The sequence below is a fragment of the Schistocerca gregaria genome, chromosome 6 (assembly GCF_023897955.1).
Source record: "Schistocerca gregaria isolate iqSchGreg1 chromosome 6, iqSchGreg1.2, whole genome shotgun sequence".
In the NCBI taxonomy this organism is placed as follows: Eukaryota; Metazoa; Arthropoda; class Insecta; order Orthoptera; family Acrididae; genus Schistocerca; species Schistocerca gregaria.
Window position 1 is genome coordinate 560,182,151 of NC_064925.1, and position 144,179 is coordinate 560,326,329.

A 144,179-nucleotide genomic window follows, 5' to 3' on the forward strand; every position below is an offset into this window, starting at 1 on the left:
CCACACTACAATTCATGTTAGGAGCTGCGGCAACTGATACAGGAGCTGAATCTAATCGATACATGGGAGACAATACATGGCGGCAGACGAGGCTATACATGTTCAAAAATGGTTCAAATGGCCCTGAGCACTATGGGATTTAACTTCTGAGGTCATCAGTCTCCTAGAACTTAGAACTACTTCAACATAACTAACCTAAGGACGTCACACACATTTATGCCCGAGGCAGGATTCGAACCTGCGACCGTATCCGTCGTGCGCCAAGAACCGCTCGGCCACTTCGGCCGGCGCTATACATGCGACAGGTCAGTCTGCAAGTCGCCTCCATCGAATTTGAGTAACGCGTCTTCTCGAATCTGTGATCCTCGCTGCAGAATTATGGCCGGACGCCTTTTCAGATCCCATACCGTACAGATGCACGGTCTCCCTACGTCCTCAACGAGTTTGTTGGAGTCGCGGCGTTTGGAAATTGCATACAGCAAACGACACGAAACCTGAATGCAGATGCTTAATCTAAGACACTTTGCACATATGTGAATGACGCCTGCCGACACAGCTGACGACGCAGCAATGTATAAAGGCACATTTGTATGCCGTGCGTGAGTTCCCTCGGAAACTTGAAATCTTAATTAAATAATTAATCTCTGACAAATAAATAAAGCCTATGGCACAGAACTGCAGTGCTATGCCGCTGATAAAATAAAATACAATTACGACACTCTTACGTTGCATTTAGAAGAAGTAGGTCTTGTACAATAGCTGGTGCGGGAAGCACGTATATTTTATTAACTGGCACACCGCCATATTTGATGTTATATAAGAACACTGCGAGTTGCGGTCTCATTAGGCACTCGAGCCTGTGAAGATTCTATATTTATGAAAGTATGTTGAATTATTTAACTGTAGGCTTATTCGTTGGATATATCTGATTTAACTGACTGTGTAAACTTTTTTATGTTTAGTAGACAGTCACCTCTGTAAGACGTATTGACATGGCTGGCAAATTATTCTAAAATTGAGATTTTGAGTCTGCACCTACCGCAGCAGTCTTTGGAAACGATTCAAATACGAATAACATTGCATTTACGAAAAAGCCATTGTCAAGCGTCTGATACGAAATAATTAAACGTCCATGTTCCAGATAAGCAAGTATTAATTACAACCAATCACTATCATACATATACAATAACCAATATTTTATTTCATATTTTTATTTATTTAATTTATAAATGGTGCCTAGAATGAGTTAAGCCTGCTTAACGTCGAGCGTTGATTGCGTATGGAAGAGAGCACTTGATTTGGAGGCGCCACAGGACGGAATTTTATTTCACGCTGCTCAGCGAACTTTCTGTGCAAGCGCCTTTACAGGACCGGAGTGCTGCTATAAAAGGAGGGCAGGCTCAATTGATTTCCATAACGCGACGCAACCTGGAGGAGGTCGCAGTCCGCTCAAGACGCTTTGAACGAGTCCGTGGAGAATCGCCGTCGATCTATGTTATCGGAGAAAAACATCGTAGCCGCAGAATGTTAATACATACGGTCGTTCGCCTTTGTGGATCAACGTGGTCACCGCTATGAAGAAGCGGAACGCAATGACGTAGCTTTTTATAACTGGGATTCACAGTCATGTGAAATTTCTTGAAAGACATCATGTTTACGCCAGTCGCTGTTAAACTTTTTCTTTCCACTATTGTAATTTCGGCCTTAGGCCATTATCAAGTGCAGATGTTTTGGCTTTAAGCCATGCCTACTTTATACAAGCTGACACATTTATATGTCGTTGTCATTTGCTGTTATATACATTCGTAACGCTGCTAAGTAATGCGATGTATGGACACGTGTGCTCGCGCTACTTAGCAGCGTTACGAATGTATATAACAGCAAATGACAACGACATATAAATGTGTCAGCTTCTATAAAGTAGGCATGGCTTAAAGCCAAAACATCTGCACTTGATAATGGCCTAAGGCCGAAATTACAATAGTGGAAAGAAAAAGTTTAACAGCGACTGGCGTAAACATGACGTCTTTCAACACAGTGAGGTAGCCTTCCATGATGTCCCACGAACGCTAAACCGCATTCCTCGACGCGACAGCCTAGCGATACTTAACTAGGGAAGTCACAGATGACTACGTAACAGAAGTGCTCGATAAGGCATCGTCTAACAAGTCGCCGGGGCCCGACGGGTTTCCGTTAGATTTTTATCGGACATTTAAAGATCTCATGGCTCCGGGATGGGCCGCCATGTACCGCGAATTGATGTCTCCCAGTGTGCCTCTTCCGCCCGCCTTGTGGAAGGAATGATTAGCCCTAACCACAAACCATCCGGCGACAGATGGATACAGGGCTAATGGCCACAGACTCTTCTGAACTGCGACTACAAGACCTGTGACAGGATGCTAGTGGCACGTTTCAAGCGCGTACTGCCCCAAGTGATGTCACGTGATCATACCCAGGTAGGAGGGGATAGCAGTATACGAGCGGCACTCAGCGACTACCGCGATGTGATAGCACTGGCAGCAACATGTCGCCTCCGAGGCGCACTGGTATAGATAGATTCCGATTGCGCCTTTGACAGGCTGAGCCACTCCTATCTTGTGGAAGTGATGACTTAAACGAAGTTTCCATATAGTTTTGTCACCGTCGCGATGCGACTACTCCAAGGTGCGTCATCGAGAGTGGTCATCAATGGACGCATCACCATCTCACTGTCAATAAGACGATGGCGCCCGCTGTCGACGATACGCCATCGCTCTCGAGACGCTGCTCTGCGGCCTCCGGGACCGACTCCAAGGAATGACGATTGAAAGGTATGTGCTAAAGTCTGATCAGGGTAGCTCGAGAAAATAGTCGGTAGTTGCCAACTGCAAGGTGGAACGTGTATAATATCTTTGAGTAGGTGGATCTTTGATGGTTAAGAGAGCCGTGCGCGCGTAGTAAAAAACCGGGAAGCCGCATGTAGGTGCCCAGCGGAAGCAGACGTGTGCAGACAGCTTTAAGGGAGGAGTCGCAGCTAGGTGCGCGGAGGAAGCAGACGTGCGGTGACAGCGCTATGGTGGGTCGCTGCCCCTGACCAAACTTTAGCACGTAAATGAGAGAAGATATATAATGATTTTTAAGTTGGTTTTTGTTAGATACTGATCAGAGTTAGGATTTGTTTGTCCAAGGTTTGACGCAGTAAGCGTTTTGTAAACTTTTTTTGTAAGAGTGAGTCGTGCTACGAAAATGTTTGAAATAGTAGCTTTTGTGCATGACTTTAAATTTTAACAATATATATTAAGATCAACATTGTGTTTAAATCCAACAGCCTGAATCATAATCCACATCCTTTGCTTGTATGAAAATGAGTAGTATACTAAAGTTATCCACCAATGAAACAACCAAGTAAACATCAGGGCCCAAAGTTAATTTTCCAGTACCATCTTAAGGCTAGTGCACAAACGGCATTATTCTCTTAAACCTGATTGCTGGGTCGAATACATAATGGAGGAGTGCAAGAAACAAGTTCACAGACGCAGTCAGATGCAGGTTTGCTGAATAATTCATTTAGAACAATCTTATCACTGATACTTTCACAGGATAAAACGATACAATTTTGGTTAGATACTTTCACGGTAAGTTCATATGCAGAACATACGCAGATGATCAAGTGTTTTTAGCACGGTCGGGTGACGAGGCAAAAGCGGCTTTGTATAGGATTAATTTGTATGGTATGGCTACGGGAAGTCGTATGAACATGGCAAAGTCGGAAGCGATGAACATCGATAGAGGACTCCCGACAGGAAGTGTGTTACTATCACAGCCGATAGACAGGATCAAATGCTTGGCAATTATGTTCACTACAGACGTTCGACGCACGGCGGCACTCTGCTACAAACATCTTCTGCTAACAATCCGGGCGAGTGTTCGCAGTCACAGGTTAAGGGCTCTATACTTGCTACGACGAGCCATCTTTGCCAACATTTATCTAACTTCTCGCATCCCCCCCACCCACCCCCTACCCCCGCTGGCCAAAGTTTTCCTATGCCGATGTTGCGCCGAATCCTGGCGGCATTAGGACATTTTGTGAGCATAGGGATGCTTTTTAAGGTCGGATATGAAACCCTCACCCTCCCTAGTAGTCGTGAAAGCCTTGGGCTAGTCCACGTCCGCGACCGAGCACTGGCGATTTAAGTGCACGTGATGCTCAAGTAGTGGCCTCAAGTCTGGCGGGCACCTTGACAGACGAACTGGCACCGTCTCCTTGTCTGGCACCGGTAGCAGTGACTCATGTCTCACCGTCGCGTAAAAATCGCAGAGGGAGACCAAGAGATGAATACACTAAGCAGATTCAGAAGGATGTAGGCTGCAGTAGATACTGGCAGATGAAGAACCTTGCACAGAATAGAGTAGCATGGAGAGCTGCATCAAACCAGTCTCAGGACTGAAGACCACAACAAGTTAGTAGTAGTTTATCCTGTAGTGAAGTAGAAGTGTATAGTTCCTGTGAAATATTATGGTTGGAGGTTACACTCAACAACCGAGCTAGGTTAATAATTGGCTCGTTTTACCGACCTCCCGACTCAGCTGCATTAGTGGCAGAACAACTCTGTGGAATACATTGCACATAAATTTTCTCAGCATATCATAGTCTTAGGTGGAGATTTCAATTAACCAGGTATAGACTGGGACACTCAGATGTTTAGAACGGGTGGTAGGGACAGAGCATCGAGTGACATTATACTGAGTGCACCATCCGAAAATTACCTCGAGCAATTAAACAAAGAACCAACTCGTGGAGATAACATCTTGCACCTACTGATAACAAACAGACCCGAACATTTCGACTCTGTAAGTGCATAACAGGGAATCGGTGATCATAAGGCCGTTGCAGCATCTCTAAGTATGGAAGGTAATAGGAATATAAAAAAAGGGAGGAAGGTTTATCTGTTTAGCAAGAGTAATAGAAGGCAGATTTCAGACTACCTAACAGATCAAAACGAAAATTTCTGTTCCGACACTGACAATGTTGAGTGTTTATGTAAAAAGTTTAAGGCAATTCTAAAATGGGCTTTAGATAGGTACGTGCCGAGTAAAACTGTTTGGGACCGGAAAAAAACCACCGTGATTTAACAAACAAGTTTGGAAACTACTGCCAAAGCAAACAGAGCTTCACTCCAAGTTTAAACGCAGCCACAACCTCTCAGACAGACAAAACCTAAACGGTGTCAAAGGTAGCGTAAGGTGAGCTATGCGTGAAGTGTTCAGTGAATTCGAAAGTAAAATTCTATGTACCGACTTGACAGAAAATCCTAGGAAGTTCTGGTCTTCCGTTATATCAGTAAGTGGCTCGAAACAGCATATCCAGACAATCCGGGATGATGATGGCATTGAAACAGAGGATGACACGCGTAAAGCTGAAATTCTAAGCATCTTTTTCCAAAGCTGTTTCACAGAGGAAGATCGCACTGCAGTTCCTTGTCTAAATCCTCGCACAAACGGAAAAATGGCTGACATCGAAAAAAGTGTCCAAGGAATAGAAAATCAACTGGAATCACTCAAGAGTAGGAGCTGACGGGATATCAATTCGTTTCTACACAGAGGACGCGAAAGAACTTCCCCGCTTCTAACAGCCGTGTACCGCAAGTCTCTAGAGGAACGGAAGGTTCCAAATGATTGGAAAAGAAAACAGGTAGTCCCAGTCTTCAAGAAGGGTCGTCGAGCAGATGCGCAAAACTATAGACCTATATCTCTCACGTCGATCTGTTGTAGAATTTTAGAACATCTTTTTTGCTCGAGTATCATGTCGTTTTTGGAAACACAGAATCTACTTTGTAGGAATCAACATGGATTCCGGAAACAGCGATCGTGTGAGACCAAACTCGCTTTAATTGTTCATAAGTCCCAGAAAATATTAGATACAGGCTTCCAGGTAGATGCTATTTTCCTTGACTTCCGAAATGCGTTCGATACATTTCCGCACTGTCGCCTGATGAACAAAGTAAGATGCTACGGAATATCAGACGAGCTGTGTGGCTGGATTGAAGAGTTTTTAGCAAACAGAACACAGCATGTTGTTATCAATGGAGAGACGTCTACAGACGCTAAATTAACCTCTGACGTGCCACAGGGGAGTGTTGTGGGACCATTGCTTTTCACAATATACATAAATGACCTAGTAGATAGTGTCGGAAATTCCATGTGGCTTTTCGCGGATGATGCTGTTGTATACAGAGAAGTTGCAGCAATAGAAAATTGTAGCGAAATGCAGGAAGATCTGCAGCGGATAGGCACTTGGTGCAGGGAGTGGCAACTGACCCTTAACATAGACAAATATAATGTATTGCGAATACATAGAAAGAAGGATCCTTTATTTTATGATTATATGATAGCGGAACAAACATTGGTAGCAGTTACTTCTGTAAAATATCAAAGTATCTTGGAGTATGCGTGCGGAACGATTTGAAGTGGAATGATCATATAAAATTAATTGTTGGTAAGCCGGGTACCAGGTTGCTTGGGTACGCTTTACTGCGACATGTATGTTTCATTTTGTCTGTATTTGTTATCATATATTCCTACAATGCTTAATTACCTGACTTGTTACAACATAGCCGGCCGCGGTGGTCTCGCGGTTCTAGGCGCGCAGTCCGGAACCGTGCCACTGCTACGGTCGCAGGTTCGAATCCTGCCTTGGGCATGGATGTGTGTGATGTCCTTAGGTTAGTTAGGTTTAAGTAGTTCTAAGTTCTAGGGGACTGATGACCACAGCAGTTGAGTCCCATAGTGCTCAGAGCCATTTGAACCATTTGTTACAACATAAACTTGTCCTTGAGGGTTTTGCGTTTTTTTTTTCTGCTAGTGCGTATCAGTCATAACAAAAAATTTGGTAAGTTATGTTTATATGCTGCCGAACTCAACTACACTGAAGAACTGCCCGCTCGTTAGAAATGGCCTCAGCGGCGCGTTACGTTCGCGAAGGAAGGGCGTACGTACAAGTATGGCGACGTCCTTGCACCGAGCCATCAGCATGGACCAGCGTGTGTCGCGATTCACTATAGTTGCCGGCCAACAGAATCGGTTGTCGCTATCGTATCCGCTAAACGGAGAAAATCTACGAAAGGAACATTAGGGCTTAACGAGGGTCTTAGAGGTTGTGTACATACACCATCTGGAACAGGATGACGAAGGAAGCCTACCGTGTCCATCCCGGCATTTACATGGAGTGATTTATAGAAACAACAGAACATCGAAATTTGGATAGTCGGAAGGGAATTTAACCACCGTATCCTGAACGGTAGACCAGTGTTTTACCACTGCTAAGCGCGCGGGATTAGCTCAGCGGTCTAAGGGCGCTGCAGTCATGAACTAAAAAAAAAAAAAAAAAAAAAGAGCTCCGAGCACTATGCGACTTGACTTCAGAGGTCATCAGTCGCCTAGAACTTAGAACTAATTAAACCTAACTAACCTAAGGACATCACACACGTCCATTCCCGAGGCAGGATTCGAACCTGCGGTCATAGCGGTCACGCGGTTCCAGATTGAAGCTCCTAGAACCGCACGGCCACACCGGTCGGCAGTCATGGACTGTTCGGGTGGTCCCGGCGGAGGGTTGAGTCCTCCCTTGGGCATGGGTGTGAACATCATCTGCTAAGAAACGCTCGGCCTATATTCGGGGACCGTACGTACGGGAGTAATAAATGGGCCCTGTGCCCCATCTATAGAAGTGTACTGGGCCTCTGACATGAGGACAGTAGAGTGTTACATACAGGTCCTCAAGTTTATCCACTGAGTAATTAGAAATTTCCCTACTACTGCCATGTTTCGGTTGGATTAAAGAAGTCGCTCCGCTTACTGAAAGGATGAAACGAACACAGTAGTACACAACTGGAATTTTTCAACTGTAAACATCTGTTGAATAGAATTTGATGCAAAAATGGTTCAAATGGCTCTAAGTACAATGGGACTTAACATCTGAGGTTATCAGTCCCCTAGACTTAGAACTACTAAAAACTGACTAACCTAAGGTCATCACACACATCCATGCCCGAGACAGGATTCGAACCTGCGACCGTAGCAGCAGCGCGTTTCCGGACTGCAGCGCCTAGAACCGCTCAGCCACAACGGCCGGCTTTCAATCCAAAAGATGTAGTGGTGATCTCTTCCTACTGACTGATGCGCTACCTGTTGTCTAATGCATGCCTGTGCTTGAGGCGCTGGTGTAGCCCACTGCCTAATTTCTGTCACTTACACTTGAAAGCCTACTACGTCTTGAAAATTTAAACTTGAAAAATTTTGAACGTATCTTGCCATCAAATTTATCCCCAAAATTATTGAACGTGGACACTTGAAACCATTATGACACAAACAATAATATTTTCGGTGTGGCAGATCTTTCGTAATATAGGTTTGAGTGCTGACTGCAAACGCTGAATAACTGGCGCCGTGTGCTACCTCTTGCCATACACGCTCCAGTCTTGTACGGCAAATTTGGTTGCCACAAGTAACATTTGATGTTTGAAAAATCTTGTGATCTGTGAGCTGTCGTGGTGGAGAGACCGAATTTCGGTGACACTGTTTCTGGAACTGGATCTCTCGGAATGTGTTGTCTCACAAGCAATACTCTCAATATTCTAGGGAATACAGAAGTGAAAATTTGCTGTATGATTAACTGTCTTTTGCCCATGCAAATAACACAATGTAGCAAAATGTGACCCCTTTCTATAAGGCAGTTCAGACACAAATATGATCAGGGGAGAGACTTGTTGTCGGAAGCGTACACAAAGGGGAGTAATGAATTCACAAACTCTAATAGTGCCGAATAAGCGTTGTAATGATCCAAATGATGACATAGAACGAATTATCCCTAAAGGACAAATACCAAACATCCGATCCGTAGTATTCGACATCCGTCACACAAGAGATCTTATAAATAGTATTACAAAGCTAGTTACCGCGATTTTACGAGACAGCGATCCTCAGATGAGGATACTTTTTTAGGGTTCCCTGACTCAATCTGTAAAAACAGAGTCCTTATAGGATCGTTTTGTTGAACGTTTGTATCTCCGATTGTTAAGAATTCCTTTTCCTCAAGAACAAATTGAAAATTATGTTACATATTAAGGTCTATGGCCCCTTGGAGGTGTAAAAAACTTTTAAGCTTCTAAGTCTCCTTAATCAAAGCATACCCCCATTTACATCCATATTTTGATACCCGAATATTCAATCAACAATACCTATAGGGTGATTCCCGTTGATATAGAATTACTAAATACGGGGAGAGGCAAGACCGTATTATAACTAAAGGAAAAAATCCAATTACAGTTAATTTGCAAATAAGCTATGTTATTGTTGTGGTCTTCAGAACAGAGCCTACCTTGATGCACCTCTCCACGTCACTCTATCCTGTGCAAGCCTCTTCATCTCCGAATAACTGCCGGCCGGGGTGGCGGAGCGGTTCTAGACGCTTCAGTCTGGAACCGAGCGACCGCTACGGTCGCAGGTTCGAATCCTGCCTCGGGCATGGATGTGTGTGATGTCTTTAGGTTAGCTAAGTTTAAGTAGTTCCAAGTTCTACGGGACTGATGACCTCAGATGTTAAGTCCCATAGTGCTCAGAGCCATTTGAACATTTTTTTCCGAGTAACTAATGCAACCTAGATCCCTCTGAATCTGATTAGTGTATTCATCTCTTGGTCTCCCTCTGTGATTTTCACCCTCCATGCTTCCCTCCAGTACTAAATTGGCGATCTCTTGATGCCTCAGATCGTGTCCTACCTACCGATCCCTTCTTCTAGTCAAGTTGTGCCATATGTTTCGCTTCCCCCCAATTGTATTCAGTATTTAATCATTAGTTCCGTTACCTACCAATCTAATCGTCAGCATCCTTCTGTAGCGCCACGTTTCAAAAGCTTTAACTCTCTTATTGTTTAAACTATTTATACTCCATGTTTCACATTCATACATGGCTACATTCCATACAGATATCCTGACACTTAAATCTATACTCGATGTTAAGAAACTTCTCTTTTTCAGAAACGCTTTCCTTGCCACCGCCAGTCTACATTTTATATCCTCCCTACTTCGATCATCATCAGTTATCTTGCTTCCCAGACAGCAAAATTCATCTACTACTTTAAGTCTCTCATTTCCAAATCTAATTCCCTCATCATCAACAAATTAATTAGATTACATTCCATTATCCTTGTTTTGCTTCTGTTAATGCTTCTTTCAAGACACTGTCCACTCCGTTCACCTGCTCTTCCAGTTCCTTTGCTGTGTCTGACAGAATTACAATATCGTCGGCAAACCTTAGAGTTTTTATTCCTTCTCCATGGATTTTAATTTCTATTGTTTCCTTTACTGCTTGCTCAATATACAGATTGATTAACATTGGGGATAGGCCACAATCCTGACTTACTCCCTTCTCAAGCACTGGCTTCCCTCTCGTAGCCCTTGACTCTTATGACTGCCATCTGGTTTCTGTACAAATTGTAAATAGCCTTTCGCTCCCTCTATTTGGCCCTGGCACTTTAAGACTTTTAAAGATAGTATTCCAGTCAACTTTCTCTAAGTCTAGAAATGCTAGAAACTTAGATTTGCCCTTCCTTAATCATTCTTCTAAGATAAGTCGTAGGGTCAGTATGGCCTCATGTGTTCCAACATTTGTACAGAAGGAAAACTGATCTTCCCCGAGGTCGGCTTCAACCAGTTTTTCCATTCGTCTGTAAAGAATTCGCGTTAGTATTTTGCGGCCGTGACTTACTAAGCAGATAGTTCGGTAATTTTCACACCTGTTCATCACATGCTTTCTTTGAGATTGTAATTATTATATTCTTCTAGGCGTCTGAGGGTATTTCGCCAGGCTCATACACCAAATGGAAGAGTTTTGTCATGGCTGGCTCACCCGAGGCTATCAGTAATTCTAATGGAATGTTGTCTACTCCAGGGGCCTTGTTTCGACTTAGCTTTTTCACTGCTCTGTCAGATTCGCAGTATAATATCTCCGATTTCATCTTCATCTACGTCCTCTTGCATTTCCATAATATCGCCCTCAAGTACATCTCCCCTGTATAGACCCTCTATGTACTCCTTCCATCTTTTTTCTTTCCCTTCTTTGCTTAGGACTAGTTTTCCATCTGAACTTCAGAATGGCTGTGAGCACTATGGGACTTAACTTCTGAGGTCATCAGTCCCCTAGAAGTTAGAATTAATTAAACCTAACTAACCTAAGGACATCACACACACCCATGCCCGAGGCAGGATTCGAACCTGCGACCGTAGCGGTCGCGCGGTTCCAGACTGTAGGGCCTAGAACCGCTCGGTCACTCCGGTCGGCTCCATCTGAACTCTTGATATTCATATAGACGGTTCTCTTTTCTCCAAAGGTCTCTTTATTTTTCCTGTATACAGTATGTATCTTAGCCCTGATGACATGTGCTTCTACATTTTTATATTGCAAATTTATCACACGAAAAAGTGTTTTTGACATTTTTTATCCGTCTGTCGGTCTGGCTGTATGTCCGACCATTAAAATCCATTTCTCTGTGGAACAGGATGGAGTATAAAATTCAAATTTATGTCACGTACAGAAGTGTATCGGTGTAAAAAAATTAGGCTTATAATGCACTGAAACTAAAAGATTAAGTCATATGTGTAACGTATTTTTATACTCGCAAAGTCAATTATCAAAATGAACATACCATGAACACACATTGCACTGATCACAGGTCAAAAGCCTGACAGAGGAATATTACCGACATAAAATGTAAGCGCGTCATCATTCATTGTAGGATATTAAAAACACACCATCAGGGAGTAACTGTAATTTATTTATTACGTCTTATGTCAATTAATAGTTGAGGGTGGTCATTGCCGACGGCTGTTCTGATGTAGTCCTTCAACTCAGGAATGGTTGCACAAGGTGTTCGGAACACTTCTTGCTTCAAGTAGCCCCAAAGGAAAAAGTCTGCGCATGGAAGGTCATGTGAGGAAGGTGGCCAGGAAATCTCACCAAAACGGGAAATTGCCCTACTGGGAAATGTCTGTCGCAAGAAATATATGTAAATTCTGCCTGTATGCAGTTGTAAGGAAAGGAGTAGAAGAAAACATTACAGGAGAATAAGGGGGCTTGGGACAGGCAAAGATATGGGAGAAAGTCTAATTGAGTTCTGTAATAAATTTTAACTGGTAATAGCGAATATCCTGTTCAAGAGTTACAAGAGGAAGAAGCATGCGTGGAAAAGTCCGGGTGATACGGAAAGATTTCAGTTAGATTACGTCATGGTCAGACAGAGATTCCGAAATAGGGTGCTGGATTGTAAGGCGTAACTCAGAACAAAATGAAGTAGTGATGAAGAGTAGCCTTTAGTTTAAGAGAGTGGTCAGGAAGAATCAATACGCAAGAAAGTGGGATACCCAAGTACTAAGGAATGACGAGATATGCTTGAAATTCTCTAAGGCCATAGATACAGCAATAAGGAATACCTCAGTAGGCAGTACAGTAGAAGAGAAATGGACATCTCTAAGAAGGGCACTCACAGAAGTTGGATAGAAAAACATAGAAAGAAAGTAACTGCGATGAATGCGCGGATAGGAGAAGAAATACTTCTCTTGATCGAGGCCAGCCGCAGTGGCCAAGCAGTTCTAGGCTCTTCAGTCTGGAACCACGCGACCGCAGCGGTCGCAGGTTCGAATCCTGCCTCGGGCATGGATGTGTTCGCAGTGGCCAAGCAGTTCTAGGCTCTTCAGTCTGGAACCACGCGACCACAGCGGTCGCAGGTTCGAATCCTGCCTCGGCCATGGATGTGTGTGATATCCTTAGGTTAGTTAGGTTTAAGTAGTTCTACGTTCTAGGGGACTGATGACCTCAGATGTTAAGTCTCATAGTGCTCAGAGCCATGTGAACCATTTTGAATCAGTTGATCGATGAAAGAAGGAAGTACAGAAACGTAAGGGAAATACAGGAATACAAAAATACAAGTCACTGAGGAATGAAATAAATAGGAAGTGCAGGGAAGATAAGATCAAATGGCTGCAGGAGAAGCGTGAAGAAGAAGAAAAGAAATGATTGTCGGAAGGACTGACACAGCATACAGGAAAGTCAAAGTAACCTTCGCTAAAATTAAAAGCGAGGGTGATAACATTAAGAGAGCAAAGGGAATTCCGATGTTAAATGCAAAAGAGAGAGCGGATAGGTGGAAAGGCCTCTATGAGGGAGAAGATGTGTTTGATGTGATAGAAGAATAAACAGGAGGCGATCTGGACGAGATAGGGAATGCAGTACTAGAATCAGAATTTAAGAGAACTTTGGAGGACTTACTATCAAATAAGCAGGGTGAATAGATAACATTCCGTAAGAACTTATAAAATCATTGTTGGGAGTAGCAGCCAAACGACTATTCACGTTGGTGTGTAGAATGTATGAGTCTGCCGACGTACTATCCGACATTCGGGAAAATATCATCCATACAATTCCAAAAACGGCCAGAGCTGACACGTGCGAGAATTATCGCATAATTAGGTTAACAGCTCGTGCATCCAAATTGCTGACATGAATATTATACAGAAGAATGGAAAAGAAAATAGATGTTCTGTTAGATGACGATCAGTTTTGCTTTACGAAAGGTAAAGGCACCAGACAGAGAATTCTGATGCCACTGTTGATAATGGGAGCAAGACTGCAGAAAAATTAAGACACGTTCATAGGCTTCGTCGACCTAGACAAAATTGTCAGAAAGTGTACAACTGTGCAAGACGTTCGAAATTCTGAGCAAAATTGAGGTACGCTGTAGGGAGACGCGATGTACAAGAGCCAAGAATGACAATAAGAGCCGACGAGCAGGAACGAAAATGGGTGTAAGACAGGGACGTAGTCTTTCGCCCATACTGTTCAATCTGTACTTCGAAGAAGCAACGATGAAAATGAAAGAAAGGTTAAGGGGTGGAATTAAAATTCAAGGTGAATAGACATCTATGATACGATTCGCTGACGACATTGCTATCCTGAGTGAAAGTGAAGAAGAATTACATGATCTGCTGAATACAATGAACAGTCTGATGAGTAGAGAATATGGACTGAGAGTAACTCGAAGGAAGACGAAAGTAATGAGAAGTAGCAGAAATGAGAAAAGCGAGAAACGTGACACGAGGACAATGGTCACAACGTTGATGAAGTTAAGGAAATCTGGTATCTAGGGGTAGCAAAATAACCGATGACTGGAGAAGCAAGGAGGACATCAAAAGCATACTGGCAAAAAGGGCATTCCTGGCCAAGAGAAGTGTACTAGTATTAAACACACGTCTTAATCTGAGGAAGGAATTTCTGAGAATGTATGTCTGGAGCACAGCATTGTAGGATATTGAAATAGGGGCTGTTGGACAACCATAAAAGAAGAGAATCGAAGAATTTTAGATGTGGAGCTACAGGCGAATATTTAAAGCACGGTGGATTGATAAGGTAACGACTGAGGAGGATCTGTCCAGAATCTGAGAGGAAAGGAATATGTGGAAAATCCTGACAAGAAGGACAGGACGATGGGGCATCTGTTAGACATGAGCGAATGAATTCCGTGGTACTAGTGGGAGCTGTGGGGAATAAAACCGCAGAGGAAGACAGAGGTTAGAATTCATACAGCAAATAATTGAGAACGTACTTTGCAAGTGGTACTCTGAGATGAGGAGGTTGCCACAGGAGAGAAATTCGTGGCGGTTCGGGTCAAACCGGTTAGGGGAGGTTATGACCCCCCCCCCCCCCAAAAATAAAAAGGAAACATTTCATTGTGGCTACGGAGGCCGAATCCATGTACATCTACATCTACACTCCGCAAGCCACCCAACGGTGTGTGGCGGAGGGCACTTTACGTGACACTGTCATTACCTCCCTTTTCTGTTCCAGTCGCGTATGATTCGTGGGAAGAACGACTGCCGGAAAGCCTCCGTGCGCGCTCGAATCTCTCCAATTTTACATTCGTGATCTCCTCGGGAGGTATAAGTAGGGGGAAGCAATATATTCGATACCTCATCCAGAAACGCACCCTCTCGAAACCTGGCGAGCAAGCTACACCGCGATGCAGAGCGCCTCTCTTGCAGAGTCTGCCACTTGAGTTTGCTACACATCTCCGTAACGCTATCACGGTTACCAAAGAACCCTTTGACGAAACGCGCCGCTCTTCTTTGGATCTTCTCTATCTCCTCCGTCAACCCGACCTGGTACGGATCCCACACTGATGAGCAATACTCAAGTATAGGTCGAACGAGTGTTTTGTAGGCCACCTCCTTTTGTTGATGGACTACATTTTCTAAGGACTCTCCCAATGAATCTCAACCTGGTACTCGCGTTACTAACAATTAATTTTATATGATCATTCCACTTCAAATCGAACCGCACGCATACTCCCAGATATTTTACAGAAGTAACTGCTACCAGTGTTTGTTTCTCTATCATATAATCATACAATAAAGGATCCTTCTTTGTTTGTATTCGCAATACATAACATTTGTCTATTTTAATGGTCAGTTGCCACTCTCTGCACCAAGTGCCTATACGCTGCAGATCTTCCTGCATTTCGCAAAAATTTTATAATGCTGCAACTTCTCTGTATACTACAGCATCATCCGCGAAAAGCCGCATGGAACTTCCGGCAGTATCTACTAGGTCATATATATATATATATATATATATATATATATATATATATGTGTGTGTGTGTGTGTGTGTGTGTGTAGAGGTGTGCCACGTTGGTTCAGCTGTTTATGCGTCCTGATGTAGGTAGGAACCCACCTGTTTGGTTTGTTTACCAGTCAGATTGCTGGTGTACATAGTACTTTTTTAAAACTGAGCCTAATGTCATGGTTAAAAATACATTAAAATTTCTTCATGTTTTGGTATGTTCCTCATTTTTTTCATGTTGGTCCCAGATTTATAGTCACAGGTGCTAGATGAAGGACTCTGTACGTACTACAACCTGGTACTGGCTTCCACGTGCACGACTGAAATCGAATAGACCACAAAATAATTCTTGGTTACCTCAGTAAATCGAACGTGACATGAAAAGTCAGTTCGAAGTAACATAGCTTAAACCATACATTAATTTCCGACAACGCAAATGAAATTCGAATGCACCAAGCAGGCAGCTATATAGCCAATCCTTTGAAATAGCTTGTTGAATGAACTCCATGTCGAAACACACAAGAGAAGCGTCTCCATCGCGCCCATTCGCCGAAGGAACTACAGACAGCGCCTAGAGCTTAACTCGAAGCACAAGTGCTAGTTTGTTTTATAACATTCTGCCACGTAACTAAATTTTGGTGCCCAGCCCTCTGATCTGCTGCCACAGGGCGAATTTTCGTGACGGCCCTAGAGATGCCTGGATGTGATGCGCAGAGACACACCAAGCTATCAGTCGAATTTGGCAGCGACTGAGATGCACTGCGGAAACAAGTGTGAGTGTAATACGAAACAAGGCTGAGTAGCTGTCTTACACACCAGTGTCCGCCCCGATAGCTGAGTGGTCAGCGTGACGGATAGCCGTCCTACGGTCCCAGATTCGATCCCAGACCGAGTCGGAGATTTTTCTCCGCTCAGGGACTGTGTGTTGCATTCATCATCATTTCATCCCCATCTGCCGAGCAGATCACCGCATTTGCCGTCGAATGTAATAAGACCAGCAGCAAGGCGGCCGGACTTGCTCTGCAAGGGGCCTCCCGGCCAATGACGCAAAACGCTCATTTCCATTTTCCACACCAGTTGACCCAACATCTTATGTGCTAGTACTAGCCACTACTACACTTTAACTGAAAATCATTTTCTAATAACGACAGAGACAGACATCTGTATTCGCTTTGGCCTTAACTGCTACATTTTATCATTACTGTTTGTATCTCATACCGAGACCACCCTACGGCGTAGCAGGACTGGTAACGGAACGGCAAGCGCCCGTCTGGCGTCGATAGCGGTCGCGCAATACCTGGAGGACCCAGTGGTGCGAGCCCGCTGAGCTGCGTCTCTGCCGCCGTGGTTTATGTCCAGAAAGTAAGTTCTGATCGGTCGTGAAAGGGAAACGACAGTGAAAACCAGGAACATTTTATTACCAACAGTTAGGTACACCTTCCACCTACTTCTCTACATAGTCGCCGCTCCAACTACGAGTTTTGTCGTAGCGCTGTATCAACTTTCCAATTTCCTCGTCATACACTCCTGGAAATTGAAATAAGAACACCGTGAATTCATTGTCCCAGGAAGGGGAAACTTTATTGACACATTCCTGGGGTCAGATACATCACATGATCACACTGACAGAACCACAGCCACATAGACACAGGCAATAGAGCATGCACAATGTCGGCACTAGTACAGTGTATATCCACCTTTCGCAGCAATGCAGGCTGCTATTCTCCCATGGAGACGATCGTAGAGATGCTGGATGTAGTCCTGTGGAACGGCTTGCCATGCCATTTCCACCTGGCGCCTCAGTTGGACCAGCGTTCGTGCTGAACGTGCAGACCGCGTGAGACAACGCTTCATCCAGTCCCAAACATGCTCAATGGGGGACAGATCCGGAGATCTTGCTGGCCAGGGTAGTTGACTTACACCTTCTAGAGCACGTTGGGTGGCACGGGATACATGCGGACGTGCATTGTCCTGTTGGAACAGAAAGTTCCCTTGCCGGGCTAGGAATGGTAGAACGATGGGTTCGATGACGGTTTGGATGTACCGTGCACTATTCAGTGTCCCCTCGACGAACAACAGAGGTGTACGGCCAGTGTAGGAGATCGCTCCCCACACCATGATGCCGGGTGTTGGCCCTGTGCCTCGGTCGTATGCAGTCCTGATTGTGGCGCTCACCTGCACGGCGCCAAACACGCATACGACCATCATTGGCACCAAGGCAGAAGCGACTCTCATCACTGAAGACGACACGCCTTCATTCGTCCCTCCATTCACGCCTGTCGCGACACCACTGGAGGCGGGCTGCACGATGTTGGGGCGTGAGCGGAAGACGGCCTAACGGTGTGTGGGACCGTAGCCCAGCTTCATGGAGACGGTTGCGAATGGTCCTCGCCGATACCCCAGGAGCAACAGTGTCCCTAATTTGCTTGGAAGTGGCGGTGCGGTCCCCTACGGCACTGCGTAGGATCCTACGGTCTTGGCGTGCATTTGTGCGTCGCTGCTGTCCGGTCCCAGGTCGACAGGCACGTGCACCTTCCGCCGACCACTGGCGACAACATCGATGTACCGTGGAGACCTCACGCCCCACGTGTTGAGCAATTCTGCGGTACTTCCACCCGGCCTCCCGCATGCCCACTATACGCCCTCGCTCAAAGTCCGTCAACTGCACATACGGTTCACGTCCACGCTGTCGCGGCATGCTACCAGTGTTAAAGACTGCGATGGAGCTCCGTATGCCACGGTAAACTGGCTGACACTGACGGCGGCGGTGCACAAATGCTGCGCAGCTAGCGCCATTCGACGGCCAACACCGCGGTTCCTGGTGTGTCCGCTGTGCCGTGCGTGTGATCATTGCTTGTACAGCCCTCTTGCAGTGTCCGGAGCAAGTATGGTGGGTCTGACACACCGGTGTCAATGTGTTCTTTTTTCCATTTCCAGGAGTGTAGAAAGCAGCCGCCTGCTCTTTTGGCCAGTTATTTGCACTGGTCTGCAGCTCGTTGTCTGTGGAATAATTTTGTCTTCATAGCCAGCGGTTCTTGTGAGCAGAGATGAGATTCAGGGGGAGCCAATTACGGACTGTATAGAGGGTAATCAAACATTTCTCATCGGAAACGCTACAGGAGCGTCTTCATTGCCCCTGCAGAGTGCGACCGAGAATCGGCATGAAGAAGGAACTGCTCGACAGTTGTGTTATGTGGGATGCATGACCCAGGCGAAATCTCTAACCAGGCCCTCATACCTGACGGGAGAAGCTATTCCCTACGCATCTTTTCGTGTTCACTGTTCACTCAAAACTGAAAAGAGCGACGCTACACGATCGCTGGGCATACTAGAGTCGTTGCCCAACACATCTGTGCAAAGCTTTACCGGATTTTCCCAGTGGTTTCCATTTCGCGACAGACAACCCTCATAGGATGGCCGGCGGTAGCTGCTCAGCCACATGCGCTTGAGCCTTCGCTATGACACCATCGGTCGTGCTTAGTACAGCGAGCCTCATCCTAGAAGACATTGTGATAGCTGGGCTCTGTTTCTTGCTGCAGTATTTGTAATGAGTCTTCACGCGCTTGGAGAAATACAAGTTAAGTAAATTTCTGTCCGCTGCGTTAACTTGTTCGCTAATAAATTCTGCTCCTGTCCAGCTCTCCTCCGACGACAGTTGCCGCACCACCCCATACCACACCTCTCCTTACCACTGTATACCAAGTAGTGTACCACAGATTGTCCCTTCTATGCCTTCCAAACATACAGAGAGTGAGTCGTGTAAGACGTAAGAATCCTTTTAATTCACTAACAGCTCTAGAAGTATGGAATGAAGGCTGGAGTGCTCATTATAAGTGGAGCACAAGCTCGGATTACAAAAGGATGGGGGAAGAAAATCGCTCATGACTTCTCTTCTTTTTTAAAATGAACAATCCCGGTATCTGTCTGCTGCGATTTACTGAAATCTTATTTATGGATTCTTCCGTCGATTCTTGATAGAACAATTCCATATTGCGGGTTGAATAACACTTAGGCGGTTTTTTGATCTACTGATTTTTATTTGTGTGAACTAGTTTTCGGCTTATTAGACCATCTTCAGATAACTACTGGCTGTTGTTTACAAGGAGCTTGTGTTCTTACGAGCCAAACATTCTGGACTAAGGTACAACGTGTAACGTGCGCTTGGGGCACACAATACTCCTTAAAGCCTGTACTATGGTACGTGAACGGGCTTCACCTTATGAGAAAGGATTTTCGTATAGATATCGACCACGTGTACCTGAATGGTGGTAAATCAGACTTACACCCATTCTGTAATAACAATGATCCGTCAAGTAAGTTCAAAATGCAATTATACGTCAAGATGGACCAAAAGCAGCACTGAAGATCCTACAGATTTGACAATAATACTGTCGCCAGCCTAACTAGGCATTAACTGAGTTTCTTCCCTGTACAAAATAGTGTATATTCATGCAAAACGACACGTAGTAACACTGCGTGATATAGTATAATTTGAACTGATAGTTTCACTTTCTGTACTGATATGGAAAAACCATGAATACATAACACTACACTATAATGTATACTATAAAACTTCGTATTGTCTACTGATATGATTAAAATCGGGCATAGGTTACCCTAGAAATAGTACTTTCGAGCCACACACAAAATGTCACTTTTGATAAAGATAAAACACTGATAAATTTTGACTTATATATTGACTTTAACTTTTGCTGTTCAAACCAAAGTGGAACACTTCAGAATTCAAATGAAAAAGGGGGGGGGGGGGCTTGAAACTGTTATGATCACTATATTTAAAAAAATTATTACTGAAATTATTATGCGTTCAAGATTTTTCAGTATATGAGTTACTACTCGTTTTATCTTATTTACTTCTCATTTAACTACCTTTATATCTACCTCTAAATAATTAAACTTCATTACTATATCAATATTAAAGTTGTCTTTCAATTTCGTTAGAGCTTCGTTATTCATTTACTGATTCATTAACAAAACAGTTCTTTAAACACCATTCCAACATAACTAGGTTTGCAAGTTATTATTATGAAGACAAAATTTAATTTTTTATTTTGGGACACTCGGATTGCACAACATATGGAAAGGACTCTGTCTAGGTTAGTTGTGAGGATAATTAAATGAAGGGAAAGTTTTGGTAAAATTTAGGCTATTATTGAACAGTTCACATTGTGGACCATACAAATAAAGTACTAAAAATTTCAGCCTACTTATATCGATGTGGCAGTTGGCAAGCGGCGAGATGGCGAGCCACAGAGCACACATTCAACCACAGCTATGGTTCTTGGCGTATCGGCACTTTAATTCTTCTTAGCGTCGCAATACTTTTCTATTTAGTGCCTATGGAATTTTGCCATGCTGTGTGGGCGTTGGAACGGCATAACCGAGGCTCTGTGAAGCTACGTCTTTCAGGAGAGCCTCCTCGCTCCAGAAGGTGCTTCTCAGACCAGTGCCAGACTCCAACTACTGCTGCTGCTGAGCCTGTTGTGCCGTGCAGTGCCCGCGTGCATTTTCCCGCGCTCGCCTGCCATCCTCCTTTTACCGCTCCCTTACAGACAGGGTATTCACCCGAGGTTTTGCATTTTACATATCCTAACACATTGCCTACGCATGGACCAGCCGCACAGATACAATTTTAAACATTTGTTACATTTCAATTCTATTACAATATTGCTTGACATTTGACATAAACATTAATCTTCACATTGAAACTTGTTTACAGTTTTCTTAACACAATGGCAAGTAACAAAAAACAAATGAAATCAGAACATCAATTACACTAGTTTATCGAAAAATCAGATGGAGAAAAAAAATTTACTTATATGTACAATAGTACAGCGTCGTTGTTGTTGTTACAAACGCACTTACATACGATCTTTAGTTGTGTGTATTTTGCCACCCAAACATATCTGAAACATAATTAATTCCTGTTTGAAGGTACCGATTACAAACAGCTAGAAGGATTGGCAATGGGGGTCCCCTCTCAGTCCCCTCTTAGCCGAAATATTCATGCACAATTTCGAGAAACAGTTCCTAGAAAATGAGTCCCACAGTAATAATATTATATACTGGTACAGATATGTAGATGATGTACTGTGTATATGGACACGCACCAAAAGACAATTGAACACATTCCTAGAACATCTAATTTCACAACACAAACACATAAAATTCACCATGGAGCTAGATGAAAAATCCATTAACTTTTTAGACCTTAACATAGATATCACCACAAATACACATACTTTCAAAATTTACAGAAAACCCACAACAACAGACACAGTAATATCCTCATGTTCACAACACCCAATAACACACAAACATGCAGCCTTCCATTCCATGGTACATCGTCTCACATCCATACCAATATCAAAACAGAATTTCCAAACAGAAGTAGACACCATTGAATATATTGCATATAAAATTGGCTATAACCCTGAATTAGTTATCTGAAGATGGCCTAATAAGCCGAAAACTAGTTCACACAAATAAAAATCAGTAGATCAAAAAACCATCCAAGTGTTATTCAATCCCCAATATTTACAGAGCTCTCGGAAAACCAAAAGCTCGATGGCTGGTCGGAGATTTGAACCGTCGTCCTCCCTAACCTGTGTCCCGTGTGCTACCCAATGCGCCTCCTCGCTCGGCAACAGACTAAGATATTGTAAAGTCGTTTTAGACAAATGATGGTACCATGAAATTTCTTTTGTTTCTACTACTATCTCTTCTACCAAAATTCTGGTGCCTACATTTCGTAGACGTCTGAGAAATGGCCTGAAATTGGGATGCAAATTATTAGGAATTTTCTATTACTGTGTAAACATCGCCAAGCGGCACCTCTATGCTAGTCACCGTCGTTACATGCAACAGCGAGAGAAGTGAGGGTAATTAGATTTCTTGGTGACCTTACTTCGTACAACAGAGATACACAGCAAGCTAATTTTCTTTCTTTCTTTTTTTATGTATATAAATCGTATTGTATGCCAGCTTTATGAGTATCAGAAGAAATGTGTTAGCACTTCTCGGATACTTTCACCCACTGAAATCCTTGCTTCTCTATTGTAGAACCAATCTCAGATATGCAACGAAGTGTTTCAACGACAACGCTATTAGGCCTTGCCTTACACCATCGCACTCGTCTTTTCCAAAGATTTCAAATATACCATCCTAGTACCCAAAAATATAAAAAGAAGTACAACTTGCTTCTGTACCTCAGCTCATAGAAGGGCTAACGGTATTAAGTACGTAAGAAAATTGCGTGTCACTCTGTATAATATAGCTTCCGGAAAACGAAACTGCCCATTGGAGTACCCGGTTTTCTTTCTTTTCTTTCCAGGCATATTCCCGAGAACTGGCTGTGCAGTAGAGGGGTTCGCAACTGAAAATATTTGAAAGTGAATATGCAGACCCGACACTTACTTTATAACTAAGGAAAGCATCCAGGAAACCTTCGTCAAAACAGGGAGCTCAGAGCTGTTTCCAGTTCCCTTCTAGGACAGTAAGTTCTAGATAAAATACTGATTTCTAATGTTTGCATTAGTATCTATATGTGTTAGTGTGCGTAACAGACTAAATTCGATAACTTGTTTGATATCTATGCTTATTATCCATACTATATGTGAAGCATTTCCCTTTACTACTTTACTGAATATTGAGTGTAATTAACTCTTTTCTTATTTTCTAATCAATACATTAGTAACAGTATAGTCAGTGTTTGTGACTCTGACAATAGTGTGAGTTACTCATACCCATCATGTTCACTTTGTCTTTTACGTAGCCGTACATTCTTTAGCAGTATTTGGTTTGCTACGATTCGTTGCAACGCAGTATAATGTTACCAGTTGTGTCTTTACATTCGTATACTGTCAGTATCTGTCTGTGACGTACACTCTTGAGCAGTGAAGCACTGTATGTGACAACCACAGTGTATTTTTCTTATTTCGTTGAGTCTGTTGGTCTCAAATGATTACTTTTAAAACAACTACATTTCAGTTTAATTTAAAGGGAATCGCATCTAATGTACTTTTGCACTTTGTGTTTAACCAGAGATCTGATCACTGTTATCAAAACGCATCGTGAACCTTCTGGCGATTGAATAAAAAGTACAAATTGAATGGTCAAAGTAGACTGATTAATAAATGAAACATCAACTGCTGCCGATAATCTGTAGAATTCCAGTCACTCATACGACATGGTTATAGGTGCGTTCGACTGTCAGTTGTTGTGTATCTAATGCCATAACAAAAGAAAATATTACTTTCTAAACAAATAAGAATTTTTGCAGTTGATTAAGGTTGGTTTTTTGTGTTTCTCTATAATTGTTTATTTGTTGTTGTTGTTGTTGTCTTCAGTCCTGAGACTGGTTTGATGCAGCTCTCCATGCTACTCTATCCTGTGCAAGCTTCTTCATCTCCCAGTACCTAATGCAACCAACATCCTTCTGAATCTGCTTAGTGTACTCATCTCTCGGTCTCCCTCTACGATTTTTACGCTCCACGCTGCCCTCCAATGCTAAATTTGTGATCCCTTGATGCCTCAAAACATGTCCTACCAACCGATCCCTTCCTCTAGTCAAGTTGTGCCACAAACTTCTCTTCTCCCCAATCCTATTCAATACCTCCTCATTAGTTACGTGATCTATCCATCTTATCTTCAGTATTCTTCTGTAGCACCACATTTCGAAAGCTTCTATTCTCTTCTTGTTCAAACTAGTTATCGTCCATGTTTCACTTCCATTTTCCTGTCGATCTCATTTTTGAGACGTTTGTATTACTTTTTGCCTGCTTCATTTACTGCATTTTTATATTTTCTCCTTTCATCAATTAAATTCAATATTTCTTCTGTTACCCAAGGATTTCTAGCAGCCCTCGTCTTTTTACCTACTTTATCCTCTGCTGCCTTCACTACTTCATCCCTCAGAGCTACCCATTCTTCTTCTACTGTATTTCTTTCCCCTATTCCTGTCAATTGTTCCCTTATGCTCTCCCTGCAACTCTGTACAACCTCTGGTTCTTTCAGTTTATCCAGGTCCCATCTCCTTAATTTCCCACATTTTTGCAGTTTCTTCAGTTTTAATCTACAGGTCATAACCAATAGATTGTGGTCAGAGTCCACATCTGCCCCTGGAAATGTCTTACAACTTAAAACCTGGTTCCTAAATCTCTGTCTTACCATTATATAATCTATCTGATACCTTTTAGTATCTCCAGGGTTCTTCCACGTATACAACCTTCTTTCATGATTCTTAAACCAAGTGTTAGCTATGATTAAGTTGTGCTCTGTGCAAAATTCTACTAGGCGGCTTCCTCTCTCATTTCTTAGTCCCAATCCATATTCACCTACTATGTTTCCTTCTCTCCCTTTTCCTACACTCGAATTCCAGTCACCCATTACTATTAAATTTTCGTCTCCCTTCACTACCTGAATAATTTCTTTTATTTCATCGTACATTTCTTCAGTTTCTTCGTCATCTGCAGAGCTAGTTGGCATATAAACTTGTACTACTGTAGTAGGTGTGGGCTTCGTATCTATCTTGGCCACAATAATGCTGTTTGTAGTAGCTTACCCGCATTTCTATTTTCCTATTCATTATTAAACCTACTCCTGCATTACCCCTATTTGATTTTGTGTTTATAAACCTGTAGTCATCTGACGAGAAGTCTTGCTCCTCCTGCCACCGAACTTCACTAATTCCCACTATATCTAACTTTAACCTATCCATTTCCCTTTTTAAATTTTCTAACCTACCTGCCCGATTAAGGGATCTGACATTCCACGCTCCGATCCGTAGAACGCCAGTTTTCTTTCTCCTGATAACGACATCGTCTTGAGTAGTCCCCGCCCGGAGATCCGAATGGGGGACTATTTTACCTCCGGAATATTTTACCCAAGAGGACGCCAACATCATTTAATCATACAGTAAAGCTGCATGTCCTCGGGAAAAATTACGGCTGTAGTTTCCTCTTGCTTTCAGCCGTTCGCAGTACCAGCACAGCAAGGCCGTTTTGGTTAATATTGCAAGGCCAGATCAGTCAATCATCCAGACTGTTGCCCCTGCAACTACTGAAAAGGCTGCTGCCCCTCTTCAGGAACCATACGTTAGTCTGGCCTCTCAACAGATACCCCTCCGTTGTGGTTGCACCTACGGTACGGCCATCTGTATCGCTAAGGCACGCAAGTCTCCCCACCAACGGCAAGGTCCATGGTTCATGGGGGGGATTTGTTTATTATTTAATGCGTAATATAATGATTAAGGAAAGACAAACCTACGTTTCTAGCGTTTGTAGACTTAGAGAAAGCTTTTGACAATGTTAACTGGAATACTCTCTTTCAAATCCTGGAGGTGGCTGGGGTAAAATACAGGGTGTGAAAGGCTATTTACAATATATACAGAAACCAGATGGCAGTTATAAGAGTCGAGGAACCTCTCCCCGATGATATTCAACATGTATATTGAGCAATCAGTAAAGGAAACAAAAGAAAATTTCGGGGTAGGTATTAAAATTCATGGAGAAGATATAAAAAATTTGAGGTTCACCGATGACATTGTAATTCTGTCAGAGACAGCTAAGGACTTGGAAGAGCAGTTGAACGGAATGGACAGTGTCTTGAAAGGAGGATATAAGATGAACACTAACAAAAAGAAAACGAAGATAATGGAATGAAGTCGAATTAAGTCAGGTGATGCTGAGGAAATTAGATTAGGAAATGAGACAATTAAAGTAGTAATGGAGTTTTGCTATGTGGGGAGTAAAATAACTGATGATGGTCGAAGTAGAGAGGATATAAAATGTAGACTGGCAATGGCAAGGAAAGCGTTTCTGAAGAAGAGAAAGTTGTTAACATCGAGTATTGATTTAAGCGTCAGGAAGTCGTTTCTGAAAGTATTTGTATGGAGTGTAGCCATGTATGCAAGTGAAACATGGACGATAAATAGTTTGGGCAAGAAGAGAATAGAAGCTTTCGAAATGTGGTGCTACAGAAGAATGCTGAAGATTAGATGGGTAGATCACATAACTAATGAGGAGGTATTGAACAGAATTGGGGAGAAGAGGAAATTGTGGCATAACTTGACCAGAAGAAGGGATCGGTTGGTAGGACATATTCTGAGGCATCAAGGGATCACCAATTTAGTACTGGAGGGCAACGTGGAGGGTAAAAATCGTAGAGGGAGACCAAGAGATGAATACACTAAGCAGATTCAGAAGGATGTAGGTTGCAGTAGGTACTGGGGGATGAAGAAGCTTGCACAGCATAGGGTAGCATGGAGAGCTGCATCAAACCAGTCTCAGGACTGAATACCAAAACAACAACAAATGCATAATATTTGGGATTTCACCTAACAAAATGCTAGTAAGGATTGTGAACACGTCTGTATCATTACCACATATTTTTGGCTGTGAGTCAGAGGGCCAAATTCTAGAATCAAAAGAACAACAACTGTGTTTGTTGCTGTGTAATGTCATCAATTGCTTTACATATTAGATTTGGTTTCGTCCTTCTTTGTGGTTTCAGAAGTTGCCTAATTGAGAGACACTGGTTTGTCTCATGCATTTCCACTTCACTGCCGTTTATACAACACGGTTTCATAAAAGTATAGCAAACGTATTCGTCGTATTGAGGCAGGTGCATATCAGGACAGTAAATAATGTTTCGGCTGTTCCTCCACATCTTTTCAACAACTAAAAGAGCTCAGTGGCTCCTTTACTCTCAGAAGATTCGCTGTTGAGTTCCCAACACCAGATGTAATCGCGTTATTAGCTTATTTTACGCATCATTCCGTCCACTGACGAGGAACTCCGACGGCGACCTTTCTTGTAGGCTCTCGCTGCCAGACAGAACTCGCCCTCGCGGGTTTGAACTTCCCCCCTCCCCGTCGCCCTCGGTCCCTTGCAGAACGCTTCATCTCACTCTGCCAGACTCCCTTCTCGGCGTAATTACGGTCTGTCTGATAGCGCCAAGGGAACCGTTCAACCGATAGCTCGATTACTCGTTTCGTTTCCGACTCATCACACACGCTTTCCTGATTTATCCCGATGCTCGGGAAGAAGTTCGGTCTCCGGAGAGGTGGAAACGTAAGGGTTTTTCCGAAGGAGGTATTTCTACGTCCGCCCTTTCTTCGCGAACATAACGCTGAGATCAATTCAAACGAATAGGAAGTTTTTCAGTGTCTTTCACCTCTGCAGCACGGAAACAAAATTTATTATGATGATGAACAGATTTCCTTTGACCTGTGTTCATCTCAGTTCAGGTGCCTATAAACAGCGCTCTAGGTGATCTGCAATCTACACGTTACTCTCTCCATCAACCAGAAGAAATGAAGGCAACCACATATTCGGGAGTACAGATCAGCTTGCACCTGATTCTGCAACAGTTACCGTGACTTGTTGCCTCTTTGGGCTCACTTAAACGAAAAAAAAAATAATGCTGGCGAGAGCTGACGTGGGTGTTAAAGATGCTTATTTTTTGTTAGAGGTTAGTATTGTCAGGGCCCTGGTGACCCACTAGGTATGAGGAAGCAACTGAAAGGAACAAAGGATTTACTTTCAAAGTTTGTTTTTCCTTCAAGTTTAAAAGACCAGAAAATGAGATGAACTGCTCTGCGTCGTTTAAAACAATTGTCGGTAAAATAACTGCAACTTGTTGATGTGTGGCATGAAATTACTGCAACTTGTTGATTAGTAACATAGCCACTACGAAAAGCACACTATTAAATGACTTAAATTGTAGAATTTTGATTTTGGGTATTTGGTTCAAATGGTTCAAATGGCTCTGAGCACTATGGGACTTAACGTCTATGGTCATCAGTCCCCTAGAACTTAGAACTACTAAAACCTAACTAACCTAAGTACATGACACACATCAATGCCCGAGGCAGGATTTGTAACCTGTAACCGCAGCAGTCGTGCGGTTCCGAACTGAAGCGTCTAGAACCACTCGGCCACCGAGGCCGGCTTGGGTATTTGATTACTGATTTCAATCAGTTATAGATATTCATGTCGGCCTATATTAGTAAAGTGAAATAAAATCATCTATGGCTCAAAAATATTTTTATACCATTACGTTAACGTTGATTCATCTGAGGAATATCATATTTAATCGAAATAATTAAGCACATCAAATACAGAGGTAAATTGCTTTGAAGGATTTACTGTGATTTCACGATCGTTACTTGAATTTGTGATTTTGACACTTCCGAAACAACGTTGCACTGCAGCTAAAATAACAGAGACAAATGCTCCATTTAACACTTGAAGCCGGTCGGTGTGGCCGAGCGTTTCTAGGCGCTTCACTCTGGAACCGCTCGACCGCTACGGTCGCAGGTTCGAATCCTGCCTCGGGCTTGGATGTGTCTGATGTCCTTAGGTTAGTTACGTTTAACTAGTTGTAAGTTCTAGGGGACTGATGACCTCAGATATTAAGTCCCATAGTGCTCACAGCCATTTGAACCATTTTTTTTTTAACACTTGAATATCGAAAATCATTACATGCATAAACATTAACAACAGCATTAAAATCAGTAATGTCAGCTTCTCTAAATGTCCTAAAAACTAACTAAACTCCTCCCGAACATGCCATGAAGGCCCAACGGTACCGACCGGCCGCCGTGTCATTCTCAGACGTATAGGCGTCACTGGATGCTTATATGGAGGGACATACGGTCACCACACCACTCTCCCGGCCGTATGCCAGTTTCCGAGATCGGAGCCGCTACTTCTCAATCAAGTAGCTCCTCAGTTTCCCTCACGACGGCTGAGTGCAAACCGCTTGCCAACAGCGCCCGGCAGACCGGATGGTCACCCATCCAAGTGCTAGCCCTGCCCGACAACGCTTAACTTTGGTGATCTGACGGGAATCGATGTTACCACTAGGGCAAGGCCGTTGGCTCTAAATGTCCTACCATTCCGCGTTACCCGAGGTAAAAGTGTTACTGCTGAAATAAAATGAAATGTTAACGCATCATTATCTGTGACATCTGAGTCATCTATTCTCCAAAATCTCTCCACTAATCAGCGAAGGATTTTTTGAAATCCTGTTGAGATCTAACGACGTTTGTTTTCAGGTATTTAACTGAGCTCCAGTAATGGAGACCCAAATTCACCACTCTCGTGAGTACTCTTTTTTTTTTTTTGTAATGAAACCACTCCACTTCTGGTTGCTAAAACGTTATTTACTGTGACTGCAGTTTCGCCATGTGGTGATGTTCAAGTATTGTGGGATTTTGTAACCCACTCGACAGTGTAAAGCTACGACACGCTTTGTGTGTGGTTTTGTGAATTTATATGCTGTTCCATATACCATATATGTTGTAGAGCTGGTGAAAAAACAATGTAATCACTGAATTTTAAATTTCATATAGTAGGCGTGGTGAACGGACCACAAAAGCGCTATCTCTGCCTCTTATGTGATCCAGTTTCTACGACAACTACATGAAACTTAAGCGGATCACGAAAGCGGCATTTTTGCTGCTTTTGTTGTCCAGTTTCTACGCCTACTCCATGAAATTTACACTTCCGTGTTTACATCATTATTTCACCAGCTCTGCAACGTATATGGCATATGGAACGGCACATAAATCCACAAATCTCATGCAACAGCTCTTACACAGCATGTCGCAGCTTTTTATTCCTGAGTGGGTTACAAAATCCTACTATGCTTGAAAATTAACACATGTCGAAACTGCAGTCACAATAAAAATTTTAGCGGCCCCAGCCCAGCCACAGTCCAATGGACTTAAAGCAGGAAAAAAAGGAGAAACCGTCATTGGCTCTTCTGAAAAACTACGCAGGAGTGGGAGTTTTGATGGAAATCCCCACTCAGTTGCCACGTAAACTAGCGCGGATTGGCGGAATGCTGTATGACTCGAAGTAGGAAGGGGGCACTACTTTGGAGACGAGCCCTGCGACTCGACAGGAAAGTGCGGTCCTTCTGCTGTTCTTTTGCAATAGCGTGAATTTCGTGTAAAGTGCACTTAGGTGTGAACTACCTCCGTTAGCGGAGAGGACGTGTCTCATACATACATACATACACTCCTGGAAATGGAAAAAAGAACACATTGACACCGGTGTGTCAGACCCACCATACTTGCTCCGGACACTGCGAGAGGGCTGTACAAGCAATGATCACACGCACGGCACAGCGGACACACCAGGAACCGCGGTGTTGGCCGTCGAATGGCGCTAGCTGCGCAGCATTTGTGCACCGCCGCCGTCAGTGTCAGCCAGTTTGCCGTGGCATACGGAGCTCCATCGCAGTCTTTAACACTTGTAGCATGCCGCGACAGCGTGGACGTGAACCGTATGTGCAGTTGACGGACTTTGAGCGAGGGCGTATAGTGGGCATGCGGGAGGCCGGGTGGACGTACCGCCGAATTGCTCAACACGTGGGGCGTGAGGTCTCCACAGTACATCGATGTTGTCGCCAGTGGTCGGCGGAAGGGCAACGTGCCCGTCGACCTGGGACCGGACCGCAGCGACGCACGGATGCACGCCAAGACCGTAACGGACCGCACCACCACTTCCCAGCAAATTAGTGACACTGTTGCTCCTGGGGTATCGGCGAGGACCATTCGCAACCGTCTCCATGAAGCTGGGCTACGGTCCCGCACACCGTTAGGCCGTCTTCCGCTCACGCCCCAACATCGTGCAGCCCGCCTCCAGTGGTGTCGCGACAGGCGTGAATGGAGGGACGAATGGACACGTGTCGTCTTCAGCGATGAGAGTCGCTTCTGCCTTGGTGCCAATGATGGTTGTATGCGTGTTTGGCGCCGTGCAGGTGAGCGCCTCAATCAGGACTGCATACGACCGAGGTACACAGGGCCAACACCCGGCATCATGGTGTGGGGAGCGATCTCCTACACTAGCCGTACACCTCTGGTGATCGTCGAGGGGACACTGAATAGTGCACGGAACATCCAAACCGTCATCGAACCCAACTTTCTACCATTCCTACACAGGCAAGGGAACTTGCTGTTCCAACATGACAATGCACGTCCGCATGTATCCCGTGCCACCCAACGTGCTCTAGAAGGTGTAAGTCAACTACCCTGGCCAGCAAGATCTCCGGATCTGTCCCCCATTGAGCATGTTTGGGACTGGATGAAGCGTCGTCTCACGCGGTCTGCACGTCCAGCACGAACGCTGGTCCAACTGAGGCGCCAGGTGGAAATAGCATGGCAAGCCGTTCCACAGGATTACATCCAGCATCTCTACGATCGTCTCCATGGGAGAACAGCAGCCTGCATTGCTGCGAAAGGTGGATATACACTGTACTAGTGTCGACATTGTGCATGCTCTGTTGCCTGTGTCTATGTGCCTGTGGTTCTGTCAGTGTGATCATGTGATGTATCTGACCCCAGGAATGTGTCAATAAAGTTTCCCCTTCCTGGGACAATGAATTCACAGTGTTCTTATTTCAATTTCCAGGAGTGTACATTAATACTTGTTCCACAGATCATGAATACACGGGTAGTAGGGGTTGTGTGGCGTGGCCTGGGCATTTTTTTTTGGTTAGATGGCGTGTACAGAAAGGGCAACAGCCTCAAAGGGTGCAGGCAAAGTCAGGACATGCGGGGACCAAGCAGCAATCGGTATTGTAATTGTGAACTGTAGAAGCTGCGTTGGTAAAGTACCGGAACTTCAAGCGTTGATAGAAAGCACCGAAGCTGAAATCCTTATAGGTAAGGAAAGCTGGATGAAGCCAGAGATAAATTCTGCCGAAATTTTTACAAAGGCACAGACTGTGTTTATAAAGGATAGATTGCATGCAACCGGTGGTGGCGTGTTTGTTGCTATTAGTAGTAGTTTATCCTGTAGTGAAATAGAAGTGGATACTTCTTGTGAATTTTATGGGTGGAGGTTATACTCAACAACCGAGCTAGGTGAATAATTGGCTCCTTTCACCGACCTCATGACCCAGCATCATCAGTGTCAGAACAACTGAGAGAAAATCTGGAATACATTTCAAATAAATTTCCTCATTACGTTACAGTCTTAGGTGGAGATTTCAATTTACCAGATATAGACTGGGACACTCAGATGTTTAGGACAGGTGGTAGAGACAGATCATCGAGTGACATTATACTGAGTGCACTATTCGAAAATTACCTCTAGCAATTAAACAGAGAACCGACTTGTGGAGATAACATCTTGCACCTACTGATAACAAACAGACCCGAACTTTACGAGTCTGTAAGCGCAGAACAGGGAATCGGTGATCATAAGGCCGTTGCAGCATCCCTGAATATGGAAGTACATAGCAATATAAAAAAAGGGAGGAATGTTTATCTGTTTAGCAAGAGTAATAGGAGGCAGATTTCAGATTACTTAACAGATCAAAGCGAAAATTTCTGTTCCGACACTGACAGTGTTGAGTGTTTATGGAAAAAGTTCAAGGCAATCGTAAAATGCGTTTTAGAGAGGTCCGTGCCGAGTAAAACTGTGAGGGACGGGAACTCACCGTGCTTGAACAAAAAACTTAGGAAACTACTGCGAAAGTAAACAGAGCTTCACTCCAAGTTTAAACGCAGCCAAAACCTCTCAGACAAACAGAACCTAAACGATGTCAAAGTTAGCGTAAGGCAGGCTTTGAGTGGAGCGTTCAGTGAATTCGAAAGTAAAATTCTATGTACCGACTTGACAGAAAATCCTAGGAAGTTCTGGTCTTCCGTTATATCAGTAAGTGGATCGAAACAGCATATCCAGACACTCTGGGATGATAATGGCATTGCAAACAGGGGATGACACGCGTAAAGCTGAAATAGTAAACACCCTTTTCCAATGCTGTTTCACAGAGGAAGACCGCACTGCAGTTCCTTCTCTACATCCTCGCACGTACGAAAAAATGGCTGACATCGAAATAAGTGTCCAAGGAATGGAAAAGCAACTGAAATCACTCAACAGAGGAAAGTCCACTGGACCTGACGGGATACCAGTTCGATGCTACACAGAATACGCGAACGAACTTGCTCCCCTTCTAACAGCCGCGTGCCCCAAGTCTCTAGAGGAACGGAAGGTTCCAAGAGATTGGAAAAGATCACAGGTAGTTCCAGTTTTCAAGAGGCATTGGCGAACAGATATGCTAAACTACAGGCCTATATCTCTGACATAGATCTGTTGTAGAATTTTAGATCATGTCTTTTGCTCGCATATCGTGTCATTTCTGGAAACCCAGACTCTACTCTGTAGGAATCAACATGGATTCCTGACAAAGCGATCGTGTGAGACCCAACTCGCTTTCTTTGTTCATGAGACACAGAAAATATTAGCTTCAGGCTCCCAGATAGATGCCATTTTCCTTGACTTCCGGAAGACGTTCGATACAGTTCCGCACTGTCGTCTGATAAACAAAGTAAGAGCCCACGGAATATCAGACCAGCTGTGTGGCTGGATTGAAGAGTTTTTAGCAAACAGAACACAGCATGTTGTACTCAATGGCGAGAGGTCTACAGACGTTAAAGTAACCTCTGTCGTGCCACAGGGGAGTGTTATGGGTCCATAGCTTTTCACAATATATATACATAACCTAGTAGACAGTATCGGAAGTTCCATTCGGCTTTTCGCGGATGATGCTGTAGTATACAGAGAAGTTGCAGTATTAGAAAATTGCAGCGAAATGCGGGAAGATTTGCAGCGGACAGGCACTTGGTGTAGGGAGTGGCAACTGACCCTTAACATAGACAAATGTAATGTATTGCGAATACATAGAAAGAAGGATCCTTTATTGTATGATTATATGATAGCGGAACAAACATTGGTAGCAGTTACTTCTGTAAAATATCTGGGAGTATGCGTACGGAACGATTTGAAGTGGAATGATCACATGAAATTAATTGTTGGTAAGCCGGGTGCTAGGTTGAGATTCATTGGGAGAGTCTTTAGAAAGTGAAGTCCATCAACAAAGAAAGTGGCTTACAAAAAACTCGTGTGACTTATACTTGAGTATTGCTCATCAGTGTGGGATCCGTACCAGGTCAGGTTGACAGAGGAGACAGACAAGATCCGAAGAAGAGCGGCGCGTTTCCTCGCACGGTTAATTGGTAAGCGTGATAGAGTTACGGACATGTTTAGCAACTCTGCAAGAGAGGCGCTCTGCATTGCGGTGTAGCTTGATGTCCAGGTTTCGAGAGGGTGCGTTTCTGGATGACGTATCGAATATATTGCTTTCCCCTACTTATACCTCCCGAGGAGATCACGAATGTAAAATTAGAGAGATTCGAGCGCGCACGGAGGCTTTCCGTCAGTCGTTCTTCCCGCAAACCATACGCAACTGGAACATGAGAAGGAGGTAACGACAGTGGTACACACACCGTTGGGTGGCTTGCGGAGTATAAATGTAGATGTAGATTACGAGATTTCGTAATGATGTGGAATGTGTCACTTTAACGTAAGTTTTCTTTAATATATATATATATATATATATATATATATATATATATATATATATATATATACTACTCCATATCTAAAAATTCACCTATTAAGTAGAAGGAGTTCTCATTCAGAAATTGTTTCAATTTGTTTTTAAATGTTGTTGGCTATGTGTCTGACCTTTAACGCTATTTGGCCAATGACCAATGGCAGCATAATTCACCCCATTTTGTGCCAAAGTGGTAAGATTTAATCAAGAATATTGAAGATAATCATTTCTTCTAGTGTCGTAGCTATGCACTTTACTGTTATTTTTCGACCAGTATTAGTTATTAATAACTAATTTCATAAGTGTATGCATGTATTGCGAAGGTACTGTGAATATTACGAGTTCCTTAAATAAATGTCTGCAAGGTGATTTGAGTGTGCTCCAGCTATTATTCTGAGTACACAGTTTTATGCAATGAATACTTTCTCTCTGCTGCCCCACGATATGAAAGCAGTAAATGAAAATATCAAAGTAGCACACTCCGTCTTCAGGCCACAAGTGGCCCGTCGGGACGATCCGACCGCCGTGTCGTCCTCAATTGAGGATGCGGATAGAAGGGTCGTGTGGTCAGCACACCGTTCTCCCGGTCGTTATGATGGTATTCTTCGAACGGAGCCGCTACTATTCGGCATCACGATGCTGAGTGCATCTCGAAAAATGGCAACAGCGCATGGCGGCCTGGATGGTCACCCATCCAAGCGCCGACCACGCCCGACAGCGCTTAACTTCGGTGATCTCAAGGGAACTAGTGTATCCTTTGCGGCAAGGCCGTTGCCTAGGTATTTTCAAAAATGAAGTAAAATTTCCCCTAAACAGGACTCGTTCCGAAGCTGCAGGATCTGGACCACCTTTTAATATTTCTTCCGAACCGCAAGCTGCGTGTGGTCATTAAGATGGATCAGAAAACCGTAAGGAAAAACTTGACGTGATTTTATGTTCACCTCACGTTTATTTCTGACAAAGTACTGTCTCCTCGCGTAGTATACAAGGCCAATGGATCAAATCTGCTCCACAATTTGGGCACCTTTTCATTAATTACAGTTCATTTTATCGAATTAATAAGAGAGCAGTTACAGAGAGCAGTGAGAGCAGTTCCTTTCCTTCCCTTCTAAAAGTCACGCCGTGAAAGAACAGGCACAAAGCGCAGACTTTCTAGCGCTATGTGTGCTCACAGTCAGCGGTAACTTACTGTTCTCTCATGTGCATCAAGTGCTCGATAATGAAAGGTATATTACAGTTGTACACACTGAATCAGTGAATGAAATGTTTCATTTAGCTTTTTTGATCCACCGATGTCTGTAAACAGTTACCAGGTAGTTTGGTGAAATTCGTTTTCCCAGAATCAAGAAACCCGCGGTATGGCACGAGTTGTTTACAGTGCCAGCATGAAGGAGTATGTCACGAGACGGTGCCAATGAAACACTCTCATATCGCACGTCTTTCCCATCCTCCTCCTCATGGCTGTCAAAACGACGGTATATTCACTGATGAGCCAAAACATTATGACCACCTGCTGATTAGTCGGTTTCTTCGTCTTTGGAACGAAATACATCAGCGATTGTGCATATCATGGATCTGAGAGTTTGTTAAGTGTGTGGAGGTATGTGGCATTAGATGTCTACGCACAGTTCATGTAATTGATGTAAATAAAGGGCTCGCTGATTTGCCTACGCGGTGACGGTGTCCGACAGCAACGCAGATGGGTTCTATAGCACTTACATCACGCTACTTCGGTCACTGAGACATCAACATGAGTCCACTGTGATGCTCCTCAAAGCACTGTAGCTCGGTTCTGGCTCCCAGTCACGGACAATTATACTGACGACAGATGACATCGCCGTCGGGGAAGACAAACACGAAGGGGTGCAGATGGATCACAGATGTCAGAGTGTCTTCGATCACTACCACCGGCCCATCAAGCGCAGGAAAATGTCTCCCGTAGCATAACACTACTCCCACCAGACTGCGTCCGTGCCGCGCTGCACGTTGAGAAACAACGGCGTTCGTGGAGGCGAGCAGCGACACAGTGTGGCAAAAATGTGATTCACCCGGAGAGCCTGTGGACGATCGAATACCGATAGTTCTCCACCCACTGCAGTCTTGATTCACAATGTCGTTGGATCAACATATGAACACGTAGCTGTAGTCTGCTGCGGAGCTCCGTGTTCAACCATTTGCGTGAACGATGTGCTCCGAAACACTTGTCTGCTCACCAGCATCGTGCTCTTTCGGCACAGGTGGCACAGATCACCATCTGTCCTACTTTACAGGGCAGACAAGCCTCCGATCCCCAAGTTCTGTACGGAGCCCTGGACATCCAACCATTTAGCGCCTAATGGTAGTCTATGTCTTTCTGTAGATGCTCACACTGTAGCATGTGAACATTCGACCAGGTTCGCCGTTTTCGACACATTCGTTTACAGGTTCTGCCTAATAATAATCTGCCCTTTGTCACAGTCGCCTAACTCAATGGATTTCCCCATTTGCAGCCCACATCTTCACTAGAATGATCCGCGTAGGTGCGTGCTCCGCTTACATACTTTTATCTTGCCGCTTCACGTGCCCGCAAAGCCACCAGGTGGCATCCAACGTCGCGGTGGGAAATGGTAGTAACGTTTTAGCTGGTCAGTGTAAGAGGTCTGACAATTTACCATCAATGTGACCACAAACTAGTCCATTCACTGTGGCTGCTGAGAGAGATCTCTCCATCACAACAGCGATACATAATTCAAATCCTACTGAGCGTATATTTTGTGACCGTAAAAATCTTAAATTTTATTCTTGCTTTTGTGACCATAATAAGAGTCCAGGCTCCATGGGCAAACAGCCAGCCGATATTAAGAACTAATCCACCAAGACGTAGGGACAAGATAGCGGCAGAGGCTGCCAAGCATGGCCTGTTGATCAAATAACTTAGTGTTTGTCTTCCCTCCAGACTAAGCAGCATGAATCAAACTTGCGCAGTGGAAGACACAAAAACCAGGGCGATAATACAACAAGAGATAGTATCAGTCACATGCGGAAAAGACTCGTGTCGAACCAAATTAAGTCGCGTGCAGCTACAAACGAAAGTGTTGTGTGGCATCGAAGGCATTCTTGCACAAGCGACCAATTAGAAACGAGAGTGTCGTGTGGAACAATAGGCATTCTTGTGCAATCTGATCACTTAGAAATGAGAGGGTCGTGTGAAACAAATTAACTCGTGTGCTCCCAAGTACATGAGAAACGAAATAAAAGGCCAGGCAGCGGAATAGCTAGAAGCAGAGATTCAGATGAAGATTTAGAGCCAGTGCCGGCAGTTTGGAGATTCCGCAGCGAGACGCCAGAGGGGTCGAGTACTCCCATAGCAGCCGATACAGCTTGTTGTGTACATAGTTCTACGTAGTCAGCGCGTACACAACTTTCCCACTAGAGCGCGCCCCGCCAAGCACAACAGCGCAGGCGCAGCGCTCGTTCGTCTCCGCACTATGAGATGGTGCTATCTTAGAAACGGACCAAATTCTGCTTCCGCCGATCCGCGTATTAATATGTAACGCAGCCAATGAGATTGCTGCTAACGTAGAACCTTTTCTCATCGCGGATCACACTCGCGCAGTGATACCTGAATGCGCGAGGTATTATAACGAGTGTACAGACCTCTGATTAGTCAGCCTGCATTAGTCTGTATCAGTCTGCATTAGTCTGTACCAGTCTATAGTCAAGTTTCAGTCTGCGCCTAATAAGATTATCATATTCCTGTACATATCCATGAAGAGAAATGTATAGACACTTTGTCAAGTATCAAAGATATGTGAGAATGAGATTAACATACCAAGACCAAAGGAACTTCAGATTGACAATCGTAAACAGCATTCAGAATCAAGCTACGTAATGTCTATGCGTTTTATTATTTTAATAAATATGTGTGAAAATTAATCAAGTTCTTTTTAAAGTTGGTTACTGTCAATCTGCTACTCTAAGTATGCAAGTGGCATTTCTATCATCTAACCTAACGCCAGAAGATAAACACGCCACGATAAGACCACGAGACATATTGTTGACACTCGCCTACTTCGTTAGAGCGATAAGTTAAATAATCTGACGCTGCATGTACTGAAGGTCTTACAGTACGCAGACCACACAGCTTATAAAGACTTCAACTACAAGAAGACAGTGACAGACTCTGGTGGACACTCAGGAACTGCAGGTCAAGTAGGATTTTTCGAGCTTCATTGGAATAGTGTTGAACAGAGGCTGTCAGTCTTTGTCTCAATTACTTAGAAAGATCTCGGTGCTAACCAGGAACAAGTGATTGCTTTTTACTTGTTTGTTGTATGTACCAGCAATTAGCTTTCAAGTAGTAAGTCCGAATAAATAGACTGAATCTTACTTATTAAGGGGTTTATGGTCAAACACCTCACATAAGTACATGTGAGAATAAACTTGATAGAAACTAACCAATCTTTTCTACCTTTTGCAATTCTGTAACCTATTTTCAGGAACCTTATTTGCTTCAAACCAAGGAGATTCTCTCCCTCTCATCTCCGATATAAAGGTTGAGAGCAATTTGTAACCAACCCATTGCGGTTAACGTCCCGATTGCGCTATGCAGTTCGCACTTACTTCCTTCTGGTATAGTGAGGCTGTGCCAGGACGCGACATATATGACGCCGATGAAATGGATTGGTTCACACAAAGAAATTCACACTGCTGACTTAAAACTGTGTAGTTAGCATAGCAAGTAACAAAGTTTTGATTATTGTACGGATGCAGTAAGGCAGGAAGAATGAAACACAATTTGTAGGTATAAGGGTCAGTCAAATGAAAACGAGACAGGCGGAAAGAAGTTGGTAAACTCTATATTATTTCAAAAGTATTCGCCATAATGGTAAATACACTTATCACACATATCACAAGACGATCAGTGTCTTCATTTAAAAATGTTTGCGAGTGCTTACTGGACCTTGGCTGTACCCAGGTGTGCGGGCCCACATGTTCACATGGTTGCGTCGACTACGCTGCAGAAGTATTGCTGGAAAGCCGTTACACATCCTCCATGCAGTCCCGATCTCTCCCAAAGTGATTTACATATTTTTGGAGTCCCGTACAAAAATCATTCGTGTCTGCCAACTTTCTGCAGACAATGAGTTACAACCATGCTTCAGTAATAAATCTCCATGACTTTTCCATCAAGGCAGTGACCGCCTGATCTCACATTGGGATGAATATATTAATAGTATTGTGATTCCTTTGAAATAATAAACAATTTACTTACTTTTTACCATCTGTTGCGTTTTCATTTGACTGTCTTTTACAACTCAAGGACATACAGGGTGCGAAAATTTAACACACAGCCCTATTATTAGTGGCAGCATCACTGCCTCTAAACTGGCTGGGAATAGAGCGCAAATTAGCTTGTGTGACACACATGGGTACGTCGTTCCACGCTGTTTCAGTTCTTTGACAGGGTTCATCAGGCTTAGTGACCGGCGAGAGGAAACCTACTGTCTTGGCAACACATGACCAGCTGTTTTCAGTGGGTCACTGATATGGAGAATGGGTTGGCCAGAACAATAGTCGAATTCATTTTGTATCGTAATAGGGCAGGGTACCAAATGCGACGTTGTATTATCTAGTTGAAAATTACAATATACACACTTCGAAAATAGGACCTAGCGAGGTGGTTCAGCGATTAACACATTGGAATCGCATTTGGGAGGAAGACAGCTTAAATCTGCGTCCAGCCATCCTGGTTTACGTTTTCCCTGATTTCCCTCAGTCAGTCACGCTGAATATCAGTGGTGGTCCCATTGAAAGTGCTCGGTCGATTTCCTTCCCCACCCTTGATACAATATGAGATTCTTCTCTACCTCTAACGATCTCAGTGTGGCGAGACTTTAAATCCTAGTCTTCCTTTCCTCCTTTCTTAATTCCTTCCGCCACCGACCTTAAAAATCAGGACTTAAGTGTCTGCTGTCCAAATTACCAGCTTTGCGGACGAGAGGTGATTGAGGTGCCTCTCGTTACCATCGCGACTGGAGTCGGCCCAATATGATAGTAACGACAGTTGTATGGTGGTCATGTCATTTTTGTTTTTATGCGTTATCGATGTGCACGTCAGAGAGAGGGCGAGTTACGCTACTGTTAAACAATCTTTGGACGTGTCGTGCCACCACCTTTGCCTCTGCGCCATCTAGTACATTCTTGGTTGAAGTGTGGTTCTAACATTCTGGGTGGTGTCTCTTTGTTCTATATCGTGTCTCCCTACCAGTTTCGCGCAACGACGCTCTGAGAGTGTTTTTTAGGGATTTGACTAGTTTGAACCTGGGACCTGTTGCTGGTAAGGAGACGCCAGATCACACATGACATGTAGAATTCAGAATAGTTCAGTGAGACTAGCGATGATATAACCAAATACTTAATGATCTCAGCGTCAGCTCCACTGCACTCCCTGTAAAAGAATCTTAATACTAACTACATTTAGTGGAAGGGGTTCAAGGCTTTCCTATTTTTAGTTAGCTGGTAAAATAACGTCGAAAAAGCAGTTACGTTTACCTTTGGAAATTTTATTCTACTCACAAAACATTGTTTATAAATTGCACTATTGATAAAGGAAGTGTTTTAATACAGGGTGGTAAGAACCAACTGCGTTCAACAAAAATGTGAACGAATATTCCCTGAATGGGTTTCCAAGTTCTACAATGGATCGAAGGATGACCTATGCCATATCACATCTATAATCTACGTTTAAATTAAGTTTCACAAAACAGAAAACTATCAAAATGGTCTTCAGTGACACTCAATTATCTTTAATTACTTATCTAACTTGTTGTAAATTACAGAGGCTGATGTGGCTTCTCAGTAACTATATAACAGAAAAATCATCGCGTTTCAGATTTTTACTTCAAGTGGCAAATGTGAGCACCATGAGCTTTAATTGACGATCGACACTAGTATTACGCAAAAAGAGGGTGTAACAGATGAGACTTCTGCAGTTCTGAGTGAAGCTTTGTGCCCTGTTGTGCGGCATCGCGTGCGTTCATTACCTTGTTGGTGTTCGTCAGGGGGCGGCGGCCGGCGCAGCAGTCATCCAGCTCGCCGTCTCGGAACTAACTAACCTCTCCTAACTTCTCCTTACGATCATTTACCGAAGTTGATTTAAAAAAATATCTGGCTGTGTTTTCATCTGACCAATCAGGGTCTCAATGTTAACCTTAAGCTCCGCCTAAAAAATTCTGTCTATCCAATGAGAAACGTTATACTTGTCGTGGTGGGGCAATGCTTTTAAAGTTTGCAACGTAACAGAGACGCGAAAAAGTCTCACGCTAAAACTTGCAGCTGGTGTGGTCCTTTTAGCGTTATCGTAAGATCTATACATTCTTCTGGAGGGCTCTAGCTTTTAACATGGGCTGGGGGGTGGTCCTTGACGTAACAGAGACGCGAAAAAGTCTCACGCTATAATGTGTGGGTGGTAGTCTTACAGGTAGGCTGGCGGCGAGGGTGTCCAGTCCGTCCCTTATCGTAGGGCCTTCTAGCTTAACACGATTCTGCTCTCGGCTTCTGTTCTCGTTTCTCCCCTCAGAACTGCGTTGTCTCATGGTGGGAAGGTATGACATGCATTTAGGCATTCTTGTGTTAGTCTGTGGTATTCCATTTGCTCACTCGGTACTCGTATTTCTTTGGTTAAATTAATGTCACGATTTATTCGGAGCTATGTGACATACTACTGGACTTGCTTATCATGTCAGGGTTTTCATGGAAGGTGTTGCATTTGCCTGACACCTTACATGGTATGTGATAAAAGTATTTAGTAGTGTCGACTTGTGATTGTAACTGTTATATGAAGAAAGATTGATTATAAAGAACCACAAGAATGAATAAGATGTATACATCAGAAATCGAAGAGAATATTAATTTTGAATAATATTATTATTTTTCGAAGAGAAAAAGTTTGAGGTAAGACTGCAGCACTGCGCAGCAAGTTTGTCGGAATCATTATTGTCAGGTAGTTAAATTTGTTCATTTGCTGAGAGTTGGGAGAAAGACAACCCTGTTTCCCTGAGTCACGTATTAACTGATTAAGAAGTTCGATTTTTACAGAAATTCTCTGTTTATATTTCACCCTCATTAAATTATTGTTCACATTGTTAAGCACAGTATTGTTCAGACCTGTGTTATGTGTGAAGATCACGCGAAGTTTTACTCTGTCTTTTTTTTAATACACACTTCATTCCAAAATCGCTGTCTTTGAATATCATATCAAAGGAATAGACTAGTTACTCTCCCCATCCCACTGTTCATCATTACAAATTAGAAAATTAACCATGTTATATGAAACAAGTTGAATATGGTTTGAAAACTCCATTTAGAAATAGAAATCTAGCTTAGCTGCTCCCTACTTGCTGTTTCCTGTGTGCTTTCGAGAAATTTGCAACAATCTTGTCAAGACACGAGGTAAGTGGAAATTTTGATTAGGCCAGACAATCGTTTTACTTCACTTGCTCATTTAATATAAAGACAAGTCGCAGTATATCAGTTATACTTCAGTTCAGATTAGATTTTCCTTAGTCAAATGTTAGCATATGAGTTTTACGTCGGATGACAGTGTGCGGGCACATGGTTTTGGTAGTACATACATTTTTTATACAGTGGGAGGTAAATATTTGTTCAGTTTCACACAGCAACAAATATGATGGAGAGGTTACATATGGCTACCCTGCCAGCGTAGTTTGTTGGTTCCTTTCGTAATATGTAGTCAGTCAGCGTTGGATATCTCGAAAGCAAAAAATACCACTGCGCTAATTTTGCTAATGTTGTATTTCTTGTTCAGGCAATTCATTCAAAATTCTGTGTTCAATTTGTGAAATTCTGTGTCGTCTGATAATTATGCATTTCAATATCAGATAAACTTTTGCCATAACATTACACATTCTGTGCGGATTTGATTCATTGTTGACTATTTGCGTGCACAATGGTGAAGTTTTGTTTTTGTTCGTTTGGTTATTTTAGGAATTTTGTTTCTCCAAGAAATAGTGTTTCATCATGTTTGGTACAACACAAAACAATATGAAAATCCGTCGTGGCATAAGACAACAGGGGGTGTTGCAAAATAACGATTCGATACAAGGTGAAATAAAACGTCTTGAGCAATTATCAAATACCGATTGTTTACATTGGATTGCAGGAAATTACGCTTACCGCAACCGATTGCAATTCTGAAGTTGAGTCGGTTGACGATAAGTCTCCACAGTCCAGCGAAAGCTTACCAAGCCGCCATAGTCGTGCGAAACTTCACAGCTGGTAACAGACGCATCAGAATCAGGTTTAGTGTCAATATCTTTTGAATGAACAAAACACACATCACTTTCAGTGAGCAATAATACAGAACCACACTGCGCGAACCCAACCAAGTTTCTAGAATCAATTCGTCGGATCCTCAAAGAAACACAAAATGAAAACAGGGAGTCACACAAAGAAACAAAAAGCCACAGGAAGGGAATGGGAAATTACAGGCAGAAAATAGTAATTCACTTAAAGACTAATTAAAAACAAATCATAGGGCGAGAAGACAAAATCACAGAACGAGAACAGATGGTCACAAGAAGAGAATAGAAAATAACAGGGACAAATCAAATTGGAAATACAAAATTTATCAGTTGATATTGGTGAAGAAATTAAGAATGAAATTCAACCAATAATTAGCAGTTTTGCAACTAGATTACCCGACCTTGAAACAGAACACGTAAACCTGAAAACAAATCACTGTAGTGACAGGGACGAATTGTTATCTAAAATCAACACTATAGTTCCGAGTTGCGATAGTCATGCACATAAAAGAACAGAACGAACTTCTTAACTCAGCGGTAAAAGAAATTAGTGAACAGGTGGAAACCTTCACATTAAATACTGAGGAACAAAACGAACAATTAAGATTAATTAAAAAAAGGTTGATGTCATGAAAAAGCAAACGGCAAATTTGTCAACCACTGTAGATGGAGATTCAAATGACATAATGACACAGCAGAATATAGTCAATAATAAATTTTAAAGACAATCAACCGAAAATTAATCGAGAAAATAAGTATCGTAGAAACACTATCAAAGAGAAACCGAGCATCATCAAAGAACGTTTGACCGCGACGACGAAAAAGACGAATATGTCCGTGTACGTTCACATTCAAAAAACTTTGCGGAGCATACATATTTATGGCGGTTAGGTGATTTCCCACGAGAACAGTACCGAACAACCAGGTACGACAATGAATCGCCAGTGTGGTGCAATAGAGAACATTCTGGTTCACACAGAAATGGTACTCGATTACAAACACTTTCTGACAGTACGTGAATTCAATGTTTTCAGGAATCACAGTACCGAAATTCACACCCCAACTTGGACTAACGATTTCATATATCTTTAGCACCAAATTGGTCAATTGAACAAAAATTACAATTTTTCTGCGATTATTTGAAAAATGAAGCTGCGGCAAGAATGTGGTCAGCAGTGAGAGATTGACAAAGTGTAAATGATTTCTACCGAGAATTTTTGTCAACCTACTTGTTAAAGGCTACACAAGATCGGATAGAACATAGCATTACAGTGTTACGAAACTTTAAACAGTCTGACTTCTCTAGCCCAGCAAAATATTCTGAAGACTTAGTACGCAGAAATCAGTACTTCTCGTACCCATAGAGTCCGTCAAAGCTGATCCGTATTTGTTTAACAGTTACGTACGCGTCCGAGACACGTAATTTTGGCCGGCAGATGTGAAGATGATTTAGAAGCATTTCAAACATTACTTTAGGAATTGGAATTGGTCAGTGACCGCGTTTTAACGAAAAGACGCAGTAAAAATCAAAATAGAAACTATGACACACATGATGCGTTTGTACAGCGTGAATACGTAAACTATGGATCTAGCATGACAAACACAACCACAGGAACAGTTACAGACTGGATAACCGACATCATCCGTATAATCCACAATTCTCGCAGTTGAATAGTGATATTGTGATATTGTGATAGAAGTAGTTGAAGCTACATCGTGAGATGGTGTACGACGAGGAAGCAATAACTCGCAAGAACAATGCCGAATCCTTTACCTTTCCGTGTGTTAACGACATCACTGAGAGAGGATGATGGCGTAGTTCATACAACAATAAATATTTCACTAGGCAACACTACATATTCAGTTGTGCCTGACTGTGGTAGCGCTGTTTCTATGCTCAGTGACACTGTATTCTACACATATATGACAACAATAGATTGCCCCACTTTACCTCTACGTAAAATTAAAATACTGCGTGGGATTTCTGGATAAAGTACTGATGTTAAGCATCAAATATGACTTTCTGCGCCTAGGCTATAAATTTTCGATGAATTTCTTGGCTGTTCCTCTCTTGTCCACAGAAAAAATATTAGTAGATTTTCTAAACAAATATAAAGCTGTTTTCGATTTCAGTGCTGCCGAAATAGAAATGGAAGTGGAGAGTAAATTAGAGAGATTCGAGCATACACGGAGGCTTTCCGGCAGTCGTTCTTCCCGCGAACCATGCGCGACTGGAACCGGAAAGGGAGGTAATGACATTGGCACGTAAAGCGCCCTCCGCCACACACCGTTGGGTCGCTTGCGGAGTATACATGTAGATGTAGATGTAGTTTCATTAACATTTCAAGACTGGATCTTGAAGCAAGCAGCAGAAATAATTTTTTAATATTTTTTGACAGATAATGCATTGCATACTCCACCCGAGTATTTTCGTAATTACATTAGCTGTGCATATATCTTTTACAATGAAATGGATCAGGAAATCTATATACAGAGTCTCATTCAGGAAAAGATGCATAGAGTAGAGCAATATACAGAAACTGACAGAAAGGATCTTCTTGACATTCTCTGCACACATTCCATTGTTTGTATACATGGTGCAGGAACTATTATGGGTTCTCAACATAAATTCCAGGTCAACGAGCACAATAAGTTTTGCGTTAAACCGTGCATCATTCCGGCTTCCAACAGAGAAGAAGTGAAGGCAGAAATTTAGTCCATGCTAGAAAGGAAATCATAGGACCTTCAGCCTATGAAGAAGAAAGATGACTCAATTACACTTGCATTAGATTCTAGACAGATGAACACTATTATTTAACAGAAACAGATAGACCACAAACACTAGAAGCACTCTTACAAAATTTCTATGGCATGCAAATTTTGTCTTCTGTAGACCTCTGCGTAAGTCTTTGGCGAATAGCGTTACACCCAGATTGTAGAAAACATACTTCTTTCTTATGTTGTGTTGTGTTTTGCAAGTTTTGTAGATTACGTTTTGGCCTCAATATCTCGTCAGCTACCTTTATGTGAGGTCTGAACACTAATTAACCTGACTGTCTGAAGAGACAAATAACATCCCATGTTACTGATAGTCCTGTAGCAGAAAAAACTTGGTCGCAGCATAACCATATTTTGAGAAGCTTAATGCACATTTTTGAGGGTTCGGGAATCACTGTATATGTCACTGCTTAAATGTATCAGAGTTTGGAAGCAAAAAAATAAAATTTCTTGGTCACATCAGGAGGTACTGAACCAAAGCCAGAGAAACTTGGAACGATTACGGCAATGGCCCCACCATTCGTTTTTCAATATGAAAATTCTTTTCCCTCCCAAATTATGTCCAGTTACTGGAAAAAATACCATATGCCACTAGGAAAGAGTTTCAGAGTTTGAAAGATGCGCTTCTTAATGTTGCAATACTTGCTCATCCCGATTCATCAAGAAACTTTTCCTTGTAAACAGACTCGTCAAGAATGGGGCTTGGCGCTGATCCATTCCAAGAGTTTGAAGAGAATGGTATAACTGTGCAGAACAGTATAGATTTTGCCAGTGGTGTCTAGTCTAAATCTGAAAGAAATTATTCTGTAATCATGATGGAAGCACTGGCAATTATTTGGACATTTTCTAGATTTCGGTTCTTCTTGTTTGGGTACCATACTAAGGCGTACACTAATCATCGAGCACTCCAATTTTTAATGTCATCTAAACTAAACCATGATCGTCTGAAACTATTCGCTCTGTATTTACAAGAGTTTAACTCCACTGTTATTCAGATTCCTCGTACTTGTGAGGTAACGGGCGAGTCGTCACGCCCTGAAAATATTCTGAGTTCGGGAGGTACGGCGCATGACATGGGAGGTGTTGGACGGGACGGCGCGACGGGCGCACAGTCGCGAGAGAACTTGGAGAGTGTGGAGCGGTTTACGCGTGGGCGCAGCAGATAGAAATATTTCGCAGCTCTGACTTATGCACTTCTGAGATTTCCGTGGTTTCTACACTGAGTACGTAGTGCGCGCTTAGAAGTGAATATCTAGCGAACTTTGTTGTTGGTCATAACTAATTACGTGCAGTAGGTATCTATTGTTCCCCTGTTATTCAACTTATATTTTATTTAATTGCTGGACCATCGAAAACAGTAAGTGTTTTGCTGAAATATACCGCATTCTCAAAAGTACTCCTAGTATCGTACTCGTCATTTAAAGTCGTTAAGATAGTACCTGTAGATTTTATTTAATTACAATCTTTCATTTATTAATTTATATGTTACTTTCATAATTCACAACTGCCGAGTGATAGAAACCTTCGACAATTCGATTCATGTGTATATTCTTATCGTATACTGTAGAATCAGCAGTATTTGGCCTGTAAAGTGGCAACTACGTATCCCAGCCCCTAGACAACGAAACCAGACAAAACTTTTAATATTGCAACGTTGAGTCGGAGGGTGCATAGTTCTTTGGAAGGCCGCATACTCAAAATGTTGTAGCGGATATTTCATCACGATCTCCTATTGGTTAGGTCAAGAAAACTTATGAAAATGATTTGCTGAAAAATTCAGTTTGTTGCATATTCAAAAGGTAGCTTTTGAAAACGTTATCTCCTTTTCCTTACAAGACATAGCGTGTGAACTGGATAAGTTGTAAAATTTAAAGGAAAGTTGTAAAATGTAAATGACATGACAAAACAATCAAAACAATAAGTCAATTTCATTTGGCACATAACAACATTCTTTTAAAAAATATAGAGTCGGTGACTCTCTTTGGGTTGTGTGCAGACCCGATGATTTCGTAAATAAGCTTATTTGGTATAGACACCTCAGCTGTACTCACTTTGATCCGAAAAAAATGCTTTCACAAACTTCGTACAACTTGTTACTTTAATAATATGCAGAAAAGAATAAAGAGAATTTTAGCAAAATGCAAATTGTGTCAGAGAGCTAAATCAACCATTACACATCGAGCACCGTTATTTCCTATAATTTCTTCTCAACTAATGGCTGCAGTAGACCTGCTAGGACCTCTTGTCAGATCACTCAACGGATTCTCATACATTTTTGTTGCTATTGAATTGACTTCAAAATTCGTTTCATTCCCTCCTTTACGGAATGTTACTGCCAAAACAGTATACAAAGTCTTTGTCAATAATTTTCTATGAAAAGCTGGCCACATTAATTAAGTCATTTCAAACAATGGTCCAAAATATCGCTAAAATATTCGGTTATTCACTTTACGACATCGCAAAATTAGGCCTGTTTTAATTTCGCTCTACTGGTCTCAATCCCCTGCAGCACGCATTATAAGAGCAATTACCAAGCTGTGTAGAATATATTGCCATTGGCAACACCAGACTTGGGACAAAAACATTCACACATTCCCAGAGAGTATTCTCCATCGTTATTCCATTACTTGCACTCAAAAATCAACACGGAGTTAATGCCATTTCCAGCTTCGAAAAAAAATTACGTCATAAGGAAGAAATAGATACAGCGGTAAACTACATCAAAAATGCTGCAGATAGAATAAAGAAATCTCAGAAAGGACAAGGTTGGACAAAAAATTTTGGTTAAATCTCGTCGCTTATCTTGTAAAAGCAACTTAGTCACAATTTCTTTCTTGAATATAAGGTACCTTATGTGGTACGTAGAATTCTACACGACAATGTTCTGGAAATTGAAACTAATAGGACACACAAGAGAAAGGGACTTCAACATGTTTCTCATATCAAACTATATATAGAACAACCATATTTACAAAAGTTGATAGAACTACATATCACTTATTTAAAAAATATTTCTTGAATTACAGAGCACAATAACAGCTAGCGATAAACATTGATATTGCACCGCATGCCAGAGAAACTCCCGTAGCGCGGCAGGAAACTTTTGACAAGAATCAGGCAACTATTGTACTGCAAAAAACTACAACTATCACGTAACGAGTAAAGCGATTTGCTTCCACGACGCGTACCCTAACCAAACTCTGAAATTTCATCTATAATCCGAATGTTGTTGTTGTTGTGGTCTTCAGTCCTGAGACTGGTTTGATGGAGCTCTCCACGCTACTCTATCCTGTGCAAGCGTCTACATCTACCAGTACCTACTGCAACCTACATCCTTCTGAATCTGCTTACTGTATTCACCTCTTGGTCTCCCTCTACGATTTTTACCCTCCACGCTACCCTTCAATACTAAATTGGTGATTCCTCGATGTCTCAGAACATGTCCTACCGACCGATCCCTTCTTCTAGTCAAGTTGTGCCACAAGCTCCTCTCCTTCCGAATTCTATTCAATACCTCCTCGTTAGTTATGTGATCCACCCATCTCATCTTCAGCATTCTTCTGCAGCACCACATTTCGAATGCTTCTATTCTCTTCTTGTCTAAACTATTTATCGTCCACGTTTCACCTTCATACATGGCTACACTCCATACAAATACTTTCAGAAACGACTTCCTGACACTTAAATCTATACTCGATGTTAACAAATTTCTCTTCTTCAGAAACACTTTCCTTGCCATTGTCAGTCTACATTTTATATCCTCTCTACTTCGATGATCATCAGTTATTTTGCTCCCCAAATAGCAAAAGTCCTTTACTACTTTAAGTGTCTCATTTCCTAATCTAATTCCCTCAGCATCACCCGACTTAATTCGACTATACTCCATTATCCCCGTTTTGCTTTTGTTGATGTTCATCATATATCCTCCTTTCAAGACACTGTCCATTCCGTTCAACTGCTCTTCCAAGTCCTTTGCTGTCTCTCACAGAATTACGATGTCATCAGCGAACCGCAAAGTTTTTATTTCTTCTCCGTGGATTTTAATACTACTCCGAACTTTTGTTTCCTTCACTGCTTGCTCAATATACAGATTGAATAACATCGGGGAGAGGCTATAACCCTGTCTCACTCCCTTCCCAACCACTGCTTCCCTTTTTTACCCCTCGACTCTTATAACTGCCATCTGGGTTCTGTAAAAATTGTCAATAGCCTTTCGCTCCCTGTATTTTACCCCTGTTACCTACAGAATTTGAAAGAGAGTATTCCATTCAACATTGTCAAAAGCTTTCTCTAAGTCTACAAATGCTAGAAACGTAGGTTTTCCTTTCCTTAATCTTTCTTCTAAGATAAGTCGTAGGGTTAGTATTGCCTCACTTATAGTACCTTAATTAGTACCTTAACTCATATTCTTGTAAAAAGTATTTTCTCTTTGTATTTGTAGCATGTTTTGTATGTTTCTCTCCATAATGTCTGGAGTTTTCCCCTCGTCCCTTTCGTATCTGAAATGACACTTGTACAAATTACAATTGAGGGGAAAGTGGATGATATGTAGGGTGGTCATATCATTTTGGTCTTTATGTGTTATCGATGTGCAGAGAGCATGTTACGGTACTGTCAAACAATCTTTGGTCGTGTTGTCTTGCCTCTGTACAATCTGATACATTCTTAGTTGAAGTGTGGTAGGTGATGGAAGTATTCAGTAGAGCTGTGTCGACTTGTGATTGTAACTGTTCCATGAAGAAAGATTGATTGTAAAGGATATATATATATTATTTTTATGTTATTATTTTTTGAACAGAAAATCTTGAGGTAAGACTCCAGTACTGCGCAGCTAGTTTATGGGAATGAGCTAGTTAACTTTGTTCATTTGCTGAGAGCTGAGAGAAAGACCACCCAGTTTCCCTGAGTTATTCATTAACAAAGTAACTGAGCAAGCAGTTTGATTTTTACAGAAATTCTCTATTAACATTGCACCTTGTTTAAATCATTGTTCACATTGTGAAGCACAGTATTGTTGAGATCTAGGTTATATGTGAAGATCACGCGAAGTTTTATTCTGTCTATTTGAATACATACTTCATTCTGAAACGGTTGTCTTGGAATATCATTTCATAGGAATAATTACTGTCCCTATCCCACTGTTCATCATTACACATTAGAACATTGGACTATGTGACATGAAACAATTTGAATATGGTTTGTAAATTTTATATAGAAATAGATATCTAGTTTGGCCACTGCCTACTTGCTGTTTGCTGTGTGCTTTCGAGAAATTGCATCAGTGTTGTCAAGACGTGAGGTAAGTGGAAATTTTTATTAGGACCAGACAATTGTTTTACATCTGTTGGTCATTTAATATAAAGACATGTTTCATTCAGATCAGTTGCATTTCACTTCAAATTAGGTTTTGTTTAGTCACAGGTTAGCCTAAGAGTTTAAGTTGGATAACAGTTTGTGGATACATTGTTTTGGTAGTACGTAGGTTTGTTATACAGTGAGAGGTAAATATGGGCTTAATTTCATACAGAACAAGTATGGTGTGTCGTTCTCCTCGGAGTTTCTACACATAGACACGTGTGTCGTGATGTACACAGTAGCGGAACGTGTCTGAAAAGACGACAGGTGCCACTCCTGCATCTAGCATTACCGTTGGGAACACCACTGCCATTGTGCCCATCTCAGACGCCGCACCAAGAGAAGCCGCTACAGCGATACCATGCTCATAGTCTGTGATGGTCCACAGGTTGTCCCATTATGCGTGTGGCCACCTGACTAGGTACGTAACGCCACAGTACAGCATGGACGTGCGAACAATATGTGTCCTCTCTGGCGCTAGTCACGTGGCGCCATAAGGATACTGTATGGTGTTGAGTATGGTCCTACCGATACCACGCTCTCCTGGCACTCTTGGAAGCCCGCTGAACGCGAGCAGCGGAATTACGAAACGATAAACCGCAGGCTCGATAGGACGCGAAGCTACCACTATCGAATTCCTTCTCCTGCACAACGCATAAGGCGGTCTTCTCGCTAACAACAATCGAACGCAATTTATGAATTAGGTATGTTCTTAACCGTGCCAGTATGACGCCGGAGAGGCAGTTCACCAAAGAGCAACAATGAAGCCCACTTTCCATATATACACAAGTAGCTAACTTGTCAATGGTTGGCAGTTGCGAAAGATGTATGATAACTGGATACATGTCCTAATCTTCATTTCTGTAGGACATCCATACCAAAACTATAGAGTCGCCAAGTGTGTTTCTTAGAAGGAAATGATATAAAAGCAAATGTGACGCAGGTTTTTAACTTGATCAGCACTGAAACGTTTTCATGGCCACTTACAATTCGTTATTCGTCTTTCAAAATATTATAAATGCTCCATTCCTACAGGCCTAGCCCCACCTTAGAAACTATGGAATGGATGCCATTGCTGTCTCCCCTTCTCTCTGCCTGTCTTCGCCTTCCCCCCTCCTCGTTCTTCTCCTCCTTCTCAGTACTTTGATTGTCCATCAGCTCTTCCCTCTTCTCTCTGGCCCACTCTTTTCTCCCCCATCTTTGTCACACCATCTCCTCCTCCCCATCTCTCTGTCCATCTCCTTCTTCGCCCTTCTCTATGTCAATTTCCTCTCCCACTCCCCCTCATTCATCAGGGGACATCTCCTTTTCTGGTCTCTGTCTGACCTTGAGCCTTGTTTATTGCTAGTGCAAACGAAATCTTCAGTTGGAAGTCCCTTAAAGTGATTGGTTGGGTAAATCAGAATGATTGGTATACAGGATCTCTCTAGCTGCTACATCTGTGGAGGTAATAGCTTCAGTGACAGTATTTCACATAGTTTTAATCTGTGAACTGTTAGGATTACAAAGTCTCAGATTTGGTAGAAGCATTCTGACCATAAGCCATTAATGAAACTTCCCCAGTATCCCAAAGATACAGGTTTCCTGTTACAGCCGACTGAGAGTTCTCGGGTTTCAAAAGGCGTCAAGTAACTAGAACTACACGAGCTTTTGGGCAAGCAGTCTTTGGCCATTGTCAAGTACTATGGTTCTGGCATGCCCCTTATACGAGTATACACTAGCTACCGGCTGTGACGTCACTTCTTCCGCTCCAGGCCGTGGCGCGTATGTTACCCCACGTGACACTGTTGGTCTTACGAGTGCAAGCAGCTGTCATCGGCATTGAGCGAGTAACAATTTCAGAAGAGTTTAATAATTACTGACTGTGTGTTTAAGTGCATGCAAGTTCACGATGGCATACGACAAAATTAAAACCTTTGTTGGTTACCTTTTCAGTTAAATATTGATTTCCTGTCGGTCCTGCACGGAGCCGAGCATTCGCGAAGTGTGGCGGACAAGCCGACTAGGGTGACGTCACGAGTTGGCTGCAGGGCCCTTGCATCTCGTTCACCCCGTTCCCGCATCATATTTTATCTGCCATCCGTTTTCTAGAGCATTTTCGGCAGAAGTAGGTTTGCTCGGATAGTGTAGGCGATAAAACCTCTCATGCTTTTTTTCCGTTGCTTCCAAGTCTATTATTCGTCCGACGTAAAACTGACAAGGTATCTTGTAAACCCAAAGTTTTCTAAGACCCGCTGCGTCTTCAACTGTTCGCAGTAATTGACGGATTTTTGTCAAAAGCCTGAAGTTCGATCTGATTTTGTGTCGTTTCAGCAGGTTGGCTTAATGTGCCCGGCGCGGAGCCACAGATAGGCGAGAAAGCAAGTCTCTTTTCCTGCTTCTCTTCGGTGTTCTTGTTCTGAGTCTTGCTTGATATTACTTCATTTATTTGATGGACGTTATAGGCGTTGTTTCTGAAGGCATGGCGTACGTGGTTACGCTCATGGGGGAGATTATGAGCGTCTGAAGTCATTCTTGCCCGATGCGCGTATGTTTGTAAAACAGTGGTACATATTGATATGCGTGGGTTTTCTATAGACGCTTTGGCCAGGGCGTCCATTTCGTTTGTTGCGGACGGGAACATAGAGGAACGGCAATGCAGCCTCTTTTTCTATGTATGTGGTAAACTGGATCTTACTCTTAGTGCAATTGACATGTTCAAATGGTTCAAATGGCTCTGAGCACTATGGGACTTAACTTCTGAGGTCATCAGTCCCCTAGAACTTAGAACTACTTAAACCTAACTAACCTAAGGACATCACACACATCCATGCCCGAGGCAGGATTCGAACCTGCGAGCATAGCAGCAGCGCTTTTACGGACTGACGCGCCTAGAGCCGATCGGCCACATCGGCGGGAAACTAACGTGTTCGAGGAGCTCGTCAAGTTCCTCACGGCCGTGAGGCTAAATCACGTAGTTGTCGTCAACGTTTCGAAAGAAAACTAGGCTTAAATGGCGGACAGCGCGCCATTCTGCCGCATCGTAACCACCATTGATTCACCAACATACAAGCTGGCGAAGTACTTGGCCATTGTCCTTACTCCATATGTTGGGCACTGTGAACGTCATATTAAAAACTCAACAGATTTTATCAACCGAATTAACCGTCTTAGACTTAACAATGGTGACATTATAGTCAGTTTTGATGTGGTAGTGCTGCTTAGGAATGTGCCTGCCGATCACTTTTTGGACCTAGTGTCCCAGTTCTCAGTGAAGTGGTCGATCTGTTTAGGCACACACTCATGCATTCCCGTTTTCTTCACCTCCATGCCATCAACCATCGTCACCCGGCACAGAAGTGCACTGTTTTACATACACTGATGCACCACGAAAGAATGAAAAGAATGATAAACTGCGCCATGAGATGAGCCACGCACGCCATGCCTTCAGAAACAACTGCTATGATGTCCATCAAATAAATGAAGTGATTTCAAGCAGAACAAGAACACCGACGAGGAGCAGGAAAAGAATCTTGCTTCCTTGCCGCTCTGCGGCTCCGCGCTGGGCACAATAAGCCACTTGCTGAAACGACAAAAAAATCAAACACCTGGGGTCTACAAGGTACCTTGCCAGTCTCACGTCGGATGAATACTGGACACTCGGGAGCAACGCAAGAAACGAGCATGAGAGGATTTAACGCCTACACTATCCCAAGTAACCTGCTTCAGCTGATAATGCTTTAGAAAACGGACATCACATAAAATTTGACGCAGGAGTGGAGCGAACGAGATACAAGGGCCCTGCAGAGAACTTGTGACGTCACACTAGTCGGCTTGTCCGCCACACTTCGCGAATGCTCGGCTCCGTGCAGAAACGACAGGAAATCAATATTTAATTGAAATGGTGTCTACTGAATGTTTCAATTTTATCTTGTGCTATCGACAACTTTTATGCATTTAAGCGCACAGTTAATCATTATTAAACTCGTCTGAAATAGTTACTCGCTCACCGCGGGTGACGGCTGCTAGCACTCGTAAGACCTGCAGTGTCATGTGCTGTGACGCTTGCACCTCGGCCTGTCTTCCTCGGGAGCTTCGAGCGGAGGCAGTGACGTCACAGCCGGTAGCTAGTGTATACTCGTATAAGGGGCGTGCCAGCACCATAGTACTTGCAAATGGCCAAAGAGTGCTTGCCCAAAAGCTTGTGTAATTTTAGTTACTGGACGCCTTTTGAAACCTGAGAACTTTTTCTTCAGCAAATTGTTGTGTATATAACTGTCATTGACTGACAAACGATCAACTTTGATGTGGTGGTGCTGCTTACGGATGTGGCTGTCCAAGACTTTTTGGACCTTGCATCCTAGGTTTTCACAGCACAGAATTTTCTTTCTCACTGTCGGTTTTAACCGAAAATCTGTGCACTGTTGTTTAAAAATATAGGATATGTCTGTCTGAATGGTTATTAGAGTGACGTGTATAAATATGAAGTAAATCGATCAAGAACTTTTCTAGATTCGTTAGGTAAAAATGTTAAACAATGTCCTTTCTTTATATAGCTATACAGTTGCATACTTTTCTGTCCACTTTGTGCTGCTGCGTTGAAATGCTAATCATATTCATACCCAAGCATCTAAACGTCCGTTGCGAAGCTAATGGAGTACTTGTGGATAGGCTCACCTTATACCTTTCTATACAGAAGTACCATGCATCAATTATTCTTGGTAGTAAGTAATCAACGACGATATCCTCAAATTTCTGTTAACTTGTAAGTTGTTTAAGGTTTATTTCTGTGGCAATTGTGCAGAGTAACTTGTATTTCTGCTTCTTTCAGACGATGCTGTAGTGAAGGGAACGTACAAGTCAATCTGATAAGCTTTGTTACTCCGTTGTAAATATTTTGAATATCACTGTGAAAGGGTGCTGGTTCCGAGGTGAAACTAATCCCCTGATCTATGTAAAACCTGTACCTCAGTATCATGAAGACACACACCAACTCCATTAACTGCGACTCTCACCTGTTACGCACAACGATGTCTGAATGCAAAATAATTTGTTTGGTCCTTGAGCTGAAGTTGTGTCCAGCTCTTCGAAAAGCGCGCCAGGCGGAGTTCTTTCGCTTTGCATCTAGTGTTCGCGGTGGCGCTTTCGGTTTTGCGCGCTGTTTGGATCGCTACCGCCATCTTGCGGGAGGTGGAGCAAGTGTACGGTCACGTGACGATCTAGTCAGTACGTCCTGCGCGTTGACCGAGAGAGGTGGTGGCGCGAGCGGGGCCCTGCTGTTGGAGGTCGTCAACTGCTCGCCACGTGCTTTGGCCGGCCTCTTGGCTGTCAGGGGCTGAGTCTGCCTTACCCGTATTTACGTGGCTTATGAAGCTTAGAAGACGTGGTGCAGAAGACCAGCGCATGAGACCGTATGTCTCCTTACCGGCCATTGAAACCAAGGGCAGCTATTGGCTCTGCCGAGCATTTGGAAGTACACTGTATTCCCGGCGCTGTGGTGGAGTGTGAGAAGTTGAGTACTGTTTAATGTAACAGAGTTGGGGTTCTTCAAGTTCTAGTGAAGTGTATGAGTTTCTTCACCAGTGGTTTTGATGGGGTCTTGCCACCACAGTTTTCGTTTGCCTGTGTGCGGGAATGTGGTAATTGCTTCTTGGTCGGGCCGTTTCATTCACACCTCAACTGGGTGATTTAAGGTCGGTGTCGTGTGTCTCTGTGGTTTGGAGTCAGTGCAGGCACCGCCCTTGCTACATTTCCTCGTTTTGGGTAACTCTGGGCGGTGGTGGCTTGTAATGGAAGTTTTGGGGCTGATCTGCTGTGGCCATGTAGACCACCAGTAACTATTCTGCCTATTGTGATTTGCGCCCCTTTGCACGTGTCACTCCCTCACTGAGCTAAGGAAAATTTTTTGGGAACTGCCTTTAATGTGAAGGTTTGTATGCTGGCTTATTCACATTTATCTTGTAACAACTGACAGGTGTAATATAAGTTATTTAACTGGCGAGAGACAACTATTTTAGCTTTAGTACAAATTAGCTACTTAGAGGTTTTCTTAAGAATTTGTTCTCTTATAGATATGACAAGTTTAAAATCTTACTATTATGAAGTGATTAACATCATACCAGGCAATCTCGTTTTCATAAAGTAAATTTGTCAGCTAGTCGAAATTGTTTTTGAAACTGTTTTTTAAATGCCAAACTTAAAAATTTATTATTAAGAACGCCTTTGAAAATAAAAAGATAACCTTAGCAGTGTGTGTTATTTCACTAGCTCCTCCTAGCCCCTACCTCCACGATAACGGTTTTGGAATAACATGTGTACTTGAGTTGTTGTTTGTGAACCGCCCTAATTGACAGTTCAGTCCTGTCTTTAATGGCACTTCATTGGCTTATCCCATTATGTAACTTACAATGTACTCAATAATCTCCCCCAAAAATATGATTAAGTGCAGAGTATTCTAAAGTCGTTCTATAATTACAGAAATGATAGTGGGACGTTCTTTCACTATGAAAAGTATATGAAATTTATTTATTTTAAGAAAAAATGAAACCAATCTTCAAATATTATGACAATATGTGAATACTTAAATACATGACAAATATAACAAACTTCTATGAGTAATTAGTTGGCAAAGGTGAAGTGGGTATCGTTGAAATAATAGTAGTTCACTTTCGTCTACTGTGAGTGGGTTGATTATCCTAACAGACTGCTAATTTGCTAACTTGGTGTACAGTGATCGAGTAAGAGGATTCATTTATACAATCCCACATGTAAATCAGAATTGCTTTTGGCACTGTGTGGTCGGGTGTGGTGCCGGAGGCGTCAAAATAAGAGACTCCCTACTTTGCTGGATCTGCCAATTATTTTACCAAATGCCATGCTTGATTCGTGTGGAATCAGCTATGAGCGATGAGCTGCATTGCAGGCTGTAACAAGAACTGTTAACAACACTCACGAGCAGTGCCAACGGACGATGTTTCGGTAAGTCGCGCAATCAAACCCGAGTTACGCTGATCAGCGCTTGTAAAAATTCTTTTCGATCTATCGAGGCATCGAGTTCTCTTAAGTCGACCAATCTCCGGTCTCCACTTCACGTCGTCTCGCTCTGACGGTCCAGAGTAGAATCCGTGAGTAGTTCGGTTCTCTACCCCAACCCCTGAAAAATTAAGATGTACCGACCTCACCAACCCGCAGGGAGGGCTGCCAATAGAGGCTGCTGACAGATCTTAGGTCCAATCACAGGTGTACAAATCGCCGCACATAACCACTCCAAAACGCTACGAAAAATTACACTATAATTGAGACGCTTGCGTCCAAAAGCTAGCGGCGCCTTTTGACGACAGCAAGCGTCACAATCAGCTTGCTCTTTTAATGTGCATTCGGGAAGACCACGGCGTGAGACGAGTAACTTATACAGAAAAATACTGTGTCTACGTGAGGTGGCAGCTTAGCGGACGCCCAGGTCTCATCAAGCCGCAATTCTAAGAACGCAACAATATACAACCTGCCCTTCCTGTCGCAGGCACCACGGCGTTGAGCTGTCGGATTTCTTGCAACCCTCGTTGCCTTCCCTCTGGCCAAGAGAAAGCCGTGTATGGGGCTGAAAGACAGTGTCCCCAACCTCCGCTATTGTCACTTGGGCCTACCTTCCTGGAACCCTGCAGAGATGGACGAACACAGCTTCCCTCGGGGCGCACCTCTCCCACACACAACGCCCACGAAGAAACCTTGGAAAGTATAAAAAACCGAGTAAGACCCATCACGTGATTTAATTCGAGCAAAGAGTAATTAAAGCCTTTGATCCAGTCACCATCCTATCATCTTCACCTGAGAGGGCAGTTACAGCAAGTAAATGAGAGAGGACAAGCCAAAAGAGTCTGGCATCTCTCAATTGTCCATTATGAATTTCAGAAGGTCTGCCGGTGTTGAAAATATTTCGATACTCGTTTTCCAGTCGTTCTTTATTCAAGAACAGGTAAGTTGTGAGAAGGCTATCCAGTTTCATTGTTGGGAAATTTTATTATTTCCAAACTGATTTTTATCAAGCAACACTATGAGATGAATATTCTGAAGATTTCCAAAAAGCATTCCCATTTGCACTTTCATGTTATCTAATGACCCAAATATAGTAACTTAACGGGGGTAGAACGTCAAACGGGCCCCCTTGGAGCAGGAGAGGCCTCACGGGACATTTTAATTTCCACTTTCTATACTTTGACAAATAAATTCATAAAACTTTGTCAGCATGACCAGGAAGGATTCAGAATTTACACTCACAGCAGTGGAAGTTCTAAAACATAACAAAATAATTTTTTTTCACTTACTAAAGGCAGCATTTGTTGCTACAGGTACACTTTTCTTCATAAGTAAGAGAGATTCTTCGATGAATTTTGCACAACATAGAAACCATACTCAAAGGTGTATGAAACTCTAGAATTCCACAATTCTATTAAAAACTGTGGTAAAAATTTGTGTTTATTCTAAACATGAAGTTTAAAATATAACAGTTTATTCGTTTTTTCATAAATTACATAAATTCTAAAGTTTCATACACCTGTAAGTATGGTTTGTATGCTGTGCAAAATTCATCGAAGAATCTCTCTAACTTATGAAGAAAAGTGTACCTATAGAAACAAATGCAGCCGTTAGTAAGTGAAAGAATGATGAAATTTCACACGTAAAAAAAATTATTTTGTTATTTTTTCGATCTTCCACTGCAATGAGTGTGAATCCTGAATCCTTCTTGCTGATTCTGACAAAGTTTTATGAATTTATTTGTAAACGTATAGACAATGGAAATTAAAATGTCCTGTAATGCCTCTCCTGCTCCAAGTCGGCCCGTTTAACGTCCTATCCCCCTTAAGAGGCTTGAATTCACACTCACTAACACTTACTTCACTGTGAAATTTCTTGTTACAGCTTTCAATAGTTGAGGTCACAGTTTTTTGGATCTCAAATCCTGTAAGAAACTGATGATGGTCTTCATGATTTATGCATTGCACTATCATATGCAGTTTTGTGTTGAAGACGTGTATGAAACTGGTCAACATATACAAATTCTTGTTTGTAAAGCCAAAGCAGGAGAGAAACTTAGATTTATTAAGAATGCTACGGAAGCCAGGAACACTGTTGTACGACTCTGGATCTTAGCCTTCATTACCTGCGGTGATATTTTGGAAAATGTCTTCCAAGTAATGCTATTTGAGGTATGTTGCCTGTAATGCTCGTGAATTGATATTCCAGCATGTAGCACATGTTTGAGGCACTCTGGATTTTTTATTTTCTAAGAGTTGTGTTCTCTTTGACGACTCTCTAAAGGAGTGACAGACTGCTAAGGGATTGTAAATAAAAATCCTAAGTGCTTTGATACTTTCATAACAACGTAAAGGCACTGGATAAGTTTATGAGGATATCGGTGCAAAAATTTAGCCCACAGACAATTTCGTTTAGTAAAATGTTGGACACTTCCATGTTTATCTGGCATTACGGAGTCTCCATCTTACATTTGGCTCACTATTTCATCAGCAACACCCTAAACATCACGTGCATCAAGTATAATTTCTGATAAATCCTGAGCAGTTTTATCCTTAGAAATATTGGAACAACCAGTAAACCACTCTGTGGAACCGTTCTGTGCAAAAAGCCTGAGAATAATGCTCATTGATGACTTGGAAGAAACATCCAAGATTTCATGTGCTCGCGCTCCAGCAAACTCACATGGCGGTAACTTTTCTTTAATGTGTTTATCAATGACAACGGTAGCCGGTCGAATTTATTCGTTCTGAACTGTGTTCGAGCATGCAAGTGTTCAGGAATAAACTGTTCTTGTCTAGACAAAGGTTCCAATAATTCAAGACAATTCCCTTTGTTATCAGAACTTTCATCTTCAAAGTGTCCTCTGAGTGCAAGCTCTTGTTTGCACAGGAAAAATACATCATGAAGAAGTCTTTCGATTATAAATCTGTTTTGTTTCACTTTCACATTATGTTTTAAGGCTAGAAGCTTGGCTCCTTCAGAAACAAAATATGCGGTTTATCCATGACCTAATAATTGAAAAGTCTGTTGCTTCAAAAGGCACGTTCTCGAATTCTGCTGTTTCTCGCCTTTTCTGTCAAACTTTTTGTCACACATACTCCAAAACAAATAAATCCCAAGTCCACCAAACAAATATTCAATTTCCTTGTTAAGAGTTACCTGTAAGGATAGGTTTTATGTAAGGGAAATTTAAATTTTCTTTTTTGTTTCCGATCAACTGTTGTAATGCTTAAGTGCGATGTGAATCGCACTTTTTTTTCATACGTCAAGTTTGAAAATAGTTTGTCAACTAATTCGCAGCGTAAAGACACAAGTGTTCCCTCTGCACAAGCCACGATATTGTCTGTTTATCACACGCACTCACGAATCATATACCACTAAAGCAAGTTTTTAAGCCTGGACTAAACTGTGGGGAAACAACACACCATATCATTGCTAAGGCAGTCTCGTTGCACGCCCCAGCGACATAACCGACTGCCTTCCGTCCTGCCAACGACCATATGGAAACAAGAGGCTATTTCTAGAAGCCTCGTGTGAACTGTTATAATGAACAGTATCCATTACAAAGTGAATTCTCAACTCTTGATTGGATCAAATGAAACTTCACTAACATACAGAACAAGCTTACACTTATTAAACGCTTTGTTATACCGCAAATATAAGTATTTTTTTCACATTTTCGGGTAGGCTAAACCTTAAAAGCCTCTGAACACCTTTGCCACTGGTTAATATAAGGTTTATTGTATGCTTTCTTAATGGTATTGCAGTTTTAATTGACAGCAGTGCATTGCCAGATTTGTTGCTTGCAGTACTCCGTGCTGTTATCTCATTGCCACCAATACAACAGTTAATTTTCGTAGCCATTATCGCTTAGTACTGCTAATCACTGACGCAGCGAAGAAACCAATTCCAGTGGCACAAACTCATTACAAAACTGTGGTCAGAAAGACGAGGTAAACTCTACTGCGCAGGCACCCTGCAGCAATTTCGGAGAACGACACATTTCCATATGCTGTACCTCTAAAAGGAGAGCACATCTCTCTCTGCGAACACTGGTGCCGTGGAGGCTTCCCTCCTTCTTTCATCTTCCACCAGACGGCCGTTCTAAGCACGAGCAGGAGGGAACGAAAGGGCAGCGAAAGACTTTGAGTTTATTTTATTACCGTCTGAGGGAGTGTGGGGCGGCCTGGAAACCTCACAGTGGTGCTGTATGAACCTTTAAGCAGGAACGACTAAAAAGACATTTTAAGTTTCGCGAAATTTAATATTGTTCTCTCGGATATTACGTCTGAGATTCTGAGTCGCAGTTTATGAAAACGTATTCCACCTTCGGGCGACCCGCTTTTACATCCTAAGGTCGCCGCCAGCAGAGATATGAATTCCCGGAGCGGCGGCGGCGTCTTGCGCTTTTACAACTTGTTCCAGAGCTGGAGCGAGGCGCCGGCGAGGAATGTCTCTGCGCCAGTGAATTTAACACAACCGGGCCGGTGAGGGCCGACACCGCATGAGAAGAAGCCCAGGTACTGCCTAATTAATGCTACACATCACTCCGCAGCTTGCCACACGTTCACGAGTTCAAATTTCTGCCCGAGCACAAGCCATGCTGATATTTATGCACATGCTTCTTACTGCAGCATAGTTTAGTCGACATCTCTAATTACGGACAGGGACAGGAATTCCGCGAAATAATATGAGCAGTCTCCATACATTCCATGGAAAAATCCTTGATATACATCGTTCTTCATTATATATTTCAAGTATGACACTTGATTAATTGTTAAACACTTCGGAGATTTTCAAGATTGTGCCTACATTTACACACTAAGGAAAAAAACGCACCATTAAGGAATTATCCGAATGGGACAGATGTCGGTAGATGTGGTGTACATGCACAAAGAAACATATGGTTGCTGAAATACTGGGTGATTTATTCACGCGGAACAGCATCGTAAATTAAGGTCAATAACGGGATTGCTGGAAGGGAAACGTGGACGATAAATAGTTTAGACAAAAGGAGAATAGGAGCTTTCGAAATGTGGTGCTACATAAGAATTCTGAAGGTTAGATGGGTAGATCACATAACTAATGAGGAGGTATTGCACAGAATTGGGGAGAAGAGAAACGTGTGGCACAACTTGACTAGAAGAAGGGATCGGTTGGTATGGCACATTCTGAGGCATCAAGGGATCATCAGTTTAGTATTGGAGGGCAGCGTGGAAGGTAAAAATCGTGGAGGGAGACCAAGAGATCCAAGCTGATTCAGAATGACGTAGGTTGCAGTAGGTACTGGGAGATGAATAAGCTTGCACAGAATAGAGTAGCATGGAGAGCTGTATCAAACTAGTCTCTGGACTGAAGACCACAACAACAACAACGTGATTGCTCCACCTCTGGCCCTCATGCAAACAGTTATTCCGCTTGGGACTGATTGACAAAGTTGTTGGATGTTCTGAGCGTGTGGGTACTAGTCTGTCATTCTGCGCAATGGATTAATCTGAGGTGTACCCATTACCCTGTGGCTCCTGCAAGATGCAATTTCCACCCCCACACTATTACATAAGTCAGACAGACGCTCTTAACGTACTAAAGAGAAATGCCTGAAAAACTTTCAGCAATAAATATCTTCTGGAGTCGTCTGCTGTAAGGAAATGACACGAAAATTCACAAAATTTCTTACGTAACTAGTGGGATACTTGGATACTGGAGTAGTGCTAGTAAGAAAAACATGAAACTAACGAAAATTATTTTTTTTTCTTGCAAAAATTCTGAGATATCACAATGGAACTTTTAGTTATGAATTGAACAACTTATTCTGCGTTCGTTTCGGAATGTGAAGTTACCTCTTAAGGATAGGATTCGCTAATGAAATTTCTATACAAAGTTTAAGATTGTTATTGACTTGCCAGAATGGCTGAGAGCCAAGCCTACTCAACTTAAATAATTATCTGTTAGAATGTTGCTAGGTACGGTCTAAGCTGTCGCGTGTGAAATGCAGTGAAGTGTACTGTTGTGCAGGAAATATGGGGCTCGGAAGAGCTGTAGCACACAATACTGTAAGCTGTGATGACTGCTATCAGCGCCACTCGCTGCTGACAAATAAGATAACTCTCATATACCACTAAAACAAGTTTTTAAGTCTGGACTAAACTGGGGGTAAACAACACACAATATCATTGCTAAAGCAGTCTCGTTGCATGCCCCAGCGACATAACCGACTGCCTTCCATCCTGCCAACGGCCATATGGAAACAAGAGGCTATTTCTAGAAGCCTCGTGTGAACTGTTATAATGGACAGTATCCACTACAAAGTGAATTCTCAACTCTTGATTCGATCAAAAGAAACTTCACTAACATACAGAACGAGCTTGCACTTATTAAAGGCTTTGTTATACTGCAAATACAAGTATTTTTTTCAAATTTTTGGGTAGGCTAAACCTTAGAAGCCTCTGAACAATCAAACTCTCCCTATGCCTTGGTACACTAGTCAGAAAGCCAGTCCACCGCGATGCCACTCAAAAATTCGCTCGCAGGCGTTTAACTATAACTCTGTCCATTCACACTGCACAATAAGTGTGACGGACAACACACTGAACAACTCTTAACCGCAAGGACTCAATATGGAGTCTCATCCGATTCGCTCTCGACAGAGGTGCTCTCCCAGTGAAGTACTGATTAGAGATTTGTTCCTCGCTCTTAGAGTACACGTAATGAGCGTACACGCTCTCGTTACGTGTTCTCGCTCCAAGAGCGACAAAGGAACGGCCCCACTCCATGCCAGGTGTGAAGGGGTATTTCTTTCGGTCTCTTCCATCACTCCTTCAGCTCAAGGCGTCAGGAATATCGTGTGCCAATCAGCATTGTTCTTCTAAAATGGGAGAATGACGTTTTGTTTAAGGCGACCAATCCAGAAATCTATAGCATCGGCGTTAGCGTTTGCTGTGTCCGTGTGAAAACCTCTGAAACTGTATGCTATGTTTGTAAAGAATGCATAGGCTGGGCGATCCCACACAATGTAGCGGAATTTGCTTTTAAGTCGAACACAGGGTGGTTCTCCCTTTCACTCGGGCAAACACTGTATGCTCTACGGGCGGTCTCCGGCCGACATAGATAGGTTGACTCGTCCTCTGAAGGGACCGGGCTTCTGGAGTGCGGTTTGCCTCTCCAAAATTGGAAGCTTTTGTGACTGTTGTGTCTTGAATGTGTGTGTGTACGCCAGCCTCGAGTATTTCAATCTCGGTGCGCATTTGCGATTTACTTGTTATTTGAATATCGTTTACATGAATTCATACAACATTGACTTCATCTTATCGAGTATGGGTTCGAATGAAGCGTCTTGGTGTGCGGAATATGATTGTGAGGGATAAATATGTAAGCAATGAAGGTCAGGAGACTATGACGTCTTACAATGTCCTCTTGGGGGGAAATGTGCCAATTTCTGTCCAATTGTTGCGTCAAATCGTCAAAATCCCGAGCTGGCTGGAAGGCCATGCCCATAACGCTAAAGATATTCTCCATTGGTGAATGATCCAGCTATCTTGCTGGCCAAGATAGGATTTGGAGAGCACGAAGACCATCAACAGAAACTCACATCATGTGTGTGTGTGGGCACTATTTTACTGAAATATTATTCCATAATGGCTTGTTATGAAGTGCAACAAAATGGGGCATAGAGTACTGTCGACATACCGCTGCACTGCAAGGTATCTGCAGGTGACAACTAAAATGAGAGGTTCCTCTATGAAAAGAAGTGGCATCCCAGACCATTGCTTCTGGTTGTCAAGTTGAATGGCGGGCGACAGTATGTAGGTAACCACCAGCTGATCGGGGCATCTTCAGAGATGTCTTCGCTGGTCATCAAGGCCGAATGACTATACTCATGTCAAAGAGATTCCATGCCGAAGGCGTGTTGGAGACACCTCAGACATCAGTGAATACCATCCTCACTGTTGCCCACCATATACCCTGACAGCCCTCATGATGGTATAAAGTGCCACTTGTTTCAACAGCAGGTTGCATTTGGTTGTCATTCACGGCATCCTCAGAGCGCAACGGTAGACGCCTCATTTTGTTGCCCTTCGTGACAGTCCTTCTTGGGTTAACATTACAGCAAGATAATCCACACAGCGAGAGTTTCTGCTGCTTGTCTTCTGGCTTGCCTAACTCCAGTGTGGCCAGCAAGGTCGCCGGATCTTTATTCAATTGAGAACGTTAGGAGCAATATGGGCAGGGCTCTCCAACCATCTACAGTTGGACAGAATTTGGCACGATATCCCTCAAGATAACATCCAATAACTCTATGAATCAACGCCAAGCGGAATAAATGTTTGCATAATGGCCAGAGGAAGAAGCGATCGGTTGGTAGGATATGTTTTGAGGCATCGAGGGATCACCAATTTAGTACTGGAGGGCAGTGTGGAGGGTAAAATTCGTAGAGGGAGACCAAGAGATGAATACACTAAGCAGATTCAGAAGGATGTAGGCTCCAGTAGGTACTGGGAGATGAAGAAGTTTGCACACGATAGAGTAGCATGGAGATCTGCACCAAACCAGTCTCAGGACTGAAGACCACAACAACAACAGCAATGGCCAGAGGGGTTTACCAACGCATAATTGATTTGCTCAGTTTGTAAAGCTCTTTAATCATTAATCATTTGTTTACATGACCATAAAATCTATCGATTTCCGTCCGATTCAGATAATTCTTTTTTCCTTTTTCTTCGTTGTAGAGTGTATTTACACTGACGGAAAAAAATCGCAACGCAGAGAGAGAAATGTGCGACGTAAACGAAAGTTGGTAGTCCTGTATCTAAATCTCAGAGATGATGTCAGTGAAACTGATCGTCGGGCTTTCAAGTTAGTCAAGAATGCCTTTAAGGTGACAAAGATGCAATTATCAGCATCTCACGTAGTTTCAGTGAGGTTGTGTAATAGGGTTATGAGTTGCTGGATGCTCCTTCTGTGATACTGCAAAATACTTTATAGAAATGTAGCCACTGTTCTTGTTTTCTGGCAGCGGTTCTCAGGAGAATGTACGGTTGCAAGAAGACCGGGAGCCAGATGTCCTCGTGACACTATCTAGATGGAACACCATTGTGTTCCGTGTACGGTTTTGGCGCATCGCACTCCATCTGATGCGTCAATCTGAGCAGCAGTTGGCACCACAATTACCCAACAAACTGTTACAGATTGGTTACTTTAAGGACAACTCAGAGCTGGATATCCTGTAGTGTGCATTCCGCTGACCCAAACCACCACAACTTGAAACTTCAGTGGAGTCAAGTGAGAGCGCGTTGGGTGGTGGGGGTCTGTGGTCTTTTATAATGAAAACTGTCTCTGCCTCGTTGTCAGTGATGGCCGTATGTTGGTTAGGAGGCCAGTTGAGGGCCAGCAACCAACCTGTCTGCATACTAGACACATTGGTCCCACTCCTTCAGTTATTGCCTCATGTGCAATTTTGTATTTCAACAGAAGCACTCCCGGATTATTGCAAATTTGTTCGTGAATCTGCTGACTGAAACTGTCGTGCTGTCATTCACAAACAGCATTCCAAGGGGTGTTTTCCAACAGGATAATGCTTGCCAAGATATCGCTTTTGTAACACAACATGCTCTACGGTGTGTCGCCATGTTTCCTTGGCCTCCTCAATCATCAGATCTGTCTCCAATCGAGCACATATGTGACATCTTCGGACGGCAACTCCAGCGTCATCCACAACCAGCAGTAATCGTCCCAGTATTGACGAGCCAAGTGCAACAGGCATGGAACTGCATTACACAAACTGATATCCGGCAACTGTGCAACAGAACGCACACACATATGCAAGTTTGCATTGAGCTATATGGTGGTGAGATTGGTTATTAACGTACTTGTATTTCGCGCTGACATTAATCTGTGATCTTGCAATGTTAATCACTGATGTATGTTATCTGGACAAATGTATTCCCAAAAGTCCATTACTCTACATTAATTATTTTTTGGTGTTGCTGTTTTTTCATCAGTACATTTCTTCTTATTTCACATATGAGCCACTATGGTCTACTGTTAGAAATGTTTCTCGTTTCCTTTCTTCTACTTTTCTCTCATCTCGATGTTTCTCTCTCCTTTCCTCGGTCCAAGCAGTTCCACTCCTCTTCTTGGCTTTTACGTGGATTCCTCTGGAGTGCTGCGATTTCCTTCTCACTGTCAGCCTCTCCTCAGTACCTTGTAGAGTAACCTGGAGTTGGCCAACGCCCCTTTCAACATCACTGCATCACCTGTTTTCAGTTTTCAATATACTGAAGTAAGTAAACTGTCTTTTTCCAATCTGTTGCGGTTCATCCTTTGGATGTGTTCGTAAGTAGCAGGGCCACAAGGACATCACCCCACTCTGTACTATTGATTAATTTATTCAAGATGGCGGATCCAAGGTGGCGGCGATAGATGTGGCAATGTTCCAATGACATCACGGTGGGAAGTTCCAATTTTGACTGGAAAATAGGTCAGATGGGCTACCTCTACTAACCTAACCCACTCCCCTCCCCCACCCATTCCTTCCTCCCCAAGAAAATGGTGGGAAGTCCAAATTTTGGCAGGAAAAAGATCACTTGGGCTACCTCCACTAACATAAGTGATTCGATCACCACCTCTTCCTTGGAGCTGGCAGAAACAGAACTCAGCCTGTACTGGATAAGAGGACATAGGTCTTCATTCTGCATGCACTGTTTATTTAAACCATTTTAGCTGTCATATAAGCAGTAGCTCCTTCCAAAGTGTTCACCATGAAGTCTGGAGTCCAACGACCTAGTACACAGTACTGCCACCAGAGGGTGCTGTTGTCACATGGCAGTCTGGGAAAAAATAATGGGAAAAGGGCTGAGAGACGAAGGAGTGTACTTTATTTATTTTGGAACTGTTTATTTAGGGACGGATTTAATATAGTTTATTTATCACACTGTTACAAAATACTCGCCATGACGTGCTTCGGGTCACAGTAAATAGCCCGCAAACCTGCAAACTACTTGTAAATAACCGAAATAATGCAGACCACTGATGTACAGGCATTCAAACATCTCGTAAATTGTCAAGATAATGCATGTAAAACGCTCTGCAAACACACTCACTAATTGTAAACTGTCTAAATAATGCATTGCACAGCCAACAGACCTGCAAACTACTCGTAAATCACCGAAATAGCGCATGTATAACGCCATATAAACTCGCTCACTAATTATAAACTGTCGAAATACTGCATTGCACAGTCCACAGACATGTTCACATAATAATTCAGTACACTGATGCAACAGACACGTTCACTACCCATAAAATTGGTGAAATAATGCATGTATAAAGCTCCAAAAACACGCTGACAACGCTTAAACAGCCGAAATGATGCAGTGCACACACTTATCACACGTAAAAACGCTTTCGAACTATTGTTAAGAAATTCAACCGCAACGTATCAGCGAATTGCTCCCTACAGAGGCCCCAAGCACGCATGCCACGACAGCATGAGCACATCGGTTCAGCCTGCGAGATTCCTCCAGCTGTGTATGCGTTCATCTAACCACCGTTGCTGGTGGGATGATACATGGCCTTTCTACTTGCGGTCCAGCAAAGACTTAAATTTCCAAGCAAGGCACCATCGAAAGTGCAGCTAGAAGGTTCTCACTGTTATAGTGACGTCACATCTCTATGTAAATAACAACTAAGTCTCCCTCTGGATGCACTATAGAAATCTTCTGCAATGCTTTCAGAAAAAGTTAGTGAAAATAGTCCAGAATAACACCTAATGCATTCTTTCTGATGCACCTAACGCCACAGCCAGTCAATCACATATCAACTCCTCACAGAAATCGTAAGGTGTTGAAGAAATAGTTAACATTAGCTTTTGTTGTTGTTGTAGGAGCTTTTATGATGTCTCAGCTTGTCTGCATGGAAATTCTTGGCCTAACAGGAGCTGTTTACAAAAATAGCTCAGAGTAACATCGAAAGCATTCTTCCTGATGCTGCTAATGAGACATCCTGTGATACCTGTCCTGAAATCGTGACATCCTGCTTTCAGTAAACGTTTCCGAAACGGTAAACGTTCTCACCTCTATGTCCCAGCAAAAAGGATGTCTTGTGAATGAACAGAGCATTTTGATTGGCTGTTATTGAATTTACGTGCCAAACTGCTGCTGCTGCCAAGTGCAGGAGCACTGTCCGCCTTTTTTTTCTCCAGACGAGACTTCCAGCAGCAAAACTATTTTGTACAGATCGTCATATTGCACTGGTAGTTAGACCCTGCGAAAGTGGTCTATAGATCGTCAAATTCGGAAAGACACTTGCTCAATTACACTGAGCTGCCACTTAGGACGGAAGCTTGAGTATTTAAGAGCGAACCGATCTCCAAACCGGAAATCTATCACCATGTACCGTGTCTAGTAAACATACAATTCGTATCCTGCGCCATTCAACATCACCCCTTCTGCATCATCCATATACCTACTGACCGCCAGACGCTTGTATATATACTGCAGAGACTGTTACACAAAGGTTGGGTCGGCTCCCCTCGGCGCAAAGGTGTTACTGTTTCTAGACCTGTCATGCCTGCTTGCTTGCTTTCTACACCCATATCCAGACTCTGGTATTTCAAGAACATATGTAACTTCACATGGTTTACCAGAATATCATACCATATTCTCGATACTACTTGATATCAAGCACATAGCAATATCGCCTGCATAGTAGTATCGCTTGCACAGTATAATTCCGAAGACACAGACCCGAAATTATTTCTCGAGAAACCCAAAACGTTAGCGAGGTGGAGCTTGCTGTAAACCCCTGAGTAACTAGAAACTTGTCTGCAAAGACCTTTACATGAAAACTCGAAAAAAATTGAGGAAACTGATATTTCCACTCGCTAATGTAGATGTCAGTGACATAACAGATTCTAAATCATGATTATAATTTACAAAGTCAACTAAGGTGTTTCTCATGTCTCGAGAACCTGCGAATGTGTGTTCCACCTGTCTTTCACCTCCATCACCACCCATTTCTTCTTTTCTTAACCGTCTGCTATTATAACAACGATTTCAAATCTACTACTGTACACTGATAAGTATTGGTAACCTCCTTGACACACGCGCATCTGGAGACATGTTGTGCACTTGGATGGGTGTGGATTCAGTAAGCTCCATTCGTTCCCATAATGCAAAATGTAGCAGTCAACTGCTCGTCAGCTGCAGATTAAATCGGTAACGGTGCTGCAGGGTGGATTGGTCAAAGACATTGCGAGGGAGTCTTTCAGTATTCATCTAGGATCAGTCATCTTGAATAAATTTGGCAACAATGCTGTGTAGAGTGATATCCTTGTTGCCCTACTGCTGACGTGGGAAGCTTTTCGTTTTTTCTACTTATGTCTGTAATATTTTTCAGTGTGTGTACTGACATTGTAATTATTTCTCTTTGACTGATCACAAAATTACCTCTACATTTTTCCTTCTGTGATTTGCAATGCTCTCATGATCGCCTTTCCGTTCGGAGTTAAACACTCTGCTGCATAAAGTGCTTCTGGGTAAATTACTGTAGGACAGTCTGCAAATTTAGCGTTGATGGATGTTGAATTCTTATTAGATAGCCTACGTTCTTAGTGAGGTAGTATTTGTTTTTGTTTTATTAACTCCTGCTTTCAGTGCGTCTTTCTGTGAAACAACTTTTTCAGTTGCTTCTCCTGGGAATTTGAATTTGTTAAATGATTCCCTATTTAAGTTTGATTATGTTTCAGGCTGCCTCATGTTCGTCAAAAATTTGGTTTTCTCGGAAATTTGTAAGCCTACTTTTCCAGCTAGTACTTTGAGCAATACTATCTAGTGGCTGTTTCCATTCAGTCCTAAAATATAGCCAAGACATCAACAAATGCTAAGCAGTATGTATGTAGGGTGTCCCTTTTGTAGTGTTATCTACCTCTCTCATTTATATGGCTTTCTCCTAATGACAGTCTCCAAACCCCTTCCAATATTTTTTAAACACAATTAAGATCATCTCTCAGGAACTCTCTAAAATTGATCTCAAATTCTTGAAACTTCACTTCTAAATTTCACTTTAGAACTTGCGTTTGCTTAGTTAGAGCTGTGGTTTTACTATCTAAGCCCGGATCACTATTTCATACAGTGACTTCGTATTACCTGAGCCGTAGGCTTTCCTGAAGTCAGAAAAACGATTTAAGAAAATTTTGTATCTTCCTTTTAAGGTAAATTATGTATCCTGACCAGATTAGGACCTCTGAATCCTGCCTTACGATTAAGCAGGCGTCCTACTTTTACATTCCATTCATTATGACAATCATAGCGTTTTACATTTGATGTCGAATCCTATGTTTAAAATGAACTATAATATTAAGAGTGGTAAAGGTAATAGGTTCACCATAATTAAGAAAATAGTTTATATTCGTTCATGAAAATCAAAGCAGGAAAGATAAATTAGAGACTGGTAGATGCGAACTATGAGCGTTGCCATCATGAACATGACAGATGCGATGGGAGAGGGAGAATACAAGAACCAGATGAAACAAGTGTCCACAAATTTTGACAACATAGTGCACGGAGAGCAGCGACCTGCTTCTATATTTAAAAATATACAGTCAAGGTCGCAATAATATTTCTTTAGTAACCGGTTTCGGCTTATCTATAAACCATCTTCAGAATCATTTGGACCCCTATGCCTGGAGCTGTCGGCTCCGCAGATTTTTCGTGATACCACGATCGTATAAGCATTTTTAGATAAAGCGAGTGTAATGATAGGTGACGAGAAAGTGGTGTGGCTCATTGAGACACGAAAAAGGAAAAAAGTGTAACTGATAGATGATGCAAGCATTTCCTTGGCTGTTCAAATAACTGGTCTGCTACTTATGAACGAGGAACGCTGACTGCTGACGTCGAGAACCGCCGGTATTTCACCCTCTCACTTTCAAGGCAAAGCTGCAGCAAGTAAATGGTGTCAGATATTCAAATGTGTGTGAATTCCTAAGGGACCAAACTGCTGATGTCATCGGTCCCTAGATTTATACTCTACTTAAACTAACTTATGCTAAGAACAACATACACACACCCATGCCTGAGGGAGGGCCCGAACCTCCGGGAAGGCCGTTCGCGCGATCTGTGCATGGTGCCTAAACCGCGCGTCTAAACGGTGTCCATTTCCGACGCTCAACGCTTACTTGCTGCAGTGTTGCCTTGCAAATGACTGAGTGGTCACCTGTCGAACGAAATACCGGTGGTTGTCGATGACGTCATCCGACAACATTTACGTTAAGTTGTCTGAACATTCTGTATGCCAGGAGATACGCAGGTCTCACAATTGCTGTCTGAATCATGTAGGTTCAAATGGTTCAAATGGCTCTGAGCACTAGGGGACTTAACATCTGTGGTCATCAGTCCCCTAGAACTTGTTTTTGTTGTTGTTGTCTTCAGTCCTGAGACTGGTTTGATGCAGCTCTCCATGCTACTCTATCCTGTGCAAGCTGCTTCATCTCCCAGTACCTACTGCAACCTACATCCTTCTGAATCTGCTTAGTGTACTCATCTTTCGGTCTCCCTCTACGATTTTTACCCTCCACGCTGCCCTCCAACGCTAAATTTGTGATCCCTTGATGCCTCAAAACATGTCCTACCAACCTATCCCTTCTTCTAGTCAAGTTGTGCCACAAATTTCTCTTCTCCCCAATCCTATTCAATACCTCCTCATTAGTTACGTGATCTATCCACCTTATCTTCAGTATTCTTCTGTAGCACCACATTTCGAAAGCTTCTATTCTCTTCTTGTCCAAACTAGTTATCGTCCATGTTTCACTTCCATACATGGCTACACTCCAAACAAATACTTTCAGAAACGACTTCCTGATACATAAATCTATATTCGATGTTAACAAATTTCTCTTCTTCAGAAACGCTTTCCTTGCCATTGCCAGTCTACATTTTATATCCTCTCTACTTCGACCATCATCAGTTATTTTACTTCCTAAATAGCAAAACTCCTTTACTACTTTAAGTGTCTCATTTCCTAATCTAATTCCCTCACCATCACCCAATTTAATTTGACTACATTCCATTATCCTCGTTTTGCTTTTGTTGATGTTCATCTTATATCCTCCTTTCAAGACACTGTCCATTCCGTTCAACTGCTCTTCCAAGTCCTTTGCCGTCTCTGACAGAATTACAATGTCATCGGCGAACCCCAAAGTTTTTACTTCGTCTCCATGAATTTTAATACCTACTGCAAATTTTTCTTTTGTTTCCTTTACAGCTAGCTCAATATACAGATTGAATAACATCGGGGAGAGGCTACAACCCTGTCTCACTCCTTTCCCAACCACTGCTTCCCTTTCATGCCCCTCGACTTTTATGACGGCCATCTGGTTTCTGTACAAATTGTAAATAGCCTTTCGCTCCCTGTATTTTACCCCTGCCACTGAAACGTCCCCTTAGAAAAATTTATACACGACTGTGCTTAAACTAACACACAATATTTTTATCGTAACGCAATCTGACTTTCAATAATCCCTACAAAAGAATTGCCCTGACTAACATTAACCTATACCTTTCACAAATCACTTACCTCACAAAAAATCTTCGTTACTCGAACTACTGCAATACAGCGAGCACCACTACTGCCAGCTAAATAAAAGATTCTAACTACGGAAGGCACTAACTACTGATAGGTATAGTTAGCAAATGAAAGATTTTAATAGAGAACAAACAGTGTATTAACCTTAATAGTCATAATATATATGATAGTTCATGACATCCAGTCTTACAAATTACAAAACTCTGCCATCTCTCTCCCCACGTCCACCACTGCTGGCGGCTCACCTCCAACTGCGCAACGCTACGCTCTGTTAGCATCCAGCTGACGCTGCCCAACACTACAATGGCAGGCAACAATGCAAACTAAACACAGACTGCGCACGGCACAGCCAGTGATTTTTATAGAGAGCGCTACGTGGCGGCGGCGTTACCAATAAAAAAAACCTAAACAGCTTACTTACACCACCTTTAGAATTTGAAAAAGAGTATTCCAGTCAACATTGTGAAAAGCTTTCTCTAAGTCTACAAATGCTAGAAACGTAGGTTTGCCTTTTCTTAATCTTTCTTCTAAGATAAGTCGTAAGGTCAGTATTGCCTCACGTGTTCCAACATTTCGACGGAATCCAAACTGATCCTCCCCGAGGTCCGCATCTACCAGTTTTTCCATTCGTCTGTAAAGAATTCGCGTTAGTATTTTGCAGCTGTGACTTATTAAACTGATAGTTCGGTAATTTTCACATCTGTCAGCACCTGCTTTCTTTGGGATTGGAGCTTAGAACTTAGAACTACTTAAACCTAACTAACCTAAAGACATCACACACATCCATGCTCGAGGCAGGATGCGAACATGCGACCGTAGCGGTCACGCTGTTCCAGACTGAAGCGTCTAGAACCGCACGGCCACACCGGCCGGCTTACGGGAACAAGACAGAAGTTGTGCCTATCGGGCGCGGACAATGACATATGCCCGTGTGAGACATTATAAGAGAAATAATCAAATTAAACAACAGTTAATTATACACAAAAGTCTGAGAGCTTAGTTTAGTAGTCAAGTAAATGAAGTAAACCAAGAGCCAGACCAGCCGGCCGGGTCATGTAGGTTAAGTTTTGAGAGGGAGAGGAGTAGGGCAGGGTGGGGAAGTTCAGCAGCTGACAGAAGAAAGTGTTTATACACCCTGAGAATATAGTGAGTAGCCGGGATTCTCTATCTTTCGTCTTTTTCGCTCTACTGTAGCGAGTTGCTATGACCTACAATCCAGTTTTCTACCCTCGTCCAAAATGTGTCACGTTTCCATATAACGTATACTTAGAAACTCATCGCCAACACTCAATACTTACTGCTAAGTAATGATAAAGAAGAAATGTTGTATAATATGTTAATTAATTTAAAGAGATTCGCGTCAGTTGTACTAATATTTGGAGAGATTCGCTTCAGTTGTTCAGTTCAGTTTGGAGAGATTCGGGCTTTTAAAATCCCATCATCAGGTGTATGAAACTGTAACATACAAAGGAGAGGAGGGAAGAAATATAATGCAAGTATGTGTCAAACCCAAAATAGCAGACTGCCGAAACATGGCGACTTTGTTGTATGTTATAAGACGTAACACGCAGCCGAGCCAATCAGTCTAAGAGCTCCAATCACTGCATGTAGGCGGAACTAGAGAAAAGAAAAAAATGGGAGGGCCCAATAATCAAGTTGACCTACAAATGTGACGTCCGGTCGGGTGGGACGAAGGAAATGAAAGTCGAGAACAAGCAGAGTATACCCACTGTTCGCCACCGGGCAGCCGCACCGTAGGAACACCGACCGCTGCCGTATGGAGGGCCACGTCGGATGTCTGGGTGCGCGGTGCGGCGCAGGTGCCATCACTGTACAAGCAAGAAAACTGGTGTTATCAGCGATGATATGGAAAGTATGGAGCGCTTACAGTGCTCTATTTAAGGATATAATAAAATATGAATGAGCTCTGGTACGCCGACACGCTAAATGACTGCCAAACATGTGGCATTATGTGACGTTTTTAGACAACACCTTCTTTCTTTGTGTGTCATCGGGCTACTGACTGGTTTGATGCGGCCCGCCACGATTTCCTTTCCTGTGCTAACCTCTTCATCTCAGAGTAGCACTTGCAACCTACGTCCTCAATTATTTGCTTGACGTATTCCAATCTCTGTCTTCCTCAACAGTTTTTGCCCTCTACAGCTCCCTCTAGTACTAGGGAATTCTTTCCCTCATGTCTTAACAGATGTCCTATCATCCTGTCCCTTCTCCTTATCAGTGTTTTCCACATATTTCTTTCCTCTCCGATTCTGCGTAGAACCTCCTCATTCCTTATCTTATGAGTCCACCTAATTTTCAACATTCGTGTATAGCACCACATCTCAAATGCTTCGATTCTCTTCTGTTCCGGTTTTCCCACAGTCCATGTTTCACTACCATACAATGCTCTACTCCAGTCGTACATCCTCAGAAATTTCTTCCTCAAATTAAGGCCGGTATTTGATATTAGTAGACTTCTCTTGGCCAGAAATGCCTTTTTTGCCATAGCGAGTCTGCTTTTGATGTCCTCCTTGCTCCGCCCGTCATTGGTTATTTTACTGCCTAGGTAGCAGAATTCCATTACTTCATTGACTTCGTGACCATCAATCCTGATGTTAAGTTTCTCGCTGGTTCTCATTTCTACTACTTCTCATTACCTTCGTCTTTCTCAGATTTACTCTCAAACCATACTGTGTACTCATTAGACTGTTCATTCCGTTCAGCAGATCATTTAATTCTTCTTCACTTTCACTCAGGATAGCAATGTCATCAGCGAATTGTATCATTGATATCTTTTCACTTTGTATTTTAATTCCACTCCTGAACCTTTCTAATACTTCCATCATTGCTTCCTCGATGTACAGACTGAAGAGTAGGGGCGAAAGGCTACAGCCTTGTCTTACACCCTTCTTAATACGAGCACTTCGTTCTTGATCGTCCACTCTTATTATTCCCTCTTGGTTGTTGTACATATTGTTTATGACCCGTCTCTCCCTATAGCTTACCCCTACTTTTTTCAGAATCTCGAACAGCTTGCACCAGTCGAACGCTTGTTCCAGGTCGACAAACCCTATAAATGTGTCTTGATTTTTATTGAGCCTTCCTTCCATTATTAGCCGTAACGTCAGAATTGCCTCTCTCGTCCCTTTACTTTTCCTAAAGCCAAACTGATCGTCACCTAGCACATTCTCAATTTTCTTTTCCATTCTTCTGTATGTTATTCTTGTAAGCAGCTTCGATGCATGAGCTGTTAAGCTGATTGTGCGATAATTCTCGCACTTGTCAGCTCTTGCCGTCATCGGAATTGTGTGGATAATGCTTTTCCGAAAGTCAGATGGTATGTCGCCAGACTCATATATTCTACACACCAACGTGAATAGTCGTTTTGTTGCCACTTCCCCTAATGATTTTAGAAATTCTGATGGAATGTTATCTATCCCTTATGCCTTATTTGAACGTAAGTCCTCCAAAGCTCTTTTAAATTCCGATTCTAATACTGGATCCCCTATCTCTTCTAAATCGACTCCTGTTTCTTCTTCTATCACATCAGACAAATCTTCACCCTCATAGAGGCTTTCAATGTATTCTTTCCACCTATCTGCTCTCTCCTCTACATTTAACAGTGGAATCCCCGTTGCACTCTTAATGTTACAACCGTTGCTTTTAATGTCACCAAACGTTGTTTTGACTTTCTTGTATACTGAGTCTGTTCTTCCGACAGTCATATCTTTTTCGATGTCTTCACATTTTTCCTTCACATTTTTCGTTTTAGCTTCCCTGCACTTCCTATTTATTTCATTCCTCAGCGAGTTGTATTTCTGTATTCCTGATTTTCCCGGAACATGTTTGTACTTCCTCCTTTCATCAATCAACTGAAGTATTTCTTCTTTTATCCATGGTTTCTTCGCAGCTACCTTCTTTGTACCTATGTTTTCATTCCCAACTTCTATGATGGCCCTTTTTATAGATGTCCATTCCTCTTCAACTGTGATGCCTACTGCGCTATTTCTTATTGCTGTATTCATAGCGTTAGAGAACTTCAAACGTATCTCATCATTCCTTAGAACTTCCGTATCCCACTTCTTTGCGTATTGATTCTTCCTGACTAATGTCTTGAACTTCAGCCTACTCTTCATCACTACTATATTGTGATCTGGGTCTATGTCTGCTCCTGGGTACGCCTTACAATCCAGTATCTGATTTCGGAATCTCTGTCTGACCATGATGTAATCTAATTGAAATCTTCCCGTATCTCCCGGCCTTTTCCAAGTATACCTCCTCCTCTTGTGATTCTTGAACAGGGTATTCGCTATTACTAGCTGAAACTTGTTACAGAACTCAATTAGTCTTTCTCCTCTTTCATTCCTTGTCCCAAGCCCATACTCTCCTGTAACCTTTTCTTCTACTCCTTCCCCTACAACTGCATTCCAGTCGCCCATGACTATTAGATTTTCGTCCCCCTTTACATACTGCATCACCCTTTCCATATCCTCATACACTTTCTCTATCTGTTCATCTTCAGCTTGCGACGTCGGCATGTATACCTGAACTATCGTTGTTGGTGTTGGTCTGCTGTCGATTCTGATTAGAAGAACCCGGTCACTGAACTGTTCACAGTAACACACCCTCTGCCCTACCTTCCTATTCATAACGAATCCTACACCTGTTATACCATTTTCTGCTGCTGTTGATATTACCCGATACTCATCTGACCAGAAATCCTTGTCTTCCTTCCACTTCACTTCACTGACCCCTACTATATCTAGATTGAGCCTTTGCATTTCCCTTTTCAGATTTTCTAGTTTCCCTACCACGTTCAAGCTTCTGACATTCCACGCCCCGACTCCTAGAACGTTATCCTATCGTTGATTATTCAATCTTTTTCTCATGGTAACCTCCCCCTTGGCAGTCCCCTCCCGGAGATCCGAATGGGGGACTATTCCGGAATCTTTTGCCAATGGAGAGATCATCATGACACTTTTTCAATTACAGGCCACATGTCTTGTGGATACACGTTACGTGTCTTTCATTCAGTGGTTTCCATTGCCTTCTGCATCCTCATGTCGTTGATCATTGCTGATTCTTCCACCTTTAGGGGCAATTTCCCACCCCTAGGACAAGAGAGTGCCCTGAACCTCTATCCGCTCCTCCGCCCTTTTTGACAAGGCCGTTGGCAGAAAGAGGATGACTTCTTATGCCGGAAGTCTTCGGGTGCCAATGCTGATGATTTATCAAAAATTAGGCAGTGTTGGGGATCAAACCCCCAGACCGAACACATTTGACTATGAAGGAAAGACGCTACCCCTAGACCACGGGTGATCTTAATGTTACAGACGTGTAACGAATGAAGAAGAGATAGAAAACAGTGACAACAGTGACAAAAATTACTGGTAATATAGGCAATGCTAAGTAAACTGACAAACATATGTTACGTTATTGGCTCGATATACAAAATCCATCACAATTCTAAAACACGGGTGTGGTACTGTCAGCATCGAAATAATAAACAAAAATTCTGAGTATAGACTGTACGAAGGAATACGGATATGGAACGATGGCTAAGAAGGGAAGGAACAAAACGAATGGGAGAAGAAGGGAGTCTGAACCTCACAGACTAGTAAGCGAAAATGACTTTTTTTTCTTCCTTTATTGATTTTTGATTCCCCCCAAAGGGGGCGGGCTGGCAGCAGCTTAATACGCCGCTGTTCAGACTACAGAATTTGTTTTAAAAAGATGAAGATAGTAAATAATAAAAGCAGGCGATAAGATCGGTGACTTAAATGGTAAAATGGTGGAAAATCGTGGAACTTAAAAATAAAACAAACGGTCGGTGATACTAATAGAATACATATGAAGCAGACAGGAAGAAAAATAGACAGACAATTAAAAAACACTCTGACAGTCTGGTTTCTGTTCACAAGAGATATAAAATTCACACCCAGCGACAGCATGATTTCTGTTCACAACACTTTGGAGAGACGAACAACACTAAACATTCACTTGAACACTGCACTAAAAAGTTGGCACAAATATGACATACCACAGCCGAGGGCATATGGGGGGAATATGGACAGATGATGGGAAAGAAAAGGAGGGGGGCAAGGAGAGGAAAAACGAAGTGGGGGGAGGGGGGAAAGATGCCAATGGAGGATGAGGACCAATAAGAGGGGGGGGGGGGTCGGTACAGATGTGACAGGGAGTGGGGAAAGGCAGAGGAGGGAAACACAAGAGGACTCGGAGGGGGGGGGGGGGGAGAAAAGGGAGGCACAGAGAGGTTAGGCATGGAGAAACAGGATGGAAGGGGGACAAGAGGGGCCCGGGGAAAGGGCACAGGAAAGGATGGGGGACGGTGAGGATCAGAGTTGATAGGAGGGATAAATGGAGCGAGAGAGGGCATCATCCGGGAGGGGGAGTTGATGGAAGCCACCTTGGGAAAGGAGATGAAGGGTGTAGAGATGGAGGGTAGGGGGGACACAACAGTGAAGGCGTGGCAGAGGGCGGGGGCTGGAGAGGAGGCAAGAAACTAGGGGGTGAGGGGGATCAAGGTGATGGGAGGTGTACAGTATGTGTATATGTTCGAGTAATAGGAGCAGATGGGGGAAAGGAGTGAGGTCATAGAGGATCCGCATGGGGGATGGGATGTGTATATGGAAGGTGAGATGGAGTACATGGCGCTCGAGGATCTGGAGGGACTTATAGAATTTGGGGGGGGGGAGAGGATATCCAGGGGGGGGGGGCGGCTGGTATAACGGAGGATGGGACGGATTAAGGATTTGTAAGTGTGGAGAATGGTAGAGGGGTGCAACCCCCATGTCCGGGCAGAGTGAAAGTGAGTGAAGAGAGGCGTGACCATTAAAAGCTGCGATAAAAAGTAATGGTAAGACAAACCATACCAAGTGAGTCATCCTATGTATAGCATGCATCAGGGATTCCCAATGCAGGGTCGCGTTCTGCTTGTAAAGCTATATTACAAGAATGACGACTGTGCAGACGTCGCTCTTCACATGTTCCGGACATTGAAGGATTTGAAAAAAGGCGTTGGGTTGATGACTGCCGTGGGTGTGGAGAAAATCACTCGGAAATTCGAAAAGACGGGTTCTTTTGGTGTGCGACCTGGTAGAGGGAGGAAACGAATTGATTCAACGTCAGTAGAGGCAGTGGCCGCAGCACTGCAGGAGGAGACGAGAGGTGGTGGGCAAACGTAGTGTAGTGCACGGAGAATTGACCGAACAATGGACATACACGTGAGCACGGTGCGTTAAATCCTGTGAAATATTCTTCTTTTCCATCTATTGAAAATTACCCATGTGCACGAGTTGCTTCCTGTTGATCTGCCAGCAAGAGAGACCTTTGCTTTAGAATTTCTTGCTCGCGTGGGAGTGACAGTGATTGGCCGTGGAAGTTTTTATGGACAGACGAAGCCCACTTCCATCAGACACGTTATGTCAGTACACACAATTGTCAGATATTGGTAACGGAAAATCCACATGCAAATCAAACAGTACCACTTCATCCTGAAAAGGTCACTGAATTTACGGCATCATTTATCATAGGACCATATTTTTTCGAAGAGACAGGTGCTTCCGATCCTGTTACCTGTGCCGTCACTAGTAACCACTATGTGTCTTTTGCGCAACGACGTCATTCGAGGTCTCCAACATCGTGGATGTGTGTATGGGATCATTTTTATGCAAGATGGCGCACCTACGCACATCGCAAATGCAATCAAGCATCTGCTGAAGGGCCACTGCGGAAATTCTAGAATTATCAGCCACCATTTCCTTACAGCGTGGCCGTACCGATCACCTGATCTTAATATGTGTGACTTCTGGCTTTGGGGCAATCTGACAGATGTTAAATTCAGTGTTGCGAGTGCAAACTTAGCTGCATTGAAGGCACGCATTGCGCAATACATTCGGAACGCGACCCCAGAAACAAATCGATCAGTTGTGGAACATGCTGTTTCTCGATTTCAACTTGTGGCAGAAAACGGTGGACAGCATATTGGACATGTTTTGCGTCAGTCACACGGAAATTGATAATCCGATTTGATTTTTATTGATGCTTTTTATGCGATTTTTGGCCTCAGGGCAGTTAAAAGCCGATGTTATTGATGTTTCTTATGCGTTTTTTTTGCCTCAGGACAATTGAAAACCGTTTTTTCCATTCTATGTGATATGACCTTGTCTTGGTGGATGGGCGTGCGTAACTAGCAGTATCGCACCTGTTCACCCATTCACACTGAGTGTTACAGTTTGTTTAACGTCAAACGTACACCTTAGGCATGATTCATTTGTCATTTGTAGTCGACCACTATTAAATTATGATGCTTACCGCGCCATCTATTGCTACATTTTGTAACTATTTATTTTTCTTCTGCCATACGTTTTCCCCCTTCTCCGATAATATTCCGTGTTAATTGAACGTCTTTCTGAACAGTAGTGTTATTTCTACAGCTGTTTGAAAGTTTAGCTTTAATTATAATCACCCTGTACATAAAAATTTGTAAACGGAAGAACAACATAAAAATTCTGAAGCGTAAGTGTACCGATTTACTTAGTTTGGTATACATTACTATTTTTTCACTGTTTTTATCCATTGTTCATTCCTTTTACCTACGTATCATCACCTTGTTGCCTACAAACGTCACATATTGTCTCGCCATTAGCAAACAAGTAGTGCTCTGCGCGTCCACAAATCCACTTCCCAGAGATCGTCATCGCCTGCGAAAAGCATCCCGTGACCAAAAAGAGGAGCTTTTATGTAGATACGCGGTAAGGAGTCGTACGGGTCGTTAGTGCCAGCCTCTGTCACACCAGGAACCGGACGCCTCTCTAGCCGCGTGGTTTGAGGCACCATGTCAAGCATTGCGCGGTCCCTCCCGACGGAGGTTCGAGTCCCATCTCGGCCATGGGTGTGTGTGTTGTTCTTAGCATAAGTTAGCATTAGTTAGTTTAAGTTGGTATGAGTAATGTGGAAGTCTAGGGACCGATGGCCTCAGCAGCTTGGTCCCTCAGGAATTCACACAGATTTGAACACTGGAACACCTCTCACCGATTCGCTCACCAGACGATACTCGTCCGTGTCCAGAACACCACAGGTAACAAAGAATGGGGTGTCTGAGAGGAGAATCCCGTGAAGACGTGACCGGCGTACTTGCTGCCCACTGGCAGTAAGGCACCGTGTAGACTGGATGTCAGTTTAAATATCAGGAGCGCACACCGATCGCCAAACGGCTTGCCTGCTGACGTGGGGATGCTTCCACTCAATAACATTTGGTGACTGATGCTGCTATAGATTAAATCTTTTTCCCGGACCGAAAGTCGAAGTCGAGACTTTTGCCTTTCACAAGCAAGTACTCTACCGACTGAAAGACATCATGTTTCCGCCAGCGACTATTAAACTTTTTATTTCCACTACTGCAATTTTGGCCTTAGGCCATTATCAAGTGCAGATCTTTTCGCTTTAAGCCACGTCTACTGAATTTATTCGGAGTTCTAAAGATATAACTATTAAACAATTGTTAATTCATCTTTGCCAACACCATGTACAAAAACACCTGTGAACTGTTTATAATCATGTGTGTGCAAATGTACATCCTGAATGAAGTGACATGTACTAAAACGACGGAGAAAAGAATGTTTGCCGGTACTGAAACGTTACAAATGCTGTCCCTGGATGATGTAAGTTTGCACTGTTCATTGCCCACTATTTTGCGCGTTCGACTTACGAAATTCATAACCTAACATTAAACCTTTTCGTGACAGGAATATGCATTTCACCTCATTCGGGAGAACAAATAAAACATGTATTGAGACAAATTACACCTGACGATGGACCCGCAGGGTTCGAAATGCATCGTGTAGTTAATAAAAGACGAAAAAGTTGTGACCGAAGGCGTTGTTCAATTCATACCTCCAATGTTTTCAATACGGTCACATTTTAAGCTGCAATATATAGATAAAATTAAAAAGAAGAAAATATTATCTTATTGTGAAGACATTCTGCTTTCAGACTACTATTGCAGGAATGTACTAACAAGCATCATTGAAAGTTTGTTCAAGAATCTCGCCACCTTTCTAGGATCCAGATTAAAGCAGCACGGTGGTCATAATAAACACTCACTTTAGTAATACGAAGAATAACATTTCATGCTTTCAAATGCGATGCTAAAAGCTCACGCCGTTGCTTCGACAAATTTGTACCACAAACAAGACCACTGAAATGCCGGTGGACAATATTTTATTCACAGTGGTGTTTTAATATTCGGTCAATAGAGGCATCCTTTTCGCTATCTTCTGCGTGTTCGCCGGCCGCGGTGGTCTCGCGGTTCTAGGCGCGCAGTCCGGAACCGTGCGACTGCTACGGTCGCAGGTTCGAATCCTGCCTCGGGAATGGATGTGTGTGATGTACTTAGGTTAGTTAGGTTTAAGTAGTTCTAAGTTCTAGGAGGCTAATGACCACAGCAGTTGAGTCCCATAGTGCTCAGAGCCATTTGAACCATTTTTTCTGGGTGTTCGTCGGTGTATTCGTCTTCACACGCTGTCACACTCTCAGGAGGCACGGTATCGGCAATTTTTTATTACGACATACTGATCTTAAGTTGGATGGTAAATCCTGGTATTGCACCGTTTTCGATGTGTTCGGGGTCATCTTATCTACTCTTGTCGCTTAAAAATAACAATCCACTGTATGATCCGTTTGTTTCCTCCATATCATGAGAACAGCAAAGGACGTGTAACGTGTTTGTTTTAACCAGCCTGTAAGGAGTGTAGTACCTGAAGAACAGCATAAGAATTTGCGACATTCACACAATTACTAGGCATTTCTTCATATAAATTAACACAAAACACAAACCACAAATCCCACGAACTTAGACCAACAATCATTCACTTCCAACAACCGTCAGAACTCTTTAGTGCTGAGATGCAAGTGGCTAAAAACATAATTAAACTGGTAGGTCTCACCTGCAATGCTGTCGCACCACCTCGTAACTCCTCGTGCATATTTCTATTACTGAAAAATATTTGATTTAAGACACAGAGGAATAACGAGAATGGAGTATACCGCGTCACAAGAAAACTGAACTCATGTGCCAATAACTAATTTCATTTTCGAAATCAGCGTCAACGACTTAATACAGAGTGCCATTCACGTTCTTTGGAAAGAAGACCTTGATGATCACTGTTATCAAAAGTGACTGCGATATCGGTAATGATGTCAACTAAAAGTCAGTCTGACGCAAGAGGTGGTAACTGTCCTCAGAGTCTGATTTATCGCCTCATCAACTGAATGTTCTCGTACCTGAAACACAACTGTCGCTATCTGAGGCCTAATGGCAAATCCGTCTATACGTTTTACTCTCCGTGGGATATCTGTCGACCGACTTTCATCATCATTATAATAACCTTAGAAGTGATCCACATCTCCGAAACGCTTCTAGATATCTGTGTTCCGTTTCGTAAAGGAAGGCAGGCACTCCTTAACAATGTCTTCTATTGTTTGCTCCTCCGATCCGTAATTGCAGTCAGCACATGAACGGGAACTCCAGTTGTTCAAGGTTTAATCACACCTGCCTTGACCAATCCTAACGCGTGTCAGTTTCGACCCGTGATAGCAACAATCCCTCGGCCTTCTTTGTGCTATCATGAGCCGTACTTTCACTGATTCATTGATAACAGGCTTCTGAAAGTTTTATATATGCAGCATAATTTTTTGTTTCATTATATTTCATCGAACGATCGCTAGAAATGCTAAGCTCTGAACCAGCGGCAAGCATGCCATTGTTGTTCCACATTACACTCCTAAGCAGTGGCGTCGTTTGCGCTATACATGTTTTACCACACTCATGCGGAATTTCATGAACACCTGCCTTGCAAGGTTCTAACTAGTCTCTGACTCACCTCAGAGTACTAACAACAGATAGGGTTAATGTAATCTCCCTCCCTCAAAGCCTGCACGGGTTGTTGATCAGTGACAGCCGATTAAGGTCTGCATAAGAAATATGTTTATAAGGTTGTGTGAGAGTGTTACAAGTCGCATGTAGGGAAAGTGACACACATTGTTCGGGAGCATATCGAAGAAGATAAGCGGCGTACTCGCCTCCTCAAAGCCAGCAAATTAGTTCTTTCAGGCGCTGATGACGTAGAATGAAACATAAATTGTGATTCACAGCTCAAATTTTTGGAATTCCGTTATCAGTTTATCAATGAATCAGTGGAAATACACCTAAGCTTTTTAACAGTAAGTGTACACTACAAGGACTGATCAAAATTACGAAGGAAAGTTAATAAAAACTCTAGGAAAATACACATTATTTCTTAAAATAGTAACGCTGACAACACCTTTTAAGTCTATAACACGGATTGTAATAAAACGAGACAGCACCCAGGCCACAAACAGGGTAACTCGATAATTATGTCAATGGAAGGGCTATAAATGATCAGTCACAGGTAGCGGATATATGAAATATTCATTACTTTAATGTACTACGGAACAGAACATAGGAGATGGAAAAATCGAAAAATTTTGTTGAAAAAAGCGTCTCGCATAAAATTCAATCACATGGATCACTCCAAATTGTCCTTCTGAAATTAAGGAAATTACGTGTTCGGTCAAAACTAAAAGCGTGAATTTGATGTTATTTCCGACAGAGTTCAGTGTTTTTTGAAATATGTAGTGCAACTCAAGTCATTTTCTCTGAGAGATTAAAACATTCCATAGCTTAATCCCTATTTGCCAAAAATTTTGAAAAGGTGATGTATTCAGATATCAACCCCATGCAACAATTAAATCCTCAGAACATCACAGTTTGCGTTTGAGAAGAGTTGCTTAACTGAGAATTCTGTACAGATTATACACCAGTTTGCAAGAATTAAAAAACAAACTAGTGGTGGCTCATATTTTCTGTGACTTATCTAATGAATATGACTGTATGAAATGCTATAGTCTCCTAGATAAATTATTGTTTTACAGAACTGATGGTATACCCAACAAATGGACAATCTCTTATCGAACCAAAAGAATAAAGAAAATTGAACTTACTAATGCAACCAGTGTAAGCAGACGAGATTCTTATGACTGAGGAGAAGTAGTTTATGGGGTTCCATAAGAATCAGTCTTAGGTCCACTAGGGTTTCCCAAATTTGCAAACAACTGCTGGTAGACACGCATCAAAAAAAGGTTTTGCATCACCCCGGTTCCCAAAACTCCTAAAGATAGACGTTGACTGTGGATGCTGTATCACAGACACAATCCCTTTGACTGTTCAGAGGTGTCACTAAACCCAACTCAAACATGCATGAGCAGCGCCTATTAGACGGAGGAGGTCCGACAGCCGATCAGTTCCGGTCATTCCACCAGGCTCGTGTTGTCTGTAGTTCAGTCATGCGTAGACTGTCAATACCGCGGCTCGATCGCGTTCGCATTGTTACTTTGTGCCAGGAAGGGTTCCGAATAAGGGAAGTGTCGAGGTGTCTCGTAGTGAACCAAAGCGATGTTGTTCGGACTTGGAAGAGATACCGAGAGACAGGAACGGTCGACGAGATGCCTCGCTCAGCCGCCCAAGACCTACTACTGGAGTGGATGACCGCTACCTACGGATTATGGATCGGAGGAACGGTAACAGCAACGCCACCATGCTGAATAGTGCTTTTCCTCCAGCCACAGGTTGTCGTATTACGACTCAAACTGTGCGCAATAGGCTGCATGAAGCTCAACTTGACTCCCGACGTCCGTGGCGAGTCCACCTTTCCAACCACGACACCATGCAGCGCGGTACAGATGGGCCCAAAAACACGCCGAATGGACCTCTCAGGTTCGGCATTACGTTTTCACCGATGAGTGTTGCATATGCCTTCACCCAGACTGGTCAGAGTCATGTTTGGAGGCAGCCCGGTCGGCTGAACGCCTTAGACACACTGTCCAGTGAGTGGAGCAAGGTGTAGGTTCCCTGCTGTTTTGGGGGCGGACGTACGCCACTGGTGGTCATGAAAGGCGCTGTAACGCCTGAACGATACGTGAATGCCATCCTCCGACCGATAGTGCAATCATATCGGCAGCATATCGGCGAGGCATTCGTCTACATGAACGACAATTCGCGCCCCCATCGGGCACGTCTTGTGAATGACTTCCTTCTTGATAACGACATCGCTCGGTCAGAGTGGCCAGCATGTTCTCCAGACATGAACCCTATCGAACATGCCTGGGATAGATGGAAAATGGCTGTTTATGGACGACGCGACCCACAAACCACTCGGGGGGTTCTACGTCGTATCTGGTCCAACAGTGCCTTGATCAACTTGTGGATAGTATGCCACGGCGATTACAGGCATGCATCAATGCATGAGGACGTGCTACTTGGTATTGGAGGTAAGGGTGTGTACAGCAATCTGGTCTCTGAAGGTGTCGCTGTACGGAGGTACAACGTGAAACATCTGGTTTTCATGAGGAGGAAATGATGTTTATGTTGATCTCGACGGTCAGTCGGAGTGGCCGAACGGTTCTAGGCGCTTCAGTCTGGAACCGCACGACCGCTTCGGTCGCAGGTTCTAATCCTGCCGCGGGCATGGATGTGTGTGATGTCCTTAGGTTAGTTAGGTTTAAGTAGTTCTAGGTTCTAGGGGACTGATGACCTCAGGTGTTAAGTCCTATAGTGTTCAGAGCCATTTGAACCATTTTTGTTGATCTCTACTCCAATTTTCTGTACAAGTTCCGGAACTCTCGGAACCGAGGCGACGCAAAACTTTTTTTGCTCAGTGTGTTTAGCAGAATTAATAGAAATGAATTTACAAAATTTTATTTTGAAACTTTAGCATTACTGAAATTCTTGGAATATATTGAGGAATGAGTAACTGATATTTATTAACACAGTTTTTATATGAATTTTTCATTACGTAAGCAAAGATGTCTATATGCTGATGTTGCAGTAGTCCTCATGTATCACTGGCTTCATTATATTACAGAACTCATTCCTACATTTCTGCAATATACCAATAATCAGTGTAACATGTAGTGAGGAAATATAAATGAAATGGAAACCCAAAATGTTTAGATGTCCATACTGAAAACACATTTTAGATCTTATGAATAAACTTAGTTCAACCACATTTGCACTTCAGAACACTGAATATCCTGGGGAAAGTCAAATCAGTAAATTGAGGTTTTTTTCATACTTCATTCGATAAAATCATATGGTATAATGTTCCGTGGCAACTTATCTTTAAGAAAGAAAGTCTATATTGCACAGAAACGTTTCGTAAGAATAATATGTATTGCACACCCACAATCATCTTGCACGCATCCTTCCCTTGAATTCAACATTTTGACTACTGCTTCACAGTATAGTTATTACCTCATTAAGTTTGTTGTAAATAAATCAGTGTACTTCAAAACGAACGAAGATGTACCTAATTACAATATCAAATTGAAAAATTACAACCATCATGACACGTTAACGTTGTTTTTAGCACAGAAATTGGTGCAGAACGTTACAACTAACAATTTTTAACGCTGACCCAGTGAAACAAATTGTTTGACAGACAGCTAAGCTAAATTTGAAAACAAATTGAAAAAGCCTATCCTTCACAACTCCTCCTATTACTTTTACCTTTGCAATTTGCACATTATCCATCTCAACATCGTTTAGTTTGGTTTCAGTCAGTTGCATTTCATTTAAATTATTTCTAATTTTACAACTGCTTCTTTAATCGCGAATTCTGTCTCAATTTCACTAGCTCTATCAATCACTACATTAACCGTTTCCACAGATACTTCCACGTTCTGTACCTCAACATTAATTGTTCTGTTTAGGAAATTATATAAGGCGTACACAGGTGCAGACATAGACTCAGATCACAATATAGTAGTGACGGAGAGTAGGCTGAAGTTTAAGACATTAGTCAGGAAGAGTCAATAGGCAAAGAAGTGGAATACGGAAGTGCTAAGGAATGACGAGATGCGGTTGAAGATCTCTAAGGCTATAGATACAGCAATAAGGAATAGCTCAGTAGACAGTACAGTTGAAGAGTAATCGACATCTCTAAAAAGAGCCATCACAGAAGTTGGGAAGGAAAACATAGGTACAAAGAAGAAAACTACGAATTAACCATGGGTAACAGAAGAAATACTTCCATTGATTGATGAAAGGAGGAGGTACAAAAATGTTCCGGGAAACTCAACAACAGAGAAATACAGGTCGCTGAGGAATGAAATCAATAGGAAGTGGAAGGAAGCTAAGGTGAAATGATTGCAGATCAAATGTGAAGACATCGAAAAAGAATTGATTGTCGGAAGTATAGACTCAGCATACAGGAAAGTCAAAACAATCTTCGGTGACGTTAAAAGCAAGTGTAATAACATTAAGAATGCAGCAGGAATTCCACTGTTAAATGCAGAAGAGAGACGGGGTATGTGGAAAGAATACAGTGAAAGACTCTATGAGCAGGACGATTTGTCTGATGTGACAGAAGAAAAAACAGGAGTCGATTTAGAAGGGATAGGGGATCCAGTATTAGAATCAGCATTTAAAAGAGCTTTGGAGGACTTAACAACCAATAAACAAAGGGGTACAAACATACCATCAGAATTCCTAAAATCATTGGGGGAAGTGGCAACAAAACAACTACTCACGTTGGCGTGTAGAATATATGAGTCTAGCGACATACCATCTGAGTTTCGGAAAAGCATCATTCACACAATTCCGAAGACGGCAAGAGCTGACAAGTGAGAGAATTTTCGCACAATCAGTTTTAGAGCTCAAGCATCCAAGTTGCTTACAAGAATAATATACAGAATAATGGAAAAGAAAATTGATCATGCACTAGATGACGATCAGTTTGGCTTTAGGAAAAATAAAGGCATGAGAGAGGCAATTCTGACGTTACGGCTAATAATGGAAGCATGACTAAAGAAAAAGAGACGTTCATAGGATTTTTCGACCTGGAAACAGCGTTCGACAATGTAAAATGGTGTAAGCTATAGGGAGAGACGGGTCATTTACAATATGTACAACAGGCAAGACGGAATAATAAGAATGGACTGCTAAGAACGAAGTGCTCGTATTAAAATTGGCGTAAGGTAGGGATGTAGCCTGTCGCCCCCACTGTTCAATTTGTACATCGAGTAAGCAATGATGGACATAAAAGAAAAATTCACAAGTGGAATTAAAATTCAAGTTGAAAGGATATCGATGGTACGTCTCGCTGATGACGTTGCTATCCTCAGTGAAAGTGAAGAAGCATTACATTATCTGCTGAACAGAATGAACAATCTGATGACTACAGAATATGGACTGAGAGTAAATCGAAGAAAGACGAAGGCAATGAGAAGTAGTAGAAATGAGAACAGCGAGAAACTTAACATCTGGATTGATGGTCACGAAGTAAATTAAGTTAAGGAATTAGGCTACCAAGGTATTAAAATAACCAAAGACGGACTGTAACGCCAGAAATGCATATCCTCCAATTTCCATCTATTGTACTATAGACTTTTCCTTATTTTGTTACGTGAAGGTATGACATTTCTGTGTCTTTATATATTGTAATTGTTTTACTATTTGTATATATATGCATTTATGTCGATGTATAATTGGTTTGTTTTGTGAATATTATTAGTATTTATACGCTGGGTCTGGCCTAGGGAAAACTATGCTATCGAACGACTACATCGCTACGTCGTGTGGAGAACCAAAGTGTTTAGGATCTTTGGTAGTGTTAACTCTGCCGCGTGGAGCGCGGGGAGAGCAGAGTGTGGCTGGAGTAGTGTAGTGGAGCACGTGTGTTGTGTGATGCTCCCGCGAGTTGCCGCGCTTTCGGGGTTTGGCAGCATGTAATTGCGCTCGATTTGCTATGATAGTTTCTGACACGGTGTCGCGGACGGGAAGCATTAGCTGGCGCATATCAAGAGCCCGTTTCGCCTGTTGACCGTGTCTAGAAGAAGGCGCGCCAACATCCAGCTCCTGCCACACCGACGGCAGACAATGAGTGACTGTCGCCACCTCCTCGATCGACGACTTCAAACCTTCAATCAACCAACAAGAAAGACTGGAAGCTCGTAAAGTTTTAGAACTGTATGACAGACCTCAGCTTTTCAAACTGTTCCATTCTCGTGACTATAATTACAGAAACGTAGCATGAACCTTTGTTGCTCATTGTCCCAATTGCATTGCCAAGCAGGGTCCCTTCCTTTTCCGGAATGAACCCGAGTGTCGTTGATATTCAAACGCCAGCATTAAAGTAATATCATTCGATTTCACTGCCTTAATTTCAACGTTCAGTTAAAGTATTCATAGCTGGCTACAATATTTAGATTACACAAGCACAAATTAAGAGTGCGAGTTTTGTTACCATATTTTAGCTTACCTGTGACTGCAGTTCAGCTTGGTACGTACTAAATTTTGCTATTGTTAATTGTTCAGAATCATTTAATTCAAGTTCAAAGTTAAATCTCTTATTTCTAAATTGCGTACATTCAAGTAGCTTTTGAAATGATTGTTGAGGTAGCCCAAGACTAACCTTATTTTATTGAATTTCGTAGTGCTCCAGAAGCAAAGCTCTCTATTAATTTCAGTCACTAAATTAACTTTCAATTTTCCAGTTTTATTAATTCTTTTGCTAAATTAAGTCAGAGTGTAGCGTAATTTTTACTTCTGCCAAACTTTCAGTTTTCGCACTACACGTGTCAACCTACAGTTGCCACGCTTCTTGTGCTAATTATATGTGCAATAACCTTTCTTTTTCAGTTACTATAGTAATTGTCCATAGGACTGGCGACCGTAATTTCCCCCAAATCTCAAGTATCTAATTACCGCTAGTTAATTGTTAACTTAATGGCCGCACATTTACTTTCTTTATTAACTTTACCCCTTTTCAAAATTAATTTCTACCAGTTTCATTTAGATGTAACCCTTTCCTCCCTCTTTACCGACAGATTAACTTCGGTGACGTTTGCTTTTCCCAAATTTCCATTAGGTACACGCGGTTTAATCTTTCACTCTCACTAAGGTCGATAAGTGAGGGGGAGGTTACACGTGGCGACCTGGTGACAGGACAATCTTCGGGTTTGAGGTTGTTTTGGACACGAATTTTGAATTGTGCAAATCTCGTAACAAAGTACTGGTTACGAAATGGTCGATACGTCAGCGAAAATATTAGTGTGAGGAATACTAATTAGATTTGAGATTTGTCATTTATATTGAAAATTTGTAAAATGAGTGAAGGTAACAATCATCAGAATTTGGTAGACCTGCATACGGAACAATCGCTCGAACAGTGGTAAACGCGCACCGCGGTACCCCTTGTTCAGGGGCAGGCGGCTAGCATGAAAGACGCGACCGCCGAAACGCAACAAATAGCAGAAATGGAATTCCAGTCTTTAGAAAATGTTTCGGAATCGGAAGCGAAAATCAAATCTTTATCCCTTGATGACGAATACGGGGGAACATATATAGAGGAACCAGGTACGGAAGTAAAACCGGTAGTTTCCGGGAATTTAACTGATTTACTGAATGTTTCGATTAATGAAATCAAGAGTCAATCGGCAGAAATTAAAGCTCCGTCTGCCAAGCAAGAAGCTCAGTCTGCCAAGCAAGAAGCTCAGTCTGAAAAAATTGAACGGAAGCTAGACAATCAGAACGAAGCTATTAATTGTTAACAACAATGTTGGAGTTGTTAACACGAAAGTTGATAAAATCAAAGAAGTCAATATTGTTGTGATTAATACCGAAATCGGTAATCTTAAACAGGAAATAATAGGCGTACAGGCGGAAATTGCGAGCATAAATACTCGTTTATATTCCGAAATTAGCAGAATCGAGAAAAGTGTAGGAGAAGCAGTTGCTCCGATCATCGAGAATAAGGTGACGCAACAAATTCAATTAGTGAAAAAAGAGGATCAAAAGAAGGTGGAAACTTTAAAGGCTTTAGTATCCGAAGTAGATACCAAAGTGACGAAGCAGGCTAATACCTGCGAAGAGAAAAAAAGGGAAGTAGAAACGCTTGCGACAACCACTTGCCAAGTAATTACGAGAGTGTCGGAATTAGAAAAGCAACTTGACGAAAAACAGAGCTATGTGCCAATCTGTGCACACAGTTCGGAATTGTTGACGAAAGAGGAGCGGTTCGACTCCTTGAAAAAAGACGGTATACACGCGACGGATTTATTTAAAAATTGTGAAAGAGTTTTACCCAGATCATGGACTAATGAGAGAAAAATTAATGCGGTTATTGACGCGTTGGCTGGTGATGCCAAGCGTTGGGGCTTAAACCTAAACATTACAGAACCTGACTTTTGACGAGTTTAAAAATTTGTTTCCGGCTGAATACTGGTCAGAGCAAAAACAGCAAAAGTGTCTGGCGCGAATTTGTCGCATAGAGGCCTTTCGATGCGAATTCGCGCGGCTCGATGAAGGAGTTTTGTGAGGGCTGGATCCGCAAGTTGGAGTATTTGCGTGATCGCCGCACGGAATCCGAAACAGTCTGGGAACTCTACAAGAAACATCCAGATGATACAAAACGCTACGTAGGAAGCAATTACAGGACAATCAATGATTTCCTGGAAAGAGTTGAGGACGAGGACAATTGGCGCAATAATCGTGACAGTGGTAGAGGCCGTGGTAACAACAACTGGTACCACAACAACGATAACCATGGGAATAATGCATACCGCAACCTCGGCAGCAATAACAATAGTGGTTCGGACCGTAATAATAATAGGTACAATGCAAATAATAACAGGAATGACGGAAACCAGTATCGTACTAACGTGATACGGGCTTCGCAGAATAGTAATAACGCCAGAGGGTGTGATCAGCCCCCGAAGCAGAATCCGGGGAGCGTATTTGCTGGGACGAGACAGGGAAACCTTTAGCCGCGCCGGTGGGGGGCCGACCAGGCGTGGAGAAATTTTGGAGGCCCAATAACAGGAGAAAACCCAGGTGCCGTTTTTACGAAAATTCCATATGGATTATTCAACGGTGGGAGAGTGTGCCAGTGTTAGGAGAAAGGAGTGCGCCCACAAGTAGTAGATCAGCTGTAGACACGGCAGCAGAAAACACATTCACTGTCAGTGAGGACAATTTAAGTAGTGTTCCGGAAAACGATTATAAAGTGGCAGCTGTAACACCCACAGCGGAAATGGAGATTGAGTTTAAGAATGATTCGCAATTGTTGAGAGAAGATCAGATGTCGGATAACACGTCCGTCATTGAACGAGGGGATGCAGAGAGGGATGAGGTCTGGTTAAGGCAGTTCGGTCGCTTATACGACGAACTAAGAGATTATAGGGGCCTGTACGGGAGAAGTGTTTATGGGGAGCGCGGGCAGGTTTTGCCGCGTCTCGTCCCACAGGAAGACAGTATTTGTGAAGTGATAGAAAATTCTGGCCCTAACAAGCAGACGTTAATAGAAATAGTTGATGTTAATGGGGAGCACGAGCAAGATTCGTCGTGTTTCGTCCCGCAGGAGTTGGATGTTGAAGTAGTAACGGGCAGTTCTGGCCCTAACCGGCAGACTTTACCGAAAGTTATAGTGGTAGAAGTATCCGACCCATCCGACGCAGACCTCAAATTTAAACATTGAGAGTATTAAGGAGAAATATTACGAAAATTTTAGTGATTGCCGGACGCGATTGGTAGAAAAGCACATAGATTACAGCGTGTATGAGGTTAGAGCTGACATTATACCGTCAGACTATAGCAGTATGGGTTGCGCAGATATAGAGGAAGTAGTTGCAGATACTACTGGGCACATTCCTCCAGGTAGATTGACAGATAAGATCAATCTGACCAAAGAGGAATCAACGAAGGTGACAATTAATGAACTGATAGCAAAGCAACACTCACTAGTTGACGAGTTACAGGAAAAGGTTTCGGTATTGGAGGCGATGCTATAGACTAAGCCTCAGGACAAACGTGTTGAAATTAAAACTGTTTGTGAACAGAGGCTGAAACGGCCGCCAGATAAGCCGGATTTAGGATCAAAGCCGGATGGTTTTTTCTGGAATGACCTGGATGTAGACGAGGATTTACTGTGGGAAAATACAGAAACAGTCGAGGACAAGTGTAGACAGATAGTAGTGTCTGTTAATATGCACCACCTACAATTAAACTTGTTGATTGACACCGGTGCAGAATTGAGTGCTGTATCTGGGAAAATATTTGAGTTACTGAAAGACAGACCTGGTATCGTAGTTATGCCAGTAACAGGAGTGAAAATTATCGGTGCAACTGGGAAGGCCAGTACACCGCTCACAAAACAGATTCTTGTCAACTTCGAGATATGTGAGGCACGATTTTAACAGGAGTTTGTCGTCGTGCCAGACGTAACTATGGAAGTGATTATCGGGTTAGATTGGCTATCAAAGTACCGTGCAGTGATTAATTGCGAAAGCAAAACTTTCACATGTACGTCACAAGATAAAACAAAAGTAGTTAGTTTTGATGAGGCAGGAGACGGTGTGCTTAGGCAATACCAGCCTATACACATAGCTAACGGGCCGGATGGTATTGACGTAGGTATGAATTTGAACTACTGTAATGTGAGGAATCTCGGCATTGACAATAGTGCAGAAAGTGGATTGGAAAGTATTGTAGACGGTGTGGCAAACGTAACACACGAACAAAGACTAGGCCTGTATGAAGTGATAATGAGGAATAAGAGTGTGTTTTCAGACAAACTGGGACTTGTGGAAGGATATAAATGCAAGTTGCATGTAATTCCGCACGAACCATTCTTCGTGAGACCGTATGCTATACCGCTGTCCAAAAAGGAAGCAACAGGAGATAGATAAGATGGTCGAATGGGGAGTGATTGAAAGAAGTACGATTCCATACAATAACGGTTTGGTCATTGTAGCAAAACGGGGTGGTAGTGTGCGTATTGTGATTGACGCACGCACGTTGAGTAGTGTCGTTCAACGTGAAACAGACAGACCAGAGAGTATGGAGGAGATTTTGCAACGTTTTCATGACGCTAAGTTCATGACTAGCCTCGATCTGACTGCTAGTTACTGGCAAATAGAACTCGAAGAAGAATCTAGGCCATACACCGCCTTCTTGTTTGCGGGCAGGTGTTATCAGTATAGAGTACTGCCGTTTGGACATAATACACTCCTGGAAATTGAAATAATAACACCGTGAATTCATTGTCCCAGGAAGGGGAAACTTTATTGACACATTCCTGGGGTCAGATACATCACATGATCACACTGACAGAACCACAGGCACATAGACACAGGCAACAGAGCATGCACAATGTCGCCACTAGTACAGTGTATATCCACCTTTCGCAGCAATGCAGGCTGCTATTCTCCCATGGAGACGATCGTAGAGATGCTGGATGTAGTCCTGTGGAACGGCTTGCCATGCCATTTCCACCTGGCGCCTCAGTTGGACCAGCGTTCGTGCTCGACGTGCAGACCGCGTGAGACGACGCTTCATCCAGTCCCAAACATGCTCAATGGCGGACAGATCCGGAGATCTTGCTGGCCAGGGTAGTTGACTTACACCTTCTAGAGCTCGTTGGGTGGCACGGGATACATGCGGACGTGCATTGTCCTGTTGGAACAGCAAGTTCCATTGCCGGTCTAGGAATGGTAGAACGATGGGTTCGATGACGGTTTGGATGTACCGTGCACTATTCAGTGTCCCCTCGACGATCACCAGAGGTGTACAGCCAGTATAGCAGAACGCTCCCCACACCATGATGCCGGGTGTTGGCCCTGTGTGCCTCGGTCGTATGCAGTCCTGATTGTGGCGCTCACCTGCACGGCGCCAAACACGCATACGACCATCATTGGCACCAAGGCAGAAGCGACTCTCATCGCTGAAGACGACACGTCTCCATTAGTCCCTCCATTCACGCCTGTCGCGACACCACTGGAGGCGGGCTGCACGATGTTGGGCCGTGAGCGGAAGGCGGCCTAACGGTGTGCGGGACCGTAGCCCAGCTTCATGGAGACGGTTGCGAATGGTCCTCGCCGATACCCCAGGAGCAACAGTGTCCCTAATTTGCTGGGAAGTGGCGGTGCGGTCCCCTACGGCACTGCGTAGGATCCTACGGTCTTGGCGTGCATCCGTGCGTCGCTGCGGTCCGGTCCCAGGTCGACGGGCACGTGCACCTTCCGCCGACCACTGGCGACAACATCGATGTACTGTGGAGACCTCACGCCCCACGTGTTGAGCAATTCGGCGGTACGTCCACCCGGCCTCCCGCATGCCCACTATACGCCCTCGCTCAAAGTCCGTCAACTGCACATACGGTTCACGTCCACGCTGTAGCGGATTGCTACCAGTATTAAAGACTGCGATGGAGCTCCGTATGCCACGGCAAACTGGCTGACACTGACCGCGGCGGTGCACAAATGCTGCGCAGCTAGCGCCATTCGACGGCCAACACCGCGGTTCCTGGTGTGTCCGCTGTGCCGTGCGTGTGATCATTGCTTGTACAGCCCTCTCGCAGTGTCCGGAGCAAGTATGGTGGGTCTGACACACCGGTGTCAATGTGTTCTGTTTTCCATTTCCAGGAGTATATATCTGTGTCCGTATTCATCAGGACCCTAGATAAAGTGCTAGGACCGGCTTTGAGTTCAAGGTTAACTGCATATGTTGACGACCTATTGTTGGCCAATGCCACTTCGCATGACCATTGTGACCTGTTAGATGACGTTTTTAGAGCATTGCGCCGTGGCGGAATGACTCCAAAGCTAAAGAAATGCGAATTTGTGAAGCAGGAACTGAAATATTTAGGGCACGTAATTACCACTGCTGGTATTATGAAGGACCCAGAGAAACTAGAGGCAATAAGGAATTGTCCTCCACCCACGTCTAGGAAACAGTTAAAAAGTTTTCTAGAGCTGACAGGATTTTACCGTAAATTTGTAAAAGGACAAGTGTTTGAAAATTTTAATAACCTCTTACGCAAAAATATTCCGTTTGAGTGGACTGACGGGTGTCAGGCCGCTTTCGAGAGATTGAAGGACGAGTTGTTAAGATCTAACATACTATTTCATCCTGATTTATCGCTACCCTTCCATCTGGGAACGGATTTGTCGAATTAAGGGGTGGGGGTAGAACTGTTCCAAGAGGTTGGTAAAGGAGAGGGTAAGGAACACCGGACGATAGCGCTCGCGAGTGGAGCTTCATCAAAAAGTGAGCGAAACTACACGATTTCTGAGAAAGAGTGTCTCGCTATCGTGTGGGGATTCAAGAAGTTCAATGGTTACCTATGGGACCGTAAGGTGATTATTCATACGGACCTTAAGGAGCTCACTTATCTGAAGGCTTGTAAACTACTTCACAAAGACTCACTTATCTGAAGGCTTGTAAACTACTTCACAAAGACTGACTAGGTGGTCGCTGTATTTATAGCAATTTGACTATGACGTCTGTTACGTGAAAGGGACCGACAATTGCGTAGCGGATGCGCTGTCGCGGTTGCCCGAGTCTAATCAAGATGTAGTGAAAGATGAGTCAGATGGAGTGGTCAAATTACACTATTTTAAAGAAGTTGAGGGACGCAAATTAATAGTGAACGTCTGTAAGAATCTACGTCGTTATCAGAACGAGGATGGTTGTCTAAATATGGTGAAAACCCGATATGACGGAAGGAGTCCAGAAGGAGATAAATTAAGGAAGTATTACAAGATATTCGATATATCTTGTACATACGTAAGGGTGAAGATAGTAATATTTGGCGGGTATGCTGGCCCACCGAATTCGTCACGGAAATAATAGACTACTACTATTTGGCGTATGGTCTCTGTGGACCAAAGTAATGTACGGAAAAGCTGAGTGAAGTAGTGCATTTTAACAGCATGTTAAAACGCGTTACTGACCGAGTGAAAACTTGCGATTACTGTCGGAAGGTGAAGGTTACCAACTGTACGAGTCGTGGTCCTATGCAAAGTATAAGGCCTAACGACACCTTTGAATTACTGTGCGTGGACTTGTACAGACCTTTGCCCAGTTCATCAGGAAACTTTGCCTACATTTTAGTGGTGCTAGAAGCTTTTTCCAAGTTCATCAAACTATACACGATTAGGAAAGCTACAGCCAAAGTACTCTTAAGCTTGTGAACGATTATTTTGTTAATATTGGTAAGCCCAAGGCGATTCTATCAGACAATGGGGCACAATTTACTTCTAAGTTGTGGAATGAAGGCATGGAAAGTAATGGGGTCGAGGTGATCCATATTTCAGCTTATTGTCCGGCTGGGAATCCCGATGAGAGGTATATGCGCGAGCTAGGCCGACTTTGCCATACCTATTGCCATCACAACCATAGGGCATGGGGCAAATATGTAGCAGTATTTGTGAGAATTATGAACACCTTGAGACATGAATCTGCGGGATTTTCTCCAGAGGAAATCCTGTTGGATGACTGGAGTAAAAGTTTAGTGGAAGAGATAATCAAATTCCCTCCTCGGATTGACATTAGTATTGGTGTGAAAAAAGATCGTTTGCGAGAAGTAATGAAGCTAAAAGCCGATGTTCCCATACGTCGTAATGACGCTAAAGCACGTTTCTAAGTTTGCAATCGGAGACTTAATACTTGTAAAAGCTCATGAGAAATCGAGCGAGATAGACAATGAAATCTCTAAATTTAAGTTTGTTTATAATGGACAATATAAAGTCATTGGTATACCTCACACAAGTGCTTATTGCTTAGAGTATCCAAGCTCTGGAAAACTATTAGGTATACGGAATGTTGTAGACTTGAAATTGTACCAACCAAGGATCGATTAATACCACACAATGGGTAATTTGTACAGTATGTAAATGTAGAGTGTAAGATTTAAGGTTTGCTAGATTGCCATGCTTTTGCCTGACCAAGAGGACATTAAAGAAGTTGTAATTAATAAGTAATTAATTTTGACTAAATGATTTAAGAGGAATTGATTAATGATCAACTGAATAATCCAAGCTGCTAGTTTAAGTTTTCAGCTGAGTCACAGTAGATTAAGGAATGTAAATAGGATTTAGTAACTAGCTGTACGATTGCATAAATATGTGTTTTACTAGTAACTGCCAATGTACTTAGGCGCTGTTTTAAGTTTCAGGCTAGTACATGCGTCTGATGATGGACAGTGTTTAGTTATCCACTTTGATAGTATTAATGGATTCCTTGAGAATACTTGGGAGTGAGTTTTTCCAAAAGAATTCAGTGAAACGGACGTTCTGGAAATGCCGTTACACAGGCGAGTGGGCGCAACAATACTGGCGAGACGGAACCGCTGTCGGCTCTTGTGCCGCTGTCGGCATTCTTTGTACTTGCGAGTAGTGAAGGCGGAGTTGTTTTTGTTTCCGGAGAGCTGATGTGAAAGAATTCTGCTGTCAATATTTTTTTTTCGATCTGCTGTATATTATTTTCTTGTTTAGCGTTAAGTGGACTTTCTTGACGAGAATATTAATTATGAAAAGGTTATAGAAAAATGTGTATTCTATGTAATTAATTATTAATTTATGTATTTTAATATACGTGTTTTATGACCCTGTACTCTGGTTAATTTTGTAAATAGTACTCCATTTCTTGATACTGATCGAAATTTTGATTTTTGGAATAGCTAAATCATTTTCTATGTTTTCTATGAATTTTAATATGTTGTCAACCTGTTTTCTTTTGTGTAAGATTACAGAGTGGAATAACTGTCTCCACTCAATTATTACGGTCTAAAAATTGATATATGGTTAATTAGACGAATGCTAAATTTTGTTGATGTTTTGAGCATATGCATTTCCGCTGTATCTTTTTTGAGACATTTTCTGAGTCTGTTTAGGTTACACGAACATCCTCAGACAATGTGGGGCACGTGTAACGCCGGAAATGCACATCCTCCAATTTCCATCTATTGTACTATAGACTTTTCCTTATTTTGTTACCTGAAGATATGACATTTCTGTGTCTTTATATATTGTAATTGTTTTACTATTTGTATATATATATGCATTTATGTCGATGTATAATTGGTTTGTTTTGTGAATATTATTAGTATTTATACGCTGGGTCTGGCCTAGGGAAAACTATGCTATCGAACGACTACATCGATACGTCGTGTGGAGAACCAAAGTGTTTAGGATCTTTGGTAGTGTTAACTCTGCCGCGTGGAGCGCGGGCAGAGGGAGAGTCTGGCTGGGGTAGGGCGGTGGAGCAGGTGTGTTGTGTGATGCTCCCGCGAGTTGCCGCGCTTTCGGGGTTTGGCAGCATGTAATTGCGCTCGACTTGCTATGATAGTTTCTGACACGGTGTCGCGGACGGGAAGCATTAGCTGGCGCACATCAAGAGCCCGTTTCGCCTGGTGACCATGTCGAGAAGAAGGCGCGCCAACATCCAGTTAATTACCGCTAGTTAATTGTTAACGTAACGGCCGCACATTTACTTTCTGTATTAACTATACCCTTTTCAAAATTAATTTCCACCAGTTTCATTTGCATTTTTCCTTTCATTTAGATGTAACCCTTTCCTCCATCTTTACCGACAGATTAACTTCAGGTCGATTGCGTTTCCCAGATTTCCATTAGGTACACGTGGTTTAATTTTTCACTGTCATTAAGGTCGATAAGTGAGGGGGAGGTTACAGGACAAAGCAAAGGTAACATCCAAAGAAATCTAGGAATGGCGAAAAGGGCATTCCTGGCCGAGAGAATTCTACTAATATCTAATATCAGCCTTAATTTGAGGAATTTGAGGGAAAATGTCTGAGAATGTACGTATGAAGAACAGCATTGTATGGTAGTGAAACATGGACTGCAGGAAAAACGGAACAGAAGAGAATCCAAGCATTTTAGATGTGGTGCTACAGACGAATGTTGAAAATTAGATAGACTGATAAGGAAAGAGGAGGTTCTGCGCACAGTCGGAGAAGAAAGGAATATATGGAAGGGGCAGGATGATAGGACATTTGTTAAGACAAGAGGCAATCACATCCATGGTACTAGAGGAAGCTGTAGAGGACAAAAACTGTAGAGGAAAACAGAGATTAGAATGCATCCAGAAAATGACTGAGGATATAGGTTGCAAGGGCTACTCTGAGATGAGGAGGTTACCACAGATGAGGAATTCAGGGCGGACCGCGTCAAACCAGTCAGAAGACTGATGCCAAAAAAAAGTAGGAAATTGTCAGTGTAGAGGTTCTATTTTGCGGAAGAGCAAATTTGGCGAAAAGGGGCTTGTCAATGTGTGCCACTAAAATCTGGAGCAAGTGAAATATTCTCATCGTACTAATTAACAGACTAACAAGTCATTTTAATGAGAGTAGCCATTTATAGAATCATAAAATCAGAGCTGCAAAATTACGGCACTAACTTTAGGTTCAAATGGTTCAAATGGCTCTGAGCTCTATGGGACTTAACATCTGAGGTCATCAGTCCCCTAAAACGTAGAACTACTTAAACCTAACTAACCTAATGACATCACACACATCCATGCTCGAGGCAGGATTCGAACCTGCGCTGTAACAGTCGCGCGGTTCCGGACTGAAGCGCCTAGAACCGCTCGGCCACCGTGACTGCCACTAATTTTGCAAATAATCATTATTTACACAACTGGCCATTGAAATTGCTACACCACGAAGATGACATGCTACTGACGCGAAATTTAACAGACAGGAGGAAGATGCTCTGATATTCAAATAATTAGCTTTTCAGAGCATTCACACAAGGTTGGCGCCGGTGCCGACACCTACAACGTGCTGACATGAGGGAAGTTTCCAACCGATTTCTCACACACAAAAAGCTGTTGACCGGCGTTGTTTGGTGAAACGTTGTTGTGATGCCTCGTGTAAGGAGGAGAAATGCGTACCATCACGTTTCCGACTTTGGTAGAGGTCGTATTGTAGCTTATCGCGATTGCGGTTTATCGTATCCCGACATTGCTGCTCGCGTTGGTCGAGATCCAATGACTGTTAGCAGAATATGGTATCGGTGGGTTCAGGAGAGTAATACGGAACGCCGTGCTGGATCCCAACGGCCTCGTATCACTAGCAGTCGAGATGATAGGCATCTTATCCGCTTGGCTGTAACGGATCGTGCAGCCACGCCACGATCCCTGAGTCAACAGATGGGGACGTTTGCAAGACAACAACCATCTGCACAATCAGTTCGACGACGTTTGCAGCAGCATGGACTATCAGCTCGGAGACCATGGCTGAGATTATTCTTGTCGCTGCGTCACAGACAGGAGCGCCTGCGATGGTGTACTCAACGACGAACCTGCGTGCACGAGTTGCAAAACGCTATTTTTAGGATGAATCCAGGATCTGTTTAGAGCTTCATGATAGTCGCATCCGTTTTGGCGACATCGCGGTGAACTCCCATTGGAAGCGTGAATTCGTCATCGCTATGCTGGCGTATCACCTGGCGTGATGGTATGGGATGCCATTGGTTACACGTCTCGGTCACCTCTTGTTCGCATTGACGGCACTTTGAACAATGGAGATTACATTTCAGATGTGTTACGACCCGTGGCTCTACCCTTCATTCGATCTCTGCGAAACCCTACATTTCAGCAGAATAATGCACGACCGCATGTTGCAGGTCCTGTATGGGCCTTTCGACTGCTGCTCTGGCCAGCACATTCTCGCGGTCTCTCACCAATTGAAAACGTCTGGTCAATGGTGGCCGAGCAACTGGCTCGTCACAATACGCCAGTCACTACACTTGATGAACTGTGGTATCGTGTTGAAGCTGCCTGGGCATCTGTACCTGAACACGCCATCCAATCTCTGTTTGACTCAATGCCCAGGCGTATCAAGGCCGTTATTGCGGCCAGAGTTGGTTGTTCTGGGTACTGATTTCTCAGGATGTATGCACCCATATTGCGTGAAAATGTAATCACATGCCAGTTCTAGTATAATATATTTGTCCAATGAATACCCGTTTATCTTCTGCATTTCTTCTTGGTGTAGCAATTTTAATGGCCAGTATTGTACATTTGGAACATTCAACAATACGACAATTTTGAGTATGAAATACTTTTATTGAAAAACGTTTATGGGAAAGAAGCAAAATCAAGTCTTTCAAATGAACTATCCCTATTTATAAATAATTTGCTTATGGGAAATTCCACCTTCAATTAGTCTGCAGGTATTAAGAATATTTCTTTGGAAAAAATATTTCTAAGTGAACTATGACCTTATGACCGTTAACAAAGAAATTACGCAGTGAATAATATAGTCTTAAGAATAAGTGAAAAATTAGATGTTTTGAGTAAGTATTGTATATAGTCTAATGAAGAATAAGGTCAAACATGGAAGGTCGAAATAATACTGGCATCAGGACTTTTATGAGAACGAATTACAAAGCGCAACAGGGATAGTTCCACTTTCTTGAATTTTCTTTTATTTCCTTGCATCATTTATCTTAATTTTCCCACCAACGCCATCATGGATTATTACAATACACGCCAACGTCATCTTACATTTTTAAATTTTCCGCCAGCGGTGCCTTGGGTTTTTTAATTCACGGCCACCACCATCTTTCCTGCCGATCAGAAGCAGACGTGTGAATCGTTGACTGGATTGTGCCTTGGTGTCCAGCTTGGAATAATGCTCAATCCTGTGTGAGCGAGAGACTGTCACACTTGAGATGCTTACCATCAAGGGCAACAAACGTGCAAACACCTCGTTCTCTTCAAATTTAGTTCTGTGCCGTAACTAACTATTGTTGAAGTCAAGCCAGAATTATCAGCGCCATGGAATGAGAAAAACGTTTCTTAAAACGAACGTGATACTGAGCTGTCCTACAGTGCATATCACAACACCCATCATCCTTAATTTCGGTCTGAAGCGGATGGAGACTATCATTGATAATACGGTAAGAGCAGGTCACATGGTTGCCTGCAAAAGCAGTAGCCTGTTAAAGTTAACAACCCATCGCACTACAATTATTGTGTGAGTAAAAAGGACATCTTTCATTTTGTTGTGAGATGTGTAGTTTACAGCAAACAATCAGCAAAACATACTACATGAACCCTTTTAAATTTTTAACGCTTTCTCGCTTCAATTAGTTTAACGTTCTCCGAGGAATGACGACTTCAAATATACATGCAAAATGTGTACGCTCTGTCATAATATAAACGTAACTGTGCTGCCTTACAAAGAAGCTGAACCACGCAACAAACATTGTCGATTATGTATAAGATTAGAGTTGCAGTTCTCTGTGACAGGTACAGTGGCCGCCAGATTTAATTGATGTTGGCCTTATTTAGTGTTCTTACTAAGCCGGATAGGTCATATAAGGAGTTAAACAGTATCAAATGTTGAATGGTCACTGTGAAAGACACAGAGATGTCAAACACGTGCGTCAGACGGCTTTATCATCTTCTGATAGAGTTCCAAAGGAGTCTCACTGTAGGTCTCCATTGGACCGCCTGGTCTAATCTTAACAATAATCAGGTTTTGGTGGTCATTTGGATGTGACAGTGCTCACTGTTGCGCTACGTACTCGTCGTCAGTGTTCAGGTGGAACATGACTAAGCCACTGTAAGGGAGGACTGCTGTACTGTGCACCACACACATTGTCACCCCTCCACATCCGCTCCTGCCATCTGAGAACATGTAATGGACTACCTGCCACATCCTGTGTCACTGGTCGCAGACTGGCAACAGTCGGACTAAGGAATTTCCGTCCTATGCGTAGGGTGCCAGTATCAGCACAACACAAACGGCTTCGTTGAGATTGGTGTCGTGGTCGGGAAGCATGGACTACCGCCGAATGGCGCTGCGTTGTGTTCTTCGATTTAGTTTCTTTGGCGCTCAACTGCGCGGTCATCAGCGCCCGTACATAGCCCCAATTGTTACACAGTCCAATTCTTACCAAATCAGTTCTAGCCACTCTCACGAATGATGTGGATGATGGTGAAATATGAGGACAACACAAACACTCAGAAAAAGTCCCCAACCCAGCCGGCAATCGAACCTGGAACCGCGTGATCCAGAATCAACAACGCTAGCCACTAGACCACGAGACGCAGACGTGTTCAGCGATGAATCACGGTTCCACACGACCCTTTAACACTGTCTTTGGCGATAATGGCAGCAACCTGGGGTGGGGGAAGGAGAGGCGGGGGGAAGGACCCACTTTTCCACTGTTAACAGCGTCGTTAATCGTGTCGTCATTGTCTGCTGAGCCACCTGGGTGAACTCGGGGAATGGCTGATAGTAATTGAGGGAACCCTGAAGGGACGGTGTCGTGTCATGGACGTCCTGCGTCCTCATGTGACACTATCGGGGTTCCATTCTTCAACAGGGCAGTGGCACATGGCGCTATGAACTGTCTGTGTGATTTGTAAGATCGTCAGATCAGTCTTTATTAGAACATGCATACCAACCAGAAAGAGTCCAGCATCATTCTGGTAAGTGGGCTTACAGTGATAACTTATTTGTAAATTTTAATCGACTTTGTAATCACTGAAATAGCATCAAGTATCTTCCAAACCCATAAAGTTCCATTTCGTTTTCCCCTCCCCTTCTAGGTGATTAATTTTCTTGTAAAGCAGTGAATTCATTTCTTAGGTGCTTTGCCCTTTTATTTGATAATTTATGGTTTAACTCAACTTAAAATAGCACATATTCCACTGTTCTTGTATTCTCAATAATGACTAAGTTAGAACTTTTCGTATGTATTACGTCCCTCCACGAGGGAGGATCAGCGTATTCTTGTTGATAAGTTTATTTTATTTCGTAATCAGTTATGTGGGCCTTGGCCAATGGGGAGAACTGTTGATCGTTGTAACACTTTTCATACTTCCTCCGTATAACACAAGTTTAATATATTTTCTTATTCCGTTTTTAAATGGTGACATTTACTCTACTTCGGAAAAGTAAGGATTGACCGATGTGAAAAAGTATTCCAAGGTTCCCATAGCCACGTACCTAGGAACAAATATACTGTTCAAATCTAAAAGTTTTCCAGTCAATAAAATCTTGTCAGTACTGCATCTTATAGTCTACACATTACGTTACTACAGAGCAATAACTAGTAATTGAAATCAGATCAAGAAGAAAAACCAGTTATAAGTTAAAATACTTTTGGAATAGACGCTATAGGCAACTAACACAAATTTCCATTTTCAAGACAGGGAAAATTATTAAGACATAAAATAAGCTTAGTTCATTTGCAATTATCACCTGTTCCTTGACAGAAGACCTCCTACAGCAAGGGGCAAGGCAGTGCATAAACGACAGAGTATGGCATAACTGTCCAGATGTTCTGTAATTAGCTGTAGAAATATACTGAATATTAGTCATTATAAAACAGTCCTCAAAACGAAACCTCATCTCTCACAACAACAAAAACAGTGAAAATGGCAGAAATTGCTTAAGGCGGTTTCCTGTGCGCGTTCCTTGAAGTGATTCTAAGATCAGTCACTGCATTCAAACACTGACCACAGAACAGCATGTGTTCCTAGATACACTGTCTTTCAGGTACAACACTCATCCATAGTTATTTTAAATGAAACGTATAAAAATGCGAAACGAAGAAATATACCTGAATAAACAAAAATTAAATTTAAGTACTGGTACAGATGGTAAAGAGGTTGAGGGTCATTTGAAAGCAACACAAGGACTGGTGAGTATAGTGCCAAATGGAGGGATCAGGTCGAAGTACCAAAGTGCCCCTCATTGAGTTTTATTATTACTAGATTTGTTTTCACTCTTCACTACAATGCAGAGTAATCTCGTTTTACAGGTAATACAGTTACAGTCACACTGCAGTTGGCGTGAGGACTGCTTGTTACTTTAAAAGACCTGTTCAATATTCTGCAGGAGGAAAATAAAACTGTTGCTGTTGTTGTTGTCTTCAGTACTGAGACTAGTTTTATGCAGCTCTCCATGCTACTCTATCCTGTGCAAGATTCTTCATCGCCCAGTACTTACTGCAAACTACGTCCTTCTGAATCTGCTTTCTGTATTCATCTCTTGGTCTCCCTCTATGATTTTTACCCTCCACACTGCCCTCCAATGCTAAATTGGTGATCACTTGATGCTTCAGAACATGTCATATCAACCGTTTCCTTCTTCTAGTCAAGTTGTGACACAAAATCCTCTTCTCCCCAATTCTATTCAATACCTCCTCATTAGTAATGTGTTCAACCCATGTAATCTTCAGCATTCTTCTGTAGCATCACATTTCGAAAGCTTCTATTCTCTTCTTGTCCAAACTATTTATTGTCCACGTTTCACTTCCATACATGGCTACACTCCATACAAATACTTTCAGAAACGACTTCTTGACACTTAAATCTATACTCGATGTTAATAAATTTCTCTTCTTGAGAAACGCTTTTCTTGCCATTGTCAGTCTACATTTTACATCCTCTCCAGTCATTTCGCTCCCCAAACAGTAAAACTCCTTTACTACTTTAAGTGTCTCATTTCCTAATCTAATTCCCTCAGCATCACCCGATTTAATTCGCCTACATTCCATTATCCTCGTTTTGCTTTTGTTGATGTTCATCTTATACCCTCCTTTCAAGATCCTGTCCATTCCATTCAGCTGCTCTTCCAAGTCCTTTGCTATCTCTGACATAATTACAATGTCGTCAGCGAACCTCAAAGTTTTTATCTCTTCTGCATGGATTTTAATACCTACTCCGAAAACTATTTTCAGCTAATTCCTGGAAGATAGTGGACCACCTCTTAAACACTAGAATAATCTCCGAGAATGATGCAGCTGCTGGGGGCACTCAAAAGATACTGCTTGGCCACAGTATGAAGGAAAAATCCCGAAATAAAACGAAGGAAGCAGAGTCCGCCATGGGCAAGCACAAGCTGGGCCGATATTGAAAATTTTGTTACGGCTATTACGGCGGTGCTTTATATTCGTGAAATATAGACAGGTCCAGCTGCGGCTAGCCGTTACAGCGCCGTAAACGGCCCCGCCAGAGATTTACGCCTGCGAGGCGACACAGCACGGTCGGTAGCGGCAGGAGGCCGTCGGAGGGGTGGGGTGGAGGGCAGGTCGAGGGCAGATGCCGCTCACTGGCGCCAGCTTTACTGGCGGCGCTCTCCCAGACACTCTGCTGCCCTACTACTCAAGCCTAAGCGTGGCGCTGCGGGTTGCGTCAGGAACCCTGTACATCTACACACACAAATGAGATTAACAAATTATTCAGTAAATTGTAAAAAAAAACAGTCGATTTGCAATATTAATTTTCTTTATTGATGAGTAGTTTTGAGTCCTAAGTTCATTATCAAATCGTCCACTGATCTATGAAACACCATCCACTAAAACAGCAATATGGCTTTATTTCAGTTAAACAAGTCACTAGAAAGTAGCCCATTCATTGTTAGGACAATGAAGTTCAGTCCGGCACTACTTTACAATGATGTGTTTAACTAAAATAAACGGTAATGAAGATGTCATGGATGAACTGCATAGCTTAGTGGCTGCTTAGATAATGAGCTTGTGGCTCGTAACTAGTCACCAATAAAGAAAATCAATATTGCAATTTCGATGGTCTCTTCTGTGGTAACTTGTTAAACCTCATACCTTCCAGAATCCTGGAAATTACTTAACAAAGGAGATTAGTTCTCGTCTCTCATTCCTCAAACTTTCTTATCAACAAGGACAATCTACTGAGAATATTAGTATTAGTTCCCCTCAGACTGTTTTGGATTTGGCATAACGACTGTTTTGGATTTGGCTGAACGATTTCATTAAAGATAGTAAGAATCAAAACAAGTTCCTAGTTGGTTCGATTAAAATGCTTAAATTTACTCTTGTTGTACGATATTCATTGAGATTGCTACTCTATTACTAAATGGGTAAACCAATTTTTCAATTTCAACCGTTTCTATTTACCAAAGTTTACTAGTGCAATGCGTTTCATCAGTTTGCCGCTACAAGCAGGTGCCTTACAGCTAAATGTGCTTTGGTTTAGTGCTGTCTATTGGCTTGCTGCACAGAAATTTGTCCCCTTTTCAAAAAGACTGATTTCTTATAATGTGCACCGTTAGCTGTGTTGTAAATTTAAATAATCATCACTTCACAATAAGGTTGTCTTCAGAACAAAAAGGGGTGCACAATGCTGCAACAAAAATTTTTGATTACCAACCCAGTTATATAAAACGTCTGATAGACTGGGATGAAAAGTTTGAAAACAAACTGAAGAAGTCTCTCGCTGACAACTCGTTCTATTCTGTGGAAGTTGGTTTTTACATCTATGTTTTTGAATACCTAGTTAATTTATCAGACATTGGCATTTTTACATATTTTCCTATTGCAATGCTGGTTGATTTGAGAGCAGTTTGTTGTCGTTCGTCCACCTTATTTACCATCTGCTGTTACAGTGTATTAATTTGGCAAGGATTATATCCACTGTTTATCGGAGGATAGTTCTTATTCGTGTTCCCTATGTTGACATGGAAATTTGTGGGCTCCATACATCACTTAGCCATGTCCAACTTTTTTATGGATGGTGGGATGTGTAGAAGAGATGGTTATAGTGATGCCTATGCAGGTAGGTTTCCTACGAACACTGACTGCAACTTTCTGCCATTGTTTTAATATTTTCATATCAAGAAAAGATATGGTGATGTACTCTTCACATTGAAGGGTAAGCTTGATATTTTTATTCAGACTACAGACTTATAGTTTTAATATACTATTCTCTACATGGTTAATGAATATTGCAGCTATTAGTCAACAAAGTGTTCCTCCCATAACAAGCCCTAGGTCTTGTATGTAAATTTCGTTTTCTGAAAGAGTGTGAGTCTGCTAAATCAACTACATCTATAAACTCTACTATTTTGCGTCTGATCATTGTATTATTTTTAATTAGTTTCTATCTCATTACCTAAACTGTTTCATTGCATGTACACTGCTACATAAATTTATAACTTCTAGAAATAAAAATTTGCCTATCAGTCATACAGTCTGGTCATTCATACAGCTAACAAGTTCGTAGCTGTTCTTTACACATCTAAATCTTATGCATGTGTGTTTTTCAGCTAGAGGCTCAAGTAGTTCCTTCATCAATGTTTGGGTTGAGCTATAAACTGAGTTCACAGTAGTCCTGATCAGTTGTCGATCTAATGAATTTTTGACTATTTTAGCAGCTATGGGATTCACTGGAATGATGAATTGCACTTTATTCTTAGTAAAGAAGAAGTTACTATTTTCTTATTTGAGCTTGGAATTTTTGTGTGGAGTCAACCTGGACTCCTTGTATGTGGTTGTCTACAAATAATTGAAATGTTTTTAGTACGTAATTGTCTTTAAGCATAATAACTATTGTGTAACCTTTATCATCTCTTACTGCCAGGCATCGTGATATTGTAGTTTATTATTGACCTATCAGTTCGAGTCTTGGTTGGGAACAAACTTTAAGTGTTGTAATTCTATTATACAGCTGATGCTTGCCCATAATCGCAGTTTCCAATGCATTTCTTCATAATGGCTGTAGTCGCCTCAGTGTGTGGGTTCCTTTGGACACTCAAGCATGTCTGAACGAACGATGCATCGTACTTCTGAACAACACAGGCGTGGAATATCGTGAATACAGAGCCATATAATCCACACAAAAACACGAGACACGAGTATACGGGAAGTCGAGACACTCGAACAATCCTATCATCCATACATCCTTACTCCGGGAAACTATGATCACAGCCATAGGTGTGAGCATATACGACCAAAGACACTACTAGCTAGGGCATAAGCACCTATGGCAAGCTAACATACACCAACAAGCGACAAACATCAGGAAGCCGGTGCATATCAGTACTGTTGACTGGATATACCAGATGCCATTAAAGCCGACCAACAGGCTACAGCAGGGAAACCCACGAGCTTGCCCACTGACGCACAAACAAATCGCCGACATCACACCACACTGTGCTTCTAATATATGAACTATCGGACACAAAACTATGATTAACCTAACTGTTACTGATATGCTGACGCTGACCGAGGGATCAACAGCGGCAGCCGCCGAGTAACAGCACCGCACAACGTCAAAGGTATCGACATGCATGGTACACACTACTAACAAAGCCTAACGTTGCATGACCTGTGGCAGGCAGCAAGACATCCGCTACTGCTCTTACCACCCAACCTAACTATCGCTGAGGTTTTTTTGCCCTTGGCTCTTGCCTTGGCACTTTTTTTCCTCTGCCCTTCAAACCGCTACTCTTCGTTCGACTTTCGACCAAATCTATTTCCAGATGAGCGCTTATTAACCTTAACCAGACGTGCACAAACATCGCACTACCCATATCCTGCAACACCTCACTTTAGTGAAAAGTAACCCTTATGCAGAGATGGCTGTAAACCTTTTAAGTTGGCCATCATGCCAGTGTGGGCATGGAGGGGCTCCACCTGCTAAAAATCCATACAATACGACAGATTCGAAGAAAAATTAAGCAGAACACCAATATACTTACGTCACAATTTAAAGCCTACAATGGAGACACGAAATCATAATGACGAACAGAGTGATATGGTACCAGATTCTCTTATGGGTGAAACGAAAAGAAATATGGGAGACTTTAAATCATACAATAAGGAAACGACATGATAAATGAAATTATTGTACGGCATTATTGATTGACTGGGAGAACCATATTTGAGGTTGTTCGGTTACTTAGTGCAAGCGTTTTGTTTTGGGTTTATTTCCCACTCCACTTCGGCGGTTTGCAAGTTGTTAATAATGAAATGATGGGGACAAAACAACACCCAGTCCCCAAATTGATAAAATCTCTCAACCACCACGAATCGAAAGTAAGCCCCTTGCATGGGAAGCATCTTTACCACTCGCCACTCAGCTACGCAGACAACCAACTAAAGGAATATGTATGCACCACTCCAGTCACTCCATCGCTTGTTAACACCTGATACAATGGCAGTTGATTCCTTAGTTCTCAAAGCCCTCTAATTGCAACGAGGAAAACTCATGCAGCCTTAATGCCGCCTGTTGAGCTGAGCAGAACTTCAGCTGTGTCACGAATTCACAGCGTACCTGTTATGCTTTGATGTAGCAAGGTAATATTATTAACACCTGTGCACACCGGTCACACATACTAGTATAAAAGGTAACTGGAACATTTGAACCCTAATTTTGAGTAAGCAAATAAACTTCTTCACTAACTGTTACATGTGAAAATTATTTCATGAAGTCACCTTTTCATTGGAGTACTGAGTTAGCACTTTACTGTGGGATGTTAATTGACAAGGAGATCACTGCCTCTCATTAACGATTCCGAATATTGTCTGGTAAGATATGGATAAAGCAACATTCGAAGTTATAGCGGAACTTAGTCTCTAGATCCCCTTTTTTTACATATATGTCTCATTACATGAATATACATCTATCACGCTTTTAAAGCGATGATATTCCTTACTAATTTCTGACAGTCTTTGTTATATTAAATTAGACAGCTTTTTCACTATAGTTCCTGGAATCGGAACAGGGTCCTGTCACAGGTAACATGAGTTAGGTTTAAAACACGTATATTAACTTTCGTCCACATATTCACTTTCGTCCACAAACAATGGCCTATGTGGTTTTACACTACAGAAGAAAGCAGTGTGTAGAGACAAAGATGCAAAGCACTGCGTCAGAGAGTATTGCATAAACATAGCCTGAGCATTTCCATAGCTCTACCACGGCTCGTCTTCTACGAGGGATGATAAGAATCTGAGGTTATAAAGTATGCAGTGGAATATCTACATTTTACTTCATACAACCAACACAGCCAACTGATTGTAGTCTGTCTTGGGATAAGTTTGAACATACCTTCCGGGTAGAAACCCTGCCCTAGCGCGTTCAATCGCGTTATTGAATTGTTTCACCTCCTCGTCTCAAGCGAATCCTGGGCCTCCTAGGTGCTCCTTCAGATGAGGAAAATGGTTAAAGTCGCTTTGAGCCTGGTTTAGTCAGGAACATCACGAGTGTGGTATCCACGCTGTCCCAAAATATTGTGGCTATCACCTTTAAGGCAGATGGCGTTAGCTTAAAATTCTTTGTCGTTTGAGAGGAGGGATATTTCAGCTACACTGACTACCGCTCAGTGCTGAGGAACCAGTGGTGGATCCAGGTTTCGTCTCTCGTGACAGTGTGGTGAAGAAAACTGTTGCTTCCCGTTGAAAAAGTTGTAGACATGACCTCATGCACTTTGTGTTGATTTGATTGACTATCGTCAATAGTGTGACCAATGCTTCCGAATGACATTCCCACTTCTACCGTATATGCCAAATCAGATCATCCACACGATCTGTGGTAAAATCCGTTGATGCCGTTCTGGGTCGGCCACTGCTATCCTCGTCGGTGATGTTTCGTCTACCAGCTGCAAACTTTCGATACCATTCTGCGACATACTAAGGAGACATAGCAGTCCCTGTGTAAACCCCAGCTAGCTGCTGGAGAATTTCAACTACAATAGTACATTTCGCCCACAGAGGTCACATAACAACAGCTTTCTTCGCGAGGCCAATTTTCTAAACGAACCGCCATTTACGTTTACCTACGACTAGCGCTGTAGGCGGTGGTTGGTTGAAGCTCTCCACTCTTGCCAACCGATGTATCAGTAAATTGTTAATGTCTCTATAACAGATGAAACTACATAAATATGGGCCTTATAATCTTAGTTTCTGATAAGTCCTTTTACTTACCAAATGCCATGGAACACTACATCATTCCACATTTTTACATGAGTAACCGATCTAGTTGCTTCGAACTGTACATACTTTAGCGCCGCATCCAGGCCGGGTTTCGCAGAATTTGATGGCTAACGACCGACCGGTGATTTGTTCTCAGGTGGGATGCTCTCCTTACGCCCTCCAGGTTTTCTATTGGCGCACTTTTGCCTCCGTAACTCTGTGGGACATCGGGTTTCCTCATGTTACCGTTACAATTGTAATTATCGACCCTATACACGGACGAGTAAATTATATGATTATTTGTCAGTTTACGTTACACCTACTGAAATTATATGTATTAAGCACGAAATCCTTATCAATATTGATATTATTAGTGTGAACGTGACTCTGTTACGCTTTCACGATTAAACCGCTGAACCGATTTTGATGAAATTTGCTATAGAGATGGCTTGAACCCTGAAGAAGAACATAGGCTACTTCCGAATATGTGCAGTAAAACACATTTATTGATTTGAAGAGTATACCGCGAAATATGGAACAATACCTACTCCTCGAAGAAGCTGTATAGCCTTGGCATTCGACTTTATATTTGGGACAATGATTTTATTTCTTTGATATAGTCTGTAAAATAAGTTTTAGAGTAATGAATACGATGCTTATACAATCCTCTACGTGTTTTACCAGTACTCCCATACTAATATCAGTCACTAACCAGTTGCGTTTTAGCCAGTGAGAATCACATGCCTCTTATAGCTTCTGATACCGGTAGTAAAATGCGTCAGCTGTTGATGGTCTTGAGGTAGGTTTCTTTATCTTCGTCTGAGGGGTCCCGCATCTGATTTCTGGTCTGGTCCAAAAATTTCCACTCCCACGTGTGTGTGTGTGTGTGTGTGTGTGTCGCCGAAATGGTGTCAAATAAAAAGACTTGCGCCTAGCGCCTAAATTTCCCGAAATGAGTCTATTAGCCAGTAAAGCTATTTCATTATACTGATATTCGAACGCAGCTACGGATAACAGCTACTCATCAATAAATACAAATAGTAAAATGGTTCAAATGGCTCTGAGCACTAAGGGACTTAACATCTGAGGTCATCAGTCCCCTAGAACTTAGAACTACTTAAACCTAACTAACCTAGGGACATCACACACACCCATGACGGGGCAGGATTCGAACCTGCGACAGTAGCGATCGCGTGGTTCCAGACTAGCGCCTAGAACCACTCGGCCACTCTGGCCGGCCCAGCAATGAAATCTGCAGCAATTTGCAGAAGGGTTGCACTTATATCACGTTTAACGACTCTCTTCAGTTGTCGTTGGTCTCGTTCTTGCAGTTTCTTTTTCCGGCCCCAGTGCTGTCAGAGATTTGATGTTTTACCAGATTACTGATGTTCACGGTAAACTCGTGAAATGGTCGTACGGGAAAATCGCCACTGTCCCATTGCTCGTGCATCGACTATAACACCACGTTGAAACTCACTGAAATCTTGATAACGTGCCATTGGAGCAGCTGCAACCGATTTAACAACTGGGCCAGACGCTTGTTGTCTTATAAAAGCGTGCCGACCGCAGCACCGTATTCTGCCTGTTTATGTATCTGTATTTGAATACGCAAGACTATACCAGCTTCTTTGGCACATCAGTACATAAAGGTTTGTCAGAAATGAAACATTTATAGTCAAAAAGCACCTTGTGCACGGACCAGCAATGAATGGAAGATATCAAGCTATCTTAAACAAATGTTCTGATGAGCTTTTTATTATATATTGTGATTTTAAAGACTTACCAATCATCTGTAAGGTGTACATATATAAAAACATATGCACAAGGTGATTTTTGATTATAAATGTCTTGTTTCTGACCAACCTTTGTTTTTCTCCTTTGTTGTCATTTCATTTCTCTTGCCCCACATGGGCCCAAGGGTTGCTGTCAGCGAATACAAACCGTCCTTCAGCCACATGAGAGTAAAAAGTTTAGAACATATTTCAAATTGGACACGCCACTTGACAAAATGAATGTTTGGCGTAATAAAAAGACAGATTCTGTTGCATACTTTAAATTATAACAGGCGGATTTGTTGATTATTTAAAAAACTGACACAGATGAAATGGCAAACGAATGTTTTACATCCACATCCATAATCCGCAAGCCACTGTGTGTGGCGGAGGGTACTTTGAGTACCTCTATCGGTTCTCCTTTCTATTCCAGTCTCGCATTGTTCGTGGAAAGAAAGATTGTCGGTATGCCTCTGCGTGGACTCTAATCTCTCTGATTTTATCCTCATGGTCTCTTCTCGAGATATATACTACTTGACATCTCGGTGAAGATATGTTCTCGAAACTATAACAAAAGCCCGTACCGAGCTACTGAGCGTCTCTCCTGCAGAGTCTTCCACTGGAGTTTATCTATCATCTCCGTGACGCTTTCGCGTTTACTAAATGATCCTGTAACAAAGCGCGCTGCTCTCCGTTGGATCTTCTCTATCTCCTCCATCAACCCCATCTGGTATGGATCCCACACTGGTGAGCAATATTCAAGCAGTGGGCGAACAAGTGTACTGTAACCTACTTCCCTTGCTGACCTGCTATATTGTAGCTAAATGATAAAGGATCTTTCTTTCTATGTATTTGCAGCACATTACACTTGTCTACATTGAGATTCTATTGCCATTCCCTGCACCATGAGTCAGTTCGTTGCAGATCCTCCTGCAGAAGTTGACTAAGGTACAGTTGAACAGTTAGAAAAATGAAAAGCCAGTTTGCCAGCTGATTAAAATAGATACATAGATGAGAGAAGTAATGAGTGGGCCTCGACTGCCAGGTAGAGGAGTATCATAGGATATAGCAGTTGGGGTAGTGCTAAGAGTGTTTAGAGAAGGAATTCGGGAGAGTGAAGGATGCCGTTCCGGACCAAGGCTTAGGACATGGATGGAGAAGAATGGAGTGTAAGGTGGAAGGGAGGCCTGACTGCGAGAGGTGGGGTGGGTTCATTCTGGTTCTGGTCCAAATGGTTCAAATGGCTCTGAGCACTATGGGACTCAACTCCTGTGGTCATTAGTCCCCTAGACCCTACCCCTAGACCACGGTCTTCTGAAAAACCCTGTAACTTAGAACTACTTAAACCTAACTAACCTAAGGACATCACACACATCCATTCCCGAGGCAGGATTCGAACCTGCGACCGTAGCAGTCGCACGGTTCCGGACTGCGCGCCTAGAACCGCGAGTCCACCGCGGCCGGCTCTGGATCTGGTAGGGTGGCTATATATCAGGGTAGATTTCATGTTCGAGTAAGGGAAGGCGATTAAAGTTTCGTTGGGGGAGGATATGGACCGTGGGGACGTGGTGCGTTGGGGGAATGTGATGCTAGAGGCTTAGCAGAGTACCAGGAACAGTGAGCCGGTAGGCGTCCGGTGGAGGGGGGAGGGGGGGAGATAGGGTTTGCGCTGTGTCGAGACTACGGGTAACTTGGGATCTTCGGATGGAACAGGAGGAAGGAGAATTTTGTGTTGGTAGATGATGTGGGTAGGGGAGGGTAAGCGGATCTGTAAGGCTAGGAGGGATACATGGCGTGTGAGGATCTGTATGGCGTGATAACAGGTAACAGGAGAGGAAGCCCATATCCCATTTATATAGCAGAGGATGGGGTGGATTAGGGATCCATCTATATCCACATATACATTTATACTCCGCAACGCACCCAATGGTGTGTGGCGGAGGGCCCCTTACGTGCCACTGTCATTACCTCCCTTTCCTGTTCCAGTCCCGTATGGTTCGCGGGAAGAACGACTGCCGGAAAGACTCCGTGCGCGCTCGATTCTCTCTAATTTTACATTCGTGATCTCCTCGGGAGGTTTAAGTAGGGGGAAGCAATATATTCGATACCTCATCCAGAAACGCACCCTCTCGAAACCTGGCGAGCAAGCTACACCGCGATGCAGCATTTCCCCAACACAAAACACACTGAACGATGACAGCATGACACCTTATTGAATCATTAAGTAATAGAATATTTGTTGTAATGTTTAGTGCATAATAGTTACTTTTGTTCTTTATTTATTTATTTATCAGAAAGCACATTAGTGCAAGGCATTCAAAGCTAAGAAGGAAACTGTTTTGGTTTCATGTAAAAGAATTTAACATGTATTATGTAATGGATATTATTGTTACTTTATTTAGAACATAAAAGAGGGCTATGTGTGATCATTTAAATATGTTAAAATGTAAAATAATGTAGAATAAGCTGTAGCCAATCAGATGGATGGCTTCATGAAAGGGAACTGCCCTAGTCAGTTGAGTGACGATGCTTGGCACGAGGGAAACGCGGCCGTGGATGGGCAGACACAGTGGTGGCGCAGACGCGAAAGCGGACGATCGGTCTTCTGGCGGCCGTGAAGTGAAACGACTGGGAAAATTTGGCGTTGTGTGGTGTCGCGGGGCTTAGTTTGCGGGCAGCCACGCGCCTGGCGTGGCTGCTTTTCTCGTGGATAACTTGTATTTCAATGAGATTGTGAATGATCGAACTGTGTCAAATGGATATGCGCTTGAGTTTAGCAGTAACTGTAAATGCGACCACTTTCGCGATCATTCATGGGTCGTTAATTTAGTTTCCGATATTATTATTAATGTTATTATACGTTACGTTAACTTTGTATTTCGCAAACTTGCCATCAGCCAGACAATTTAACCGAAGGGTCAGAAGTGTCTAATTTAGGGCGTGTAATGCGACACGTGCGGTTCAGCCCCTAGACAAATTTGGACCAAGACATTTCGAAGAAGGGAAACAGCATGTGAGCCCGAACTTCTTTGGGATGTTAGCTAACAACCCCATTGATGGACAAGAGTGGGTGGGTGTTGTTGTAAATATTTATGAAAACGGCGGGATAGGATGGACTCAGAAGTCCGGTTAAACGCCGCGAGGCTAATGGAACGATGGGAGGAGGCGTCAGTGGAAGGTTTATTAGGTTTAAGGAAGTGTATGATTCGAGAGGTTTTCCACGGCTCAGGACAGAAACCCGCGTGAAGGATTATATTATAAAGGGTGGCTAGAATTTCGAGGAAGTATAGGACACATATTTTGGTGTCTACGGCACGCTTCGTGTCAGAGTGCAGTGTTTTTTTTTTTTTTGTATGGTGCGTCTGTTAAATGTCCTTTGCCGTTATTGGAGCATTGGGTTCATTCTGTGGGATGCTGTCGTGGCTTAGGAAGCTAGGAGGCAGGGGCGGTAGGGAATAGTAAGTCCATGGACTGTCTGGAATAAGGAGTAATCGAAGTGGGGTAGTCTGGAATGGTGAAGGTGTCAGCAAGGTATGATGTAAAGTGATTGACTTTACTTAACAGACCTTCGTATTATGTGTTGCATTTTGTCCACTAACTAGGTATGAGGTTCCAACGCTAAATGAACGCCTTTGTAACAAAAATGTTTGAAGGCGAGAAGCTGACAGCAAAGACTGTCGAAAGCGGCTGTCAAAAATAAAAAAGGATTTATACGATTTTGGCAATAGAGATTTGTTTTAATCATTTATCCGCCAACACCGCAGTATCTAAACAGTTATCGCGCGGGATTAGCCGAACAGTCTAGGGCTCTGCAGTCGTGGACTGTGCGGCTGCTCCCGGCGGACGTTCCAGTCCTCCCTCGGGCATGGGTGTGTGTGTTTGTCCTTAGGATAATTTAGGTTAAGTAGTGTGTAAGCTTAGGGACTGATGACCTTAGCAGTTAAGTCCCATAAGATTTCACACGCATTTGATTTTGAACCTAAACAGTTATTCGATGCTCGACGGCACATCTAGCTCAATCTACCGGCGGCGTTTGAAAACTTGGATCGTGCCTTGTATTTGGACATTGGCAATTCGCATGGAGCATACACACAATCGTGAGGGCTCTCGTCATCTTACTGAACCACTCCCGTACATCATCGATTGGTTTCTAAATACAGCCTTCGCGGCAACTTGGATGTTCACATACAGCCAACAATAGACTGAGCCCGACATATTTCTTGGTGAATTCAGACGATGGTAAAACAAACAGTGTCACCTGAGATACGGCCAAGCCACTGAATGTGGTGACCTTTCAGGAAACAACTTTTATAACTCCCGTCGTTTTCATCTAGTTCCAGGAGTTCCTTTATGGGAAAAGAGTTAGCCAAAACTTCCTGCAGTTTGCAATGTGTTTTCATTTTCTCGTCGTCATTTTCACTTAACCTTACATAACTTCTTTCATGTTATTTTCTATACTAGTTATTTTCTGTACTCAAAATCTTAAACGTGGTTGCGAATTAGCAACTGTATTAATTTGAAGGTGTTAAAGGTCAGCCAACCAGTTGCAAACCAAAGGTTTACTTAGCCCTTAATAATAAATAAACCTTTAGTTTGCAACTGGTTGGGTGATTTTTCAACCTCTTAATTTTCTATACTATTTATTTCTGGTGTGCTATACCTCTTAGTATTTGTAATAAAATCCTGGAACACTTATCTGTTCAGTTCCCAGTTTATTTAATGATTGTGGTAGTAGCGTGTAAACCCAACTCCAGCCCCCCCTCCCCCCCCCCCCCCCCACACACACACATACACACATTCACACACTCAGGCGTGAGCTATGGCACCTAGTCGGCAATCTGTGCAGACAAGGTTTCATGAATATTTAATGGGCTGCGTGTCGATTAATGGTGCAGATTTAGCTGCTTTACGGTGTGCATACACACGACATCCTTTACCTTCCTACCACGCCCAGCAAGTTTTTCCTTGTTAATGAAAATTTATGTTTCCTTTATTTGAAGAAATATCACGCACTGCAAGATATCGCCGGCAGGCGACTGTAGTTAGGCAGTCGCAGGTTCCGTTTTTTATAAGTCGCATACTACTAGCACAATAACGTATCCAAAAAGTCTTCCTCCTGCAGATGGAGACAGAATGTGCAACATTATTCTCTCTTTTCAGTGAATATTGAAATATAGTGAAGCAAAGATTCCATGTTACAGAAAAAAATACATTATTTACTTTCTTACTTTAATTCATCGTTCATAGAAACGCTATGATCATTAACTAAACAATCACTGTCATTTCAATGTTATTAGTAGTTCTTAAGACTACTCCGTCCTTGAACCATACGTTAAACAGGATGGAAATATGTCCTGGGCATAGTGATGTAAAATATGGGAACTAGGTTTAGGTTTTTGACTTATCTGGCAGCTTCAAAGACATTTAAATCAAAGCACCTTGACATGTTCGCTGTTTTCTACTTGCTAATATTAGTGCTCATTTCACGTAATACAACGCCTCGTCTCAAGTAAAGTAACATGATACGCAATTTCATGGTACATGGCATTTGATACGTCGTGCAATATGATAAGTGTCACTAATTTTTAGGATGCATGCATCCTCACTCTGGGATACTTACTACTATATATGAAGGGCTTATTTCAGTATTGGTATAAGTCCATTTTTATTCATTCTGAGATACGGAGTCCTAAAGTTAAATGAGCGCTGAAAAATCTGCAGTTGAGATACCAGAAATATTCTAGTGTACATATAAAAACTTTCGCGTCGTGTGGTATCGCGGGACTTAGTCTCTGAGCGGCGAGAAACCGCTCGCCTTGAGTGAAGTCTTAACGTTTCGCTTAGATAACTTGTATTTCGCGATGAGATTGTGTATGATCTAACTGTGTCAAAAAAAAAAAAAATGGCCCTGAGCACTCTGCGACTTAACTTCTGAGGTCATCAGTTGCCTAGAACTTAGAACTAATAAAACCTAACTAACCTAAGGACATCACACACATCCATGCCCGAGGCAGGATTCGAACCTGCGACGATAGCGTTCACTCGGCTCCAGACTGTAGCGCCTAGAACCGCACGGCCACTTCGACCGGCTACTGTGTCTCGAGTGTAACAGTAAATACAACCACTTTCGCTATTAGTTTGCTTTCTCAACAAACATTAATCTAACGAAATCGTAACTGTGTGGCCTACATCATTTATGGGTCGCTAATTTAGTTCCCGATATTATTATTATTACTGTTATTATATGCTGTGTTAATTTCGTATTTCGCAAACTTGCCATCAACCAGACAATTTAACCAAAGGGTCACAAGTGTCTAATTTAGGGAGTGTAGTGCGACACGTGCCTTTCTACCCCTAGACGAGTTTGAGCCAAGACATTTAGACGAAGAGGAAACGCATGTGAGCCCGAACATCTTTGGGATGGTAGCTCGTATAGTCCAATAATTGTCATCCTGTATTTGTGGAGACAGCCCCTGTTGTGAAAGCATCCACAGGAACTCGCAGGTAAGTTGGACCAGAGGGTAAGTGAATGTTCCAACCTGCTTCGTGCAGTGGCATGGTAAGTGCTGGTAGGTCAGACACCATTAGAGGTAACCGCGGTAACATGCTTATCGAATTTTCCTACCACTGCGAAAGATCCGCGGTCGGGAAGACTTAAGCAGTGAAGTGGCCAAGGTTAGTCTCTACAAAGCTTTTCACAGAACGAGAATATATAATTGTTGAAGATTGTTCATAACAATTATTTAGCAACCAATCAGGTGACTTTGAGGTAGCAAACAGTTGCTTAAGCACGGGGGAAAATTAAAGTTAATGGAGAGACGGATTTGAGTAGTCAGTGAAAAATGATCATGGGTGTTCAGAGTAGGCTCTGGAGAAGGGCAGTTAACGAGCACAGTACTGGAAACTCAGCAGGCATCTGATCCACACAAAGGTACAACGCTGAGTCATTTCGTTTCGGTGGGATGCGGGCTATCTTTCCGCAAAACAACTTTTCATGTTGGTGGGGAATCCAAGTCTCCTACATCTGTATGGAAAAGTAGGGTTCGGGAGGGCCAATACTCAACGTCATGCATTATCCGAATGGTTCCGTGGTATTATCGTTCGAGATTACAGACATAATGTTCGTTCAGGCCTGTGCGATCGTACAATGACGTCACATACGTTGAGTCAAAAAATGGGAGTCTTTGTAGCAATACAAACATGCACGCGAACAGTTCAGAGACGCCTAAAATACCGCAGTCAGCAGTTGTTGCTGCCTTTCTTCGCGCAGCAGCAGAGGCAAGCACTGACAGTCGTGAAGCCGGCGACACTAGACACAGGAGTGGCACGAGTTCCTTTTTCCAGATAAGTCCTGAACCAGCGTACAGCATCACGATGAATGCACCTGCGCGTGAGGGCTCCAAGGAGAACCATCGTTGCCTAATTGCAGTTGTCGTCGCCATACGGAGCCATCATCTGACGCGAGTATCTACGGAAAGAGGTAGAGGGACAGTGAAACTACGACTAAACGCTTAATGGTTGCACGTCCACAGCTCTTCACAGAACATGGGTTCGAAGGCTTGTCCGCTCTGTAAAGTGGCGTAGATTTGTAGCACCTCTGCCGAAAGAGCACAATGGTGATGCAGCACAAGTGTTTTGGACACTCCTTTCATCGTAGATTGTTGAACACGGAGCTCCGCAGCAGACCACCCCTACGTGTTCACGTGTTGACCCAGCGACGTCGCCACTTACGACTGCAGTGGGCACAGGCCACCGGGATTCGATCGTAGATAAATGGAAACGCGTCCTCTCTTCGGGTGAATCACATTTTTACCCACAAACATCATCATCGAGTTGAACAGCGGATCGAAACATTCAGCTCGCCACGGACTCAGCCTGGTGGGAGCAGTATTATTGTATGAGAGACATTATCCTGCGCTTGCATGCGATCTGTGGTAGCAACTGCATCCCTTCACGCTTGATGTCTTCCAATAGGCGACGTCATCTTTCAACAATATAATTGTCAGTATCTCGGAGCCAGAACCGTGCTGTGATGGTTTAAGGAGCATGATAGTGAACTCACATTGATGTCCCGGTTGCCAAACTCATCTGATGTAAATGCTATGGTATCCATCTACGTAGCTATCGGGCGACATCACCACGTACGAAAATCAGTAACCCGTCATTTACGTGAATTTCAGAACCTGAGAATAGAAATATGCCACGTTCCCCCCACAAATCTAGAAACAAACTGTTGGATCATTGATACACAGAATCAGTGACGTTTTTCGTTCCAAAGACGGACAGACAAGCTATTAACCGGGTAGTCGTAATGTTTCGGCTCATCAGTTTATATCTTGTCGTGTTGGAAGATCCCTGCCATGTCAAGGAGGACAGCCTGAGGTATAGAGAAGTATCTGCTGGCTCTCCATAGCGGCCCAGATGAGAACAGAAAGACGCTTTTCTCAACCCCTTTGAGATTGCTGACACCTTCAGCCGTTTAAACCCTTCTGCAAGCACATTACGTAACTGCACCCACATTAAATGAGATCTGACGCCTTTGGAGCTCAGCACGACTACAAGGTTTGCTGTCATACTCAGATTCGATCCAGTAGCGATCGTTCAGACCCATACAGCTAAATTTGATCGTGATCCGAAGCAGTAAAGGCTGCTTACGTTTCTTCATTCCTCCTATTTTGCGTCTTCCTGGGACTGAGGGATGGTTGCGACTCTGACATACGTGTGGATAAAACAACTGAGGGTCGTTCCCAGACTTCCCAGTTCGGTAAAGCCCTCACTGTCTCAGAGTCACACACTTCAAAAATGTACCTGTACAAAGAGAGTCCATGACGCATCCCAGGCGCCTGCAGCCAGGCTACACTGCTGCTCTTTCGCCTGATAGTGGGCCATTTGGAATCTGAGAACATATAGGGGCTGGACTGTCTGTAGGCGCCTAGGCCATCGTCACGGGTTCTGTCTGTAAAGGTATTTTTTTTTTATTCTCAGTGAAGGTTTGGTGGGTGACACTGAGAGACACATTGTCGTTTTATTGACAGAAGGACGTCAATAGGACTGCTGGAAAAGCATAACCACCGTTAGCTGTTTCAGATCACGTTCAAATTTCATTGAATGGTGTTAAACTGCCCATAGTAGTTCCAACCTCGACAAGATGGCAAAAACTGCGGTCGTGATGCGGTCCAAGCGAGTAGAGTCACGGTCCGTGGAGAATTCAGTCCCACAGCTTCCTTACAGAATAGTGGAAACGCCCGAAGGTGTGTCTAACCTCGAAATGTGTGGGGATAAACGCTCCACAGAGAGGGATGGTCTCGTTGACGCCCTTTACGCCATCCCCTGCAGGCTCCTTGTACCGATTACGTGCTTCGTCATGTTTTGAGTGTTTTACTCGGCCACCCAAAGGAAAACAGCTTGATTTCAACGCTGGGCGTCTCAGTTCTGACACCTGTCACAGAGGTGACAAAAGAGTGACTGACATGCGGGTGAGAAGGCCATGCGATTGTGTGGCACGAGTGTGGTGGCACAGGGCAGACCTCGGTGAAATCTGGCATCATTCAGCAACTCTGCACAACACATGAAATTCTCAGCTGACGCCTTTCTTCCCAAGTGTCGATGCCTTGATGTTTGAAGCGTCTTCGAGCCCGAGGACAACGTCACAGGCGCCAAGCTTTCATGCCGTTACAGAGGAGCGTTGTACGCATCTTTGAGCCAAATTTCAAAATTAAGTGTCGCAAAGGGTGTGCATTACGAGGTTTGAAAAAAAGTGATCTTTAATTCTGTTGTGCTGTGTATTTGGAACTGGTCTTCAACATTTAGCGGCACTACCGTTAGGAATAGGAAACGTCACTTTCGGTGCAATATTTCTGACTGCACAAGTTACAGCTAGGTGCGGGCCTGTTTACAGCACGTCACGCTCACCAGCAGTTCTGAAGCTGTTTGCATGGCGCAAGTCACAGGCAGAAGGGGCCCACTGGCCAACCAGTGTTATGAGTACATGACATCGAGTGGCGCATTTAGCAAAAGAGAGGCGCACAGCCGCATGTAAATAGGTGCCAGTTCACTGACAAAGCATTAAAGTGTGGCAGCTCTCCTGGACGGTGGGGTGAGTCACACCGCCGGCTACATGCAGCACCAGATGGGGCGCCAGCGTTTCAGTCCACGGCAGGTCGCTGGTTCGACCCTCTGAGGCTGACACAGGGTCCGTAGCCAGCCAGTGGTGGGCCACTCTACAGCTCGCCCCCTAGGGCAGGCGTCTTGGCTCCTCACACACACTCCAGACATGCAGGGCGAGGGCCGCAGATTCAGCTGCCGGATCACGGGCACTTGTTGTTGCAGCAACCGAAGCCGTGCTGAAGGGGATGCATTGCGCGGGCCACCTTGCAGTTGACAGAGGGTGGCGCTGACGCAGTGTGGGGCAAAGGCTGCTGGGCTGGTCGCCAGCGCTTCCCCGACTTCGTCATATAACCACAGCCGTACAATGCCGACACATTAGCAGAGCACTTGACTGGTCGCTGAGGTGGCGTCCTCAGCATTGCAGGACCCATTGATGCAGACTGAAGGGAACATGGCACAACAGTTGGAAACAATAAATCACTTGGAAGGCTTGGATAAGTCTTAGTATGGCGTCTTCCACCTCTTCCCACTACAACCACACGTTTCTATGTCCAGCGCAGTCCTCTCTCTTAAGAGGTCTTCGTACTTTTGTTGAGCATTTTCCTGATGTGCTCTTCTACTAGAATTTCCTTTTGACACCACCTCCTGACAACCCTGGTTCTTTTTCTTATACTCCGCACCAGCCTGCTTCATAGTGGTTTAGTTTCCTTTTCGTTCCTAATTGCTACTGTTACTGCGCAAAGGCAAGCGCCGGCACAACAGGTGAGAAACGAGAGAGCAGACAGGGCTGTGAAGAAGACGTCAGCCAATTGTATGCTGACCGAGCCCTATCTAGGATGAAAACGCGACAGGGGCGGCCTCTATGCGAAGAGGGCATACACCCTGCCGCTTATTGGTTGCGCCCAGTTCTCCAACAGCGTCAAGACTAACGATCAGTGTGGAAGTGTCAACAGCAGTTACTTTGCTTGTACATTCTATGAAGCTCCAACTTGGAACTGTTATACTGAGAATATCTCTTACTTTGCCTGTCGCCCTTTGCACGCGATGCATCTATGTGATTCTCACAGTTAAGCACTGTCATTTACTTTTTTGTAATAAACGTCACTAATACGATTTGTTTGAATTGCTTGTACAGCATTTCAAGAAAGCAGGCTTCCTTGATACCCTGCATTTCAAGACTAGGAAGGATTCAACAGTTACTGTTTTCTTTTTCTTTCATTACCACTGGAATGAAATGTACAAACTTTTTATATACGCTTCCAACGCTACTCTGTCTGTAGACCACATATTGAATTCATACTGTGGAAACTGTCCGTTCACTTCCTGCTGATTGTAGGTATGCTCTGTTGTCACTTAATATTCTATGCTCTTTATTAGACCATATCATATTGGAGTTTTAAGTTGTGTTCCCTTGCTTGCAGAAAAATAATACTGAATTAAGGAGGGTTCGCCATTTTGCAAGTACACTATTATTGTTTTGCTTTCATGCTCAAACATGTTTCACCACAGTTCTGGCATCGTAAGTACGTTTTTTCCTTTTCTTTGTATGAGACATACGAGTATTGATACAGACTTTATTTACGTTAGGAAATACGTCACATGGCGTATTGCTGTTCTTTTTTTAATTTTGTTGACAGAAGCAGGACATACATAATGTAAGCAAAAGGTAAAATATATGTGTAATTTGCGTGTATTTATTTTGGAGGAATAAAGGGAAAGACTCATTGAGTACGCCATAACTGTTGTAAAAACAAGTTTGGGTATTTAAATAACAATTTTGTACTTGCAAAAAGACGGACCCTCTTCAATTCAATATTAATTACGATAATATTCCATTCACTCGTTAGAGTGTCAACACCTTGTGACGACACGGGGTGTTTCAATTGATTTTACAAGACTTATCTAGATACAAACATGAAGCGAATTTTAACTCACGTACCGAAACTAAATGTTCTCCTTGGCGGCAGCTGTAAGTTGCTGGTAAGGTAGTGCATCTCATACAGCTCACAGCATTTCAGTGCCTCAGGCCGTTTACGCGTCTCGCATTGCACCTAGTGTGCTCTGTTTCGACAGAATGTGATGTGTGTTTTGGGGGAGGGAGTTGTGGAAGGCTTCATGCACGTGACTCCCCTTCCAATAACTTGAGGAGCAGTGCGGTGACGCACAGCGCCAGCAGTAAAAGCAGTAGCTTAACGAATGCTCCCAAAAAATACGGGGCAGGCGAATGTTTGTTCTCCGTCCAATGCAGGGCGTGCTAAACGTTTGTGAACGGAAGATGAAGCCAGTGATGACAAACGTAACAGAAAAAAAGAACACTGAGATTGTACACTTTAACTTAATGTTTTTTTCGTAATTATATTATAAAATTGCATAATTTGTCACAATTACTTCGGTGGATTATTTTATTTATAGGATAACCCAGAATATATCACTGGATTCCAGCGACGAAATGGACATCGTTTTAATAATAACAAAAATATGGATACTTTTCGTCCTCTTTGCAGGTGTACCAATTTTCCTGCTGTGCGTCGCCTAATGGAAAACACTTATATTTCGATGCGTTGAGATGAATTGTTTGTCAAATGAAGAGACGGACGCTGCATTTAACTTGACGTTGTTTGTATTAACTCAAAATGCAATACTATTAATAAAACTTTTACGATAGGAGGAACAGTAAATTGTTCGCGTTCTCTCTTCTTCAACACAAGCACAGACTCTTCTGTTTCTGACAACTTGAAAAAAGTCACATCTCTCGCATCTAACAGCATCTCTGCCGCAGCGCATTGTTCCCTTGTTTTATCTTACGTATACCTCTTTGGAAACATCTAGCAAGTGCCATTACAGATGGTCTGAAGATGGCAGTTTAAGTTGTCAGAAACTAGTCTCTGCGCTTGTGTTGACGAAGAGAGGACGCGAACATTTTACTGTTCCTCCAATCGTAAAAGTTTTGTTAATAGTATTGCAATTTGAGTTAATATAAACAAAGTCAAGTTAAATGCAGCGTCAATCTCTTCATTTGACTAACAATTCATCTCACCGCATCGAAATATGTGTGTTTCGCATTAGGCGATATGGTCAACAATTTAGTAACTTCTATGGGGGGTATATTCAAGACGGCCATTAGAAGAAAACAGTACTAAGGACGTTTACTATTAAATTTCCTAGAAAATTTGTTTCAGACATGTTTGATGGTATCTGTTCGGCGGCCGGTCGTAAAAGCATTTCATTAACGTCCATCTATGAGTTCACAGTTAAGAGTCATAAAACATTTCCAATTCAAAAACTCTAATCAACATCCAGCCAGTACTAAAAATAGAATACATGTCTACATGCACAGACCACTGCACCACTCTATGGAGCGTATTCTTCAACGAGTTGCTCCCAAATATGTCCGTGACTAAATAACCACTCTACATAGAGTGGCACAATTGTCTGTGAATGTAGATGATGTGAAGGTGTAAATTTAGCTTGCCGCAACTAGTTGTCTGTTGTGATCTGTAAAAACAAACTTGTCTAGTAAGAAGATTACATTAGTAAAATTGTTATTTCCATTAAATATCATTCACAGTTACGGTAAAACTACACCTAAAATGTTCGCACACAGAGTTTTGTGGAACGGGACGAAACTTTCTTAAATACAATGAAGAGACATTATTATCGTTAGGTGGAACATGAACATTTGTTGAAGCAGTTATGAACATGGCAATCTCTTAGCAACCATATATAAGTTTCAATGGAGAAATAACACATCCAACCAGCTGCAAAAAATCGTTTAATATATTCGCCTAGGTTTCGGCACCTCTGAGGATGTCTTCATCACAGTGAAAATTTAAAGGCCCTATAAAATAACATATAGAAAAATAAGTCTGACAGAAACATTAACCAAGATGAAAAATGTCTTAACACAGAAAGGTTACTTCCGTAAAGCTGTATTCGAGACGCAATAGTTGGAGTTTAGAGCAGACATGCTCAAGTCAAAAAATTAAAAACGTTAGAGAGTCTGGTACGTACTCCTTGCAAGGAACAGCATCAGACTAAGAGGCGCAGTGGCTCGCATTGCTGTTACGGGAACAAGACATTAGTTGCGCCTATAGGGCGCGGACGATGACGTATGCCCGTGTGAGACATTATAACAGAAGTAATCAAATTAAACAACAGTTAATTATACACAATATTATGAGAGCTCAGTGTAGTCAAGTAAAGGAAGTAAACTAAGAGCCATCTATTAGGTTTCACTGAAATGCCTATTACGTAAAGAGCAGTTTTTTGCAGCATATTTACGCGAACACTTGCACAGTCCAAAAACATCTGAACAATGGAAACTTTGGTAGTACAACTGTACATGAGATTTGAAGAAAAAGATGTTTTGGAACTTCTGACATGAAAACATAGTAAAAAATAAAGGAATCAAAAATTCACCAGTAGTGGATTCTAGCCAACCAAAATTTTTGTTACGTAATTGTAACATTTCGTTGAGGATGACACCATCGTTCTTAGAAATATGCTTGAAAATCTCCATCTCTTGGAGAACGTCAAGTCTGTGTCCTTCCTTTTCGCTATGAAAAATGAAAATTTATTCAGCATTTTTCGGTTTGTGACCGGCGTAATAGAATTAAGTACGTTAGTGCCTCTGTTTCCCAATAAATGCTTCTTATACCTGACACCGAAAGATCTTATAGTTTGTCGTATACAGTAAATCGTAGACGTATAACAAGTAATTTTATAAACTCCTGATCCATGTATAGGAGCAACTGTGGGCTTGAGATTATGGATAAGAATTTTCTGCAAGTTATTGTTAGGAGAAAAGGCAACTTCGAATCCATAGTTTTTAACTAGAAGACGACGATTTCGGTAAGAAATAGGGTCTAAAAATCGAATCGAAAAAACTTTTTTATACTCGTTATTGTCATAAAAAGCACTTGAAGCAAAGCAAGCGCTGTATCATGTATAAGATACAGAGGCGAGCGAGTGCACGGGACTTACCCTAGTTCACTGCTAGTAGCGTCACGTCATCGTAACGCGCCTGCATATAGTATTGCACCACATTTAACATAAAAGTAAAAATTAAGATTTGTGTGTAAAACTTTGTTAAAGTATAGTTCTATGTAATAATGTTTCAGGTAACAAATCTTAATGTTATAAAATTAGTAGTTTACGTAAAATTCACGTTTTGAAAGAAAAATAGGAGGCGCTAAATAATGACGTTAGGAAGCCAAAATTTGGTGAGAAGGTGCAGTAAGAAGTCATTAATGAGTGGTGCTGGTTTCCAAAACCATAAAACTAAAATTGACTCCAGAATCCGCGTTTTTCGGAAAAATCAGAGGCGCGAAATAATAGAGCTACAATATTGAAAATTGGTAGGATGCTTCAGTTCACCCTAATAATAATAATGGAAATACCACAATCAGTTACCTCTTCTAGTTTTTTAGTAATTTAGTAAAAACTACTTTTGTGAGTAAAATGTACATAAGCATTATAGATTAAGTACTTTAAATTTTATTGATAAAACAAATTCTTTAAGACCAATGATCAGATAGGACAATTAACAAAGCTACACCAAGTTTTAGTCTTGTAGCATAATTAACAGCTGATACAAGTCTTGATAAAGCTATGGTTCAGAGGTAACAATCTACCGTTAGTTCCATTGTAAAAATTCTAGAGAGTAAAGTTTTAATTTTAGCGGGCTGAGATTTTCTACGTGCTTCTGTACTGCTCAGATGTATGTATACAAAAATTGAGAAGTTTGTAAAGCTATTATTAAATGTGATATTTAAGATTATGTGCCTGAGATAGCGATCATTTGGAGGCTGCAGGCATCTGCATAGGAACGGAAAGAACAGATGCTCTCTTGGCGGTACGCGCCGGAGCTATATAAAAAGAGCGGCAGAGGCAGTAGGAAGCTCACTCCGCATTAGACCAACGCCTAGTCCACGCGAGCTTAACGTCCGATCGCGCCTCGCCTCGGGTGACGTCATAGCGGGCTGTGACATGCGCGTACTTAGCAATGTAAACGGACATTGAAAATCGCGAGGACTGTACACCGTCCTGGATCGTTTAGACTTCGGTAACAAACTGTTATTGTGCCGTCCGTGTGAAGTATAATTCCGCGTGGCAAGTGGTGACTAACTCCACTTTTAAGGCGAGCATTAATCTTTTTTTTAACATTATTGCGAACTATTAATAGAGCACCGTTAGTTAGAGTAATGAACTATTCGGGAGGAACTTGCTGTAGAAGTCGCCTCTGAACTATTAAACGATTGGCTGAATTAACAATATTTAATGTCTTTAGCATTTTCAGAAGTTTCGAGTAATTTGTGTGAGCCTTTAAGATAATAAAATCTTGTTTGGAACTTTAAATTTTATTGAAGCAGCCCTAATCCCGTGAAGAACTATGGATATTTTTCGTTTAGCTGGGCTGTACAGGAATGTGGCCGTGCAGACTGGGAACTAAGGTCAGTAAGTTTCCCTTCGCTTTCTGACTGGCCACCAAATTAATTGCCAGGCTCGCGTGATTTAAGGTGGCAATGTTCAACTTTCATTCAACATTAAACAACGACTTCTTCGCCGTCCCACATATGTTGCATCGGCAATAGTCTGTTACGTGAAATGAACATTCAAACAACTCCGACGACGACTTCTTCGCCGCCCCACACACTGATGTGTAAAGTAGTCACTTCAGCTTCAGTTTTAACTTTGAAGATGTTTTCGACTAACGAGGGATCATTTATAACTGTTATTAACTGAAATAGTTTTTATTAAGTTCATCTGATCGTTAACCTTGTCTGTTGAAGTAGCTGCTTTGTGTTGATATGTAGGTACTCGTATATTAAGTAGTTTATTAAATACAGTCTAGTTAACGAATTGCGACTTGTACATCCAAACCCCTCCCACACCATAATCATCTCGTGGTGTTGAAGTTCTTCGTATGTCCCGGCGGAGGTTCGAGTCCTGCTTCGGGCATGGGTGTGTGTGTGTTTGTCCTTAGGATAATTTAGGTTAAGTAGTGTGTAAGCTTAGGGACTGATGACCTTAGCAGTTGAGTCACATAAGATTTCACACACTTTTTTTTTTCTTCGTATGTCCGTGCTTGCTGTGAAAATAGAACGAGGCGTTCCGCCTGATACAAGAGACCTTTTCAGTTTAGTTTTGCAAGGACATTCGTAGAAAGTGCACTGTCAAACGATCATAAGTCACAGAAACCACCACATTCACCTCGCCAAAATACATGAGAAAACAGTACAACGTCAAAACCATGACAAGTTGTAGATTGTGTAGCAGACTAGCTACCAACTTAAATACCCAATAGCTTCATGCAAGTAAGAAAAGAAAATAACCCACTGAAGACGCACAAAAAGTGCTGAAACATGTCTTGGTAAAACGGTGTCTCGCTTAAGGCCGAATTCCTTGACCCTTCCACACCTTCTCCATTACGCCACAGTTTCGTTTTGGCGTTGCCGTGCAGAATGAAAGTGTGTTTTCCTGAAACTTCCTGGCAGGTTAAAACCTTGTGCCGGACCGAGACTCGAACTCGGGACCTTTGCCTTTCGTGGTCAAGTGCTCTACCACCTGAGCTACCCAAGCACGACTCACGCCCCGTCCTCACAGCCTTACTTCTGCCAGTATCTCGTCTACTACCTTCCAAACCTTACAGAAGCTCTCCTGCGAACCTTGCAGAACTAGCACTCCTGAATGAAAGGATAGTGCGGAGACATACTGGCAGGTTAAAGCTGTGTGCCGGACCGAGACTCGAACTCGGGACCTTTGTCTTCATATCGGCGCACACATTGCTGCTGAGTGAAAACCTCATCCTGCGTTTTCCTCTTTGCCCCTTTACTGCAGGCTACTTTCGGTGGTCAGCGGACAGATGCAGAACGGGACTCCGCGCTGTGAGCCGCCGCAGCCCACAGCTGAGCGGCCGCCCGCGGAATCCCATCAGCAGCAGAGCGGCCGGCTGGGCGGCGGAACACCTGCGCCCCGCGCGGCGCTCAGCCTAATGAAGCCCCAGCCACGCGCCGTCTCACACGCCAGCCGCAGCAGCCGAGGCGTCCTCACAAGACGCTCAACATACTACCAGCAGACTGCAAGCACAGCTGAGTTTCAAGTGAATTCATGAAAACAGATCTGCAAGTGCGTTAGGATGAAAGGCTTGTGTGTCTGTACCACTTCAAGTGAGACTCAGACCGAACTCAGTACAGCAAAGTGCAGTCAAAAGTTGCAAATTTTACTTTTGTTTTTATTCAGTAGCTGTCAAGTTTGCGACCGCGACCCATTCTTCATCATCGTAACATAGTCAAAAATGGTAGTTCCGAATATGTGAAAACCGTATCAAAAATGTACAACGGACAGTTATCTGTATGCAGAATGAGATTTTCACTCTGCAACGGAGTGTGCGCTGATATGAAACTTCCTGGCAGATTAAAACTGTGTGCCGGACCGAGACGCGAACTCGAGACATTTTCTTTTCGCGGGCAAGTGCTCTACCAACTAAGCTACCCAAGTACGACTCACGGCCCGTCCTCACAGCTTTACTTCTGCCAGTACCTCGTTTCCTACCTTCAAAACTTTACACGTCAGCGCACACTACGCTGCAGAGTGAAAATATCATTCTGGAAACATCCCCTAGGCTTTGGCTAAACCATGTCTCCGCAGTATCCTTTCCTTCAGGAGTGCTAGTTCTGCAAGGTTCGCAGGAGAGCTTCTGTAAGGTTTGGAAGGCAGTAGACGAGATACTGGCAGAAGTAAGGCTGTGAGGACAGGGCGTGAGTCGTGCTTGGGTAGTTCAGTTGGTACAGCACTTGCCCGCGAAAGGCAAAGATGCTGAGTTCGAGTCTAGTTTTAATCTGCCAGGAAGTTTCACATCAGCGCACACTCCGTTGCAGAGTGAAAATCTCATTCAGGAAACATCCCCTAGGAATTGGTTAAGCAATGTCTCCGCATTTTCCTTTCTTTCAGGAGTGCTAGTTTCTGCAAGGTTCGCAGGAGAGCTTCTGTAAAGTTTGGAAGGTAGGAAACGAGGTACTGGCAGAATGAAATTTGCGAGTCGTGCTTTGGTAGCTCAGTCGGCAGAGCACTTGCCCGCGAAAGGCAACGGTCCCGAGTTTGAGTCTCGGTCCGGCACACAGTTTTAATCTAGCATGAACTTTCATATCAGCGCACTCCGCTGTAGAGTGAAAATTTCATTCTGCATACAGATAACTGTTAGTTTCACACAGGTAACTTTCCGTTGCACATTTTTGATATGGTTTTCACATCTTCGGGAATAGCATTTTTGACTATATTACGATCATTTGAAAAAAAGTGTCTCCGCCCGAAACTAGCCACTGAGTGAATAAAAGAAAGGGAAATTTGTAACTTTGGACATTTTTTGTTGTTGTACTAATTAACAGAAGTTGCAGACCCACAGGTATTTTCTGCATTCTGGACATTCGTGTATACAGGCCGAATTACTCCCCTCTTTTACGGTGACAATGCATTATGTAGCACTAGTAATGCGAATCAAAAGCATATAAACAAATATTTATGGCTGTCGCCATTTCTCTTGTCGCATATTCCACCTCCTCTAACCTTGGTAATCCCTTAACTCTTATGTCGGTTCACCGCCACACTTTACTGCCCAGAAGCAAGACAATGGTCTGAAACGGTGTCTTCTCTTTCTTGTTTGGCGGCTTGGAGCCCCCTAGTGACAAACAGCCCCCAATCTGGATAGCTATCTCTAGCTGGTGTTCAACGATAGCGCTGCCACATACTAAAATCATTGAATCACCAATACCTTTCTGATATTTTGCAGATGGAAGGCCTCTATTAGCTTTTTATTAGGAAGAACCTTTTTCTAAACTGTCTTCGACGTCTATTTTCGTTCTCCTTCGTACGAACGTCGAAATGGCAGACACTGAATAACCGATCCCTGAATAGAAAAGCAACTACAATTGCTTAGTATTGAAAAGGCACCGGCCGGAGTGGCCGAGCGGTTCTAGGCGCTACAGTCTGGAACCGCGCGACCTCTACGGTCGCAGGGTCGAATGCTGCCTCGGGCATGTATGTGTGTGATGTCCTTAGGTTAGTTAGGTTTAAGTAGTTCTAAGTTCTAGAGGACTGATGAGCTCAGATGTTAAGCCCCATAGTGCTCAGAGCCATTTGAAACATATTGAAAAGGCGTCAGGACTAGACGAGGTACCTATGAGACACTTCTAAGATTATGTCAAATTATATGCTGCCCTTTTGGCAGATCGTATATCGATGGAGCAATAAAGGATTCCTCCTACCGAACAGGCCTTGGAAGGTCCAACGGTACCCACTGGCTGCCGTGTCGTCCTGAGCGTACAGGCGTTACTGGATGCTGATATGGAGTGGCATTTGGTCAGCACACCGCTGTCCTGCCCCTATGTCAGTTCACGAAACCGGAGCCGCTACTTCTCAGTCACGTAGCTTCTCAGTTTGCCTCACAAGGGCTGAGTGCACCCTGCCTGCCAACATAGTTCGGCAATTCGGATGGTCACCCATCCAAGTGCTAGCCCAGACTGACAGCGCTTAACTAAGGTGATGTGACGGGAACCGTTATTACCACTGAGGCAAAACCGTTGGTAAAGAATCCCTACCGAGGGAAAGAGGACAGGTGACACCCGTTTTCAGTAGTGGTTGTAGGAAAGATGTCAATGTGTTGTAGGAGTATGGAACATGTTTTACGCTAAAAAAAATATGCCTTTTTGGAGAACGAAAATCTTGTCTGTAAAAGTCAGCATAGTTTCCGCAGAGATCTTGCGAATCTCAGCTCGCTCTGTTCCTCCATGATACCCATAGCGCTGTAGGCAAGGTGCTCATGATGTTGTCGCGTTCTTTGACTTTAGGAAACATTTAACGTCTGTGTTAACGGAACAAAATCGGTACATGTAAAGGAAATTTACGGAATACTCGAAGGAAGTGTGATACGACCGTTATGATTTATAACATATATGCTCGTAAACGATCTAGTAGAAAGCATCCCGAGATCTCTAACAAAGTTCGAGATAATGCGATTCTCTGTAAGAAAGTAGCAACGCCAGAATATAATATCGATCTGCAGAATGACCCGCGTAGGATTCTTAAATGTTACAGGCCCTGGTTGTTGACGCTGAACGTAAATAAATGGAACATATTGCTTATACAAGGAAAAGAAAGACATATTGTTGACATTATATTATTGATTACATTATATTATTGATAACATTATATTATTGATGAGCAATTTCTGGAAACAGGATCTACTGTCAAATATCTAGGACTGACTATCCAGAGCGACCTTAAGTGAAATAGCCATATAAAACAAACAGTAGAAGTAGCAGATGCCAGACTCAGGTTCATAGAAAGAATCTTACGGAAACGTAACTCGTCGACGAACGAAGTGGCTAAGAGCGTGCTTGTTCTGCCGCTTCTCGGGTGTTGGTCACTAATCAGGGTCCTTTACTTGTAGGACTAACTGAAAAAACAGAGAAGATCCAACGAAGATCCAACGCGAGAGCGTAACAAAGATGCTGAACAAATTCCGGTGGTAGACATTATAAGAGACGCGTTGTGCATAAGGGAGAGATTTGCTGTACAAGTTTCAAGAGAGCACTTTCCGGGAAGACAACATCTCACGAAATGACGATAATCAGAAAATTCGATAAATTAAGGCTAATGCAAAGGCTTACCGACAATCGTTCTTTGCAAGCGCCATTCGCAGAGAAAGGAGGGATCTGTGGTAATAGAAGTAGCCTCCGTCTAACACCCTTAGACAGCTTATGGAGTAAGATGTAGGTGTCGAACTGAACATGGTTTAGTTTTAGTTGTGTGTACGATTGTTACCTTTAGTCAAGCACAATCCCTTGCTAATTAGAAATCTGATGTCAACAGACAGAACACACTTATTAATCAGATGCCTCTACAGTTATAGCAATATCATTAGTGAGTAGTGTAGCACGTGTTGCCATGGTTGTGAAGAGACAGTCTACTGGGTCACTGTTCTTCCGCAACAGCTTGGCCATGGGACAAATTTCAACCCAATTTCTCTCATTGGTCCACACAAACAAGAGATTTTTTTTTTAATAACGTGCTGTACTGGTATGACAAAATTATTCTAACCTTATCATCTTGTAAGGTGTCAGGCAAATCCAACACCTTCCATAAAAACCCTGACATGATAAGCAAATCCAGTAGTATGTCACATAGCTCCGAATAAATCGTGACATTAAATTAACCAAAGTAATACGAGTACCGAGTGAGCAAATGGAATACCACAGACTAACACAAGAACACCTAAATGCATGTCATACCTTCCCACCATGAGACAGACGCAGTTCCGAGGGGAGAAACGAGAACAGAAGCTGAGAGTAGAACCGTGTTAAGCTAGAAGGCCGTACGATAAGGTACGGACTGGACACCCACGTAGCCAGCCTACCGGTAAGACCACACCACCCGCACGTTTTAGCGTGAGATTTTTCGTGTCTCTGTTACGTCAAGGACCACCCCCCAGCCCATGTTAAAAGTTAGAGCCCTCCAGAAGAACAGTATAGATCTTACGATAACACAAAAAGGGCCACTACCACCCGCAAGTTTTAGCGTGAGACTTTTTCGCGTCTCTGTTATGCTGCAAACTTTAAAAACATTGCACCACCACGAATAGTATAACGTTTCTCATTGGATAGAGAGAATTTTTGTAGGCAGAGCTTAAGGTTAACATTGAGACCCTGATTGGTCAGATGAAAACACAGCCAGATAGTTTCTTTTTAAACCAACTTCGGTAAATTGTAGTAAGAAGTTAGGAAGGAGTTAGTTCCAAGACGGCGAGCTGGATGGCTGCTGCGCCGGCCGCCGCCCCCCGGACGAACACTGACTAGATAATGAACGCACGCGGTGGCGCGTAACAGCGCATAAGGCTTCACTCAGAACTGCAGAAGTCTCATCTGTTACACCTCCTTTTTGCGTAATACTAGTGTCGATCGTCAATTAAAGCTCATGGTGTTCACATTTGCCACTTGAAGTAAAAATCTGAAACGCGAGGATTTCTCTGTTATATAATTACTAAGAAGCCACATCAGCCACTGTAATTTACGACAAGTTAGATAAGTAATTAAAGATAATTGAGGGTCACTGTAGACCATTTTGATGTTCTTCTCTTTTGTGAAACTTAACTTAAACGTAGATTATAGATGTGATATGGCATAGGTCATCCTTCGATCCATTGTAGAACTTCGAAACCCATTCAGGCAATATTCGTTCACATTTTAGTTGAACGCAGTTGGTTATTACCATCCTGTATTAAAACACTTCCTTTTATCAATAGTGCAATTTATAAACAATGTTTTGTGAGTAGAATAAAATTTCCAATGGTAAGCTTAACTGCTTTTTCGACGTTATTTTACCAGCTAACTAAAATAGGAAAGCCTTGAACCCCTTCTACTAAATTTAGTTAGTATTAAGATTCTTTTTACAGGGAGTGCAGTGGAGCTGACGCTGAGATCATTTAGTATTTGGTTATATCATCGCTAGTCTCACTGAACCCTACTGAATTCTACATGTCATGTGTGGTCTGGCGTCTCCTTACCAGCAACAGGTCCCAGGTTCAAACTAGTCAATTCCCTAAAAAACACGCCCAGAGCGTCGTTCCACGAAAGTGGTAGGGAGACACGATATAGAACAAACAGACACCACCATGAATGTTTAGAAAATGGCGTCCCTGCCAGGATGATAAAATACCATGATTGAAGGTCGACCACATGCCTAACTAGGTCAGAAAAATACCTGCTAAAAATGTTTATAGTAATTTTTTTCTAATGTTATAAATAGTCGGAATCAATATCTGCAGCGATAGATAGTAAAAGTATTAAATAGAAATGAGTCTGGCAGAGACAATAGCGTAATTAAGTTATGAATTTTAATATTGTTAAAATTAAGGTTTCTCTCCAATGCAAGCGTACAGGTGGCGGATACATCGTTGACAAGTTGGTTCTGACCCAACAAGTAAGAGAATGGTTTGTCAAGTCGCGTGAACAAAAAGTTTTTGAAACGTGTTAGATCGTGTGAGTTCATGTTGACGCGAAGTAAGGCGCTTTTAAAACAGACAGTAAGGGATTCGGAAAGATTAGCAATGGCAGGTCGAGACATTGACCGAACTGAGGTAGAGACCCAGCATGAAAATGGACAGAGAATAGAGGACAGTACAACAGACTATGAAGTATCGCGAGAAATAGGACATATAACGCACCATAACGAGGATAATGTACACCAAGGCACAGAGAACCTAGGTCAGCATACGGCAGAGGAGCACGAAAGTAGAGAGACAGTCGACGAGGATTCTAACTTGCGTCTTCAAGACGTAGAGCCCATAGTACAAGTAATCAGAGCTCCATCACCACAGAGTACAAGGAATGCGAGCAGAAACGTGTCACAGCACAGTACAATGCAATCGGTTGCGAACCAACACTTGGGCGAAAACACTGAGCGTAGTACGTCGGAAGAAAACGCAATAGAACCCACCAATATGGCAGAATTATTACAATTAATGACGAAAACCATGGCAAGACAAAATAAAGAAATTGCGAAACAAATTAAAATTCAGAATGCAGAAATGACTAAACAAAATGCA